This window comes from Bubalus kerabau, chromosome 1 (genome assembly GCF_029407905.1).
Source record: "Bubalus kerabau isolate K-KA32 ecotype Philippines breed swamp buffalo chromosome 1, PCC_UOA_SB_1v2, whole genome shotgun sequence".
Lineage (NCBI taxonomy): Eukaryota > Metazoa > Chordata > Mammalia > Artiodactyla > Bovidae > Bubalus > Bubalus kerabau.
Genome location: NC_073624.1, coordinates 17498435 through 17642613, shown reverse-complemented (window position 1 = coordinate 17642613; position 144179 = coordinate 17498435). Strand labels below are relative to the sequence as shown.

Genomic DNA, 144179 nt, shown 5'->3' with positions numbered 1-144179 from the left:
TCTGCTTATTTAACTTATATGCAGAGTACATCATATAAATGCTGAGCTGGATGAAACTTAAGCTGGAATCAAGATTGCTGGGAGAAATATCAATAACCTCAGATATACAGATGACACCACTCTTATGGCAGAGGCGAAGAGGAGCTAAACAGCCTCTTGATGAAGGTGAAAGAGGAGAGTGAAAAGGCTGGCTTAAAACTCAACATTCAAAAAACTAAGATCATGTCATCCAGTCCCATTACTTCATGGCAAATAGAAGAGGAAAAAGTAGAAGCAGTGACAGATTTTATTTCCTTGGGCTCCAAAATCACTGCAGATGGTGACTGCAGCATTGAAAATAAAAGATGCTTGCTCCTTGGAAGAAAATCTATGACAAACCTGGACAGTGTATTTAAAAGCAGAGAGATCACTTTGCTGACAAAAGTCTATATAGACAAAGCTATGGTTTTTCAAGTAGTTATGAATGAATGCGAAAGTAGGACCATAAAGAAGGCTGAACACTGAAGAACTGAAACTTATGAACTGTGGTGCTGGAGAAGACCCTTGAGATTCCCTTGGACTGCAAGGAGATCAAACCACTCAATCCTAAAGGAAATAAACCCTAAATACTCACTGGAAGGACTGATGTTGAAGCTGAAGCTCCAACACTTTGGCCACCTGATGAAAAGAGCTGATTCATTGGATAAGACTCTGATGCTATAGCACATGTTGGAAATGATAGTATTTACTTGGAACATTAGGGCTTTGGGGGAGGCTATTGCAGATTAGATATTATGAGGGTCTCTGCTCTTCTGGAAGCCACGTGCTCTGCTGCCCAGGGCTCTCTAGAGTTTCTCTTCCAGAGAACCACAGAGTTCAGATGCCTGTGTGGCTACTCAGAATGCTGTGATTTCTGTTTTAATGATTGCTTTCTATTTTGCTTAACCAGGAATCCTGATGTTACACATGGATTATATTAGCTCATGCTAAAATTTTAAAACCTGGATTACAAATCTTTATATCCCATAGCCTAGATGTCTCATCTGGATAACATATTCTCAAAACAAGCATTACATAAATACCAAAGAAAGAGATGTCTATGGTTCATTCATACTTAATTTTTTAAGAATTAACTTCGGAATTTTATCTTTCCAACTGAACTTATAATTTTACCAAGAGCACTCTTATTATAATAAGGGAATCATGTTTGGCAAATGTCTCAGCCAAGATTGTTTTCTACTGTTAATTACAGAAAACCTGACTAAACTGGTTTAATATTGCTCACATAAAAAGAAATCTGGAGGAAGCAACCCAGAGTTGCATTATGAGTTATATGTTTTCACCAGTGTCCTGGGCTCTTTCTTTCTGTTCTACCATCTTCAGCATGTGACTTTCATCTCTGTGGTCACAATTGGGATTCTCTATATTCAGAAAGAAGTGGGAGAAGGCAGTGACTACATTTGAAAAGTAAAAACCCTGTATACGAGACAGCAAAAGAGACACTGATGTATAGAACAGTCTTTTGGACTCTGCAGAAGAGGGAGAGGGTGGGATGATTTGGGAGAATGGCATTGAAACATGTATAATATCATATATGAAATGAGTTGCCAGTCCAGGTTCGATGCACAATACTGGATGCTTGGGGCTGGTGCACTGGGACGACCCAGAGGGATGGTATGGGGAGGGAGGAGGGAGGAGGGTTCAGGATGGGGAACACGTGTATGCCCGTGGTGGATTCATGTTGATATATGGCAAAACCAATACAATACTGTAAAATTAAAAATAAAATAAAATATATATTAAAAAAAGAAAAAAAAAGACTCTGATGCTAGGAAAGATTGAGGGCAAGAGGAGATGGTGGCAACAGAGGATGAGATGGTTGGATGGCATCACTGACTCAATGGACATGAGTTTAAGCAAACTCGGGGAAATAGTTAAGGACAGAGAAGCCTGGCATGCTGCAGTTCATGGGGTCACAAAGAGCCAGACATAACTTGGCAAATGAACAAAAAAAAAATCACACTTTACCTTGAGGTCACATTTTGTCACAACACACAATGTCTAACCTACTACATTAAACTTCCACTTCCCTGTTCTTGCCATTTGTGCTATTGTTGTTATACATTCTTTTAGTTACATTATGAGTCCTATAATATGTTGCTATTATTTTTGCCTTAAATATTCTGCTGCTGCTGCTAAGTCGCTTCAGTCGTGTCCGACTCTGTGCGACCCCATAGACGGCAGCCCACCAGGCTCCCCCGTCCCTGGGATTCTCCAGGCAAGAACACTGGAGGGGGTTGCCATTTCCTTCTCCAATGCATGAAAGTGAAAAGTGAAAGTGAAGTCGCTCAGTCTTATCCGACTCTTTGCCACCCCATGGACTGCAGCCTGCCAGGCTCCTCCGCCCATGGGATTTTCCAGGCAAGAGTACTGGAGTCTTAAAATTGAGAGAAAACATTTTTATATGTACCCACATAATTTCTGTTTAAGTGCAGTGTCCATAGCTTTGAGCGGATCCACATTTTCATCTTTTATCACTCGCTTTAGCCTGAAGACCTTTCTATAGCAGTTTTGTGCAGGGTATGTCTGGTGTCCTTAAATTCTATCATCGTTTATTTATCATTTAAATTTTCATTCAGTTTTTAAAAGTATTATCATAGGTGACTGAATTCCAGGTTAGCACCTCTCTACCCACCCCAATGCTTTAAAGATTTTTTACTTTGTTATGGGACTTACATTGCCTCCATCAAAAAGTCAGGACAACTTTTCTTTGTTTCTTGTTATAATGTGTCATTGGAAAAGACTCTGATGATGGGAGGGATTAGGGGCAAGAGGAGAAGGGGACGACAGAGGATGAGATGGCTGGATGGCATCACTGACTTGATGGACGTGAGTCTGGGTGAACTCCGGGAGGTGGTGATGGACAGGGAAGCCTGGCGTGCTGCGATTCATGGGGTCGCAAAGAGTCGGACACGACTGAGTGACTGATCTGATCTGATCTGATATAATGTGTCAAATTTTTTTTTTTACTGCTTTTAAAGACTATTTTTGTTTGTTTATCACTGGATTTCAGCAATTGTATTATAGGGTTTTATAAGAATGTTTTCATGATTTCATTTGGAGTTTGTTTAACCTCCTGGACAGTGGGTTTACAGTTTTCATTAAATTTGGAAGAATCCCATCTGTCATTTCTTAACATTTCCTCCTACTCATTTCTTATTCTGAATCTTCAAAAACACATATAATCTAATATTTTTCCACATGCCATTGCGTTTCCATTCATATTTTTCTTTTTTTCTGTCTCTCCTTCTCCTTAGATAGTCCCTATTGCTATTTGTTTAACTTCCCAATTCTTTTATTCTGCAACGTCTAACCTCTTGTTAAGTTAATCCAAATACTTGTTCATTCCATATACTATATTTTTCAGTTTGACAAGTCCCATTTGTTTTATTTTTAGTTTCTCTCTCTGTTTATTTTTATGCTTCATTAAATGTGTTTGTAGTAGTGGTTCAAAGATTTTATCAGCCAATTCAATTATCTCTGTCATTTCTGAATCTGTTTATAATGATTGCTTTTTAGAAAGCTTGTTATGGGTTCCTTTTTCTTTTTTTAGGTATTGTAGTAATTTTTGACTGGATGCTGAAAACTGTGAGACAATCCTTTACCAGTAAGAACTATAACAATAAATAATCAGCACACACTCAGGAACCAGGGAGTTTTATTTGAAAAATTAAATTTTTTTAATTGAGTTACCTTCATTCTCTTCAAAATGTGTTCCTTTGATGACCACCTTTGATGAATTTTTATTTTGGTTTTCCTCCTCTAGTTTCAAAACTTCCTGTGATCCCACCTTATCTGCCACATGCCTCACTTATACTTCACTTTTACAGCAGTTTCTTCCTTTTTTTATTTTTTCCATCCATCTGTGTCTTTTAAGATGGTGTTTACTTGTCTGAAGTGGAAGAAATGAAAAAGGATACCAGGGTTAGGTGGTAGACAGGAAAAGCAGAGGGAGATGTTATATCTAGAAATTTATTCAACTAGTATTTCCCCAAATATTTATGTGTTTTATCCATATTGAAGCTTTTTCAACTTGGAACTCTCCAAATTATGGCTTTCTTGCTCACTGCCTTCCTCTCATTCTCTTCCTCCGTCTCCTTTCTAATATTTTTTTTTTTTTTGCAGTGTGTCAGTTTCTTTTAGAATGACAAAATATTCATGAATGAAATAAAAAAAAAAAACTACAAATAAATGGAAAGTCATCCTATGTTCACAGATTGGAAGAATCAATATTGTTAAAATGTCTATACTACTCAAAATTATGTGCAGATTTGATGCAATCCCTATCAAAATTCCAATGGCATTGTTCATGGAAATAGAAAAGCAATCCTCAAATAGGAGTGTATTGTTTAATTTTTATGCATTTATTAATTTTCCCATTTTCTTATCATCACTGATTTTTAGTTTCACTCCACTGTGGTCATAAAAGATACTTGAAATGATTTCAATCTTCTTGAATTTGTTAGGACTGGCTATAGCCTCACATGTCATATAGTCTGGAGAAAATGCCATGTGTGCCTGAGAAGAATGCTTATTTTTCTGTGAATAGGGATACAGAATTAGCATAATGATAGTATTAAAATCAATCACTATCACTTCTTAGCATTTTCTATGACTCCTGTCTTAGAAGAAAAACCTCTAATAGGAAGTGATCTGCAAACTCAGCTGTCTGGGAAATTCCTACTGAGAACTCCCTCTCTCCCTGGTTTATTGACAGATTCAAGGATATCAAGAGAGATCAGGACCACCTCCATCTTGAGACTCTCTGAGCTTTTTAAACTCATCATCTTTCCCACTGAGGTCACCTAATAAATTCTTAGGATTTTTTCCATAAAAATATGGGAAAAACAAAATGCAATGCTATAAAAATGAATTAGTGGTGGTGTCTATACTACTTATCGGGGTTGTTATCTGTTTACAGGTTGGAATGCCCTCACAGATCCAGCCACATTATTTTCCCTAACCTAAGTCACATGAGGACTAGCTCCTGGGAGAGAAAATTGATCAGAATATTAGCCCCACAAGTCCCAGGAAATCTTTCTAACCTTGTCTGGATGATACATCTCTAATTTCATAGCCCATGTCCCTCTGGGTGGCTTCTGTTCTGCATATCTCTGCATTGAAGTTTAAGTGCCTGCATATTATGTAGTTTCCTTGGGTCTGTAGGTCCCAGGCTTCTAAATGAGAAATTTACTTCTCCAACTACCTCTGAAATATGTTTTCCTGGTATTCAGTCACTCCAATGATCTATCTTAGGCTTTGTAGTTTCCAGGCTACTCGACCAAGGAATTCACATTTCTAACCAATGTCAAAGTATACATTCTTGGGATGCAGCCATTCCTAATTGACCCTGTAGATTTTTTCTGGATTTCTCCTCAGACACTTGTTTGTGCAAGTGTCTGAGGAGAAAATGTAATTGTGACACTGTCAAATTCTCTCTCCACAATGATGTGAGCTTTCACATCATTGCCCATGATGTGTTGTTTCCATCTGTCAAGCCGGGATCATGAAGATTCACTGGTTTGTTGTTGTTTTCACTTAGGGTTCATTCACCTGGTTGGAGGGAATGGACCCTGCTCAGGGCGAATAGAAGTGCATTCTGGAGAAGACTGGATCCCAGTATCTGATGGGAACTTCACACTCCTCACTACTCAGGTCATCTGTGCAGAGCTGGGGTATAGCAATTCTGTGTCTGTCCTTGGACATGAGCTCTTCAGAGAGTCTGATGGCTGTGTCTGGGCTTAAGAGTGCAGGTGTGAGGGAGAGGAGCCTGAGCTCCAGGTCTGCCCCAGAGTGCCCTGTCCAGGGGGCACCTGTCACCACAGTGGAGCTGCTCAGGTTGTCTGTTCAGGTGAGATGCACATCAGGACTAACCTCCCCGCACTCTCTGTTGGGGTAAGAAAAGTATGAGATTCTGCTGAAATCCTGTCTTCTTCTACTAGTGTACTCAGAAGTCCGGCTCATGACAAACGGGACCTCTCAGTATGAGGGGCAGGTGGAGATGAACATTTCTAGACGATGGAGAGCACTCTGCACCTCCCACTGGAGTCTGGCCAATGCCAATGTTGTCTGCCATCAGCTGGGCTGTGGAGACGCCATCTCCACCCCCGGAGGACCACACTTTGTGGAAGGAGGCGACCATATCACAACAGTCTGATTTCACTGTTTAGGGGCTGAGTCCTTCCAGTGGAGTTGTCCTGTGAGGGCCTTGGGTGGTCATGACTGTTCCCATGGCAACACAGCCTCTGTGATCTGCTTAGGTAAGATACAGGATAGGGCTATTGGTACTCAGGATGCTCCTGGAGTGAAATGTCCTCAAAAGCAGAGAGTGAGGGAAAAGTGGCTTCAAAAGTCAGATATTCTATGGTGAAATGTAGTTCCTCTCAATGTTCAACCATTTTCAAGTCAGGGCAGAAATGTTAAGAGGAATAATATGTTTAAAAATAAACATTATTATTTACCTACATATAAGGATGGACTTTATTTTTCTTGAGCTCTAAAAGCACTGCAGATGGTGACTGCAGCCATGAAATTAAAAGACGCTTACTCCTTGGAAGGAAAGTTATGACCAACCTAGATAGCATATTCAAAAGCAGAGACATTACTTTGCCAACAAAGGTCCGTCTAGTCAAGGCTATGGTTTTTCCTGTGGTCATGTATGGATGTGAGAGTTGGACTGTGAAGAAGGCTGAGTGCCGAAGAATTGATGCTTTTGAACTGTGGTGTTGGAGAAGACTCTTGAGAGTCCCTTGGACTGCAAGGAGATCCAACCAGTCCATTCTGAAGGAGATCAGCCCTGGGATTTCTTTGGAAGGAATGATGCTAAAGCTGAAACTCCAGTACTTTGGCCACCTCATGCGAAGAGTTGACTCGATGGAAAAGACTCTGATGCTGGGAGGGATTGGGGGCAGGAGGAGAAGGGGACGACAGAGGATGAGATGGCTGGATGGCATCACTGACTTGATGGACGTGAGTCTGGGTGAACTCCGGGAGTTGGTGATGCACAAGGAGGCCTGGCATGCTGCAACTCATGGGGTCGCAAAAAGTCAGACACGACTGAGTGACTGAACTGAACTGAACTGAACTGATGGGTGGACCTCATCCAAGGTAAGGAGCTGTGGCTGTGCTTTGCTGGAGCAGCCGTGAAGAGATACCCCATGTCCAAGGTAAGAGAAACCCAAGTGAGATGGCAGGTTTTATGAGAGGGCATCAGAGGGCACACACACTGAAACCATAATCACAGAAAACTAGCCAATCTGATCACATGGACCACAGCCTTGTATAACTCAATGAAAATAAACCATGCCATGTGGGGCCACCCAAGATGGATGAGTCATGGTGGAGAGGTCTGACAGAATGTGGTCCACTGGATAAGGGAATGGCAAACCACATCAGTATTCTTGCCTTGAGAACCCCATGAACAGTATGAAAAGGCAAAATGATAGGATATTGAAAGATGAACTTCCCAGGTCGATAGGTGCCCAATAAGCTACAGGAAATCAGTGGAGAAATAACTCCAGAAAGAATGAAGAGATGGAGCCAAAGCAAAAACAACACCCAGTTGTGAATGTGACTGGTGATGGAAGCAAGGTCCCATGCTGTAAAGGGCAATATTGCATAGGAACCTGGAATCTTAGGTCCATGAATCAAGGTAAATTGGTAGTGGTCAAACAGGAGATGGCAAGTGTGAACGATGACATTGTAGGGATCAGCAAACTAAAATGGACTGGAATGGGTGAATTTAACTCAGAAGACCACTATATCTCCTACTGTGGGCAGGAATCCCTTAGAAGAAATGGAGTAGCCATCATGGTCAACAAAAGAGTCCAAAATGCAGTACTTGGATGCAATCTCAAAAACGACAGAATGATTTATGTTCGTTTCCAAGTCAAACCATTCGATATCATGGTGATCCAAGCCTTTGCCCCAACCAGTAATGCTGAAGAGGCTGAAGTTGAACGATTCTATGAAGACCTACAAGATCTTTTAGAACTAACACCCAAGAAAGATGCCATTTTCATTATAGAGGACTGGAATGCAAAAGTAGGAAGTCAAGAAACACATGGAGTAACAGGCAAATTTGGCCTTGGAGTATGGAATGAAGCAGGGCAAAGGCTAAGAGTTTTGCCAAGAGAATGCACTGGTTATAGCAAACACCCTCTTCCAACAACACACTAGAAGACTCTACACATGAACATCACCAGATGGTCAACACCGAAATCAGATTGATTATATTCTTTGCAGCCAAAGATGGAGAAGCTCTATACAGTCAGCAAAAACAAGACCGGGAGCTGACTGAGGCTCAGATCATGAACTCCTTATTGCCAAATTCAGACTTAAATTGAAGAAAGTAGGGAAAACCACTAACCATTCAGGTATGACCTAAATCAAATCCCTTATGATTATACAGTGGAAGTGAGAAATAGATTTAAGGGCCTAGATCTGATAGACAGAGTGCCTGATGAACTATGGACAGAGGTTCGTGACATTGTACAGGAGACAGGGAGCAAGACCATCTCCATGGAAAAGAAATGCAAAAAAGCAAAGTGGCTGTCTGAGGAGGTTTTACAAACAGCTGTGAAAAGAAGAGAAGCAAAAGCAAAGGAGAAAAGGAAAGATATTCCCATTTGAATGCAGAGTTCCAAAGAATAGCAAGGAGAGATAAGAAAGCCTTCTTCAGTGGTCAATGCAAAGAAATAGAGGAAAACAACAGAATGAGAAAGACTAGAGATCTCTTCAAGAAAATTAGACATACCAAGGGAACATTTCATGCAAAGATGGGCTCGATAAAGGACAGAAATGGTATGGACCTAATAGAAGCAGAAGATATTAAGAAGAGGTGGCAAGAATACACAGAAGAACTGTACAAAAAAGATCTTCACGACCCAGATAATCACGATGGTGTGATCACTCATCTAGAGCCAGACATCCTGGAATGTGAAGTCAAGTGGGCCTTAGAAAGCATCACTACGAACAAAGCTATTGGAGATGATGAAATTCCAGTTGAGCTATTTCAAATCCTGAAAGATGATGCTGTGAAAATGCTGCACTCAATATGCCAGCAAATTTGGAAAACTCAGCAGTGGCCACAGGACTGGAAAAGGTCAGTTTTCATTCCAATCTCAAAGAAAGGCAATGCCAAAGAATGCTCAAACTACCGCACAATTGCACTCATCTCACACGCTAGTAACGTAATGCTCAAAATTCTTCAAGCCAGGCTTCAGCAATACATGAACCGTGAACTTCCAGATGTTCAAGCTGGTTTTAGAAAAGGCAGAGGAACCAGAGATCAAGTTGCCAACATCTGCTGGATCATCGAAAAAGCAAGAGAGTTCCAGTTTCTGCTTATTGACTATGCCAAAGCCTTTGACTGTGTGGATCACAATAAACTGTGGAAAATTCTGAAAGAGATGGGAATACCAGACCACCTGACCTGCCTCTTGAGAAAATTATATGCAGGTCAGGAAGCCACAGTTAGAACTGGACATGGAACAACAGACTGGTTCCAAATAGGAAAATGAGTATATTGTATAGGAGTATACAGTCAAGGCTGTATATTGTCACCCTGCTTATTTAACTTATATGCTGAGTACATCATGAGAAACGCTGGGGTGGATGAAGCACAAGCTGGAATCAAGATTTCTGGGAGAAATATCAATCATCTCAGACAGGCAGATAACACCACCCTTATGGCAGAACGTGAAGAAGAACTAAAGAGCCTCTTGATGAACGTGACAGAGGACAGTGAAAAAGTTGGCTTAGAACTCAACATTCAGAAAACTAAGATCATGGCATCTGGTCCAATCACTTCATGGCATATAGATGGGGAAACAGCGGAAACAGTGACTTTATTTTTTTGGGCTCCAAGGTCACTGCAGATGGTGTATGCAGCCATGAAATTAAAAGATGCTTACTCCTTGGAAGGTAAGTTATGACCAACCTAGACAGCATATTAGAAGGAAGATTACTTTGCCAAAAAAGGTCCATCTAGTCAAGGCTGTGGTTTTTCTAGTAGTCATGTATGGATGTGAGAGTTGGACTATAAAGAAAGCTGAGCACCGAAGAATGTATGCTTTTGAACTGTGGTGTTGGAGAAGACTCTTGAGAGTCTCTTGGACTGCAAGGAGATCCAACCAGTCCATCCTAAAGGAGATCAGTCCTGGGTGTTCTTTGAAGGGACTGATGTTGAAGCTCAAACTCCAATACTTTGGCCACCTGATGGGGAGAGCTGATTCATTTGAAAAGACCCTGATGCTGGGAAGGTTTGAGGGCAGGAGGAAAAGGGGATGGCAGAGGATGAGATGGTTGGATGGCATCAATGACACCATGGACATGAGTTTGGGTAAACTCTGGGAGTTGGAGATGGACAGGGAGGCCTGGTGTGCTGCAGTCCATAGGGTCACAGAGTGTCTGACATGATTTAATCATTGAACTGAACTCAAGTATAAGTGTTTGATTACTATTCCTGCATAACCAAATTTCCCTGAAAATTTATCAGCTTAAAACCTGTTTATTTTGCTCATGATTTTCTGCATAAGGAGTTTGGGAAGCCCTTAGATTGGCAGTTCTGTCTTAGGGTCTCTCCTGAGGCTGCAGTCAGATACTACCTGAGGCTGACTTCATCTGAGGACTCAGTGGGCTGAAAATCCAGGATGGTTCAGGATCAAGCCTGGCAGCTAGAAGTTTAGCTGGGCACAGACACATGACAGTCTCTGCAGGATGAGTCTCAACAGGGAAGACTTGCCCTAAAGCAAAAGTCCTGAGTGATTTCAGGGGAGGCTGAACAGCCATGGACCTAATGATGAAGGGTGAGTAGTGCTATCTTCACTCCCTTCTACTGCTTACCAGGAATTCATGAAGGTCAGCAGAGATTCAAGGGAAGGCGGCATAGACATCACTTCTCGGTGGATGTTAAGATTTTGTGGGTGTTTAAAAACTACTAAGGTGTATAAAATGGGTAGTTTTGGATTCTAAATTTCTACCTTTAGTTCTGTCAATTGTACTTTATATTTCTACCCTTAGTATATAAAAATTATAACTTTTTAGCATCTTTATTTACATTTTTATATTTTCCAATTTGTTCTTGCTGTGTTTCTGAGTGTGTACTTTAATATTCTGATCTGTGCTAGTGGAGTGTTACACACATCCTCTGGGTTATTTCAAAAACTGACTTTTTTCAGTTCTAGAATTTTTATTAGTTTCTTTGCTATCATTTCTCTGACAAAATACTATCTTGCCATTTCATTCTCTAACATTTCATTCATGGTGATTTAAACTTGCCAGGTAACTCCAAGAACTGGATGTCCTGTACATTTTTTTTCTAATGCATTTTTTCTTTATACAGTTTTGTAATTTTTTTTAATCTTTTGTGATTGGGTGTTTTTGATTGACAGACATTATCGGGCTCTTCCTCCCAGGCAGACCCTGAATTGTGCTTCATGTTCCCTGAGCCTGTGCGTCTGGAAGAATTTCTGCTGAGCTTTTCAGAGACTCAGCTCTTACCTCTGAATAGCCACAGGCATCAGAGAAGCGCTCACTTCTGCCCTTTACTCTGAGAGCTTGGCTCCAAAAACTCTCACTGCCTTGGTAGCTCTACATACAACAATATCAAAAGTATTGATAATTTCTCACTTTTGTAAATTTATTCTTAGTGCAGTGCTTGGCTTAAATAAGAAATGTTGGCACTGTCAGACACAGAACTCTCCATAGAGAAGGCGAACTCTTAAATTTATGATAGTGTTACTGCTATCTTACAGCATTTATCTCCACCACTAGGTCGTTATTTACCTTAATTCAGTTTTCTGTTCTTTAACCCTCTCAGCCCTGTGATCATTGCTGTTTCTGAAGGAAACCAGACCCAGGTGCTGCCCCAGTGCAATGACTCCGTGTCCAAACCAGCAGGCTCGGCGGCCTCAGAGGAGGGCGCCCCCTACTGCTCAGGTGAGGGTCCCACAGGACAGAAGACCCTTCTCATTCCCCTGTCAAGGCCCCATTGTCCCATTTCTCTCTCCTCAGACAGCAGACAGCTCCGCCTGGTGGACGGGGGCGGTCCCTGCGCCGGGAGAGTGGAGATCTTTGACCAGGGCTCTTGGGGCACCATCTGTGATGACGGCTGGGACCTGGATGATGCCCGCGTGGTGTGCAGTCAGCTGGGCTGTGGAGACGCCCTCAATGCCACGAGGTCTGCTCACTTTGGGGCAGGATCAGGGCCCATCTGGCTGGATGACCTGAACTGCACAGGAAAGGAGTCCCACGTGTGGAGGTGCCCTTCCCGGGGCTGGGGGCAGCACGACTGCAGACACAAGGAGGACTCGGAGGTCATCTGCTCAGGTCTGCGTTGCACACTGTCCACAGTCTGGGGAATGGGCGGGGAGCGCGGGGGCGGGGTGGGGGTGGGGGTGGGGGGCTGTGATTGCTGGAGGATGAGAGTTTGAGCCTTGAGGGAGAGAAGCTGAAAGGACCAGAGTAGGAAGCTTCCTCCCATGGAGCCTGTCTTTCCAGCAGACGTGAAGACGAGGTGCTTTCGCTTCCTCCTGCAGCAGCTGATATTCTGGTCCTTTCTTCTCAGCAGTGTTTCCTGCCAGAGCCATTTCCTACAGCGTCTATGTGAAAGCAGGGCTCTCTCTTCAGTTCCCTGTGGTAGTACCGTCTAGAGATTATGTTGTTGTTTTAATGAAAGCACAGACTTACTCTGTTCAGTTCTGTATGCTAGGAGTCTGAGCAGGGTCTCCGTGGGCCAACATCCTGGTGTTCACAGAGCTGCGTTCTTCCTGAAGGCACGAGGAGGACTCCTTTCCCAGCGTTTCCCGGTTCCTATGTGGCCTCATTCCTTGGCTCAGAGCCCTCTTTCTTCTTCTTCAGACAACCATGCCTCTTCCAGCCGTTCTTCCTCACTCACATTTCCCTCTGACTGGGGCTGGGAAAAGTGATCCATTTCTGAGGATAGTGGGGCTAAGGAGGTGATTCGACTGTGCTCAGGTGGTTAATCCACAATATTTCAGATTAATCTCACCATCCCAAGGTCTTTACCTTTGTAATATCTATAAAGTCCCTTTTGAAATGTCAGGTAACATATTCACAGGTTCCAGGGATTCGAATTTAGACATATCTGATGTTCATTATTCTGTCTAGTTCTCCAATATCCACATTATACCCTTTCACTCACTCTTGTACAGGTTTTGTCAGAAAGCAGGATTCAGCTCCCCTCCCTGCATGTGCCCAGGTTGGTCTTCCTCTCTGTTTGTATCCACTACATCATCATGGTAGAAATATTTAGAAAGATAGACACAAATAGAGAAAGATAAGGAGACAAATTTCAGTCTTGTCACCTAGTGGGTACCTCCTCCTCTGGGCCAGATGAATGTTCACAATTTCTGGGAGAGAGGAAAACCTAGAGCACTGAGTGGAGTGCTCACTGTGTCCTGTTTCCTCTCTTTCAGTCTTAGATTTCCTGGCCCTCAGGATGGTCAGCAAAGACCAGCAGTGTGCTGGGTGGCTGGAAGGTTTCTACAACGGGACCTGGGGCAGTATCTGCCGCAGCCCCATGGAAGACATCACTGTGTCTGTGATCTGCAGTCAGTTTGGCTGTGGGGACAATGGAAGTCTCAACCCATTTGTTTCTCTTAGGGAAGATTGTAGACCCTGGTGGGTAGATGGAATCCAGTACAGAAGAACTGACACCTCTCTCTGGCAGTGTCCTTCTGACCCTTGGAAATACACATGCTCTCCATATCAGGAAGCCTATATCTCGTGTGCAGGTGACTTACTGTCTGTTCCTGTGTCTGTCCCAACAACGTAGGACATTGTTAGTGTGATTTTATATTTTCCAATCTAAGTAATGAGTTTAGGTTGAGTCTACAAAAAGCTGTGTATGCCTGTGTTTCTGTCTGTTGTATTTGTTGTGGGGTATGGAGACTTGTCCCTGGAGAAGAGTATGGCAACCCACTCCAGTATTCTTGCCTGGAGAATCCCCATGGACAGAGAAGCCTGCCTGACTACAGCCCATGAGGTGGCAAAGATTCTGACAAGACTGAGTGACTAAGCACAGCACAGCACATGGAGACTTGTAAACAATAAACAAAATTATTCCACCTGGTGATCAGAATCAGTGAATGTCTCAACCCAAGAGATAATGAGCCTGTGTTTTCACATGTCATTTGCACTGACCCAAGGACCTTAGATAATCTTATGTGGGGACAGGACCACCCCCACTGTCCCTGATCCACTGTTTCCATGTTGTGTGCAGGGAGAAGACCCAAGAGCTGTCCAACTGCTGCCCCCTGCACAGGTACATCAGCACGCCCCCCTCCCCTGTGGCTCCCAGGGGGTCCTTCCTCTCACGAGGGGAATCACAGGAGGGGCTGCTGCCTTTTCAGACAGAGAGAAGCTCCGGCTCAGGGGAAGAGACACCGAGTGCTCAAGGCAGGGGGAGGTCTGGCACAGTGGCTCCTGGGGCACCATGTGCGATGACTCCTGGAGCCTGGCAGAGGCCGAGGTGGTGTGTCAGCAGCTGGGCTGTGGCCCAGCCCTGGAAGCCACGCAGGCTGCAGGGTTTGGCCCTGGAAATGGGAGCATCTGGCAGGTCACGGTGCAGTGCAGGGGCTGGGAGTCCTCCTGTGGGACTGTGCTGTGGAGCCCTGGGGGCAGGGCGGCTGCAAGCACGAGGAGGATGCTGGTGTGAGGTGCTCTGGTGAGTGAGGGGCTCAGGGTCCACCTTGGGTGAGCTGGGGCAGCACGGGGGCAGAGGGCTGGGCTGGGGGTGGTGGGGAGTTTGTGTTCAGACAGTGTCCTGGTGCTGGGGCTCTGATCTAGGACAGGGGAGCTGGGAGGACTGGACACTGATGTTGTGGAGACTGAAGGGTGATTTCAGGCTCAGGAGGGAAAAATGGGCTGCCCTGCATCTGGCCAATCACCCTGGTCCAAACAGCTGTTTTTCTCTTTGGATGCCAGGACAACACTGGCCCTGACTACAGCAGGTACTGTGCCTTCATCTACGGTCAGGGGAGAATACTCAGATTCTTGGGACCTGTTCTGTGGGCTCTCTGACAACTCAGGAGAGGAAAGAGTCTGAGGAACTCCTGGATGGTGGTGGGGGGACGTGGGCGGGGAAGCCAGGGCATTACATTGGGGAATTCCCCTGCCTTGATTCCCAGGGTCAAAGGTTCTCATGCCCGGGGTCCAAGTGGATCTGGTTCCCATGTTGCAGAATCTAAGTTTCTCCCACGTGCCCCTGAGTGTTGCTCCTCATCAGTGAAGTGTGGGCCCCAGGACTGTTTGATGTTCTGTCTCCTGAATCCCAAGGAGAGGGGATCAGCCAGGTCCTCAAAGGCTGTCTTGACAGGGCAGCTCCCTGACAATCCCCAGCTCTGCCTCGGGGCCACAGTGGCCAGAGTGGAGTTGACTTGTCTCAGGACAAGACCCAGAGGAGCACAGTCTGTTAGCGTACTTGTGTCTGAGGCTGGGACACCATCGTCTGGAGCTCCTGGAAATGCTGGCAGGGGTTTCTCTGTGCCCACCTTCTCCAACCCTCTTCCCTTGTTCTTTTTAGGGATGAGACCAGCCTCAAATCCCTGGCGTCTTCTCCCTGCCTGGGGTCCTCTGCCTCATCCTGGGGGCCCTTCTCTTCCTGGTCCTTGTCATCCTGGTGACTCAGCTGCTCAGATGGAGAGCAGAGTGCAGAGGTGGGCTGCAGGTGGAACTGGGGATCAGGGAGAGTGTGTGGAGGCAGGAGATGGCACAGGTGTGAGGAGGGGAGCCTGGGCAAGGTCTCTGTTCCAAGTCTGCAGAACTCCATGTTCTCCTCCGTGGAACTCTAAGGGCTGAGTAGAAAGAGGACTAAGGTGTGAACTCTCATAAGTCATGGCCACTGTTGTGAGACCAGACAGAGTCGGGGCTGAGCTGTATTCAGGGTCAGATGAGGCAAGAAGGTGCCGACACAGTGCACTGGGTGGGAGGTGATGCTGAGGTCCTGGCAGCCCCCATGTGAACATTAGGGAGATGAAAGTGGGCCTGCTGGATCGGGGTGTCTGGGGCAGCATCTCTGACTTTCTGGGGGATCTCTCAGCTCTATCCAGTTTCAAAGATGCTGTCAATGAAGGCGTGTATGAGGAAGTTGATGATCTTGGAACACTGGGGCAGAAAGATCTTCAGGACAGCCCACGTGGGTGTCTCTGCCAGTCCTCCTGGGACCTCTGGTTGTTAGCACCCTCTGGCTGTCAGCTGTCTTCTCAGCATCCGCAGACCCCACGTGTGCCCCAGACTCACAGAAAGCAGATGGATGGCCTCTTAGAGCCCCGTGAGACCCCAGCCTCTATCTACACTGCAGGAGCCAAGTCTGTCCCATCTCAGACTTAACACAGATCCTGTGGTGTGGGGAGGCTTGTTCTGTGTCTTGTGTGATCTTTGTCTCCACATTAAGCTTCCTTTCAAATGACTCAGGGAATAAGCTGCCATGTTACATGAGGGACAAGAAGACAACAATGACTACAGATCCACTCCGGGTAATAGACATGGACCTGCCATAGCTGGGTGTTGGGGAGGAGAGTTTCCCTCATAGAGACGAGATGCAAGGAAAACAGTCTTCTTTTGATAGACCAGAGGGATCCCCTGAGTCCAGACAGGGTCTGTCCTCCCCCTTCTCTGGCTGCTCTGTGATGTCTCATGCTGGGGCTGGGCTTTATATGTCCTTAGTCACCCTCATTCCATCACAACAGGTACACATTGCTTTAAGAAATAGCATCTGTAAAGCATAATTTGTCAACTTATTTTAGTAATCCTCATTGGTGTAAATGTTGCTTTGAAATATTTAATTTTAATAAAGAAATATTGATATTTTGGAATCATCTTTTAGTTTATGGACATATCAAAATGAAACACAGTCTTAAAGAAAAGAATGTATTGAAACAATGAGTGACTGGTGCTTCTGTTTAGTGGCTCAGAAACTCTGGTTCAGAAGGGATCTTAGGTCTTTCCCAGACCAACCCACTTATTGTAGTTTCATCTGACTCCCTGCTCTGCCCTCAGAAGCCCCAGATCAGAGGACTGATGCCCCTGGTGAGGATTATGATGATGCTTAAGAGGTACCAGTGCCTGGGGTTCCTCCTGCCACTCAGGGGAGCAAGGAGGAAGTGTTCCCAGAGAAGGAGGATGGGGGTGAGACCCTCTCAGAGAGGTGAGTGGGGTTAGCTGATCTCCTGCAGTCTTTGGTCTCTGTCCTGGAAAGGGTGAATTTGAGCTCCTCAATGCCCATCCTTCTTAGAGATTCCAAACTTGGATGACCTTGTGTATTTGATAGCATCACCTTGATCATATTCTTTTCTTTGTTCCTGTCAGGCTCCTTGGGCTCCTTGGGAGGGAGGAATCACTCTGTGTTCTTGGGATCTGTGTCTCCATAATGTTTGAGTAAATTTATCGATGCATCTTTGGTATGTTTTTGTTAAGACTTGTAGATTAATTGAGCATATTTACTAAGTCTAAAAATGGAAAAACTATTTTGATAACATCTTTGCACTGTCTCATTCATGAAATGTAGTTAGAGAATTAAAAAAAGATTGCAGTATTGGTATTTGTGAAGCATTTTGATAATTTAAGATGTGTTGTGTTTGTATGTTACAGTAACATGTACAAAGTCTAAGATACACAGTGGCCTTAACATTAAGCCATGGTGGTGTACTATAGACTCAGAATCTATAATCTCTGGGCATATAAGGGTTTCCCAGATGGGTGGGCAGCTAAGGGCTTCCCAGGTGGCTTAGTGGTGAAGGATCTGCCTGCCAGTGCAGGAGATGGAGGAGATAGAGGTTCAGTCTTTGGGTTGGGAAGATCCCCTGGAGATGGAAATGGCAGCACACTCCATTATTCTTGCCTAGAAACATCCATGGACAGAAGAACCTGGAAGGTTACAATCCATGCAAAACAGTTGGGCACATCTGAGCATCCATGCACTCCACAGAGTCTAATCTGCTCCAGAAATTTCAGAGGCTGGGAGAAGACACTCATTCTCCAGAAAAGACTATATCTCCATCTGAGGGCCCATGTAATCCCTGGGGAGGGCCCACTATGGTGCAAACTGTGATCATATTTGTGGATGTTTGGGAACACACATCAGGGCAACCAACAGCAGAGCTGGATTGTCAGTGAGAAGCTCAGATTGTTTCTGTCTTCAGTCTCCCTCTCATTGTGATTTCATGTCTGTCAGTTGTGAGAGGAGAAAATTTAAATTCGCTATTATGATTCTTACCATTCCTGGGCATCTTCTTGCTGGTTATGTAGCTTGGAAACAGTTTTTCCCAGAGCTCCTGTGTGAGCACAGGTCTCCTGTGATGCAGGATTTCCACATGAGCTGAGGCCTCAGAGAGCATGGACTGGATCTGAGAGGACAGCCCAGGTCCATCCTCACTGTAACTGATGTGAAATAGCCTGAGCCTCCTGCTCACACCTGGGTCCCAGGGATGCTCTGTCACCACCACTTGCTTAACTCGCTTCCACCACACTGTCCAGTTCCTTTGTCTCAGTTCTAATCAAACTTCTCTTTGCTATTTCAGGCTCTTCTCTGAACGTCCCTAGAGAGGAAGCTGATGCTGGGGAAAGAGAAGAGAGCCCCTGGCTGCTTTGGGGAGAGAAATGAGACCCTGGTTATGATGACGTTGAACCAAGTGCCCAGGAAATATCCACAATGACTTTCCCATGATGTTATATTGAATATGAGATGAAACCTCAGAGAGTTTAATTGCCTGTGTTTCAATAGAGTAGTGCTGATCTATGATTGTGTTATATGGAAATTGTTCAAAATGAATGATTCTGAATAGAGTACCTTTTTTACTTTATTGATAATTTAGCAAGTTCCATGTCAAATGCTTTTTGAAGATCAGTCCTGAAACACCATTTCCTCAAAGGAAATACAAGATGATGAACTGACCTGCTTTCTCACCTCCCTCAGAGACTAAAGAAGGCATGATTTTGTCCAGAATCACAGATGCTCCAGGTCATTCTTACTTAAACAAGGGATCAAAACTTGGTCCTCACTCACACTCTTTCCTCCCAAAATGAACTCATTGAAAAATCCCAAGCCAGAACATTCACGTATGTTTTTCCCTGAGATGTCATATCTCCTGTTTTAACTAGTTTGGGGGCACTAGATTGTGTGTGAGCTTCAAAGTCAAGTGGGAGGTTGTCTACTGGGAGAGAATGGATACAGTGTTCCTTATCCTGCCTAAATTTTCATGGCCAGTTAAACATTTAACTCTACTTAACTACCTGTTCCTTTCCAAGTCTCATTCCCTAGGTTACTTTATCTGTATATTTCTCAAGTGCATACACGACTCCTTATCCGTCTTTTTCCATGGCTAGTTGGTTATCAAACTCTTTTAAATCCAGGCTTCCCTGTCCATCACTTCCTGTAGTTTCTTCAAGACACTGTCATTTTTTTTCAGTCCAGTTATCTAGACTTTGAAGTGAATTACATGAGTTCATATTCTCTCCAAGTTGATGAATGGCAAATTAGCGCTCACCCACACCAGTATCCTGGTGGGACAAGAGGGCGATAAAGTGGAGACCTAGGCAGAGGAGGTCTAGAAGGAGGAGTGTAGACAGAAAGATTAGGAACTTTTGGTTATTTGGGTTTTACTGATGTGAATGGAAGGGTCTGATAAGACTGAACTCTTAGAGGAAGAATTTCAGACCAATGGACTTCTCTGAAAATGTATTGTTTCAAGAGTGCTTTGATCTAGTAACTACTGAAAATGTAGATGTGATCATGCTGTGATTCTTCAGCATAAAGAGAGTTGACTTGTAAGAGTGGCAAATAAAGATGATGTTTCAAAAACACCCTATTACATTATGAACATGTGGAGAAGCTGCTGAACTAGTATAAGACTTGAGAGTGGTGGCCTGGTTGTGAGCTGAGCCCAACTTGTTACTTAGTTGATGGCTCTGGATGATGTCCAGGGCTCCAATCTACACCCCTGCTTATGATCTTTGTAATTTTTAGCTATGCATGTGGATCAAAAGATGTCCAGGGCTTCTTTCCATGCAGCTCATATGGCCATTCACCATTGGGAACTGATATATAGTATCTATATATAAGGGCTTCTAGACATACTAAGGCAATGGCAACCCACTCCAGTACCCTTGCCTGAAAAATCCCATGGATGGAGGAGCCTGGTAGGCTGCAGCCCATGGGGTCGCAAAGAGTCACTTTTCACTTTCATGCATTGGAGAAGGAAATGGCAACCCACTCCAGGGTTCTTGCCTGGAGAATCCCAGGGACGGGGGAGCCTGGTGGGCTGCTGTCTATGGGGTCACACAGAGTCGGACACGACTGAAGTGACTTAGCAGCAGCAAGGTAGAGGTGGGTAGGACAAGATTCAGCACGCAGATTTGGGAGAGTCCCAGGATGAGCCTATTATGGATCAGGTGCTCAAGAAACTGCCTGGAGCTGATGAACAGATTTTTTGAGTGTTTAGACCCAGTGAGTTGAGGGCAGTTCTTCCAAGTGATCCATGTGGCCTGTGAAGGGGCCTTGGTGAGAGGCGGTGGTGGAGGGCATATCATTCCAGGGTCAGCCACAAAAGCCAGAAAAGCTCTCTGCATAGTAATAATTAGCTGACTACATTCATTGTCTACCTATATGAGTAACAAAGTCTGAGAAACCCAAACCTGAAGTGCTGGCAATGCCTCACCTGCAGATATCCCAGTACTCTGCCTGCCTCCTCACTGTGGGACTGGCTCCCTGTTCAGGTTTCTGACAGTAAGGAGATGGAGATGGCTAGTAGCCATGCACTGGAGAAGGTAATGGCACCACACTCCAGTACTCTTGCCTGGAAAATCCCATGGACGGAGGAGCCTGGTAGGCTGCAGTCCATGAGGTAGCTAAGAGTTGGACACGACTGAGCGACTTCACTTTCACTTTTCACTTTCATGCATTGGAGAAGGAAATGGCAACCCACTCCAGTGTTCTTGCCTGGAGAGCCCCAGGGACAAGGGAGCCTGGTGGGCTGCCATCTATGGGGTCGCACAGAGTCAGATATGACTGAAGCAACTTAGCAGTAGCCATATGCAGAAAACCTACCCAACCCTGAAGTTCTGGAAGAAACCACTCACTTGAGTGTTTGACACTGCCCTAGAAAAAGCAAAAGGGAGGCTTTGAGCACTCAACCTGGCTTTGCAGGCTCAAGAGAAGGCATATAAGCTTAGGAATTCTGCCATATGTCAGAGCAAGATGTATGCAGCAAGCATACAAGTAGAAAAGTCCTGAGAAAGTCTCAGAATGCCTAGCAGGGCTGATAAAAGTTTCTTCTCTCCCAGAACTTCTCAGTAAAGACTGGAAGAAATAACTACTTTCTCAAATGTGAAGACCATAATGCAAGATTTCAAGGAATATGAAAGCAAAGAAATATGACACTACCAAAAGAGCAGATTTCCAATAATGAATCTCAAAAAAGTGGAGATCGGTGATTTGCTCAATAACGAGTTTAAAAATAGCTGTTTTAAGGAACCTCAATAAGCTCCAAGAAAACACAGAAAGACAATTCAAAAATTCAGGAAGAGCAATGTGAATGAAATGAGATTTTTTTTTTTTTTTTTTACATACATAGAGATCATAAACAAGGAGCCAAACAGGGTGTTTCCTGAATGCTTAGTGGTGATTTGGTGCCTTCACTGCTATGCCCTGGGTTCAATTCCTGATCAGGAAACTGAGACCTTCAAACTGTGCCATGAGGCAAACAAAAGAAAAGAAAAAAAAAAAAAAAAAGGAATCAAACAGAAAAAAAAAACAAGAAGAACTGAGCGGAAATTCTGCAGTTTAAGATTACATTGAATGAAATGTAACCAAAAGAAAAAAAAAAAAAAGCAACAGAAAGCATCAGCAACAGCCTGGATCCAGCAGAAGAATTTTTGAAATAGAAGACAGGACCATTGACATTACCAGCCAGAGGGAAAAGAAGAAAAAGGAATGCAAAAGAGTGAAAGAAACCCAGGTGAACTATGGGATAACATTCACAGAAACAACCTGCATATTACTGGAGTCCCAGAAGGAGAAGAGAGAGAGAAATGGACAGAGATTGTACTTAAAGAAGTTAATACCGGATAACTCCCAAATCTGATGAGATTTAGACATCCAAGTTCATATAGCTAATAGGTCACTCCTCAGAGTTCATTTAAAATGGTCTCTCCAAGATTCATTGTTTATAATCAAGACAATGAGAGAATTTTAGAAGCAGCAAGGGAAAAGTAAATGCTTACTGGAAAGAAAGTCTCCTAAGAATAGAGTGGACTTCTTAAGAAGAAAACTGGCAGGCCAGGAGAGTTGGGCTTATGTATTCAAGCTAATAAAAGAAAAACCTATAAACCAAGAATACTTTTCCCAGGAGTATTCTTTCAGAAATGAGGATGAGATAAAGACTTTCCAAACAAACAGCAGTTGAAGGATTTGATCAACACTAGGCTTGCCTTATAAGATTGCTGAAGGGAGCTTTTCAAGATAAATGAAGGATGCTGATTAATTACATGAAAAAAGAAAATATACACCAAACTTGTAAATGTAAGTATTGAATCCAACTCAGAATACTCTAACACTAAAATATGGTGGTGTGTTACCAGTTTGCACTTGTATAAAGTTCAAGGGACAAAAGTATTAAAAATGGTTATAGAGAAAATATTTTGTTAATTTTTAACACAATATAAAAAGAGGAAAATTCTGACATCAAAAACATAAATGTAGAAGTGGGATAAAAATGTAGAGCTTGTGTACGTAATTGAAATTAACTTGTTATCAGTGTAATATAGACTGTTGCATCTATGTTTTATGTGAGCCTTGTGGCAACAACAAATAAAAAACCTATAATAGATTCACAAAAGATAAAGAAAAGGGAATCAAAGCACACCAGTATCCAAAATTAATAGTTCACAGTTCTAACTGTTGTGCAGAACAGTTGGGTTGTCCTGGTCTCTACAGCATCCTTTAAATACAGCCCAAGAAGACTCTCCTTTCACAAAGTGATTAAGCTGCTTTTTTCAAAACCAAAAAAGTCTTCCTGCACCTCATCTTCATGTCATACGGATGGTACAGCTGTGCTTTTTAATCACAACCTTTCTTCCTGTGATGTCCCTGTGTGGTTGTCATTGAAAAACTGCCAAATGATAAATCATCTGAATACCCTGTCTCCTCTGTTGGGTTTGATTAAGAAGCAACATGCTACTGTGTTGTGGTTTGTCTGTATATCCTTAGAGATTTGCAGCTTTTGTTGTAAGGTATTTTTCGGTGATAAGCTGCTTGTTTTTGAAAATCAATATTTGCCTTTTTAATTGCTGAAAACTTATGCCTTTGAAACAAAAACAAAGTATCAATTAGCTAAAAGATGGCTTCAAAAATAGTTATTTTATTTAAGGTATTTTCTCTTAAATGTCTAGCACAGTGCCTTTCATTCATTCAACAAACATTAGTTGAACATCTATTGAGTTATAAAGAGTGGAAACACAGAGATCATACACAGGTACAGCCCTCACTCCAATCCTGGGCCCTGGAAAGGCCTCAGGAGATGCTAGCAGCCTGCAGGGGCCTTGTGTAACATGCCCAGATGGGGAAGGATTCAACAATAAGGAAAAGAGATCTGTTCACAGACTTTTAGATGTTAAAGGAGGAACACATTTTGTTATAGTTCCAGTGTTCTTAAGTTGGTCTGCAGGCAAAACTCAGCTGCACCAAAGCTCCGTGTGCAATATAACATCAGTTCAATAAAGTTCAAGTTTGAGCAACTACACAGGCTTTGAACTCTGACTGCCACCCCAGTGACACTAACTTTGGGTTTAAGTGGTTAGAATCACCACCCATAAGAACTCAATCGCTCTGGAGTTGGTAATTACATCAGCTCTGAGCAGAGGTGGATAAATCATGAAGCTAGTGAAGCTTGATCTTCACGGCCTCTCCTCGCACCTGCTGCTGCTGCTGCTAGGTCACTTCAGTCGTGTCCAACTCTGTATGACCCCATAGATGGCAGCCCACTAGGCTCCTATGTCCCTGGGATTCTCCAGGCAAGAACACTGGAATGGGTTTCCATTTCCATGCATGAAAGTGGAAAGTGAAAGTGAAGTTGCTAAGTCGTGTCTGACTCTTCGCGACCCCATGGACTGCAGCCTACCAGGCTCCTCCGTCCATGGGATTTTCGAGGCAAGAGTACTGGAGTGGGTTGCCATTGCCTACTCTGTCTTCTCGCACCAGCTCCTTCCAAGTCCCAAGGCGGGCCCTTAGTGCTATGCTCACAAGGACATAGGTTTTGAATGTGCCATTTTCTTGAGTTGAGGAAAGAAAGCAATTCAGAAAAATTATTTCTTACCCAAAGGCAAAGAGGTTAAGTGCATGAGCACTAAAGCCAGGAACCAGTTTTGTTCAGGAAATCAAGAAGAAACTGAAGAGGTTTAGAAAGTACATTCTGCCTATTCATTAGGACAGGATTGGTGGAATGTTAAAATAAGATCAAAGATGATGGACTGATTAACTCAGGGCAGAGGAGAGCTATTTAAGGATGAAGGTCAAGATGCTAAGAGACAATTTGGGGAAATGGAAGCCTGACTGTCAGCACAGACTGATGTAAAGGGAAGAGGAGATGCAGCAGGTGTGGATGCTCTTCAACAGGACTTAGATCTAGTTGTTGGTCAGTCTCAGAAATGGTGACTGGGAAGCAACCAAGCCCAACAGAGGATGCAAGGTGAGACCTGAGGAGCAGCTTGGGACAAAGACACAGAAGGAAGAGGAGATCCAGGAAAGTACCTGTTTCATGTGACAGATTCTGTCTTCCTTTCAAGTCGTCTTTCTCCTCTGCATCCATCAGAATAGACTCTGCTCTGCTGCTGAACAGTGATCCCCAAATGTCAGTCACACACATACACATACACGCACACACTCATCACAGCCTACAAATGTTTGTGGTCAGTGAGGCTCTTGCACGTGCACCATCTGGAACATGCAGCTTCTGGGGCAGGAAAAAAAGAGAGACTAGAGAGTCACACTTGGGCTTTTCCTGCGTCCACTTGGAAGTGACACAGGAGACACCACCCATGCTTCATTGCCCAGAATGAGTCACGGGAGTAGAAATACAGCTATTTGATGAGTATAACTGTCTATCCACGTCCTTCAGTAGAACTCTTGAGAGCAGTGCTGTCAGTTTTTTCTCACCTTGGAGAAGCTTCTGAGGTACAGCTTTGTGCAGAAACTGAAAGTGATCTGACCCTCCCCAAGTGGGGTTTGAAATTATTTTCTATCTGATTCCTCTGGTTTGTGTGTCTCTGACTCTTCATCCACTTCATCCAGTCTGTGCCAAGTGGGATTAATCAGATTTGTGTCTCCCCTGCCCCCACCTTCTTTCCCTCCAGTAGTCACTAACTACAGCCTTTGTTCATATTTTCAGCCTTTGTTCATTCATTCATTTCTTTAATTATCCAATATTTCTTAAGCTCTTTCTATGTGTCTTTTGGGCAAGGCAATGGCACCCCACTCCAGTACTTTTGCCTGGAAAATCCCATGGATGGAGGAGCCTGGTAGGCTGCAGTCCATGGGGTCGCAAAGAGTCGGACACGACTGAGGGACTTCACTTTCACTTTTCACTTTTATGCATTGGAGAAGGAAATGGAAACCCACTCAGGTGTTCTTGCCTGGAGGATCCCAGGGATGGGGGAGCCTAGTGGGCTGCCGTCTATGAGGTCGCACAGAGTCGGACATGACTGAAGCGATAGCAGCAGCAGCAGCAGCAGCAGCAGAGAGACACTGAAGAATAAGACCCAGTCTTGGCTCTTGATAAGCTCCCACTTTAGAGACAGTAAACAAATTTTTACACACTAAATAGAAACAGCAGTAATTTTAGGCTGGAGGAATTAGGAAAAGTTCACAGAGGTGAAACCTCTGAGCAGTCATAAACATGGAAATTTTATGAATTTTATGCCTTGAACATGTATCATCTAGAATTCAAATATGCATAAGTATAATATTCTCTATTTTTGTAACTGACTTCATCTTGTGCACTAGCAAGGGGTGTTTGTGTGGACTGAAAGTCCCATTAAGGTAATACAGACTCTCCCATGTAAAATCCATCCCTCAGCTTAGCTTAGGTTCATTGTAGTCATTGTCTTGTCGATTTTCAGTTCCAGTTCCCTGCTAAGATTGGCTTTCCTCTTCATGAGGAGGCATCTTCTCTATCTCCTCCCAAAGGAGTTGTCCGGGATGAAGGGGCTTCTTATTCTCCACTGACAGTGGGGAAGTGTCCTTTGTCTGCATGCTGTCACCCAGAATCAGCTTGTCTTTGATTTAGTTGCTTTGATTTGTTCTGGTCTCTGGGCATTGGGTGCTGGACCTGTGGAGAAATGTGTGTGCTGTGCTATGGTAAGCTGCTTCCCTCGTGTCCGACTCTTTGTGAGTCTGTGGACCGTAACCCACCAGGCTCCTCTGTCCATGGGATTCTCCAGGCAAGAATACTGGAGTGGGTTGCCACGTTCTCCTCCAGGAGAAATGAATGAGGCCAATTCAGGGCCAAGCTCTTTGTTAGATGTTGCTGATTATGGACTGCAAAGGGCTGAATAAGGAGGATGGGCTGGACCTCAGCCAGCTCATGATGATTTATGAATTATCTATCTGTAGTAGACTTGACAATAGGTCCTTCAGAATTTACATATGCCTAAATGTAGTATTTTCTGTTTTTATAATTGATTTCATTTTGCTCACTAGTAAGGGGTATTTGTGTGAATTAAAAGTTTCCATAAAGTTAACACAGACTCTCTCATTTAAAATGTGTCCTTCCACTTAATTCAGTAATAATTATCTCAGTGATTCTAGGTGCAAACTCCCTTCCAGAATTGGTTTTTCAGCTTTGTGCAGAAGCTGAAATATATTCTGTTTCTCCTCCCAAGATGGTGTCTGGGACAAGGTGGTTTCTTATTCTCCAGTGGCAGAGAAGAAGGGTCCTTAGTCTGCCTGCTCTTCACTTAGAATCTGTTCATCTTTGATTTAGTAGCTTTGATGGACTGGACCTCAGCCAGCTCATAACCTTTCTCTTTCCTTCATGCCCTTGTGATAAAGTGGTTGTTGGTAAAGGATCCTTTACTAATCTTGGAACCATCCAGGCAAGGAACAGAGATGGTGAGAGGAGTCTCCAAATCTTTGGTGTAACAAATTTATTATTTTCTTTAAAGTTGCATCAGATCAGCTCAGTTGCTTAGTCATGTCCGACTCTTTGCAACCCCATGAATCGCAGCACGCCAGGCCTCCCTGTCCATCACCAACTGCCAGAGTTCACTCAGACTCACGTCCATCGAGTCAGTGATGCCATCCAGCCATCTCATCCTCTGTCGTCCCCTTCTCCTCTTGCCCCCAATCCCTCCCAGCATCAGAGTCTTTTCCAATGAGTCAACTCTTCACATGAGGTGGCCAAAGTACTGGAGTTGCAGCTTTAGCATCATTCCTTCCAAAGAAATCCCAGGGCTGATCTCCTTCAGAATGGACTGGTTGGATCTCCTTGCAGTCCAAGGGACTCTCAAGAGTCTTCTCCAACATCACAGTTCAAAAGCATCAATTCTTCGGCGCTCAGCCTTCTTCACAGTCCAACTCTCACATCCATTCATGACCACAGGAAAAACCATAGCCTTGACTAGATGAACCTTTGTTGGCAAAGTAATGTCTCTGCTTTTGAATATGCTATCTAGGTTGGTCATAACTTTCCTTCCAAGGAGTAAGCATCTTTTAATTTCATGGCTGCAGTCACCATCTGCAGTGATTTTGGAGCCTAGAAAAATAAAGTCTGACACTGTTTCCACTGTTTCCCCATCTATTTCCCATGAAGTGGTGGGGCCGGATGCCATGATCTTAGTTTTCTGAATGTTGAACTTTAAGCCAACTTTTTCACTCTCCACTTTCACTTTCATCAAGAGGCTTTTTAGTTCCTCTTCACTTTCTGCCATAAGGGTGGTGTCATCTGTATATCTGAGGTGATTGATATTTCTCCCGGCAATCTTGATTCCAGCTTGTGTTTCTTCCAGTCCAGCATTTCTCATTATGTACTCTGCATATAAGTTAAATAAACAGGGTGACAATATACAGCCTTGACGAACTCCTTTTCCTATTTGGAACCAGTCTGTTATTCCATGTCCAGTTCTAACTGTTGCTTCCTGACCTGCATACAAATTTCTCAAGAGGCAGATCAGGTGGTCTGGTATTCCCATCTCTTTCAGAATTTTCCACAGTTTATTGTGATGCACAGTCAAAGGCTTTGGCATAGACAGTAAAGCAGAAATAGATGTTTTTCTGGAACTCTCTTGCTTTTTCCATGATCCAGCGGATGTTGGCAATTTGATCTCTGGTTCCTCTGCCTTTTCTAAAACCAGCTTGAACATCAGGAAGTTCACGGTTCACATATTGCTGAAGTCTGGCTTGGAGAATTTTGAGCATTACCTTACTAGCGTGTGAGATGAGTGCAAATGTGCGGTAGTTTGAGCATTCTTTGGCATTGCCTTTCTTTGGGACTGAAATGAAAACTGACCTTTTCCAGTCCTGTGGCCACTGCTGAGTTTTCCAAATTTACTGGCATATTGAGTGCAGCACTTACACAGCATCATCTTTCAGGATTTGGAATAGCTCAACTGGAATTCCATCACCTCCACTAGATTTGTTCCTAGCAAGAAGAGATAAGAAAGCCTTCAGCGATCAATGCAAAGAAATAGAGGAAAACAACAGAATGGGAAAGACTAGGAATCTCTTCAAGAAAATTAGAGATACCAAAGGAACATTTCATGCAAAGATGAGCTCGATAAAGGACAGAAATGGCATGGACCTAACAGAAGCAGAAGGTATTAAGAAGAGATGGCAAGAATACATAGAAGAACTTAAAGTTGCATAGATAGTTTTTAATTAAGAAATATTTTGTATTTTAGTCACTCTGATTGGTACTGAATATGTCCCTCAAGCAAGGCTGTTTAATTATCAACTTTCCTAGCAAAGAGATTACTTAACCTCTTAAGCCTTCTTTTTCTCATGATAATTTGGAAATAACAATGCTACATATTGTATTGCTTCCATAAGGCCAATTAAGCAGTTTGCCTAAGTAAAAGAAAGGAATTCTTTCTGCTCTTTACTTTCAATTAGAATCTGTTACACTGAATATTTTTTATAACAAAATTTTCTTCCTGTTACAGTCATGTGTGGTTTGAATTGAAAGTGAGCCAAATGATAAATATATAAACATCCTTCCCACTTGGCCACATCTGATTAAGACCAGAAGAGGAGGCTTCTTGGTGCTCACCTGTCAGTGAGCTGTGGTTTGTCAACTGTAACTTCGGATATACACAGATACTGTCAGCATCTATAGGGTTTTAGAACTGGTTGTCTCAGCACTGCTCTGGGAATGGGATTGTGTTTGTTTTTGGATATTGGAATTTACTGCATTTATTGCAAAAATGTGTTGTATTGAACCGCACATAGCTCATACCATTAGGTAGTATTGAAATATCATTACAATAAATGATGCAACTTGCACTTGCTGTGAAGTCTTCACAACAAGGTGAATCACATTTTCAAAAGTGTTTTTAATTAGAATGATTTGTATAAAACACCTACCAGAGTGACATTCATTCATTTATTTGTTCATAGACATGGTCTGGCAATTTTAATTAACCAGGCATTAGGGACACGGAACTGAATTAGATGCAGAATTTTTACCAAATATCTTCCAGGTTATAAAGTAAAATGAGCAAGTAAACATTTTAATTCCTGAAAGCTCCCAGATGGTAAGGTCGAGGTTCATGAGGAGTAGAATGGGGGCACAGTGAAGGGGCAATGTGTGGAAGACTCATAACTCTGACTGGCACCAATGACCATCACAGCATGTGGTTCCTGGTTGGGTTCTGACAGCTCCAGTCAAGGCTTCAGGTAACAGAATTGAATTCCTCTTCTAAAGTCCTGGGATTCCCAGGATGGGATGGAGAGCAACACCATAACACTGCTTCTCTATCGCTGCTACCACATACTACTGTTAGCTAGCAGTTATAACGTGTCTGTGTGTGCCCAACTGTGTCCCACTCCAGGGGCTGTAGCCCCCAAGACTCCTCTGTCCATGGAATTTTTCAGGCAAGAATACTGGAGTGGGCTGCCATTTCCTACTATAGGGGATCTAGAGGGAAATGGCATTTCTGACTCAGGGATCAAAACTGAGTCACCTGCATTGCCAGGTGGGTTCCTTACCACTAGTGCCACCTGCAAAGCCCATAGCAACTATTGCTTACTAATGCCAACTCACGTATCTTCACCAAAACTGTTATTTAAGGCCCAATCAAAGCTTCGTTTTACAGACCAAGCCACTACGTAAAGAGTGTAAGAACCCTGTTCAAGGTCACACACATGGTATGTGGCTGAGCTCTGAGTCAGGACAGGGCAGACTGACTCCCGAGCCTGTTCTCCTGACCCCTGCACTGCACTCTCTCAAGTTCACTGTGGACACAGCTGGGTTAATGTCCTCCCTAAAGCTTTCCTCCTTCAAATCTTTGATGAGATTGGACACTGAGATTTCCTTATGTGTCAGAGAAGATGTGCCTTTGTCTGAGAGTGAGTTGGTCCATGCTGACCTGCATTCCCAGTTCTGGGGTAGAGGGTGCTGTGGGGCAGCCTGCCAGCCCCAAATTAGCCCCTCCTTTCCAGCCCACTCCTCCCTGTAACAGGAGCCCCTAGCAGTGTCTTACCTATGAGATCTCCATCCCAAGATGAGACTGTGTGTGCCTGTTTTACTAAACGCATCCGTGTGTCATCCAGTGGGAGGGATACTGGACTCCAGGAAGCACGTCCTGTGTTCTAGGTGTCTGTCCCGTGGTTTCTGGTGATGCTGTGGAGCCCATAACTGAGTAAGGAATGATGACTCTGGGCCCAGAGGGAGTAGAGCATAAATCTAAATGAGCATTTCCTGGTCCTACTCTGGCACCTGAGTTTACATTCTGGCTCTGATATTTACAGCCAGTTATTTTCATTAATGTGTTAAGGATCCCGATATAGAAGGAGATAGGGCTCTATCATGGGACCTGGGAGTGGGAGGAACAGATAAGAAGTACATAATTCTTTTACAATTAGTGGGTTAATATTAGCACATTTAAATAGAGGGAGAAAAGCATATGCTCATTTGTCTTTTCTCCCGAATCTCAAGGAGGAAGGATGGGCATGGCAGGACAGAGAAGCTATGTCTGCTGACCGGGATGAGGGATCCTTCCGGTGTGGATGTTACAGGGCTGTGGACTGGCCCACAGCTGCCCTCGTGTTGGCCCCACTAAGACCTTCAGGTGTGGGAGGGGGAGGGTGTGAAGTGTTGGTGGGGCCTCTGGGGCGTGTATGTCACAAATGTGTCCTTCCCACATCTGTGTGCAAATGAAGAGAGTCAGGGTGAGGGGACCTCAGGGTGGGCTTGTGTGGGCCACAGGGCTGCACCATGGGAACTCTGAGCCTGAGAGGGCATGAGGAATGGGGGCAGTGTGTTGGTGACCTTGAGTTTTGAGGTGGGAGCTCTATTGTGTTTCCCCTAGGCCCTTCTCAGTCTCTACTCATCCCATTGCTACACTTTGGGGAGCATCTGGCACTTCTCTGATCAGTGGAGACAAAACAAGGCAGCAATGGCCACAATGGACATCAGCCCCTTCTCCTTGGATCTGTCCCATCAACCCACCTGGGCTTCTATTCTTGCTCCCACCTTTCCTCTTAAATGCAGAACAGAGGAGGTGGGGTCACTGCTGACTGCAGGCAGTATTTCTCTTGGTGTCTATAGTTCTATGCTAATTAATTTATTTATAGTTTAAACAATGAAACTGATGTCTTCATCAATAGGCCCTTATAGATATTTTAATAGGAAAATAATGTTAATTGTGACCCTTAAATAAAACACCAAGCGCTTCAATTTTGACTCCCAGCTTCCAGGAATTTGACATTCCCAGATCTGCCATCGTGTGGTGATCCTGTAAACTACACACTTGCAAAACAGCTGCTGTTGCTGCTAAGTTGCTTCAGTCCTGTCCGACTCTGTGCGACCCCATAGACGGCAGCCCACCAGGCTCCCCCGTCCCTGGGATTCTCCAGGCAAGAGCACTGGAGTGGGTTGCCATTTCCTTCTCCAATGCATGAAAGTGAAAAGTGAAAGTGAAGTCGCTCAGTCATATCCGACTCTTTGCCACCCCATGGACTGCAGCCTGCCAGGCTCCTCCGCCCATGGGATTCTCCAGGCAAGAACACTGGAGCCCTATACTATCAGACCAGTAGCAGCCATGTAGAAGCGGAAACCTTCAAAGGCTGGACAAGTGCAGTGATACAATGAGTGGGTTACAAACTGACCTTGGACATTCATTGTAAAAATTAATCATGTAAGTATCTGGAACTCAGAAGCTAGAACCACCATGGACTATGTAAAGATTCCATGTCTACTTGACTCACAGGCAGGAAGTGAGCCCTGGGAAGGAGGGTGCTTACAGAATGGGGGAAGCCATCAGCACAGACGTTGCTTCTGCCTGGAAAACTCCCTGGGAGAGACAGTAACCTGGACCTGTAGTTGAGTGAAAGAAAGAGGCTTATTTTTCCTTTTTCTTTTCAAGAAGTTTGAGCGATTTAGAGGAGAATAGATAGACTTTTTGGTGCTTGATGACAATATGGTAAAAAATGCAATATATTTGTCATTTGAAAAATAATGAATTTCCATTCTTTAAACATAATAATTCCTGTTCAGAGTATCAGTTACAAGTAAATAATCTGAAATATGGACAAAATGAATGTGAAAAAAACTTTATGGTAACATTCAGATCAGATCAGATCAGATCAGTCGCTCAGTCGTGTCCTACTCTTTGAGACCCCATGAATCACAGCACGCCCGGCCTCCCTGTCGATCACCAACTCCCGGATTTCACTCAGACTCATGTCCATCAAGTCAGTGATGCCATCCAGCCATCTCATCCTCTGTTGTCCCCTTCTCCTCTTGCCCCCAATCCGTCCCAGCATCAGAGTCTTTTCCAATGAGTCAACTCTTCACATGAGGTGGCCAAAGTACTGGAGTTGCAGCTTTAGCATCATTCCTTCCAAAGAAATCCCAGGGCTGATCTCCTTTAGAATGGACTGGTTGGATCTCCTTGCAGTCCAAGGGACTCTCAAGAGTCTTCTCCAACATCACAGTTCAAAAGCATCAATTCTTCAGCGCTCAGCCTTCTTCACAGTCCAACTCTCACATCCATACATGACCACAGGAAAAAGCATAGCCTTGACTAGACGAACCTCTGTTGGCAAAGTAATGTCTCTGCTTTTGAATATGCTATCTAGGTTGGTCATAACTTTCCTTCCAAGGAGTAAGCATCTTTTAATTTCATGGCTGCAGTCACCATCTGCAGTGATTTTGGAGTCCAAAAAAATAAAGTCTGACACTGTTTCCACTGTTTCCCCATCTATTTCCCATGAAGTGGTGGGACCGGATGCCATGATCTTCATTTTCTGAATGTTGAGCATTAAGCCAACTTTTGCACTCTTCACTTTCACTTTCATAAGAGGCTTTTTATTTCCTCTTCACTTTCTGCCATAAGGGTGGTGTCATCTGCATATCTGAGGTGATTGATATTTCTCCCAGCAATCTTGATTCCAGCTTATGCTTCTTCTAGCCCAGCGTTTCTCGTGATGTAGTCTGCATATAAGTTAAATAAACAGGGTGACAATATACAGCCTTGATGTACTCCTTTTCCTATTTGGAACCAGTGTGTTGTTCCATGTCCAGTTCTAACTGTTGCTTCCTGACCTGCATACAAATTTCTCAAGAGGCAGATCAGGTGGTCTGGTATTCCAATTTCTTTCAGAATTTTCCACAGTTTATTGTGATCCACACAGTCCAAGGCTTTGGCATAATCAATAAGGCAGAAATAGATGTTTTTCTGGAAATCTCTTGCTTTTTCCATGATCCAGCGGATGTTGGCAATTTGATCTCTGGTTCCTCTGCCTTTTCTAAAACCAGCTTGAACATCAGGAAGTTCACGGTTCACATATTGCTGAAGCCTGGTTTGGAGAATTTTGAGCATTACTTTACTAGCGTGTGAGATGAGTGCAATTGTGCAATAGTTTGAACATTTTTTGGCATTTCCTTTCTAATTACATACAAATGAGGCTATGAAATTTTTCTTCCTTCATATCGTTATTCATTTCTTCTTGTCCTTTCTGATAATGATTGATCAATTATCACCATTAAGGAAGCTAACTGTTAATATGTCCTATTCTCAATAGCATATGAAATGTCTACTGATTGCAACTCTTCATGAAGCAATTGAAATTTTAAAAATGAATGACATTTTAAAAACTCACCCTGGGAACCGTAAGTGTCAGATGGGCTGAAATGACATGAATGTGACCAGAGCATCTTCAAACTGTCCCCTCAGAGAAACCTGAGCCTGGAATGTGCCGGGGTTAGATCGTGGCCTTGCGGGGGAGAGTCAGCCTGAGGCCTGTCCTCCCCTCCATCCGCTCTCCTCCCCCACAGCCAGGGGCCTGGCCTGTGAGCAGGCACTGCGCCCAGTCTGTGTGTCTGTGCTCCCTCTGAACCTGCATCTTCGAACCTCGATGTGCAGAAGAACAACCCGGAGGGACTGTGACACACAGAGGTTATCTGCAAGGCCTGGGTGTGGCCTGAGAACTTTCATTTCTAAGAAGCTTCCAGATCTTACTGGTGCTGCCTAGAGTGACCACAATATAAGGAGCACTGGTCTGAACTGCACCCCCACCTCCACAGCAAACACTGCACCCTCGGTCACCCTTTGGACCAAGGTTGCTCACCTGTTCTCCCTTCTGGGGTAAACATGTAGGGAAGAGGCTAATGGTTCTTGAAGCAGCCTGGACTCCATTTGGGCAGGAATTCCTGGTTCTGAGAACACAGATTGGTCTGAAGGGAGATGGCAGGGAACCCCCAGGGTGTGAGTGCCCCCTCAGGAACCCCTCTCCCTGGTGAGAGGCTGGCTGGGAGCATCCAGAGCAATGTCTTGGGCAGCGCAGCATACAGGGTGGGGCCTCTCTGGACCGAGTCTAACTGGAGTTCTTCTGCACACATTCTAATCTCTGCACTGAGCCTGTGTTTTGCAGGAAGAAACATGGTGCAAGTACATCAGCAGGTGGCTCTCGGGGTAGGACTGCTGCCCCTGGGTGGCTGCAAAGAGAAGAGGGGTTGGGTCTGTAAATACAGAAGACCACATCCCCTCTCACTCTGAAGAAGAGGAATGTAGCCCAGGTGACATGGGCCTGCTGGACAGAGTGGTCTTAGAGGCTAAGAAAGATCCCTAATGGGAAATGTTAGGTTCAGTCAAAAAGTATTAGTCACTCAGTCGTGTCTGACTCTTTGCAACCCCATGGACTGTAACCCACCAGGCTCCTCTGTCTATGGGATTCTCCAGGCAATAATACTGGAGTGGGTTGTGATTTTCTTCTTCAGGGGATTTTCCCAACCCAGGGATTGAACCTGGGTCTCCTGAATATCAGGCAGATTCTTTACCATCTAAGCCACCAGGGAAGGTTCTGTCAAAACCTTCAAAACCCCATGTTATTATGTCCCCTCTGTGCTCCAGGCCCCAGTCTCAGATCATTCTGAGAATGGGCGAAAGACCAGCAATCTCATCCCCTCAACCTGTTGTTTCCCACCTTACCCTCTCCATGGTCACTTGTGAATACTTGTGCTCCTGGTCTTCATTTTCTGCTAACTTGATAAATATTCTTATATTTCAAGACTTCTTGTAGTTCTCTGCTTTTACCCTGAGCTCATGCTGGGGAAGATCAATGCTTGATTCCACCAGAGATATTCTATGGGCCAACTGATACTAGATCCTGACCCTGTGAGACCTCACAGTCTACACTGATCATCCAGTGTGATGGGGGAGAGAAAACCACTCATGCCTCTTGATGCAGCTTTTCTACTCCAGTTCAGGTAATGGGACCACGGAAGCAGGAGGTCAAAGGACCGTGTTGCTCATATAAGGAGATGTTGAAGATTCAGAAGCTCATTGGTGTTCAGAAAGGGGCAGATGCAGCCTCCGATAGTGCCTGAAATGGTGAGAGGTGTCGCTATTGGCTCTCAGGAGGGAGGTTGTAAGGGGTGGTCTATATATATACCCTGGTTGGTACCCTGACACTCCTCACAGGCTGATCCTGCAGCTGGGACTGTGACCTTTAGGACGTGGGGTCAGGATGGCTCTGGGCAGACACCTCTCCCTGCGGGGACTCTGTGTCCTCGTCCTCGGCACCGTGGTGGGTGGTCAAGGTAAGAGCTTCCCCTCTGTCCTGGTTCACAGCAGGGGAGTAGATGCCTTGGTGAAGAGAAAGGTGTCTGGAGTTCTGGAGCCAAGCCTCAGTGTTTTTGACCAAAAAGGAGCCACGCTGACTGTGAATACTGGTCCCTTTCCTGTGGGGGGTCCACTGATCATAGCAGCAGATTTTACAGAGCAGTGAGGTTTGGTCTGGACCGAGCTGGGTCAGCCTGAGTCACCTCCACTATCTCCCTTGTTCTCAGGGAGCTTCTAAGAGTCCCAGTGGCTCCCAGTGTGTGGACGTTCCAGTGACTGACCTCATTTGGGACTCTGGGCTATTCCCACATGCTCCATGTGCCTGGTGTGTGAGCACTGCCCCTGGGTCCCTGCATTTCTTGTGTCTATGCTCCTGTAGGCTTTGTGCTTGTGTGTGTCTGCTGTGTGTATGTGAGGGTAAGGAGTGTGTGTGTGTGTGCAGTTTGTGTGTGTCCATTTTTGTGTGTGTGAGGCTGAAGGATGAATGTGTGAGGGTATGTGTGTGAGGGTGTGTCAGGAGTGTGTGAGGGTGTGTGAGAGTGTGTGTGTGAGGAGTATGTGAGAGTGTGTGGAGCCCATCTGTGTGAGAGGAATGGGGCTGCTGAGCAGGGACTGAGCCTGTGAAGCATGCAGGGTGCCCACAGGGCTGGGTGTCATGGCCGCTGCATGTAACCAGATCAGGGATAATAGTGCACATGCCTGACTCTCTCTGGCTCCTCTCCCCCATTCCCCGGGCTCCCTTCTGCTTGTTGCTGTGTCTGTGCAGCACTGGGCTCTGTGTAGGCTCTGCCTGCTGGCCTCGCCTGTTCCCACCAGGTGTTCATTGTGAAGCAGAGAAGCTGGCAGCCAGGAGAGGGGACCTCTTGTATATAGAGATCAGTTGATGTGCAGCCCCAAATGTATAAGTTCCCGAGTCCCTGTCCTGCTCCCCATGACCTGTTTTCTGATGTGCTGGGGTCCTGGGATGGTCCTTTCCCCTCCCAGGATCTGCTGTGACTCCATAGGGCACATTGTTTCTCTTTGTGCCCTCTCCTGTCCTTCCCTGGAGCTGGTTTCCCCTGAGTGAGAGGACAGAGGGCATCGGGGCTGGGGCTGTGGAGAATCTGGTCTCCAGCCTGGAGGAGGTGGCTGTCTCAGATGTGGGTGCTGGTCTGGCTGAGAGTGCAGCCCTGTCTCCTCTCAGAGCTCCCTGTGGTCCCCTAGACCTCAGCCTCCAGTCCATAGTTCTCTTTGGGAATCCCCCTCCCTCCTCGTATCTGCTCCTGTAGTGCTGGGCAGATGCTGAAGAGTCTCCTCTTGAAGGCTTTGGAGGGCAGAGGTGGGTTTTGATCCCCTGGTGGTGGGAAGACAGCATGTGTTCCCTGACCTTACTAGGAAAACTGTAGGAAGTTTGCTTAGTAATTACTTAAGAAGCAAGAGGGTTTCACCAAAGCAAGCACTGTTTTTAATTTCCCTGAAACAACACTGCTCAGTGTCAACCTACTAAAAAGTTATTCTTGTACCTCATACAACAGTGGACTTGCTCCTTGTAACACAATAGTCCCAAGCTTTGTGAGCATTTGATGATTTCTGAGCTGGGCATACATTACAGGAGTCTCCACCATGAAATCCATGCTGGATATTGCTGAAAAATGATCCCTTCAAACACAGTTGATGCCTTTAGGCACAAAAACTTAGATCTTCCAAGACTATGTATAATTCAGTATGTATGACTTTGTAACCTGTGTTTTTTAAAACTTACAATATATTTTGGATTTATTCCTATATCTTCCTACATTTCTTGTACATATTAAAGCATTTTATTGTAGCATATTATAGTGATGATATGGAAAATTTTAATTGCCTTCAATTATTTCATCATATGTCTTAAATGCTGTGCTGTGCTTAGTTGCTTAGTTATGTCCGACTCTTTGCGACCCCATGGACTGTAACCTGCCAGACTCCTCTGTCCGTGGCGATTCTCCAGGCAAGAATACTGGAGTGGGTTGCCATGCCCTCCTCCAGGCGATCTTCCCAACCCAGGGATTGAGCCCAGTTCTCCTGCATTGTAGGCGGATTCTTTACCATCTGAGTCAACAGGGAAGCACAAGAAAACTGGAGCAGGTAGCCTATCCCTTTTCCAGGGTATCTTCCAGACCCAGGAATCAAACTGGGGTCTCCTGAATTGCAGGCAGATTCTGTACCAGCTGAGCTATCCAGGAAGCTCCTTTAAATGCAATATACTCAAGTAATTAGCCATGTTGATCATTTGGTTGTTTTCAGTGTTTTTGCTGTTATGAAGAAAGTTGCTCTGAACTTTCTTACATTTAAATGTAAGGACCACCTATGATTGTTTCTCTTAATCACATTCTATAAGTGAAATTGCACTTTTATTTAAAAGACTGTGAATACTTTTAAGGCTTTTGATACACAGAAATTAAAATAGTGCCAGACAGAAATGTTTGCACTGAAGTTTAGTTATCAGACAAATGTCTGAGAATGTTAGTTTCCACATAGCCTCAGCAACATTGGCTGTTTATCAAATTTTAATATCCCAGCCATTTTTTAAACAGAACTGGTCTATAATAGCTAATATAGTCCTTCATTTTTAAATTACTTGCTCAGGACATTTGTCATTTTTAACTTGAGATGTTGGTCATTTTTGTCCATATTTATGTTGGAGCTCTTAATACTATAACTGTTGCTATCTGCACACCTAGGTACTTATACCGCATTCACTTACATGAACTCCGTTGAGTGCCCAAGAATCTTACAAGCCTGACTGTATATTTTATCTCAAAAAATAGATCAGAAAATTGAGGCAAAGCAAAGTTAATCACTTGCCCAAGGTGAGAAAAGTGTAATTAGTGGAGGTAAGATTTGAACCTGAGCAGTTTGGGTCCAGAATCCTCTTCCCTTTTGAATTTTTCCATTATAAGCTGCAATTATTTCTCCCAGTTTGTTGTTTTCATTTTATCTTCCCTTTGTTTTTAGATTCTTGGAAGTTTCTGATATTAGTCATGCATAAAATTTCCCTTTTGGGGGCTTCTGTTTTCAGAGCTTGTTAAGAAAGTTCTCCAGTTCAAGTTTAAATAAATCAATTTGTTTTTATGCTAACAATTATATATATACATATATTACATAGGCCTCCTAGGTGGTGCTAGTGGTAAAGAACCCCCCTGCCAATACAGGAGACAAAGAGATGAGAGTTTGATCTCTGGGTCTGAAAGATCGCCCAGAGAAGGACACAGCAAACCATTCCAGTATTCTCATCTGGAGAATTCCATGGACAGAGGAACCTTGTGGGTTACAGTCCATGGGGTTGTAAAGAGTTGGACAAGACTGAGCAGCTAACAGACATAAACTTGGTGGACCTTAGTTTGCTGATCAGGGTTTGAACCTGGGTCCTTGGCAGTGGAAGTACACAGTCCTTAACCACTGGAATGCTAGGGAATTCCCATGACAAGACTTTTAAGATTGACTTTCTTGGTAATGTTTTAAGTATACAATCTCATATTTTTAACTACAGTCACATGTACATTTCATTACCAGTCATGTTATAACTTAAAGTACCTTCTGACCATTTTCCCCCTTTCCCCATGCTATTCCCTTGCCCAGGAAACCACCAATTAATCTTTTTCTATGAGTTTGGCTTTTAATTTTTTTAAAATTTTATATTGGAGTATAGTTGATTAACAATGATGTGCTAGTTGTAGGTGTATAGCAAAGTGATTCAGTTATATCCATACAAGTATCTATTCTTTTTCAAATTTTTTCCCATTTAGATTGTTATAGGATATTGAGCCATGTTCCCTGTGCTATATGGTATGTCCTTTTTGGTTATTAATTTTAAATATAGTAGTGTGTACAGATCAATCAAACTTGGTTTTTTTAGATTACACGTGTAAGTCAGATCATAGAGTACTTGTCTTTATCTGACATTTCCTTTAGCATAATGACCTCAAGATCCATCCACGTTGTTCCAAAAGGCAAATCTTCCTATATTTTTGTAGCTAAAGAGTTATTCCACTGTGTGTATCTATATGTATAATTTCTATGCTTATACCCACATCTTTATCTATAGATATATGTGTATCTCTATTTATCACATTTTCTTGATCCTTTTAATGGTCACTGAACACTTAGGTTATTTCCATGTCTTGGCTGTTGTGAATAATGGTGTAATAAATATGGGAGTGCAACCATGTCTTCAAGATCATGCTTTCGTTTTTTAGGTATGTACCTGAAGTGGGGTTTCTGGCTAACATAGTAGTTCCATTTTTAGTTTTGTGAGGAACATCCATACTGCTTTCTATAGTGGCTATACCAGTTGACATTCTCAACAACATCTTACAAGTTTTCCTTCTCTACATCCTTGCCAATACTTGCTGTTTCTTGTGTTTTTGATAATAGCCACTCTTAAGAGGTGTCAAGCAATAGTTCATTGTGATTGTGATTTGCATTTTCCTGATGATTAGTGATATTGAGCACTTTTTCAGATACCATTTCTATATCTTCTTTGGAAAAATGTGTATATCCTTTGCCCACTTAAAAATTGAAATTATTTAAATTTAAATTATTTGACACTGAGTCATATGGGTTCCTTACATATTTTGGATATTAACTCCTCATGAAATATATGATTTGCAAGTGATTTTTTTCCACCCCATAGATTATCTTTTCATCTTGTATACTGTTTCTTCCGTTCTACAGGAGATTTTTAGGTTGATGTTGATGTGGTCCCACTGTTTATTTTGATTTTGTTGCTTATACTCTAGGTGTCATACCTAAGAAATCATTATCAAGATCCACAGCCAGGAGCCTTTCCCCTATGTTTTCTTCTAGGAGTTTTATGATTTCAGGTCTTAAATAGATTTATGTATTTGATCTATTTTGAGATATTTTTTTCTGTGGTATTAAAATAGGGATCTAATTTCCTTCTTTTGCATGTAAACAACCAGTTTTCTTAACAGCATTTACTGAAAAGAAAATCTTTTCCTCACTGAATATTTTTGGTTCCCTTATCAAACATTCATTGACTGTACATGCATGGGTTTATTTCTGGGTTGTCAATTCTCATTTAATAGCTCTATGTGTCTATTTTCATGCCATCACCAACACACTTGATTACTAGCTATGTAGTGCAGTTTGAAATCAGGAAGTGTGATACCTCCAGCTTTTTTTTTTTTTTTGGTGTGGACCATTTATTAAAGATATATTTATTTTTAATTAGTTCAGTTCAGTTCAGTCACTCAGTCGTGTCCGTCTCTTTGCTACCCCATGAATCGCAGCACTCTAGGCCTCCCTGTCCATCACCAACTCCTGGAGTTCACTCAAACTCATGTCCATTGAGCATCAAATCTTATTGGGGCACACGGGCTGTTTTATTTTTTTTTTTTTTGCAGCATGTAGGATCTTTAGTTACCACTGAGTATGAACTCTTGGTTGTGGCATGTAGGATCTCTGTCACAGCCTGGGCTTCTCTAGTTGCAGGGCAGGGGCTTTGAGTGTGGGCTTAGTTGCCCTGAGGTATGTGGGATCTTTGTTCTCCAACCAGGGTTTGAACTTGCATCCCCTGCATTGGAAGGTAGATTCTTTTTTTAATTTTAATTTTGTAATTTTGTATTGGAGTATAGCCAGTTAACAATGTTGTGGTAGTTTCAGGAAAACAGTGAAGAGACTCAGCCATACATATTCATGTACCCTTTCTCCCCTAAACTCCCCTCCCATTCAGGGTGCCACATAACACTAAGCAGAGTTCTCTGTGCTGTAGAGTAGGTCCTTGCATATCCATTTAAAGTACAGCAATGTGTACATGTCTGTCCCAAATTTCCTAACTATCCCTTCCCCATCCTTCCTCCCGGCAACCACAGGTTCATTCTCTAAGTCTGTGAGTCTCTTTCTGTTTCGTATGTTCATTTGTATCATTTCTTTTTAGATTCCACATATGAAGGATGGCATACAATATTTTTCCTTCTATGTCTGACTTCCTTCACTAAGTATGACAATCTCTAGGTCCATCCATATTGCTGCAAATGGCATTATTTCATTCTTTTAAATGGCTGAGTAATATTCCATTGTATATATGTTCCACATCTTCTTTATCAATTCCTCTGTCAATGGACATTTAGGTTGCTTCCATGTCTTGGTTATTGTAAACAGTTCTATCCTTTTGGATTATGTTTTTCTCTGAATATATGCCCAGGAGTGGGATTTCAGGGTCATATGGTAGCTCTATGTTTAGCTTTTTAAGGAACCTCCATACTGTTCTATATAGTGGCTGGACCTACTTACATTCCCACTAACAATGCAGGAGGGTCCCCTTCTTTCTACACCCCCTCCAGCATTTATCATTTGCAGATTTTTTGAAGATAACCATTCTGGCTGGTGTGAAGTAATACCTCATTGTAGTTTTGATTTGAATTTCTCTAATAATTAGTGATATTGAACATCTTTTCAGGTGGGAAGGTAGATTTTTAACCACTGGACCACCAGGGAAGTTCCCTGATATGGACCATTTTTAAAGTCTTCATTGAATTTGTTAGAATATTGCTTCTGTTTTTTTTTTGTTTTTTGTTTTTTCTTTCCCTTTGGCCACAAGGCTTTTGGGATCTTAGCTCCCTGACAAGGAATTTAACCCGCACCCTCTGCAATGGAAGCAAAGTCTTAATCACTGAGCTGCCAGGGAAGTCCCTCCAGCTTTATTTTTTGTTTGTTTTTTGCTTCACTAGGTCTTCATTGCTTCACGTGGGCTTTCTGCAGTTGCGGTGACTGGGGGCTACTTTTCCTTGTGGTTCACAAGCTTCTCATTGAGGTGGCTTCTCTGGTCATAGAGTATGGGCTCTAGGCAAGTGGCCATCAGTAGTTGTGGCTTTTGGGTTCTAGAGCGCGGGCTCAGTAGTTGTGGCGCATGGGCTTAGTGGTTTCCCCACATGTGGAAGCTTCCTGGACCAGGGATTGAACTGAGAGATTGTTGCTGAGCTGTGAAAGATGCCAGGATTCTTGGCCTCTGGAGGAGAGGAATTCAATCTGGGGCCAGTGACTAGGCTTGATTGCTCAGAGCTTTTGTGTAATATAGTTTTATTAAAGTATAAAAAAGAGAGAAAGTTTCTGACATGGATTTCAGAAGAGGGCAGAAAGAGTGCCCCCCTGCTAGTCTTTAGCAGGAAGTTATATACCAACTAGCAGACTGCTAGTTGAGAAAGGAAATGTCTCATAACTCAGAGAATGGCACCGGGCCCCTCACCAACAACATGCATTTTAAGATAACACTGGCACAAGATGAGTCATCCCAGGCCATAAAACAATTGACATGAATTTTGAAGGAAGGTAGGTTTCCAAGCAAATACATAGTCTCATTAACAAAGCTAAAGAGAACATTTACATGAGCAAAACATACTGGCTTGTTGAGTAAAACATACTAGTTTGTCAAGTCCATTCTTAATCTTAAGGGGAACTGATTTGAAGAAAAACAGAATCTAAGGTATATACTTAGCTCATTAACATAACTTAAAAATATTTCCATAAGAATAACACATTGGTTAGCTCAAGGTTTGAGAAACGTTAAGCTCAGGTGAAATCAGGTGTCATCAGTGGCAACACAGAATTTTAAAAGAAACCTCCTTTTAATTTTGTATAGAGAAGGGAAGAAATCTGACGCTTGCAGTTTGTTCCTTCTGTTGCTTAAGAAAGAGATAAAAAACATCCGACATTTGCAGCTTATTTCTCTGATTAGGGGCCCCTAGCCTTCCTGCCTGTTACCCTCTCAGAACCCATGTACCCCGCATTGGCAGGGGGCTTCTCAACCACTGGACCACCAGGGAAGTCCCCTATAATTTTATTTTCATTTTCTCTTCTCTTCACAAAGACTGCTTTGGCTTTTGGAACTTTTATGGTTTGACACAAATCTTAGGATTATTTTTTCTGTTTCTGTGAAAAATACTATTGGAATTGCTTTGAATCTATAGATGACTATGGAGTATGGATATTTTAACAAGATTAATTCTTACAATCTGTGAACATGGGATAGCTTTCCATTTTATTTGTGTCTTCTTCAATTTCTCTCAAGTCATTACTTTTAGTGCATAGCTCTTTCATCTTATGGTTAAATTTATTCTTAATATTTTATTATTTCTTGTGCAATTTTAATGAGAATATGCACCCCCCCCACTTCCCACTGAATGTTCCCTTGTGTAGAAATGCAACTGATTTCTGTAGATTGATTTTGCCTCCTATGACTTTATTAAATTTATTAGTTCTAACAGTGCCTTTTTTGGAATAGCATTAGAGTTTTCTATATATAATATCATATCATCTGCAATGGAGATAATTTTATTCTTCCTTCTCAATTTGGATGCCTTTTATTTCTTTTTGCTTAGTCATTCTGGCTGGGATTTCCAGTATTATGTGGATTAAGAATGGTAACAGCAAACATGCTTGTGTTGTTCCTGATCTTAGAGAAAAAATGAGTGTGATGCTAACTATGGGTTTCTCATATAAAGTTTATATTATGTTGAGGATTGTCCCTTCTATATTAATTACTTGAGAGTTTAAAAATTACAAATGTTGAATTTTGTCAAATGTCTTTTGTGCATCTAGTGAGATGCTCAAATGATTTTTATCTTTCATTCCATTAATGTGGTTGGTATATGACATTTATTGATTTACGCATGTTGAACCATTCTAAGTATCCATCTCACTTGATCATAGTATATAATTTTTAAAGGTGTTGTTCAATTCAGTTGGCTAAATTTGTTGAGAAATTTGGCATTTGTATTAATCAGGGACATTGGTTTGTAATTTTCTTTTCTTGTAGTTCTCTTACACAGCATTAGTATCAGGCTAATGCTGGCCATGTGAAATGATTTTGGGACTTTGGGAGTTTTTCAAGTTTTTGAAGAGTTTAAAAAGAATAGGTGCTATTTCTTGTCTATATATTTGATAGAATTCACCAATGAAAACATCTGAGCTGTTTTTCTAGGTTATACAAATTGTTGGCATATATTTGTTATAGTAGTCTCTCATGATTCATATTCTATAGTATCAGTTTTAATGTCCCCTGTCTCTTATCTAAATTTATTTGGGCCTTCTAATTTTCTTTCTTAGTCTATCTGAAGGTTTATCATTTTTCTTTATTTTTTCAAAGAACTAACTCTTAGTTTTGTCAATTTTTTCTATCATTTTCCTCTACTCTGTTTCATTTATTTCTTGCCTAATCTTTATTTTTGTCTTCCCTCTGCTAGTTTTTGGTTTATTTTTTTCTTCTCTTCTAGTTCTACAAGTGCAGTGTTGTTGCTGTTCAGTCATCAAGTCATGTCTGACACTTTGTGACCCCATAGATGGCAACACAACAGTCTCCTTGGTCCTCCAATATCTCCTGGAGTTTGTTCAAATTCATGTTCAGATGCTGGGAAGGATTGTGGGCAGGAGGAGAAGGGGAACAGAGGATAAGATGGTTGGATTGCTTCACCGATTCAATGGACATGGGTTTGGGTGGACTCCAGGAGTTGGTGATGGACAGGGAGGCCTGGCGTGCTGCAGTCCCAGGGGGGCCTGGCGTGCTGTGATTCATGGGGTCACAAAGAGATGGACATGACTGAGTGATTGAACTGAACTGAACTGAACTAACTCATTCTCTGCCACCCCCTTCTCCTTTTGCTTCAATCTTTCCCAGCATCAGAGTATTTTCCAATGTGTTGGCTCTGTGCATCAGATGGCCAAAGTATTGGAGCTTTAGTTTCAGCAACAGTCTTTCCAGTGAATATTCAAGGTTGATTTCCTTTAGAGTTTACTGGTTAATCTCCTTGCAGTCCAAGGGACTCTCAGGAGTCTTCTCCAGCCCCACAATTTGAAAGCATCAATTCTTTGGCACTCAGCCTTCTATATGGTCCATCGCTCACATCCATACGAGACTACTGGAAAAACCAAAACTTTGGCTATACAGACCTTTGTTAACAACATGATGTCTCTGTTTTTTAGTATGCTGTTTAGGTTTTTCATAGCTTTTCTTCCAAGGAGCAAGCATCTTTAAATGTCATGGCTGCAGTCACTGTCTGCAGTGATTTTGGAGCCCAAGAAAAGAAAATCTGCTTCCACTTTTCCCCCTTCTATTTGCCATGAAGTGATGGGACTGGATGCCATGATCTTAGTTTTTTTAATGTTGACTTTTGAACCAGCACTCTTGTCTTTCATTCTCATCAAGAGGCTCTTTAGTTCTTCCTCACTTTCTGCTGATAGAGTGATATCATGTGCATATCTGAGGTTGTTGATATTTCTCCCAGAAATCTTGATTCCAGCTTGTAATTCATCCAGTATTGTATTTCGCATGATATACTCTTCATATGAGTTAAATAAGCAGGGTGACAATATACAGCGTTGTTGAACTCCTTTTCCAATTTTGAACCAGTCCATTGTTCCATATCCAGTTCTAACTGTTGCTTCTTGATCTGCACACAGATTTCTCAGGAGGCACGTAGGTGGTCTGGTATTCCCATCTCTTTAAGAATGTTCCACAGTTTGTTGTGATCTATGGTCAAAGGCTTTAGTGTAGTCAATGAAACAGAGGTAAATGTTTTTCTGGAATTCCCTTGCTTTCTCTATGATTCAGTGAATGTTGACAATTTGATCTCTGATTCCTCTGCCTTTTCTAAATCCAGCTTGTACATCTGAAAGTTCTTGCTTCATGTACTGCTAAAGCCTAGCTTAAAGGATTTTGAGCATAACCTTACTAGCATGTGAAATGAGTGCAATTGTATGGTCGTTTGAACATTCTTTGTTACTGCCCTTCTTTGGGGTTGAAATGAAAACTGGTCTTTTCCAGTCCTGTGGCCACTGCTGAGTTTTCCAAACTTGCTGACATATTGAGTGCAGCACTTTAACAAAATCATCTTTTAGGATTTTTACATAGCTCAACAGGAATTCCATTACCTCCACTAGCTTTGTTTGTACTAATGCTTCATAAAGCCCGCTTGACTTCATACTCCAGAATGTCTGGCTCTAGGTGAATGAGAACACTATTGTGGTTATCCAGGTCATTAAGACCTTTCTATATAGTTCTTCTGTGTTTTCTTGCTGCCTCTTCTTAATCTCTTTTGCTTCTGGTAGGTCCTTATCATTTCTGACTTTATCATGCCCATCCTTGTATGAAATGTTTACTTGATATCTCTAATTTTCTTGAAGAGATCTCTATCTTTCCCATTCTATTGTTTTCCTCAATGTCTTTGCATTATTCATTTAAGAAGGTGTTCTTAACTCTCCTTGCTCTTCTCTAGAACTCTGCATTTGGTTTGGTACATCTTTCCCTTTTTTCTTTGCTTTTTACTTCTCTTTGTTCCTCAGCTATTTGTAAAGCTTCCTCACATAACCACTTTGCCTTCTTGCATTTCTTTTTCTTTGGGATGATTTTTGTCACTGCCTCCTATACAATGTTACAAACTTCTGTTGATAGTTCTTCAGGCACTCTGTCTACCAGATCTAGCCCCTTGAATTTATTTTTCACTTGCCCTGTACAATCATAAAGGATTTGATTTAGGTCGTACCTGAACGGCCTAGTGGTTTTCTCTACTTTTTTCAATTTGAGGCTGATTTTGCAACAAGGAACTGATGGTCTGAGTCACAGTCAGCTCCAGGTCTTTCTTTTGCTGACTGTTTAGAGCCTCTCCATCATCAGCTGCAAAGAACATAATCAATTTGATTTTGGTATTGACCATCTGGTGATGTCCACATGTAGAGTTATCTCTTGGTATTTTGGGGAAAGGGTGTTTGTTTTGACCAGCGTGTTGTCTTGACAAAACTGTTGTCCTTTGCCCTGCTTCATTTTGTACCCCAAGGCCAAAATTATCTGTTACTCCAGGTGTAATGTTAGGTTGTATATTTAAGATCTTTCTTTTTTTCTTAATGTATGCATTTGTCAATATAAATTTTCCTCTTAGAATTGGTTTTGCTGCATTCCATAGTGTTGCTATGTATGTTTCCACTTATTGTTTGTCTCAGGATATATATTTTTTTTCAGTTTTTTTTTGTTTTATTATTACTATTATTATTATTTTACTTTACAATATTGTATTGGTTTTGCCATACATTAACATGCATCCGCCATGGGTGTACATGTGTTCCCTATCCTGAACCCCCCTCTCACCTCCCTCCGCATACCATCCCTCTGGGTCATCCCAGTGCACCAGCCCCAAGCTTCCTGTATCCTGCATCGAACCTGGATTGGCAATTCATTTCTTATATGATATTATACATGTTTTAATGCCATTCTCCCAAATCATCCCCCACCCTGACAGAGTCCAAAAGACTGTTCTATACATCTGTGTCTCTTTTGCTGTCTCACATGCAGGGTTGTCGTTACCATCTTTCTAAATTCCATATATATAGTACAGCCACTATGGAGAACAGTGTGGAGATTCCTTAAAAAACTGGAAATAGAACTGCCATACGACCCAGCAATCCCACTGCTGGGCATACACACCGAGAAAACTCAGGATATATTTTAAAAAATTTATTTGTGTATTTATTTTTGGCTGCACTTGATCTTCATTGCTGCATGTGGGCTTTCTTTAGTTGTAGTGAGTGAAAGCCACTGTTAGTTGAGGTGCTAGGGCTTCTCATTGTAGTGGCTTTTCTTTTTGTGGAATGAGGGCTCTAGGGCACTTGGGCTTCAGTAGTTGCAACCCACAGGCTCCAGAGCACAGGCTCAGTAGTTGTGGCACACAGGCTTAGTTGCCCCATGGCATGTGGCATCTTCCTGCACCAGGAATCAAACCCTGGCCACTGCACTGGCAGGTGAATTCATAACCATTGGACCACCAGGGAAAGTTGCTCAGTGTATTTTAAAATTTTCCTTTCAGTTTCTTTTTTCATCATTGGTTGTTCAGGTGCTTGTTGTTTATTTTTGTTTTTAATTTTTTTTAAACTAAAGCAACCTTTTAAAATATTACTTACTTACTTTTTCCTTCCCTGATAACTCAGTTGGTAAAGAGTCCATCTGCAATGCAGAAGGCCCTGGATCAATTCCTGGTTCAGGAAGATCCGCTGGAAAAGGGATAGGCTATCCACTCCAGTATTTTTTTTTTCTTTTCCTTTTTTTTTGACTGTGTTGGGTCTTTGTTGCTGGGCTCGGTATTTCTCTTGTTGCAGCAATTGGGGGATACTCTTCATTGCTGTATGTGGGCTTCTCATTGTCATGGCTTCTCTTGTTGTGGAGCACAGTTTCTAGGCATGCGGGCTTCAGTAGTTGCAGTGCATAGATCAGTAGTTGAGGCTCATGGGTTCTAGAACTTGGGCTCAGTAGTTATGGTGCATAGGCTTAGTTGCTAGGCAACATGTGGGATCTTCTGGGACCATGGATTGAACTGGTGTCACCTGCATTGCCTTGTGGCTCAGCTGGTAAAGAATCTGCTGGCAATGTGGAAGAACTGGGTTCAATCCCTGGGTTGGGAAGATTCCCTGGACTGTATCGTCCATGGGGTCACAAAGAGTTGGACACAACTGAGTGACCTTCATTTTCACTTTCACTTTAGAGCCTGTTACGCTAGCCCTCTACTCCTAAGCTGGGTGAGATGCTTCCTATGGACAGGGAAGGAGAGGGAGTATTCCTCCCTGGATCCTGGGCCATGAGCTATAACTGAGATGGTGAAGCTGGACCCTAGTAGCCTTGGGCACATTTACAGGGAGGGCAGCATCCAGAGTCTCTGAAGGCCTGTCCTCAGTGGTGTCCCTGGAGCTGGTTCTACAGGCTTGTGAGAAACACCTGGTGCCTCCTTTCCTGCTCCACGTTCAGCAATGGCACATTGGGAGCTAAAAGTTGGCCACCGGGGGATTATTTATAGTGCCAAAGTCAACAAACGCTTTTCACATTTATTTTTCTCCCTCAGAAAAAAGATTTTTTCAATACTTAGCAGAACACCACTGCACTGTCTCATAAAACCTCTCCTGTGTCCTGTGTCTGTGTCTCTCTTGCAGTTCTGGAGCTGAGACTGGTCAATGGAGATCACAGCTGTGAGGGGAGAGTGGAAGTGAAACATCAAGGAAAATGGGGCACAGTGAATGATCTGAACTGGAACATGGATGAGGCGCATGTGGTGTGCAGACAGCTGAGGTGTGGAGCTGCTGTTGATGCTCCCACAGGGGCTAAATTTGGGCTGGGAATTGGACCCATTTGGTTTAATTATATTTACTGCAAGGGACCAGAGTCAGTTATCACTGAGTGTAGTTATCCTCCTGTTAAAGACCATCGTCCTGAGGGCCTTTCCCACGAGAAGGATGCTGGGGCAGTCTGCTCACATAAGTTCTGTCAGGGCTGGGAGGGGGTTCTTAGCAGGACAACTTCCGGTTCTATTCCCAGAGTATCTATGAGCACATGGATCACACCCTTTAGAATGTACTTGGGTAAATATTCAACTCACACAGTGATTTCTTGAAGGGTAAATGCTCAAGAGTGCATGCAGTCATGAAACTAAAAATGATGTCTCCTTGGAAGAAAAGCTATGACAAACCTAGACAGCCTATTAAAAAACAGAGGCATCACTTTGCTGACAAAGGTCTGTATAGTCAATGCTATGGTTTTGCAATAGTTGTGTACAGATGTGAGAATTGGACCATAAAGAAGACTGAATGCCAAAGAATTGATGCTTTGGAACTGTAGTGCTGGAGAAGACTCTTGAGAGTCCCTTGGACAGCAAGAAGATCAAGCCTAAAGCAAATCAACCTTGAATATTCATTGGAAAGACTGATGCTGAAGCTGAAGCTGAATACTTTGGCCACCTGTTTGGAAGATTAGACTCATTGGAAAAGACCCTGATGCTGGGAAAGATTGGGGTCAGGAGGAAGAAGGGGCGATAGAGGATGGGATGGATGGATGGCATCACCTACTCAATGGACGAAAGTGAAAGAGGAGAGAGTGAAAAAGTTGGCTTAAAGCTCAACATTCAGAAAACTAAGATCAAGGCATCCAGTCCCATCACTTCATGACAAATAGATGGGGAAACAGTGGAAACAGTGGCAGAATTTATTTTTTTGGACTCCAAAATCACTGCAGATGGTGATTGCAGCCATGAAATAAAAAGACGCTTACTCCTTGGAAGAAAAGTTATGACAACCTAGACAGCATATTAAAAAGCAGAGACATTACTTTGCCAATAAAGGTCGTCTAGTCAAGGCTATGGTTTTTCCAGTAGTCATGTATGGATGTGAGAGTTGGACTATAAAGAAAGCTGAGCACTGAAGAATTGATGCTTTTGAACTGTGGCTTGGAGAAGACTCTCGAGAGTCCCTTGGAATGCAAGGAGAGCCAACCAGTCCATCCTAAAGAAAATCAGTTCAGAATGTTCATTGGAAGGACTGATGTTGAAGCTGAAACTCCAATACTTTGGCCATCTGATGCAAAGAGCTGACTTATTTGAAAAGAGGGTGAGCTCAAATGTTTCATGCAGGTACAACTGCTGGTTTGGACCTCTATGAATTAGGTTCATCATGCTAGGTTGTTGTAGTCCTGCATGAGATGATCAGACAAGTGCAGCTACAGCAGAGGATATAGGAGAGGTGGAAACAGATATAGTTTATTATACTCATAGTTTCTAGAGAGAGTATCATCAGGTGAGTACATGGGGGAGGTACCAATAGAACAGGCTCAGCTGAGAAGCAATGATCCAAAGTGATGTGTGAAGACCCATGAACAAATGACCATACTGGGGTCAGAGTGAAGTTATGGAAAGAGAAGGCATGAGGGCATTCACTGGTGCATTGGAAGGTTACTAGGTCACAGTCAGGGGAGGCAAGAAGCGGGATCTGTGGCAGGAGCTACTTTCATCACACTGGTGCACCTGGTCACCTGGGTCAGGTTCTCACGTCCTATTTGTTGGGATGTTGATGCAGCAGGAAACCCTGAAGTTTGACAATTACTACAGAGTCTGGAGGAAAACTAAGGGCTGTGAAGCTAAGAGAATCTGAAATGATACCTTGTGAGGACTCAATCCTGTCTCAATGTATTTGACCTGAGCCAAGGCTAAAACTAGAATGTGACTGGGTGATCACAGTATTTGCCAGAGATGTTCCCAGTTGTTATCAGAATGCTTGATGGATTTTCCAGGGCATAAACCCCACCACAATTGTGCTGGAATTGGGGAAGATATTATCAAATATCACAGCAACATCCCTAACAGAGGTGGTTGGATGTCAGGAAAGGATCATCCCAGCTGCTGAGGTGGTAGGACAGAACAGCTCTGAGGACATCTGCAGGAGGTTCTTCGCATGCTCAGTTGCTTCAGCCATGTCTAACTCTTTTATGACCCTATGGACTGTAACCTGCCAGGCTCCTCTGTTCATGGGATTCTCCAGGCAAGAATACTGCACCAGATCATCATTTTCTTCTCCAGGGAATCTTCCCAACCCAAGAATTGAACCCGAGTCTCTTGTATCTCCTGCACTGGCAGGTGGATTCTTTACCACAAGTGCCACCTTGGAAGCCCTAAATGTAGTACATGTGGAAGTTATATAGCCTAGTGAATGATTTATTTAATATGAGAAGTCTCTGTGTTTGCTTCAGTAATTTCTCTTGGTTTCTGCTAATAGACCTTGGTTTTTTGCACCCTATTTTTTTTTTATTGACAATAACTGGTTACTTTATAAAAAAAATTTATAGAGGTAATTGAGACCTAGGATGAAGGTAATTTACTCTAGAAAGGGATTCATATTTATTTTGTCATGATTCTGTGGTATTATCAATAGTGGGCCACATTCATACAAGTGCTAAAATGGATATTACCTGGACAATCCAGAGATTCAAACTCTGAATCTAAATCCATGCAAGAGCAGGTCTATTTAACTGGTGTTCAGCTTATTGTGGAGAATGCCTTCTTCTGGATTCTCATCTGCACGTGGGTTTGGGATTTGATTTTACCTCCTCATCATCAAGGGCCATAAAAACCCCACATGTTTTCCTGAATGGCCTAATGCTTTTAGGGGAAAAAAAATTCCATGCTCATGTATGTTAGTGACTTTCCATTTTACTTCAGATTTGGCTGGACATTTCATTCCTATCTTAGAGGTGTTTAATGCTTTTCAGATAATTTTTAGTGAATTTATTTCCCTGTATTTTCAGTAGACAAGATGAAAAAACAAAAACAAAAAATAGACAAGATGCCCTAAATAAGCAAGCCTACATTTACTAAGAAAATCTCCTGGAACTTAACCACAGTAATGAAATCATCTATTTGTTTGTGTCATCAATAAGGCAAAAGATACCTGAGGAGAGGAACATGGTCTTACCATTTTCTGCATTTATAGCACAGAAAGTACCTTCTAAGAGATAATTTTAATATTAATAATAGTAGCTTCTTCTGTGGGCTTCCCTGATAGCTCAGTTGGTAAAGAATCCACCTGAAATGCAGGAGACCCTGGTCTGATTCCTGGATTGGGAAGATCCACTGGAGAAGGTATAGGCTACCCATTCCTGTATTCTTGGGCTTCGCTTGTAGCTCAAATGGTAAAAAATCTGCCTGCAATGCGGGATACCTGGGTTTGATCCCTGGGTTGGGAAGATCCCCTGGAGAGGGGAAAGGCTACCCACTTCAGTATTCTGGCCTGGAGAATTCCATGGACTGTATAGTCCATGGGGTCACAAAGAGTCAGCCACGATTGAGCAACTTTTGCTTTTCACTTCTGTACCTTTAGGATTCTATTTAATTTCTTTACTCTCACCTCAATGTCAGATGTCGAAAAAAATCTCTAAGTAAGTGTCACAGGATATCTCCCTTTGTCTGTTGTCTCCTTCACCTCCTCCTCATGTATCTTTATTTCCTTCCTAGATGAGACTCACAGGTCCATGGAATGAACTGTGTCCCTCCAAAGTTCGTATGTTGAAGTCCTGCTTCTCATTGTGACTTCATTGGAGATAGGGCCTTTAGAGGTAACTGAGGTTAAATAAGGTCATAAGGATGTGGCCCTGATCCAATAGGCGACGAAGAGGTAGAGGCACATCTCCCTGCCTCTCCAGGTGCCCATGTCCTAGGAAAGGTCATGTGAGCAAACAGTGAAGGAGCCGTGGTCAGCAAGTCAAGAGAGGAGCACTCAGAATGAACACTACTTGCTAGTACTGTGATCTTGGACTTCCTGACTTCCAGAACTGTGATAAGATAAATACATTTCTGCTGTTTATCCAGCCAGGTTGGGATATCTTATGGTGGCCACCTGCCTGATCTGAATACACACCAGGATTTTCTCCAGTTCAGCATTTCCCCAGATGTTCCCTCTATGATACACCACTTCTGTTTCCAGAGTGAGAGCACATGGGGCGAGGTGGAGACCTGAGCAGTGTTAATGGTGGCCCAGGGACCATGTCTTGTTAGATTATGAGAAAAATTCTCATTTTCTGAGCCAAATTCAAAGGTGCTTGGGATGATTCAAGATCCAGTAAACCCACTTCTCAGTTCCCGACAGGAAGGCAGAAGCCTGGAACACTGGGTAAGACCTGATGAGACAGAAAGAGGTAGTTTGGGTCACAGTTCCAGGTGGGACCAGGCTGCAGACCTGGTCACATAGGAAGAAGTCTCATCTGGAAGAAGCAGTTGACACATGTATAAACCTCTGGCTTGTTCACCCCTGGTCTTCTGACTCTGTAGGGAAGCTCTGCATTAGTTATGTGTTGCAGTGCAACAAATTAGTGCTGAACTTGGCAGCTTAAGTCAGCAAACACCTAGTATATCACACTTTCTGTGGGCCAGGAACTGACATGTCCTATCTGGATCCTCTCACTCATGAAGTCTCACAAGGATGCAATCATTTGATCTATCAACCAGGGGTTGATATCACCCAAACTTACTCACCTGGATGGTGACACCATTCAGACCTTGGTGAACTGTTGAACTGAGAGTCTCAGCCCCTTGCTGGCTGTTGGCTAGAGACCTGTCTCCATTCCTTGTCATCAGGGTCTCTTCATACATAGCTCACAACATGGCAGCTGGCTTCATCAGAGCTAGACTAAAAGCGCAAGATAGAGCACAAGGGGAAACCAGCATTTCTTTGAAGCCTAATCTCTTAAGTGACATCTCATTACTGTTGCCAAATTCCATTTGCTAGATTGATGTTACTAGATACATTCAAGTGTGGAAATTACTCAAGGATGTGAAGACCAGGTGACAGAAACAACCAGGACACTTGAGAGCCTGTTACCCCAGCCCTCTGTTCCTAAGCTAGATGAGATGTTCCCTAGGGGACAGAGAACAAAAGGGAGGATTACTCTCTGGATCCTGGGCCATGAGCTGTAACTGAGATGGGGAAGCTGGGCCCTAGTCGCCTTGGGCACATCTACAGGGAGGGCAGCATCCAGAGTCTCTGGAGGCCTGTACTCGGTGGTGTCCCTGGAGCTGGTTCTACAGGCTTGTGAGAAACACCTGGTGCCTCCCTTCCTGCTCCAGGTTCAGTGATGGCACATTGGGAGCTTCGAGTTGGCCATGGTTGGAATATTTTTACCACAGAAGTCAAGAAATACTGAACACAAGGATTTTTTTCAGAGATCAGATATTCCATTTTTAAATACTTAACCAGTATACTACTGCATGGTCTTCTGAAATCTCTCCTGTATCCTGTGTCCTTGTCCCTCTGCAGCTTGGGAGGTGAGGTTGAAGGATGGAGCCACAGCTGTGAGGGGAGAGTGGAAGTGAAGCACAAAGGAGAATGGGGCACAGTGAATGACCAGAACTGAAGCTTGGAAGAGGCAGCTGTGGTGTGCAGAGAACTGGAGTGTGGAGCTGCCATTAATGCTTCCAGAGGGGCTCATTTTGGACCAGGGATTCGCCCCATTTGGTTTCACTACATTTACTGCAATGGGACAGAATCATCACTCATGGAGTGTAGTTATCCTTCTCTTAAAGACCATCGTCCTGAGGGCCTTTCCCATCATGGGGATGCCAAAGCAGTCTGCTCAGGTAAGGCCTGTCTGGTCTGGGAGGGGATGCCCAGCAGGAAAAGTCTCAATGTCTTTCTGGAAATAATATGAGGATATGGATCACAGTCTTTAGTACATTCTTTGGTTAAGACTTCAGTCAAACAGTGATTCCTTGAACATTAGGTGATCAAAGGAACATCAGGAGTTATTTGGTCCTGGAGAAAAAGTCTCCAGACACATAGTCCCTGGACCCACCAGTCTCTGTGATGTGCCCTAGGAGGCAAAGAGGTGAGCTCAAATGTTTCATACACATACAGCTGCTGGGTTGGACCTCTATGAATTAGGTTCATCATGGTAGCCTGTTGTATTCTTCCATGAGATGGTCAGACAACTGTGGCTACAATGGGGGATAGAAGAGGGGTGCAGGCAAATATAGTTTATTATACTCACAGGTCCTAGAGAGAGTGTTATCAGGTGGGCACGTGGGGGAGGTGCCAATAGAACAGGCTCAATGAAGCAGTGACATGAAAGAGTGAAGACCCATAGACAAGGGACAGTATTCGGGGTCCAAGTGTTCTTACAGTGAAAATGTTTCAGGGGCTTTCACTGGTGCATTGGAAGGTCACTAGGTCACAGGGGAAGGTAAGAAGGGGGATTTGGGCAGAAGATAGTCTTATCACACTGGTGCACGTGCTCACCTTAGTAGGGAGCTTACATTCTATTTGTGGGATGTTGAGGCTGTGGGAAAACTTAAACTTTGATAATTACAACACAGAAACTGTAGCAAATAAGGGCAATGAGGTTAAGAGAACTTAAAATGATACACAATAATGGCTCAATCCTGTCTGAATGTATTTAATCTGAGCCACATTAGAAACTTGGATGTGATACTTGGATGCAGGATACAAGGAAGCTTGGGGCTGGTGCACTGGATGACCCAGGGATGGTATGGGGAGGGAGGTGGGAGCGGGGTTCAGGATTGGGAACACGTGTACACCCGTGGAGGATACATGTTGATGTATGGCAAAACCAATGCTATGCTATGCTAAGTCACTTCAGTCGTGTCCGACTCTGTGTGACCCCATAGATGGCAGCCCACCAGGCTTCCCCGTCCCTGGGATTCTCCAGGCAAGAACACTGGAGTGGGTTGCCATTTCCTTCTCCAATGCATGAAAGTGAAAAGTGAAAGTGAAGTCATTCAGTTTTGTCCGACTCTTAGCGACCCCATGGACTGCAGCCTACCAGGCTCCTCCATCCATGGGATTTTCCAGGCAAGAGTACTGGAATGGAGTGCCATTGCCTTCTGCGTGGCAAAACCAATACAATATTGTAAAATAAAATAATAATAATAATAATAATAAAAATTTTAAAAAACATATTGAAATGATACTATTTGGATATATTCAGTTAAATAAAATACATAAGTAAAATAAAAAAATTAAAGTTAAAAAAAAAAAGTAAAGGGGGGAAAAATCTTCACAGAACTGCAAAATCCTAACATCGAGGCAGAGGTTTATAACGTGAAGATCATGGACTAGACGCCATGATCTTATTTTTCTGAATGCTGAGTTTTAAGCCAACTTTTTCACTCTCCTCTTTCACTTTGATGAAGAGGATCTTTAGTTCTTCTTCAATTTCTGCCATAAGGGTGGTTGCATCTGCATGTCTGAGGTTATTGATATTTCTCCCAGCAATCTTGATTCCAGCTTGTGCTTCATCCAGTCCAGCATTTCTCATGATATACTCTGCATATAAGTTAAATAAGTAGGGTGACAATATACAGCCTTGATGTACTCCTTTCCTGATTTGGAACCAATATGTTGTTCCACTGTTGCTTCTTGACCTGCATATGGATTTCTCAGGAGGCAGGTCAGGGGGTCTGATATTTCCATCTCTTTAAGAATTTTCCATAGTTCCTTGCAATCCACACAGTCAAAGGCTTTGGCATAGTCAATAAAGCAGAAGTAGATGTCTTTCTGGAACTCTTTTGCTTTTTCAATGATCCAAGGGTTGTTGGCAATTTGATTTCTGGTTCCTTAAACTTAATCCTCTTTTAATCCTTTTCACTTTGGTTAACTTTCTGTGATTTTTTTTTTCCTGGTGGCTGTGGGATTGTATTTATTCTTGCACCTTCTGTCTGCCATCTGGTCGATGAGGCTAAGAGGCTTATGCAAGCTTCCTTTTTTTTTTTTTTTTTTTAATTTTATTTTATTTTTAAACTTTACATAACTGTATTAGTTTTGCCAAATATCAAAATGAATTCACCGCAGGTATGCAAGCTTCCTGATGGAAGATTGGCTATGGGAAAAACTGGGCCTTGCTCTGGTGGGCAGGGCCTCACTCAGTAAAACTTTTATCTGATTGCCCGTTGATGGGTGGGGCTGCGCTCCCTCCCTGCTACTTGTTTGGCCTGAAGTGACCCACCTCTGGAGTCTACAGGTTTTTATAGTAGGGTTAGTAGTGACCTCCAAGAGGTTTCACACCAAGGGACACTTCCCAAGACTGCTGCTAACAGGAACCTCATCCCTGTAGTGAGCCACAGCTGGCCTACACTTCTGCAGGAGATCTTCCAGCACTAGGTCTTGCTGAGTCTCCTGTGGTCACTGCTCCTTTCCCCTGTATCCTGGTGCATGTAGATTTTCTCTGTGTCCTGCCACAGTGGTGTGATCACTCAACTAGAGCCAGACATCCTGGAATGTGAAGTCAAGTGGGCCTTAGGAAGCATCACTATGATCAAAGCTAGTGGAGGTGATGGAATTCCAGTTGAGCTATTTCAAATCCTAAAAGATGATGCTGTGAAAGTGCTGCACTCCATATGCCAGCAAATTTTGAAAACTCAGCAGTGGCCATAGGATGGGAGAAAGTCAGTTTTCATTCCAATCCCAAAGAAAGGCAATGCCAAAGAATGTTCAAACTACTGCACAATTGCACTCATCTTACACACTAGCAAAGTAGCACTCAAAATTCTCCAAGCCAACCGTCAACAGTACGTGAACTGAGAACTTCCAGATGTTCAAGCTGGATTTAGAAAAGACAGAGGATCCAGAGATCAGATTGCCAACATCTGTTGGATCATTGAAAAAGCAAGAGAGTTCCAGAAAGACATCTACTTTTGCTTTACTGACTATGCCAAAGCCTTGGACTGTGAGGATCACAACAAACTGTGGAAAATTCTTCAAGAGATGGCAATACCAGACCACCTTATCTGCCTCCTGAGATATCTGTATGCAGGTCAAGAAGCCGTTAGAACTGGACATGAACAACAGATTGGTTTCAAATAGGGAAAGGAATACGTCAAGACTGTATATTGTCACCCTGTTTATTTAAGTTATATGCAGAGTACATCATGAGAAATACTGGACTTCATGAAGCACAAGCTGAAATCAAGATTGCTGGGAGAAACATCAATAACCTCAGACACGCAGATGACACCACCCTTATGGCAGAAAGCGAAGAAGAACTAAAGAGCCTCTTGATGAAAGTGAAAGAGGAGAGTGAAAAAGTTGGCTTAAAACTCAACATTCAGAAAACTAAGATCATGGTATCCAGTCCCATCACTTCATGGCAAATAGATAGGGAAACAATAGAAACTGAGACACTTTATTTTGGGGGGCTCTAAAATCACTGCAGATGGTGACTGCAGCCATGAAGTTAACAGACACCTGCTCCTTGGAAGAAAAGTTATAACCAACCTAGACAGCATATTAAAAAGCAGAGACATGACTTTGCCAACAAAGGTCTACAGTAAAAGGCACAGTTTTTCCAATAGTCAGTATGCATGTGAGAGTTGGACCATGAACAAAGCTGAGTGCTGAAGAATTGATGCTTGTGAACTGTGGTGTTGGAAAAGACTCTTGAGAGTCCCTAGGACTGCAAGTAGATCAAATCAGTCCATCCTAAAGGAAAACAGTCCTGAATATTCTTTTGAAGGACTGATGCTGAAGCTGAAACTCCAGTACTTTGGCTACCTGATGCGAAGAACTGACTCATTTGAAAAGACCCTGATGCTGGGAAAGACTGAAGGCAGGAAGAGAAGGGGACAACGGAGGATGAGATGGTTGGATGGCATCACTGACTCGATGGACATGAGGTTGCAAGCTCCGGGAGTTGGTGATGAACAGGGATGCCTATCGTGCTGCAGTCCATGGGGTCTCAAAGGGTCGGAGGCGACTGGGTGACTGAACAGAACAGTGGAGTCTCTGTTTCCTATAGTCCAGTGGAAGTCCTGCAATCAAATCCCATTGGTCTTCAAAGTCAAATTCTCTGGGGATTCCCAGTCCTTTGCTGGATCCCCAGGCTGGGAAGCCTGGCATAAGGCTCAGAGCCTTTCCAACAGTGTGAGACATTCTTTGATATTATTGTACTCCAGTTTACGTGTCGCCCACTGGGCACGTATAGGATTGAATTTATTGTGATTACACCCCTTCTACCATCTTGTTGTGGCTTCTGATTTGTTTTTGGATATGGGGTATCTTTTTTGACTGTGTTCCAGCAGCCTCCTGTTGATGGTTGTTCAACATCTAGTTGCGATTTTAGTGCTCTTGCTGAAGGACATGAGCATGCACATGTCCTTCTATGCTGCCATCTTGAACCAATCTCCCTAGATAATTTTATTATTAATAAAACTAGCTTCTAGTGAACTTTCAGGGTCCTATGTCAATCCTTTACTCTCACTTTAGTGTCAGATTCTAAAACATCTGAGAAGCATCTTCAGATGTCTCCCTATGTCTAGTGTCTCCTTCACTTCCTCTTGTATTATTATTTCTTTCTGAACATGAGCCTCCACAGGTCAGTGGACTGAACTGTGTCCCTCCATGATGTATGTCTTGAAGATCTAGACTCCACTATCACTGTTGGAGATAGGGCCTTTAGGAGGCAACTGAGGTTATTTAAAGTCATAAAAGTGTGGCCTTAATTTAATAGGTGACATTACAGAAAAAGGAAGAGACAGGTCTCCCTCACTCTCTCTAAGTGCACATGTCCTAGGAAAGGCCAAATTTACAGACCTTCAGCCTGTAAGCAAAGAAAAGAGGTTTAAGAATGAGCACTGCCTTGCTAGCACCATGATCTTGGACTTATCAGCCTCTAGAACTTGATAAGATAAATGAATTGCTGCTATTTAACCAGCCAGTCTATGCTATTTTCTGGTAGACTCTGGCCTGAGCTGTCTATACACCAGTATCTTCTCTGGTTCATCATTTCCCAAGATAGTCCCTCTGTGATGCACCACTTCTGTTTCTGGAGTGAGAGCACATGGGGCATTGCATAGACCTGAGCAGTGGGAATGGTGCCCCAGGGACCAATTTTCCTTATATTATAAGAAAGAGTCTCACTTTTTGACCTGAACTCTGAGCTAATGGAGCTGATTCAAAGTCTCATGAAACTCACTTCTCAGTTTCTGACAGGAAGGCAGGAGCCTGGGACACTGGGTGAGACCTGATGTGACAGAGAGAGGTGGTTTGGGTCCCAGTTACAGATGGGACCAGACAGCAGACCTGGTCACACAGGAGGGAGTCTCGTCTGGATGAAGCAGTGAAGGCTCATGTATAAACCTCCAGCTTGTTCACTCGCTTTCTTCTGATTCTGGAGGGAAGCCCTGCATTAGTTATGTATTATTGTGCAACAAGTTAGTGCTGAACTTGGCAGCTTAAGTCAGCAAACACCTAATATCTCACACCTTATATGGGCCAGGAATAGACATGGCTTACTTGGGTCCTCTGACTCAGGATGTCTCACAAGCATGCAATTATCTGAAGGTTCAACCAGGGGTAGATATTGTCTAAATGTACTCATCTGGATGTGGGCAGATTACAGAACTTGGCAGACTGTGTAACTTAGAGTCTCAATGCCTAGTTGGCTGTTGACTAGAGGCCTGACTTCTTTCCTCGTCATGAGAGTCTTTCCACTATTAGTTCACTCGTGGCAGTTGTTTTAACTAGAGCAAATGAGAGAGCAAGAAAGGTCAACAAGGGAAACCATGGTCATCTTGAAACATAATCTCTTAAGTGACGTCTCATCACTTTGCCAAATTCCATTTGTTAGATGCATGTTGCTAGATACATTTGAGTGTGGGGATTACACAGAGCCGTGAACACCAGGTGGCAGGAATAATCGGGAGACTTTAGTGCCTATTACCCTAGCCCTCTGTTCCTAAGCTGGATGAGATGCTCCTGATAGACAAGGGAAGGAGAGAGAGGATTCCTCCCTAGATCCCAGACCATGAGCTGTAACTGAGACAGGGAAGCTGGGCCCTAGTAGCCTTGGGCACATCTTCAAAGAGGGCAACATCCAGAGTCTCTGAAGGCCTGTCCTTGGTGGTGTCCCTGGAGCTGATTCCACAGGCTCATGAAGGATACCTGGTGTCTCCATTCCTGTTTCATGCTCAGTGATGGCACATTGGGAGCTAAAACTTGGCCATAGTGGGAATGTTTATACCATGGAAATCAACAAATGTTATTCACAGGGATTTTTTTCAGAGATCAGAGTATTCATATTTTAATAATTACCAGCACTTCACTGCATGGTCTGCTAAAATCTCTCCTGTGTCTCATGCCTGTGTTGTCTTGCAGCCCTGGAGGTGAGGCTGATGGGTGGAGCCCACCGCTGTGAGGGGAGAGTGGAAGTGAAGCACCAAGGAGAATGGGACACAGTGAATGATCACAACTGGAACTTGGAGGAGGCAGCTGTGGTGTGCAGACAGCTGGGGTGTGGAACTGCCACTGAAGCTCCCAGAGGGGCTCATTTTGGGCCAGGGATTGGCCCCACTTGGTTTCAGTATATTTACTGCAAAGGAACAGAGTCAGTCCTCACAGCCTGTACTTATCCTGTTCTCAAAGACTATCGTCCTGAGGGCCTTTCCCATGACCAGGATGTGGGAGCAGTGTGCTCACGTAAGTCCTGTCTGGTCTGGGAGGGGATCCCCAACAGGAAAAGCCTTAGTCTCATTTCCAGAGTAGCTATGATACTATGGATCACAGCCTTTAGAACATACTTGGGTGAAGATTGCACTCACAGAATACTTCCTTGAATGTTAAGTATTCAAAGGATTATAAGGACATGCTTGGCCCTGGAGAGGTCCAAGTCCACTCCCACATTCACCACAGTCTGTGTTACATTCATTCCTTCCTGACTTCTTTTCTTTATCTTTATGCAGGAGTTGTTTTTGAGCTCTGTGGAAGTTCTGGCCTTTCAAGGTTGCAGTTTACACTGTAAGAAATTTTTATAATATGGAATCTATATCTTTAGCAAATACAGGGCTATGCAGACATCTCTCTTTCTCTCTTTATTTATTTATTTATTTATTTATTTATTTATTTATTTATTTTGGTGCCAGAATTAGCCTATGTGGGGGAGATGCCAGTTATAGATACACATGTAGTGGCGGGGACAAAAGAAGGCAGCAAGGGCCTGGGCCATAGAAGGGCTCCCTAGCAGCCTGTGGAACTCTAGCTTTCTGTGTGCTCTCCCATGGCTGCACTGTCTTCCCTTGGGCATGCACACTGCAGTGGAGCCTGCTGACAGGTGTCAGGCTGATGGGATTCAAGTGCACAGTTGGAGGTTCTAGCCATGAGTGCATGCATGGTGTTGGGGGTCACACCTTGGGTTTAGAGTAGTGTTTTGCACTGTTACAATCACAGAGAACTGAGCTTGTTGCAAGTGCTATTCCTGGGATCTGGAGGAACTGAAAGGGGAAGCACTGTGAGTGCTGATGTCAGTGAATGTGTATTCCAGGGTAGAATAAAGCAGATGAAATCAGCAAGAGGTCTGTAGCATTAGTTTCTTCAGGGGCCTGATCTGCTGAATTTGTCATGAGCAGGATACTGTGAACTGCTGTTGTTCCTGTTGTGTAGTAGCTACTGTGGCCCCTTCTTTTCTTTCTTATTTCTGGTCTTTACATGTGTCTCAGCTTTGCAGGTCTGGGAGAGGTGAAACTGAAGCATGACCTTCACAAGTTTCCCCACAAGGCCAGTAACCTGATTATTCATCCTTCTCTCATGTTCCTGGCAAGAGGAACTCTTGGCATCTAACAATCTTGGCAAGGTGGATGGAATGATGGTGGCAAAATGATAATGTCTTTGTGTTGCCAGAATTTCTTAAGTGGACTCCAGATATACCAGATATATGTATTTGTTTGTGGATAGCTGTTTAATTGTTGATCTCTCTGGAGGGGGATGGAGGCTGCTGTTTACTACATCATCATTTTCATGATGTCACTTTCCAGGTTTTATTGTTTAAAACAATGGTTTCGAATATAAAGTTTTAGATTGGTATTTTTTTTTAATAGCACATCTAGGCTTCAGTCTCGGAGAAGGCAATGGCATCCCACTCCAGTACTCTTGCCTGGAAAATCCCATGGACGGAGGAGCCTGGTGGGCTGCAGTCCATGGGGTCGCGAAGAGTCGGACATGACTGAGTGACTTCACTTTCACTTTTCACTTTCATGCATTGGAGAAGGAAATGGCAACCCACTCCAGTGTTCTTGCCTGGAGAATCCCAAGGACACTGGAGCCTGGTGGGCTTCCATCTATGGGGTCGCACAGAGTCGGACACGACTGAAGTGACTTAGCAGCAGCAGCAGCAGCAGGCTTCAGTCTACTCTACATTGACTTCTCATGTTCTTAGCAATTTTAGGTGTTAGCACAGATGTTTTTCAATTTCAGGTAAGGTGCACTAAGTGTCCATGTTAATATTTTTCTCTTTGTTAATTTTGTGTTATTACTTACCACTTTAGCAAGAATGAGGTAGGTGATAAAGTATTTACAAATAGCTAAATTTATCCTTACAAGATGTGTTCTATTCAGTTTGACAAGGCCTCTGCCTATCATAATTTTTTAAACCCCCATGTTGTTGAATGTCCCATCATCTTATTACTCTACCACTTCAACACGACCCTACAGGATTTGCTGTGGTAGAAAATACATTGGCTCTTAAATGTTTCCCTGTGGAAATAACATCTTTCGTTATCCTACTTTATTGCATAAGACAGATCACATGGTCATCCTTCCTTTCAAACAGGCAAGGACGTGTTAGTATTTCCATGTGTTCAGAAAAAGAGAATTTTATTTATCATTAAACATGAGTGGTGTTTACATCTGTAATGTATCTACAAATTAATTGCTTTTCATATGTGTTCCCTGAGTTTTGTTGCACTTATTCACTGTAAGACTTGGTATCTGTCAGCAATTCTGGAAAATTCTCAACCAATGTTTTTCAAATATGACATTTTTTTCTTTACTTTTAATTTTTTATTGAAATATAGTTGATTTACAATGTTTAGTTAGTTGTACAACAAAGTGATTTAGTTATACATATATGTATATTCTTTTTTTTTTTACATTCTCTTTTTTTTTATTTTATTTTTAAACTTTACAATATTGTATTAGTTTTGCCAAACATCAAAATGAATCCACCACAGGTATTCCCATGCTCCCCATCCTGAACCCTCCTCCCTCCTCCCTCCCCATACCCTCCCTCTGGGCTGTCCCAGTGCACCAGCCCCAAGCACCCAGCATCGTGCATCGAACCTGGACTGGCGACTCGTCCCATACATGATATTACACATGTTTCAATGCCATTCTCCCAAATCTCCCCACCCTCTCCCTCTCCCACAGAGTCCACAAGACTGATCTATACATCAGTGTCTCTTTTGCTGTCTTGTACACAGGGTTATTGTTACCATCTTTCTAAATTCCATATATATGTGTTAGTATACTGTATTGGTGTTTTTCTTTCTGGCTTATTTCACTCTGTATAATAGGTTCCAGTTTCATCCACCTCATTAGAACTGATTCAAACAATCCAAAAGTCTACAAGTAATAAATGCTGGAGAGGGTGTGGAGAAAAGGGAACCCTCTTACACTGTTGGTGGGAATGCAAACTAGTACAGCCACTATGGAGAACAGTGTGGAGATTCCTTAAAAAACTGGAAATAGAACTGCCTTATGATCCAGCAATCCCACTGCTGGGCATACACACTGAGGAAACCAGAAGGGAAAGAGACACGTGTACCCCAATGTTCATCGCAGCACTGTTTATAATAGCCAGGACATGGAAGCAACCTAGATGCCCATCAGCAGATGAATGGATAAGAAAGCAGTGGTACATATACACAATGGAGTATTACTCAGCCATTAAAAAGAATACATTTGAATCAGTTCTAATGAGGTGGATGAAACTGGAGCCTATTATACAGAGTGAAGTAAGCCAGAAAGAAAAACACCAATACAGTATACTAACGCATATATATGGAATTTAGAAAGATGGTAACAATAACCCTGTGTACGAGACAGCAAAAGAGACACTGATGTATAGAACAGTCTTATGGACTCTGTGAGAGAGGGAGAGGGTGGGAAGATTGGGAAGAATGGCATTGAAACATGTAAAATATCATGTATGAAACGAGTTGCCAGTCCAGGTTCGATGCACGATACTGCATGCTTGGGGCTGGTGCACTGGGACGACCCAGAGGGATGGAATGGGGAGGGAGGAGGGAGGAGGGTTCAGGATGGGGAACACATGTATACCTGTGGTGGATTCATTTTGCTATGGGGCAAAACTAATACAATTATGTAAAGTTTAAAAATTTAAAAAAAAATGTATTCTTTTTAATGGCTGAGTAATACTCCATTGTGAAAACTGTGGTACATATACACAAATATGACATTTGAATTATACCAGGATGTGAACACCAGGTGGCAGGAATAATTGGGACACTTGAGAGCCTGTTACCCCAGCCCTCCATTCCTAAGCTAGATGAGATGCTCCATATGGACATGGAAGCAAAGGGAGGATTCCTCCCTGGATCCTGGGCCATGAGCTGTAACTGAGATGGGGAAGCTGGGCCCTAGTAGCCTTGAGGACATCTACAGGGAGGGCAGCATCCATAGTCTCTGAAGGCCTGTCCTCAGTGGTGTCCCTGGAGCTGGCTCTACAGGCTCGTGAGAAACACCTGGTGCCTCCCTTCTTGCTCCAGGTTCAGTGATGGCACATTGGGGGCTTAGAGTTGGCCACGGTGGGAAGATACATACTGCAGGAATCAGCAAATGCTATTCATGGAGATTTTTTTCCCCTCACAGAGAAGATTTTTTTTTTAATGCTTAGAAGAACACTGCACTGTCTCCTAAAATCTCTCCTGTGTCCTCTATGTCTCTCTTGCAGCTCTGGAGTTGAGGCTGATGGATGGAGACCATCGCTGTGAGGGGAGAGTGGAAGTGAAGCACCAAGGAGAATGGGGCACAGTGAATGATTACAATTGGAACATGGAGGAGGCATATGTGGTGTGCAGACAGCTGAGGTGTGGAGCTGCTGTTGATGCTCCCAAAGGGGCTAAATTTGGACTGGGAATTGGACCCATTTGGTTTCATTATATTTACTGCAAAGGGTCAGAGTCAACTGTCAGTGAGTGTAGTTATCCTATTGTTAAAGACCATGGTCCTGAGGGCCATTCCCATGACAAGGATGCTGGAGCAGTCTGCTCAGGTAAGTGTGGTCTGGTCTGGGGATGGGGGGGTTGGGTAGGTCCCATGAGGAAAGTTTCAGTTTTATTCCCTGAGTAACTATGAGACTGTGGATCACAGACTTTAGAACACACTTGGGTGAATATTACACTCACACAGTGATTCCTTGACGATCAGGTGCTCAAAAGAACACAAAGACTTGCTTGTCCCTGGAGAGAAAGGCTCCGGACCCATAGGTCACTGGTCCCTCCAGTCTCTGTGGTGTGTCATAGGAGGCAGAAGGTTGAGCTCAAATATTTCATGAAGGACAACTGTTGGATTGGACCTCAATAAATTAGGTTCGCCCTGGTAGCCTACTGTATTCTTGGATGAGATGGTCAGACATGTGCAGCTACAAGAGAGCATATAGGACAGGTGCAGACAGTTCTCTCTAGGAACTGACCCATGAACAAGTGACAATACTGGGATCAGGGTGAAGTTACAGAAAGAAAAGGCATGAGGGCATTTCATTGGTGCATTTCAAGGTCACTAGGTCAAGTAAGGGGAGGACAAGATTTGGGATATGTAGCACAGGCTGGGCTCATCACACTGATTCACTTGCATACCTGGGTAGGGAGCTCACATCCTATTCAGGGGGATGTTGAGGCTGCAGGAGACCTGAAGTTTGACAATTACAACACAGAAGCTGGGGAAAAACTAAGGACAGTGTGGTTAAGAGACCCTGAAATGATACATAATAAGGACTCAATTCTGTCTACGTGTGTTTGACCTGAGCCAAGGTGGAAACTAGAATGGGAGTGCTGGTCACAGTATTTACCAGAGATGTTCCAGTTGTTGTCAGAATGTTTGATGGTATTTTCCTGGGCGTAATCCCACCACTATAGTTGGAATTGAGGAAGATATCATCAGATATCATAGCAAAGTCCCTAATAGAGGTGGTTGGGTCTCAGGAAAGCATCCTCCCAGCTGCTGAGATTTTTGGGACAGGGGAGCTCTGAGGACATCTGCAGTAGGTTCTTAGCAGGCACAGCCAATCAGCTCCCTGTGTTTTGTTGGGGAAGATTATTGGGAAAGTGATCTTTTCCAATCTCACCTTTAGGAGATCTTTGATGATACTCTTGAGACTGCTGGTTCTCTGGTGGCTCAGATGGTAGAGAATCTGCTTGCAATACAGGATATCTGGGTTCAATCTCTGGGTCAGGAAGATCCCCTGGAAAAGAAAATGGCAACTCCAGTATTCTTGCCTGGAGAACTTCATGAACAGAGGAGCCTAGTGGGCTATAACTCTTGGGGTCACAGAGTTGGACATGACTGAGCAACTAACACTTTCACTTGAGGTTGCTAAGAAAGCAATTCTCCTTTTTAAAAACTCCATTACTGAGGTATGACTGACTTGCAGAAAGCTGCACCTAGTTAATATTTACAACTTGATGAATTTGGAGCTCTGTATACATCTGTGAAACCATTGCCACAATCTATGTCATAAACCTGTTCATCTCATAAGTTTTCTTCCATCCTTTTTATTATAGTGTTACCATTAAAAATAATTATTTTTGAAGGGCATTTGAGTTTCAGTAGGAGTTTTTGTTTAAGAAACCTATTTTTTGGCATTTAAAGTAAAACCATTTCTAACAAAATGATGAGATGATGAGCATGCAAAGACTGCAGGAGGGAAGACTGGGATCACAGGTCAGCTTCCACATTCACCACAGCCTCTGTGTTACACTTCCTTCCTGTCCTCATTCCTTCATGCCCTCTCTTCCTTTATCTAGCTGTGGGAGTTGTTTATGGACTCTGTGGAAATGCTAGCATTTCAAGGTTGGAGTTTTCTTTCTGGGAAATATTTATAATATGGAATCTATTTCTTTAGCAAATATTTCTGCTCATATTTGTTTTCAGTTTTGTTGTGTGTGTGTGTGTGTGTGTGTGTGTGTGTGTGTGTGTACCAAGTTTAGCCTGTGTAGGGGAGCTGCCAATTATAGATACACATGTAGTGGTGGGGGCCCAAGAAGGCAGCAATGTCCGGGACCTTTGAAGGGCTTCCTGGAAGACTGGGGGACTCTAGGTCTCCATGTGCTCTCTCGTGGCTGCACTCTCTTCCCCTGGGCATGCACACTACAGTAGAGCCTGCTGACAGGTGTCAGGCTGACTGGATTCAAGTGCACAGTTGGAGGCTCTAGCCAGGAGTGCATGCATGGTGTTGGGGTCACACCTTGGGTTTAGAGTAGTGTCTTGCACTGGCAAATAGATGGAGAAACAGTGGAAACAGTGACAGACTTTATTTTTGGGGGGCTCCAAAATCACTGGTGACTGCAGCCATGAAATTAAAAAATGCTTACTTCTTGGAATAAAAGTTATGACCAACCTAGACAGCTTATTAAAAAGCAGAGACATTACTTTGCCGACAAAGGTTCGTCTAGTCAAGGCTATGGTTTTTCCAGTAGTCATGTATGGATGTGAGAGTTGGACTATAAAGAAAGCTGAGCGCCGAAGAATTGATGCTTTTGAACTGTGGTGTTGGAGAAGACTCTTGAGAGTCCCTTGGATTGCAGGAGATCCAATCAGTCCATCCTAAAGGAGATCAGTCCTGAATATTCATTAGAAGAACTGATGCTGAAGCTGAAACTCCAATACTTTGGCCACCTGATGCCAAGACCTGACTTATTTGAAAAGACCTGATTCTGGGAAAGATTGAAGGCAGGAGGAGAAGGGGACAACAGAGGATGAGATGGTTGAATGGCATCACTGACTCAATGGACATGAGTAAGCTCCAGGAATTGGTGATGGACAGGGAGGCATGGTGTGCTGCAGTCCATGGGGTCACAAAGCATCTGACACAACTAAGTGACTGAACTGAACTGAACTGAACTTGGACTGGTATAACCACAGAGAACTGAGTTTGTGGCAAGTGCTATTCCTGGGATCTGGAGAAACTGAAGGGGGAAACACTCTGAGTGCTGATGTCAATGAGTGTGTATACTGGGGTAGGATAAAGCTGATGAAATCTGCAAGAGATCTGTAGCATTAGTTTCTTCGGGGGCATGATCTGCTGAATTTGTCTTCAGGGCAGGACACTGTGAACTGCTATTGTTCCTGCTGTGTGACAGCTACTGTAGCCCTTTATTTTCTTCCTTATTCCAGGTCTTTATATGTGTCTCTCAGCTTTGCAGGTCTGGGTGAGATGAAACTGAAGCATCACCTTCAAGTGTTGCTCACAAGGCTGGGACCCTGGTTACTTAACCTGCTCTGGAGTTCCTGGCAAGGGGAACTCTCTTGGCATTGAATAATGCTGACTTGGGGGTGGAATGGTGCTGGCAAAATGATGAATTTTTGTTGCTAAAATTTCTTAAGAGAACTCTAGGTCATTCCAGATTGTTTCTGTTTACGGATTGCTGTGGCCAGAGCAGCAGGAAGGGATCGAAAGTAATCGACACACAGTTTGGAAAAAAGAAACCAGAGACAAAATTAAAGTTTTAAAGATGGGACTGGGGGACTCAGGACCTCTTGGATCAAGAGCCCTGTTCCTTGGAGCCACATGACTTTTATTTAGTGTCTTGGCAAGCAGAAAGTATCTGTTGTGCTATGATGAAGTCAGCCTCCTGTGTCCCCCGTCAAGTCTCCCATATTATTGATTACTTTGAACTATCTTTGTTATTTTTTTGTACAAGGGGTATCACCTACCTGAAGGTCATAGACCCACATAAGCCTTGGGAAAGCATCTTAGTGTGTGCACAAGCAGTGTTCTGAACTTGCACTGACCCAGCATTCCAAGGTCCACACTATGTTTTTCCTTAGCTTAGTAGAGCATGACTACTCCAACTAATGAACGCAATGTACTTTTATTTGGGTCATGCTGTATTGCTATATTTTGCTTTTATTCTTTTCCTATGGTGATTTTCTCATAGCTTAGCCAGAGTAACAGGTGGCTGACTATTAACTCCTGCAATGGATAGATGATTAGTTGTTTATCTTTGTTGGGGAAAATGGAAGGTGCTGTCTCCTACATCAATTTTGTGATGTCACTTTCCAGGGCTTTATTTAAAAGAGTGTATTTTGAATATGTGCTGTGTTTAGTCATTCAGTCGTGTCCGACTCTTTGTGACCCCATAGACTGTAGCCCACCAGGCTACTCTGTCCAGGGACATTCTCCAGGCAAGAATACTAGAGTGGGTTGCCATGCCCTCCTCCAGGGGATCTTCCCAACCCAGGGATCAAACCCAGGTCTCCCACACTGCAGGCAGATTCTTTACCATCTGAGCCACCAGGCAAGCCCAAGAATACTGGAGTGGGTATTCTATCCCTTCTCCAGGAGAATTTCCCAACCCAGGAATAAAACCAGGGTCTCCTGCATTATAGGTGGATTCTTTATCAACTGAGTTATGAATATAGAGTTTTAGATTGGCAATTTTTCTTCACACTTTAAGGCTTCCATTTACTCCATATTGGCTTCTCTTGTTCTTAGGGACTTAGGTTTTAGTGTAGCTGCTTTGCAATTTGAGGTAATATATACTAAATCACTGTAGATGGTGACTGTATGGACATGTATGGATGTGAGAGTTGGACTGTGAAGAAGGCTGAGCACCGAAGAATTGATGCTTTTGAATTGTGGTGTTGGAGCAGACTCTTGAGAGTCCCTTGGACTGCAAGGAGATCCAACCAGTCCATTCTAAAGGAGATCAGCCCTGCGATTTCTTTGGAAGGAATGAGGCTAAAGCTGAAACTCCAGTACTTTGGCCACCTCATGCGAAGAGTTGACTCATTGGAAAAGACTCTGATGCTGGGAGGGATTGGGGGCAGGAGGAGAAGGGGACGACAGAGGATGAGATGGCTGGATGGCATTGCTGACTCGATGGACGTAAGTCTCAGTGAACTCCGGGAGATGTTGATGGACAGGGAGGCCTGGCGTGCTGTGATTCATGGGGTCTCAAAGAGTCGGACATGACTGAGCGACTGATCTGATCTGATCTGATCTGTTTATCATTATTTATCAAGCAGCAGGTTGTTGATGGCCCCACCATCTTATTATTCTACCATTTCCACACAAGGCTACCGGATTTGCCTTAGTAGAAAATATAATGATCTTAAATATTTCTTTGTGGAAGTCACATTATTTGTTCTAACACTTTATGGGATAAGTCAGATTACATGGTTATGTTTCATTGCAAATAGGCAAGAAACTATTAGTATTTCCATGTGCCTTGTTGTTATTCAGTCATTAAGTCTTGTCCAACTCTTTTCAACACTTTGGACTGCAGCAAGACAGGCTTTCCTGTTCTCCACTATCTCAGTGAGTTTGCTCAAATTCATGTCCATTGAGTTGGTGAGCCATCTAACCATCTCATCCTCTGTAGTCCTTTCCCCCTCTTCTTGCCCCCAACTTTCCCAGCATCAGGGTCTTTTCCAATTAGTCAGCTCTTCACATCAGGTTGCCAAATTATTGGAACTTCAGCTTCAGCATCATTTCTTCCAATGAATATGATTCTTCCAATGATTTCCTTTGGGATTCATTGGTTTGATCTCTTTGTTTTCCAAGGGACTCTCAAGAGTCTTCTCTATCACCATAATTTGAAAGCATCAATTCTTTGGTGTTCAACCTTCTTTAAGGTTCAAAGCTCACACCAGTACTTTGCTACTAGAAAAACCATAGCTTTGAGTATATGGACCCTTGTCAGCAAAATGATGTGTCTTCTTTTTATTTTTTTTAATTTTATTTTATTTTTAAACTTTACATAATTGTATTAGTTTTGCCAAACATCAAAATGAATCCGCCACAGGTATACATGTGTTCCCCATCCTGAACCCTCCTCCCTCCTCCCTCCCCATTCCATCCCTCTGGGTCGTCCCATTGCACCAGCCCCAAGCATCCAGTATCGTGCATTGAACCTGGACTGGCAACTCATTTCATACATGATATTATACATGTTTCAATGCCATTCTCCCAAATCTCCCCACCCTCTCCCTCTCCCGCAGAGTCCATAAGACTGATCTATACATCAGTGTCTCTTTTGCTGTCTCGTACACAGGGTTATTGTTACCATCTTTCTAAATTCCATATATATGCGTTAGTATACTGTATTGGTGTTTTTCTTTCTGGCTTACTTCACTCTGTATAATAGGCTCCAGTTTCATCCACCTCATTAGAACTGATTCAAATGTATTCTTTTTAATGGCTGAATAATACTCCATTGTGTATATGTACCACAGCTTTCTTATCCATTCATCTGCTGATGGACAGTCTAGGTTTGTCATGGGCCTCCCTGATGGTTCAGACAGTAAAGAATCTACCTGCAAGTGCAGGAGGCTCAGTTTCCATCCCTGGGTTGGGGAGTTCCCCCTGAAGCAGGGCATGGCAACCCACTCCAGTATGCTTGCCTGGAGAATCCCATGAACAAAGGAGCCTGGTGGACTACAGTCAATAGGGTTGCAAATAGTCAGACACAACTAAGCGACTCACATACACACTAGGTTTGGCATAGCTCTGATTCCAAAGAGTAGACATCTTTTAATTTTGTGGCTGCAGTCAATGTCTGCAGTAATTTTGGAGCCCCCAAAAGTAAAATCTTTCACTGTTTCCACTTTTCCTCCATCTATTTGCCATGAAGTGATGGGACCAGATGCCATGATCTTAGTTTTCTGAATGTTGAGTTTTCAGGCAGTTTTTCCATTGTCCTTATTAACCCTCATCATGAGGCTCTTTAGTTCCTCTTTGCTTTGTGCCATTAGAGTGGTATTATCTACATATCTGAGGTTGTTTCTATTTCTCATGGCATTCTTGATTCCAGCCTGTTAGTCAACCAGCCCAGCATTTCACATGGTGTACTCTGTATATAAGTTAAATAAACAGTGTGGCAATATACAGCCTTGATGTACTCCTTTCCCAATTTTGAACCAGTCTGTTGTTTTGTGTCCAGTTCTAACTGTTGCTTCTTTCTTGGATACAGATTTCATGGAGACAGGTAAAGTGGTCTGATAATCCTATCTCTTTAAGAGTTTTCCACAGTTTGTTGTAATCCATACAGTCAAAAGTTTGAGCATAGTCAATGAAGTAGAAGTAAATGCACTAGTCCCAAGCATCCAGTATCGTGCATCGAACCTGGACTGGCAACTCGTTTCATACATGATATTTTACATGTTACCAGAGGGATGGAATGGGGAGGGAGGAGGGAGGAGGGTTCAGGATGGGGAACACATGTATACCTGTGGCGGATTCATTTTGATATTTGGCAAAACTAATACAGTTATGTAAAGTTTAAAAATTAAAAATTAAAAAAAAAAAGAAGTAAATGTATGTCTGGAATTACCTTGTTTTTTCTATGATTCAATGGATGTTGGCAATTTGTCTCTGGTTCCTCTGCCTTTTCTAAATCCAGCCTGTACATATGGAAGTTCCCAGTTCATGTACTGCTGAAGTCTAGATTGAAGGATTTTGAGTATTACCTTGCTAGCATGTGAAATGAACACAATTGTATTGTAGTTTGAACATTCTTTGGCATTGCCCTTCTTTGGAATTGGAATGAAAACTGACCTGTGGCCATTGCTGAGTTTTCCAAATTTGCTGACATATTGAGGGCAGCACTTTAACAGTATCATCTTTTAGGATTTTAAATAGCTCAGCTGGAATTCCATCATCTCCATTAGCTTTGCTCATAGTAATGCTTTTAAGGTCCACTTGATTTCACACTCCAGGATGTCTGATTCTAGGTGTGTGACCACACCACCTTGGTTACCTGAGTCATGAAGACCTTTACTGTAGAGTTCTTCTGTGTATTCTTGCCCTCTCCTCTTAATCTCTTCTGCTTCTGTTAGGTCCCTGCTGTTTCTGTCCTTTATTTTGCCCATCTTTGTTTGAAATGTTCCCTTAGTATCTCTGATTTTCTTGAAGAGATCTCTAGTCTGTCCCATTCTATTGTTATCCTTGATTTCTTTGCATTGATCACTTAGGAAAGCTTTCTTATCTCTCCTTGCTATTCTCTGGAACTCTGCATTCAGTTGGGTATATCTTTCCCCTTCTCCTTTGTTTTACATGTCTCTTCTGTTCTCAGCTCTTTGTAAGGCCTCCTCAGACAAACACTGCCTTCTTGAATTTCTTTTTCTTGGAGGTAGTTTTGGTTACCACCTCCTTTAAAATGTTATGAACCTCTTTCCATAGTTCTTCAGGCACTCTGTCTACTAGATATAATCCCTTGAATCTATTCATCACCTCCACTGTATAATCATAAGGGATATGATTTAGGTCATACCTGAATTGTCTAGTGGTTTTGCCTACTTTCTTCAAGTCTCATTTTGCAATAAGGAGCTCACATTCTAAGTCACAGTAAGCCCCAGGTCATGTTTTTGCTGAATGTATAGAGTGTCTCTGTCTTCGACTGCAAAGAATATAATCAATCTGATATTGGTATTGACCGCCTGGTGATGTCCATGTATAGAATCATCACTTGTGTTGTTGGAAGAGTGACTAGAAAAAGAATTTTGAGTATCACAAAACAGTAGTGGTGTTTATATCTGTGATGTATCTCGAAATTAATTGATTTTTATATGTGTTTCCTGAGTTGTTCCACTTAAACCCTCTATGGTTAGTTTTAGTTCAGTCAGTTCAGTTCAGTCGCTCAGTCATGTCTGACTCTTTGCGACCCCATGGACTAGCACACCAGGCCTCCCTGTCCATCACCTACTCCCGGAGTTTCCCTTATGGTTCAGCTGGTAAAGAATCTGCCTGCAATGTGGGTGATCTAGGTTCGATCCCTGGGTTGGGAGCATCCCCTGGGGAAGGGAAAGGCTACCCAATCCAGTATTCTGGCTTGGAAAATTCCATGGACTATACAGTTCATGGGGTCGCAAAGAGTCAGACATGACTGAGCGACTTTCACTTTCACGTCCATTGAGTCGGTGATGCCATCCAACTGTCTCATCCTCTGTCATCCCCTTCTCCTCCCGCCTTCAATCTTTCCCAGCATCAGGGTCTTTTCAAATGAATCAGCTCTCCCCATCAGGTGGCCAAAGTATTGGAGTTTCAGCTTCAGCATCAGTCCTTCCAATGAACACCCAGGACTGATCTCCTTTAGGATGGACTGGTTGGATCTCCTTGCAGTCTGAGGGACTCTCAAGAGTCTTATCCAACACCACAGGTCAAAAACATCAACTCTTCAGTGCTCAGTTTTCTTTATAGTCCAACTCTCACATCCATACATGACCACTGGAAAAACCATAGCCCTAACTAGATGGACCTTTGTTGGCAAAGTAATGTCTCTTCTTTTTAATAAGCTGTCTAGGTTGGTCATAACTTTCCTTCCAAGAAGCAAATGTCTTTTAATTTCATGGCTTAAGTCACCACCTGCAGCGATTTTGGGGCCCCCCCAAAAAAACCTCTGGGTCTGTTTCCACTGTTTCCCCATCTATTTGCCACGAAGTGATGGGGCCTGATGCCATGATCTTAGTTTTCTGAATGTTGAGTTTTAAGCCAACTTTTTCACTCTCCTCCTTCACTTTCATCAAGAAGTGCTTTAGTTCTTCTTTGCTTTCTGTCATAAGGGTGGTGTCATCTGCATATCTGAGATTATTGATATTTCTCCCAGCAATCTTGATTCCAGCTCGTGCTCCATCCAGTCCAGCATTTCTCATGATGTGCACTGCATATAAGTTAAATTAGCAGGGTGACAATATACAGCCTTGACGTACTCCTTTCCTGATATGAAACCGATCTGTTGTTCCATGTCCAGTTCTAACTGTTGCTTCTTGACCTGCATATGGATTTCTCAGGAGGCAGGTCAGGTGGTTTGGTATTCTCATATCTTGAAGATGGTTAGGTATCTACCTATGGTTAGGTATCTGTCATCAATTCTGGATATTTCTCAGCCAATATTTTTTAAATATTGTATCTATTCAATTCTCTTTCCTTTATTGTATCTCTGTGTTTCTCTTCCTCTCAGTATTTCAATTTAACTTATTTTAAACTTCTTTCACCATTTTCTGTCTCCATTTTTTTTTCTGTATTTTTCTTTCTTTGCTCTCTGCAGTATTTCAGGTAATTTCTTAAGAGTTTTTATTCACTTATTATTTTTGATTTTTCATGAGGGTAATCTAATACAAATGCTTTAATTTCAAGAAGTATATTTCTCATACATAGAGTTAAGCTTTAAATATTTTTCTATGCATTTTTTTAGTCTCCTGAAGATTCTTCAACAGTAAACTTTTATTTCTTTAAGTATATGCATGTGCTCAGTTGCTCAGTCCTGTCTGACTCTGTGCAGCCCCTTGGACTATAGACTTCCAGGCTCCTCTGTCCTTGTAATTCTCCAGGCAAGGATACTGGAGTGGGTGGCCATTCCCTTCACCAGGGATCTTTCTGACCCAGGGATCAAACCTGAGTCTCTTGCACCACCTGCATGGCAGGCAGATTCTTTATCACTAGCACAACCTGGGAAGCCCTAAATATAGTACGTGTGGATGTTATATATCCTAGTGTGTGATATATGTGATATGAGAAGTCTCTGTCTCTGCTTCAGTAGTTTCCCTTGGTTTGTGTTAATGGACCTTGGTTTCTTTGTGCCCTGTTTTTTATTGACAATATACTGGTTATTTTATTTATTAAAAATGTGTATAGTGGTAATTGAGAGTTAAGTTGAAGGTAACTTACTAAAGAAGGAGATTCATATTTATTTTGTCATGATTTTATGGTATTATCAATAGTGGGCCACATTCATACAAGTGCTAAAATGGATTACCTGGACAATCCAGAGATTCAAACTCTGAATCTAAATCCATGCAAGTCTATTTCAGCTGGTGTTTAGCTTATTGTGGAGAGTGCCTTCTGTTGGATTCTCATCTGCATGTGCGTTTGGGATTTGATTTTACCTCCTCACCATCAAGGGCCATAAAAAAACCCACATGTTTTCCTGAAAGGCCTAATGTCCTTAGGGAAAACAACTTTCCATGCTCATGTGTGCCAGTGACTTTTGATTTTACCTGCAGATTTGGCCTGACTTTTTGTTCCTATCTTAGAGGTGTTTAATGCTTTTCAGATAATTTTTGGTGAATTTCTTCCACTTTCTTTTTCAATAGACAAAACGCTCTAAATAAGCAAGCCTACCTTTATGGAGAAAATCTCCTGGAACTTATCACAGTACTGAAATCATCTATTTGTTTGTATCATCAACTAGGTAAAAGGTCCATGAAGGCAGGAACATGGTTTTACCTTTTTCTGCATTTACAGCACAGGATGTGCCTTCTGAAATAATTTTGCTATTAATAATAGCAGGGTTTTGTGTACATTTAGGATCCTATTTAAATCCTTTACTCTCACCTCAATGTCAGATGTCTAAGAAAATCTCTGAGTAAGCATCACAGATTGTTTCCCTGTGTCTACTGTCTCCTTTACCTCTTCCCCAGGTAGCTGTATTTCCTTCCTAGAAAGAGCCTCCCCAGGTCTATGGAGAGAACTGTGTCCCTCCAAAATGTATATCTAAAAGCTCTAGCCGCAGAGTGATAGAGCATTGGAGACAGGGTCTTTAGGAGTAACTGAGGTTAAATAAGGCCATACAAATGTGGCCTTAATCCAGTAGGAGCATTATAAGAGAAGAGGCACAACTCTCTCCCTCTTCTGGGTGCCCATGCTCCAGGCATGGCCAGGGGAGCACACAGTGAGGCAGCTGTGATCAGCAAGCCAAGAGAAGAGGACTCAGAATGAGCACTACTTGGCGACATTTGATCTTGGGCTTCTCAACCTCCAGAACTTGATAAGATAAATGCATTTTTGCTGTTTAACCAGCCAGTCTGTGGTATCTTGTTGTTGCCGCCTGCCTGAGCCAATAGGATCTTCTCCAGTTCAGCATTTCCCCAGATGTTCCCTCTGTGATGCACCACTTCTGTTTCCACAGTGAGAGCACATGGGGCAGGGCGGAGACCTGAGCAGTGTGAATGGTGCCCCATGGACCACGTCTCCTTAGATTATGAAAAAAAATCTCATTTTCTGAATCAAATTCAAAGGTGCTTGGGATGATTAAAAGTCTCAGTAAAGTCACTTCTCGGTTTCCTACAAACAAGCAGGAGCCTGGGGCACTGACTGAGAACCTTATGTGGCAGAGAGAGGTGGTTTGGGCCCCAGTTCCAGGTGGGACCAGACAGCAGACCTGGTCACAGAGGAAGAACTCTCATCTGGATGAAGTAGTTAAGGCTCATGTATAAACCTCCAACTTGTTCACCCCTGTCTTCTGACTCTGGAGGGAAGCCCTACATAAGTTATGTCTGTGCAAAAATTACTGCTGAACTTGGCAGCTTAAGTCAGGAAACATCCAATATCTCCTACTTTGTGCGGGCCAATAATTGACATGACCTACCTGGGTCCTGTGACTCAAGATGTCTCACAAGGATGCCATCATCTGAGGGTTCAACCAGGGGTGATAATTGTCAAATGTACTTGACTGGATGTTAGCAGCATTTTGGTGGACTATTGATCTGAGAGCCTCAGTCCCTGGCTGGCTGTTGGCTAGAGGCCTGTGTCCTTTCCTTGTCATGGGGTTCTCCCATAAGAAGGTAACAAAGTGGCAGCTGGCTTCATCAGAACAAGAGAGAGAGAAAGATAGATTCACTAGGGGAAACCAGTCATCTTAAAGCCTAATCTCTTAAGTGACTTCTCATTACTTCTGCAAAATTTATTTGTTAGATATATGTTACTATATCAGAGAAGGCAATGACACCCCACTCCAGTACTCTTGCCTGGAAAATCCCATGGATGGAGGAGCCTGGTAGGCTGCAGTCCAATGGGGTCGCTAAGAGTCGGACACGACTGAGCGACTTCACTTTCACTTTTCACTTTCACGCATTGGAGAAGGAAATGGCAACCCACTCCAGTGTTCTTGCCTGGAGAATCCCAGGGATGGGGGAGCCTGGTGGTCTATGGGGTCGCACAGAGTCAGACACGACTGTAGTGACTTAGCAGTAGCAGCATGTTACTATGTACAATTGGGTTTATGGGGATTACAGAAGGACGTGAACACCAGGTGACGGGAATAATGGGATACGTTAGAGGCCGTTATCACAGCCCTTGTTTCTAAGCTGGATGAAAGTGAAATTGTTAGTCACTCATTTGTGTCCGACTCTTTGTGACCCCAATGGACTGTAACCTGCCAGCCTCCTCTGTCCATGGAATTCTCCATGCAAGAACTAGAGTAGTTGCCAGTCCCTTCTCCAGGTATTGTCCCTGGCCCAGGGTTCAAATGTGGGTCTCCAGCATTGCAGGAATATTCTTTACCATCTAAGTCACCAGGGAAGCCCATGCTGGATGAGATGCTCCCTATGGACAGGGAAGGAAAGGGAAGATTCCTCCCTGGATCCCAGGCCATGAGCTGTAACTGAGACAGGGAAGCTGGGTCCTAGTCGCCTTGGGCACATCTACAGGGAGGGCAGCATCCAGAGTCTCTGAAGGCCTGTCCTCAGTGGTGTCCCTGGAGCTGGTTCTACAGGCTCATGAGAAACACCTGGTGCCCCCCTTCTTGTTCCAGGTTCAGTGATGGCTTAAGCTCTAAGCTCCCAGGTTCATTGGGAGCTTAGAGTTGGCTACAGTAGGAATATTCATGCCACAGAAATCAACAAATGCTACCCAGAGGGATTTTTTTCAGAGCTCAGAGTATTTATTTTTCGATTTATTTGAGCACACCATGGTCTCCTAAAATATCTCCTGTGTCCATGTCCCTCTGCAGTTCTGGAAGTGAGGCTGAAGGATGGAGCTAACCGCTGTGAGGGGAGAGTGGAAGTGAAGCACCAAGGAAAATGGGGCACGGTGAATGATAACAACTGGACCATGGAGGCAGCAGCTGTGGTGTGCAGACAGCTGGGGTGTGGAGCTGCCATTAATGCTCCCAGAGGGGGTCATTTTGGAGCAGCGATTGGCCCCATTTGGTTTCAGTATCTTTACTGCAATGGGACAGAATCATTGATCGTGGAGTGTAATTATCCTACTGTTAAAGATCGTCATCCTGAGGGCCTTTCCCATGACCAGGATGCTGGAGCAGTCTGTTCAGGTAAGTCCTGTCTGGTCTGGGACGGGATCTCCAGCAGGAAAGGCTTCAGTTTCTTTCCGGGAATAGCACAAGAATATGGATCACAGCCTTTAGTACATTCTTGGATGAAGACTCCATTCACACAGTGATTCCTTGAACATTAAGTGCTCAAAGGACCATAAAGACTTGCTTGGTCCTGGAGAAAAAGTTTCCAGACCCATAGTCCCTGGTCCCTCCACTCTCTGTGATGTGTCATAGGGAGCAGGAGGGTGAGCTCAAATGTTTCATACACGTACAGCTTCTGGGTTGGACCTCTATGAATTAGGTTCTTGATGGTAGCTTGTTGTATTCTTTTATGAGATGATCAGACAAGTGTGGTTATAAGAGGGGATAGAAGAGAGGTGCAGGATAATATAGTTTATTATACTCACAATTCCTAGACAGTATTATCATGTGGATACATGGGGAAGGTGCAAACAGAACAGGCTCAGTGACATAGCAGTGACACAAAATAGAGAGTGAAAACCCATGGAGATGTGACAATACTTGGACTTAGGGTGTAATTACACTATGAAAAGTTGTGAGGGCATTTCTTGGGTGCATTAGAAGGTCACTTGGTCAGAAGGGGTATTGTCAGGGGATACTCTCATCACAATGGTGAGGCTGAAGGAAAATGTGAAGTTTGACAGTTACAACACAGAAGATGGAGCAAAAGTAAGGGTAGTGAGGTTAAGAGAACTTGAAACATAATGAGGACTCAATCCTATCTAAATGCATTTGAAATGAGCCAAGTTAGAAACTAGAATGTGATTGGGTGGCACAACTTTTGCCAGAGATGTTCCTAGTTGTTATCAGAGTGTTTGATGAATTGCCCAGCACATTAATCCCATCAGAATAGCTGGAATTGAGGAGGAAATGATCAGATATCTCAACAAGTTCCCTAACTGAGGTAGTTGGTTTTAAAAAAAAGACCATGCTGGATCTGGGATGGTGGGACAGAGGAGCCCTGAGGACACCTGCAGTAGGTCCTTAGCTGCCACAATCAGCTCCTGGGTGTGATACTGGGAAAGATTATTGGAAAACTGATCTTCTCAACCTTCAGAACTCTGATATGATACAAGAATGTCTGTTCTTTAATCAGCCAGTCTGTGGTATTTTGTGGTATGTGTCAGCCTGAACCTTCTAACACACCAGGATTTTCCCCTGTTCAGAACTTCTCCAGATGGTTCATCTTTGATTCACAACACCTGTTTCCAGGCTGAAGCAAATGGGGCCTGAATGTAGACCCGAGCAATGTGAGTGGTGCCCCAGAGACCATGTTTCATTAAATTGTAAGAAAGATTCTCATTCTCTGACCAAAATTCAAAGCTAGAGGAGCTGATTCAAGGTCACAGCAAACTCACTTCTCAGTTCCTGAAAGGAAAGCAGGAGCCTGGGACCTGGGTGAGAATCTGATGTGCCAGAGAGAGGTGGTTTGGGTCCCAGTTACATATGGGACCAGGCAGCAGACCTGGTCACACAGGAAGAAGTCTCATCTGGATGAAGCCGTGAAGGCTCACAAACCTCCAGCTTGTTCACCCCTGTCTTCTGACCCTGGAGGGAAGCCCTAAATTAGTTATGTTGTGCAACAGCAACAAATTACTGCTGAACTTGGCAGCTTAATGCAACAAAAACCTAGTATCTCACACTTTCTTTGGGGCAGGAATGGACGTGACTTACCTGGGTCCTCTGACTCAGGATGTCTACATGGATGCAATCATCTAAAGGTTCAACCTGCGGTGGATACTGTCCAAACATACTCACCTGGATGTTGGAAAATTTCAGTACTTGGTGGACTACTGAGATGAGAGCCTCAGTCTCCAGGTGGCTCTTTGCTGGATACCTGGCTCCATTCTTTGTCACACGTGTCTCTCCAAAGTAGGTCAAAACATAATAGCTAGTTTCATCAGAGCAAGAGTGATAGCAAGATAGATAAACAAGGGAAAAACTACTACTACTCATCTTGAAATGTAATCTCTTCAGTGATATCTCATCATATTTGCCAAATTCCATTTTTTTAGATGGACATTACTATGTACATTTGAGTGTGCGGTTACACAAGGACATGAACACCAGGCAACAGGTATAATTGGGACACTTCAGATCCTGTTACCATAGCCTTCTGTTCCTAAGTTGAATGAGATGCTCCCAGGGGACAGAGAAGGAGAGGGAGGATTCCCCTCTGGATCTGGGGCTATGAGCTGTAACTGAGATGGAGAAGCTGGGCCCTAGTAGCCTTGGGCATATCTACAGGGAGGGCAGCATCCAGAGTCTCTGAAGGCCTGTCCTTGGTGGTGTCCCTCGAGCTAGTTTTACAGGCTTGTGAGTAATACCTGGTGCTGCCCTCCCAGCTCCAGGTTCAGTGATGGCACATTGGGAGCTTAGAGTTGGCTGTGGTGGGAATATTTATGTCACAGATAAAGAAATGTTATTCACAGGGATTTGAATAACTTCCCCAGCTTTCCCATCTCAGTTTTCAGACATCAGATTTTTTTTTTTTAGTACTTACCAGTATACTGTTCATGATCTTCTAAAATCTCTCCTGTGTCCTGCATCTGTGTCTCTCTTGCAGATCTGGAGGTGAAGTTGAAGGATGGAGCCCACCGCTGTGAGGGGAGAGTGGAAGTGAAGTACCAAGGAGAATGGGGCACAATGAATGATCACAGCTGGAGGAGGCAGCTGTGGTGTGCAGACAGCTGGAGTGTGGAGCTGCCATTAATGCTTCCAGAGGAGCTCATTTTGGACCTGGGATTGGCCCCATTTGGTTTCATCATACTTACTGCAATGGGCAAGAGTTAGTGACTACGGCCTGTACTTACCCTGTTCTTAAAGACTATCGTCCTGAGGACCTTTCCCATGATAGGGATGCTGGAGTAGTCTGCTCAGGTAAGTCCTGTCTGTCTGGGAAGAGATCCACATTAAGAAATGCTTCAGTTTCTTTCCAGAGTGTCTCTGAGATGATGGATTACAGCCTTTAGAACATACTTGTGTGAAGTCTCCAATCCCACAGTGATTTCTTAAACATCAGGTCCTCAAAGGAACATAAGGACTTCCTTGGCTCTGGAGAGAAAGGCTCCAGACCCACAGTAACTGGCCCTTCCAGTCTTTGTGATATGTTTAGGAGGCAGGGTGGTGAGTTCAAATGTTTTATGCAGGTGCAACCTCCAGGTTGGATCTATATGAATTAGGTTTATCAAAAAAGGTAGCTTTTGTATTCTTTCATGTGATGGCCAGACAAGTGCAGCTGTAAGAAGGGATACAAGAGAGGTGCAGGCAAACAAAGTTTATAATTTTCACAGATCCTCAGTCAGTTCAGTCGCTCAGTTGTGTCTGACTCTGCAACTCCATGAGTCGTAGCACGCCAGGCCTCCCTGTCCATCACCAACTCCTGGAGTTCACTCAGGCTCACTTCCATAGAGTCAGTGATGCCATCCAGCCATTTCATCCTCTGTCGTCCCCTTCTCCTCCTGCTGCCAATCCCTCCCAGCATCAGAGTCTTTTCCAATGAGTCAACTCTTCGCATGAGGTGGCCAAAGTACTGGAGTTTCAGCTTTAGCATCATTCCTTCCAAAGAAATCCCAGGGCTGATCTCCTTCAGAATGGACTGGTTGGATCTCCTTGCAGTTCATCAGGTGGGTAATGAGGGGCATAACAATACAGCAGGATCAACCTACCAGTGACAACCAACAGGGGTGAGTGGATACCCACGAACAAGTGACAATACTGGGGGTCAGTGAGGAGTTACACAAGGAAAATGCCTGAAGGGATTTCACTGTGTGGTTGAATGTCACTAGGTCACAGTCAGGGCAGGCAAGAAGGGGAGTTTGTTGCAGGGGCTAGTCTCACCATACTGGTGCACCTGCTCACCTGGATGGGGAGCTCACATCCTATTTGCAGGGATGTTGAGGCTACAGGAAAACCTGAAGTTTCAAAATTACAACACAGAGAATGAAGCAAAACTAAGGGCAGTGCTGCTGCTGCTGCTGCTGCTGCTGCTAAGTCGCTTCAGTCGTGTCCGACTCTGTGCGACCCCATAGACGGCAGCCCACCAGGCTCCCCCGTCCCTGGGATTTTCCAGGCAAGAAGACTGGAGTGGGTTGCCATTTCCTTCTCCAATGCGTGAAAGTGAAAAGTGAAAGTGAAGTTGCCCAGTCGTGTCCGACTCTTCGCGACCCCATGGACTGCAGCCTACCCAGCTCCTCCATCCATGGGATTTTCCAGGCAAGAGCACTGGAGTGGGTTAGCATTGCCTTCTCCGTGTTTAACCTGAGCCAAAGTTAAAACAAGAATGTGATTGGGTGGTCACAGTGTTTTCCAGAGATGTTCCCAATTGTTATTAGAACATGTGATGAATTTTCCAGGACATAATTCCCACCACAATGGCTGGAATTGAGGAAAATATTATCAGATATCACAGCAGAGTCCCTAATAGAGGTGGTTGGCTTTCAGGAAAGGATCCTCCCAGCTGCTGAGGTGGTGGGACAGGGGAGGTTTGAGGACATGTGCAGTAGGTTCTTAGCAGGCACAGCCAATCAGCTCTCTGTGTTTTGTTGGGTAAGATCATTGGAAAAGTGATCTTTTCCAATCTCACCTTTAGTAGATCTTTGCTGATACTCTTGAGTCCACTAAGAAAATTTTTTTCTTTTAAAACTCTTTTATTGATGTATGACTGGCACACAAAAGTGTGCATAGCTAATATTTACAACTTGATGAGTTTGGAGATCAGTATACATCTCTGAAACCATTACAACAATCTATGCCATAAACCTGTTCAAGTGTTTTCTTTCATTCTTCTTATTAGAGTACTATCAAAAATAATTATTTTCAAAGAGCATTTTATTTCAACTAGGAATTTTTGGCTTAAGAAAACTTATTTTTTGGCATTTCAAATATCTGTCCTTATTGTCACAATGTCATAATCATGGTTCCAACTGCAGATAGACTGTGGAAGCATTACAGGAGGCCGTGCCTCATTTTGATAAATAAGCAAGTGAATAAAAATGGATAGAGCTGTTGAAAATTTGAACTATATTGGAGTTTATAATGTTACAATTTTAAGAAAATTTATGTTTGCATATTAATTAGTTAAGATATGCTTTAAAATATTATAACTCGAGAGTGCTCTGACATTTAAATACTTATTGTGGATTGTACTCCCTGAGCACATTGCTCTAACTTAGGCTTTCATTTTTATACAGTGTTCCAGTTTCTATTAATCTTTTTTTTTAATGAATTAATTTATTTTTATTGGAGGCTAACTACTTTACAATATTGTAGTGGTTTTTGCCATACACTGACATGAATCAGCCATGGGTGTACATGTATTCCCCATCCTGAACCCCCCTCCCACCTCCTTCCCCATCCCATCCCTCAGGGTCATCCCAGTGCACCAGCCCTGAGCACCCTGTCTCATGCATCAAACCTGGACTGGTGATCTATTTCACATATGGTAATATATATATTTCAATGCTATTCTCTCAAATCATCCCACTCTCACCTTCTCCCACAGAGTCCAAAAGTCTGTTCTTTACATCTGTATCTCTTTTGCTATCTCACATATAGAATCATCATGACCATCTTTCTAAATTCCATATATATGCCTTAATATACTGTATTGGTGTTTTTCTTTCTGACTTACTTCACTCTGTATAAGAAGCTCCAGTTTTGTCCACCTCATTAGAACTGATTCAAATGCTTTTTTTTTTTAAATAGCTGAGTAATGTTCTATTGAGAAATCTGTATGCAGGTCAGGAAGCAACAGTTAGAACTGGACATGGAACAATAGTCTGTTTCCAAATAGGAAAAGGAGTACATCAAGGCTGTATATTGTTACCCTGCTTATTTAACTTATATGCAGAGTACATCATGAGAAACACTGGGCTGGAGGAAGCACAAGCTGGAATCAAGATTGCCGGGAGAAATATCAATAACCTCAGATATGCAGATGACACCATCCTTATGGCAGAAAGTGAAGAAGAACTAAAGATCCTCTTGATGAAAGTGAAGGAGGAGAGTGAAAAAGTTGGCTTAAAGCTCAGCATTCAGAAAACTAAGATCATGGCATCCGGTCCCATCACTTCATGGGAAATAGATGGGGAAATAGTGGCTGACTTTATTTTTGGGGGGCTCCAAAATCATTGCAGATGGTGACTGAAGCCATGAAATTAAAAGACACTTACTACATTTCTCCAAAGACAAAATACAGATGGCTAACAAACACATGAAAAGATGCTCAACATCACTTATTATCAGAGAAATGCAAATCAAAACCACTATGAGGTACCATTTCATGACAGTCAGAATGGCTGTGATCCAAAAGTTTACAAGCAATAAATGCTGGAGAGGGTGTGGAGAAAAGGGAACCCTCTTACACTGTTGGTGGGAATGCAAATTAGTACAGCCACTCTGGAGAACAGTGTGGAGATTCCTTAAAAAACTGGAAATAGAACTGCCTTATGATCCAGCAATCCCACTGCTGGGCATACACACCAAGGAAACCAGAATTGAAAGAGACACGTGTACCCCAATGTTCATTGCAGCATTGTCTATAATAGCCAGGACATGGAAGCAACCTAGATGTCTATCAGCAGATGAATGGATAAGAAAGCAGTGGTACATATACACAATGGAGTATTACTCAGCCATTAAAAAGAATACATTTGAATCAGTTCTAATGAGGTGGATGAAACTGGAGCCTATTATACAGAGTGAAGTAAGCCAGAAAGAAAAACACCAATACAGTATACTAAGGCATATATATGGAATTTAGAAAGATGGTAACAATAACCCTGTATGCTGCTGCTGCTAAGTCACTTCAGTCATGTCCGACTCTGTGCGACCCTGTATACGAGACAGCAAAAGAGACGCTGAGGTATAGAACAGTCTTTTGGACTCTGTGGGAGAGGGAGAGAGTGGGATGATTTGGGAGAATGGCATTGGAACATGTATAATATCATATATGAAACGAGTCACCAGTCCAGGTTCGATGCACGATGCTGGATGCTTGGGGCTGGTGCACTTGGACGACCCAGAGGGATGGTACAGGGAGGGAAGAGGGAGGAGGGTTCAGAATGGGGAACACATGTATACCTGTGGTGGATTCATGTTGATATATGGCAAAACCAATACAATATTGTAAAGTTAAAAAATAAATAAAAGACACTTACTCCTTGGAAGGAAAGTTATGACAAACCTAGACAGCTTATTAAAATGCAAAGACATCACTTTGTCAACAAATGTCCATCTAGTCAAGGCTATGGTTTTTCCAGTGGTCATGTATGGATGTGAGAGTTGGACTGTGAAGAAAGCTGAGTGCTGAAGAATTGATGCTTTTGAACTGTGGTGTTGGAGAAGACTCTTGAGAGTCCCTTGGACTGCAAGGAGATCCAACCAGTCCATCCTAAAGGAGATCAGTCCTGGGTGTTCATTGGAAGGACTGATGCTGAAGCTGAAACTCCAATACTTTGGCCACCTGATACGAAGAGCTGACTCATTTGAAAAGACCCTGATGCTGGGAGAGATTGAAGGCAGGAGGAGAAGGGGATGACAGAGAATGAGATGGTTGGATGGCATCACCGACTCAGTGGGCATGAGTTTGGGTAAACTCTGGGAATTGGTGATGGACAGGGAGGCCTGGCATGCTGCGCTTCATGGGGTTGCAAAGAGTTGGACATGACTGAGCGACTGAGCTAAACTGAACTGAACTGATTCCATTGTGTATATGTACCACAGCTTTCTTATCCATTCATCTGCCGATGGACATCTAGGATGCTTCCATGTCTTAGCTCTTGTAATCAGTGCTGCGATGAACATTGGGGTACACATGTCTCTTTCTATTCTGGTTTCCTTGGTGTGTATTCCCAGCAGTGGAATTGCATGATCATATAGCAGTTCTATTTCCAGTTTTAAAGGAATCTCCACACTGTTCTCCATAGTGGCTGTACTAGTTTGCATTCCCACCAACAGTGTAAGAGGGTTCCCTTTTCTCCATACCCTCTCCAGCATCTCTTTTTTGCAGACTTTTTGATAGCAGCCATTCTGACAAGCATAAGATGGTACCTCGTTGTAGTTTTGATTTGCATTTCCCTGATAATGAGTGATGTTGAGCATCTTTTCATGTGTTTGTTAGCCATCTGTATGTCTTCTTTGGAGAAATGTCTGTTTAGTTCTTTGGCCCAATTTTTGATTGGGTCATTTATTTTTCTGGAATTGAGCTGCAGAAGCTGCTTGTATATTTTTGAGATTAATTCTTTGTCAGTTGCTTCATTTGCTATTATTTTCTCCTATTCTGAAGGCTGTATTTTCACCTTGCTTATAGTTTCCTTCGTTTTGCAAAAGGTTTTAAGTTTAATTAGGTCCCATTTGTTTATTTTTTATTTTATTTCCATTACCCTGGGAGGTGGGTCATAGAGGATCCTGCTGTGATTTATGTCGGAGACTGTTTTGCCAATGTTTTCCTCTAGAAGTTTTGTAGTTTCTGGTCTTACATTTAGATCTTTAATCCATTTTAAGTTTATTTTTGTGTATGGTGTTAGAAAGTGTTCTAGTTTCATTCTTTTACAAGTTATTGACCAGTTTTCCCAGCACCACTTGTTAAAGAGATTTTCTTTTCTCCATTGTATATTCTTACCTCCTTTGTCAAAGATAAGGTGTCTATAGGTGCATAGATTTATCTCTGGGATTTCTATTTTGTTCCATTAATCTATATTTCTGTCTTTGTGCCAGTACCATACTGTCTTGATGACTATAGCTTTGTAGTATAGCCTGAAGTCAGGCAGGTTGATTCCTCCAGTTCCATTCTTCTTTCTCAAGATTGCCTTGTCTATTCAAGGTTTTTTGTATTTCTATACAAATTGTGAAATTATTTGTTCCAGCTCTGTGAAAAATACCACTGCTAGCTTGATAGGGATTGCATTGAATCTATTAATTGCTTTGGGTAATATACTGATTTTCACTATATTGATTCTTCCAATCCATGAACATGGTATATTTCTCCATCTATTTGTGTCATCTTTGATTTCTTTCATCAGTATTTTATAATTTTCTATATATAGGTCTTTTGTTTCTTTGGGTAGATTTATTCCTAAGTATTTTATCCTTTTCATTGCAATGGTGAATGGAATTGTTTCCTTAATTTCTCTTTCTGTTTTCTCATTGTTAGTGTATAGGAATGCAAGGGATTTCTGTGTGTTAATTTTATATCCTGCAACTTTACTATATTAATTGTTTAGCTCTAGTAATTTTCTGGTGTTGTCTTTAGGGTTTTCTATGTAGAGGATCATGTCATCTGCAAACAGTGAGAGTTTTACTTCTTCTTCTCCAATCTGGGTTGATTTTATTTCTTTTTCTTCTCTGATTGCTGTGGCTAAAACTTCCAAAACTATGTTGAATAGTAGTGGTGAGAGTGGACACCCTTGTCTTATTCCTAACTTTAGGGGAAATGCTTTCAACTTTTCACCATTGAGAATAATGTTTGCTGTGGGTTTATCATATGTGGCTTTTATTATGTTGAGGTATGTTCCTTCTATGTCTGCTTTCTGGAGGGTTGTTGTTTTTTTTTTTAATCATAAATGGATGTTGAAGTTTTTCAAAGGCTCTCTCTGCATCTATGGAGATACTCATATGATTTTTATCTTTCAGTTAGTTAATGTGGTGTATCACATTGATTGATTTGTGACTATTGAAGAATCCTTGCATCCCTGGGATAAAACCCACTTGGCCATGATGTATGACCTTTTTAATATGTTGTTGGATTCTGTTTGCTAGAATTTTGTTAAAGATTTTTTGCATCTATGTTCAGCAGTGATATTGCCCTATAGTTTTCTCTTTTTTGTGACATCTTTGTCTAGTTTTGGTATTAGGGTGATGGTGGCCTCATAGAATGAGTTTGGAAGTCTACCTTCCTCTGCAATTTTCTGGAAGAGTTTGAGTGGGATAGGTGTTAGCTCTTCTCTAAATTCTTGGTAGAATTCACCTGTGAAGCCATCTGATCCTGGGCTTTTATTTTTGGAAGATTTTTTTTTATCACAGTTTTGATTTCATGCTTGTGATGGGTCTGTTAAGATTTTCTATTTGTTCCTGGTTCAGTTTTGAAAAGGTATATTTTTCTAAAAATTTGTCCATTTCTTCCAAGTTGGCATATAGTTGCTGATAGTAGTCTTTTTATTGGCATATAGTTGCTGATAGTAGTCTCTTATGATCCTTTGTATTTCTACTTTGTCTGCTGTGATTTCTCTATTTTCATTTCTAATTTTGTTGATTTGATTCTTCTACTTTTTTTCCTTGATGAGTCTGGCTAATGGTTTGTCTATTTTATTTATCTTCTCAAAGAACCATCTTTTAGTTTTGTTGATTTTTGCTACAGTCTCCTTTGTTTCTTTTTCATTTATTTCTGCCCTAATTTTTATGATTTTTTCCCTTCTACTAACCCTGAGGTTTTTCATTTCTTCTTTTTCTAGTTGCTTTAGGTGTAAAGTTAGTTTCTTTATTTGATTTTTCTCTTGTTTCTTGAGGTAAGCTTGTATTGTTATGAACCTTCCAGTTAGCACTGCTTTTACTGAATCTCATAGGTTTTGGGTTGTTGTGTTTTCATTTTCTGTGCATATTTTGATATCTTTTTTGATTTCTTCTGTGATTTCTTGGTTATTCAGAAGCATGTTATTTAGCCTCCATATATTTGTATTTTTAATAGTTTTTTTTTTCCTGTAGTTGACATCTAATCTTACCGCATTGTGATCAGAATAGATCATAGGAATGATTTCAGTTTTTTTGTATTTACCAAGGCTACATGGCAGCAGCAGCAGGATGTAGGATGTGATCTATCCCGGAGAAGGTTCTGTGTGCACTTGAGAAAAAGGTGAAATTCATTGTTTTGTGGTGAAATTTCCTATAGATATCAGTTAGGTCTAAATGGTCAACTGCATCATTTAAAGTTTGTATTTCCTTGCTAATTTTCTGTCTAGTTGATCTATCAATAGGTGTGAGTGGAGTATTAAAGTCTCCACTATTATTGTGTTACTGTTAATTTCCCCTTTCAAACTCGTTAGCATTTGGCTTACATATTGCAGTGTTCCTATGTTGGGTGCATATATATTTATAATTGTTATATCTTCTTGGATTGATCCTTTGATCATTATGCAGTGTCCTTATTTGTCTCTTTTCACAGCCTTTATTTCAAAGTCTATTTTATCTGATATGAGTATTGCTACTCTTGCTTTCTTTTGGTCTCCATTTGTGTGAAATCTCTTTTTCCAGCCCTTTACTTTCAGTCTGTATGTGTCCCTTGTTTTGAGGTGGTTCTCTTTTAGACAGCATGTATAGGGATCTTATTTTGTGTCCATTCAGCCAGGCTTTGTCTTTTGGTTGGGACATTCAACCCATTTACATTCAAGGTAATTATTGATAAGTATGATCTCATTGCCATTTATTTTGCTGTTTTAGGTTAGAGTTTATACACCTTTTCTGTGTTTCCTGTCTAGAGACAATCCTTTGGCATTTGTTGAAGACCTGGTTTAGTGGTGCTGAATTCTCTGAGCTTTTGCTTGTCTGTAAAGCTTTTGATTTCTCCTGAATATTTGAATGAGATCTTTGCTGTGTATAGTAATCTGGGTTGTAGATTTTTCTCTCTCATCACTTAAAGTATGTCCTGCCATTCCTTTCTGGCCTGAAGAGTTTCTATTGAAAGATCAGCTGTTATCCTTATGGGAATCCCCTTGTGTGTTATTTGTTGCTTTTCCTTTGTTGCTTTTAATATTTGCTGTTTGTGTTTGACTTTGTTAATTTGATTAATACGTGACTTGGGGTGTTTTGCCTTGGGTTTATCCTGTGTGGGACCCTGTGGGTTTCTTGTACTTGGGTAACTATTTCCTTCCCCATTTTAGGGAAGTTTTCAACTATTATCTCCTCAAGTATTTTCTCATGGCCTTTCTTTTTGTCTTCTTCTTCTGGGATTCCTATGATTCGAATGTTGGAACATTTAACATTGTCCCAGAGGTCTCTGAGGTTGTCCTCATTTCTTTTAATTCTTTTTTCTTTTTTCCTCTCTGTTTCATTTATTTCCACCATTCTATCTTCCACCTCACTTATCCTATCTTCTGCTTCAGTTATTCTACTGTTGGTTCCCTCCAGAGTGCTTTTGACCTCACTTATTGCATTTTATTCATTATTGATTGATTCTTTTTTATTTCTTCTAGGTCCTTGTTAAACATTTCTTGCATTTTCTCAATCCTTGTCTCCAGTCCATTTATCTGTAACTCCATTTTGTTTTCAAGATTTTGAATCATCTTTACTATCATTATTCTGAATTCTTTTTCAGGTAGGCTCCCTATCTCTTCCTCTTTTGTTTGGTTTGGTGGGCACTTATCATGTTCCTTACCTGCTGAATATTTCTTTGCCTTTTCATTTTGTTTTGATTGCTGTGTTTGGGTGGCTTTTCTGTATGCTGGAAGTTTGTGGCTCCTCTTTATTGTGGAGGTTCCTCTCTGTGGGTGGGGTTGGATGAGTGGCTTGTCAAGGTTTTCTGGTTAGGGAAGCTTGCGTCAGTGTTCTGGTGAGTGGAGCTGTATCTCTTCTCTCTGGAGTGCAATGAAGTGTCCAGTAGTGAGTTTTGAGGTGTCTAACGGTTTGGTGTGACTTTTGGCCACTTGTATTTTAATGCTCAGGGTTATGTTCCTGCGTTGCTGGAGAATTAGTGTGGTATGTCTTGCTCTGAAACTTATTGGCTCTTGGGTTAAGCTTGGTTTCAGTGTAGGTATGGGGGCTTTTGGATGAGCTCTTGTCAATTAATGTTCCCTGTAGTCAGGAGTTCTCTGGTGTTCTCAAGTTTTGGATTTAAGTCTCTTGCCTCTGGCTTTCAGTCTTGTTCTTACAGTAGCCTAAAGACTTCTCCATCCATATAGCACAGAAGATAAAACATCTAGGTTAATGATGAAAAGATTCTCCACAATGAAGACACCCAGAGAGGTTCATAGAGTTACATGGAGAAGAGAAGAGGGAGGAGGGAGATAGAGGTGACCAGGAGGAGAAGAGGGGGAGTCAAAAGGAGAGAGACCAATCTAGCCAGTAATCAGCTCTCCAAGTGTTCTCCAAAGCCCAGAACACCCAAAGAGATTCACAGAGTTAAGTAGAGAAGAGAAGGGGGAGGGAGGAGATAGAGGTGATCTGAGGGAGAAAAAGGAGAGTCAAAAGGGGATAGAGCAATCAAACCAGTAATCACACCCTTAAGTAAAAACAGTTACTGAAGATTAGATTCTTAAAGGTACAAAATTGAGAACAAATACCAAAAAGCAAAGATTAAAAATCTAGAGTAGAGGTTAGACTCTCAAAAATACAATATTAAAAATGCAATACAAAATCACAAAAATTATAATATATATATATATATGAAATTTGCTTTAAAAATAGGGTCTTTTTTTGAAAGGTAATATCAGGTTATAAAAACGAAAATTAAAAGAGTAATAAAGAACTTAAAAATCAAACAAATTTTAAAAATTAAAAATGATAATAGTAAAATATATCTAGGAATTTCTCTGGAGCTGTTGAGGGCAGTGTGGGGTCAATTCATTTTTAGATAGCTCGTTGTTCAGCTTACACTTCTTTTCAAGGTCTATAGGCCCATTCCAATGCTTATTAAATACTAACTACAGGGTTTTAATCTGTTGCACCTGTCACTTTAAAGCGGTTCCCTCTCTTCTTTGTTTATTTTGGCTTCCTCTGTTTGCAAGTCTGTTCAGTGTCTAATTTCTGCCCTGACATAAGGGGACAATGGTGGCCACTTATTTAGGCTAACTTGTTCAGTTGTGCTGTGGGGAGGGAGGAACACTCCACATAAATATCACTGGCGTGTGTGGGGAGTGCTTGCAGTGTATGGACCACACTGCATTTGCCGCAGCTTACAGCACCTGTGCTTTCCCGGTCTACACTGCTCAGGCTCCAGGTTGCTCTGCAGGGGAACTTTCCAAAGCGGGCCCTGGGTTTTGTGCACTTCCCAGGTCTAAGCTGCTCAGGTTCAAGTTCTCAGGTACTCCACAAGGCAAAGACTTGGTTGGACATGCGTTTTGTGCCCTTCCCAGGTCCAAGCAGCTCAGGTGACCAGGTGCTTGGTGAACGCACTGTTCCAGGTGGTCTGTGTATCTCAATCATCTCCCTGGTCCCAGCCTCTCGGTTTACTGGGTGTGCTGCAAGAGCACGGTCTCAGGTGTGCCATGTGTCTCCTCTGGGGAGCTGATCTCTGGTTGTGATCCTCCTGGCAGATGTCAACCGTCCAGGATCCCAGGAAGACTTGGTTAGCAACTGGGAGCCTGCTCATAGTTTGGTGGAGGATGCCATCTCTGGGGCCGAGATTGTCATTGCCCTTTGCCTTCTGGCTCTGGCTGTTGCCAGCCTGCCTCTCTGCCTCTGGAGAGGGGATGGGCCGGTCCACAGCTGGCTAGCTCTCCTCTGGTATTCGCTCAATCCTTTGTTCTGTGAGCAGGCCAGGCTGTGACTTAGGTTAGAGCTTTTAATGGGAAAGTTCTCTCTCTCTCTCTCTCCTTTTTTTTTTTTCTCTCTGGCTATCCTACAGTTTGGGTTGCTATCTCAGGTTAGCTCCCTCAGATTGTCCTCAGGGCATTCAGGCCTGGTCCTTACCCTAAGCATGCAACCTGAGTCTTCTTGTCCAGCCCCTACTTGCTGGTGGCAGACAGGAGCATCTGGGCTACTTTCCTGCTGGGAGTTGCAGTTAAGTGCATATTCTGTGGGGTTTTTGTTTTTTTTCCTCCTGGTTATGTTGCCCTCTGAGATTCCAAATCTCCCCTCAGACCCACCAGTTAGAGGGTTTCCTGGTGTTTGGAAACTTCTCCTCCTTCACAACTCCCTCCCCGGGACGGGTCTCTGTCCCTAACTCTTTTGTCTCTCTTTTTATCCTTTATATTTTGTCCTATCTCTTTTCGAAGAGAATGGGCCACATTTCTGGGTGCCTGGTGTCCTCTGCCAGCATTCAGAAGTTGTTTTGTGGAAGTTGCTCAGCATTTAAATTATCCTTTGATGAATTTGTGGGGGATAAAGTGGTCTCCCTGTCCTATTCCTCCGCCATTTTAGGACCGCCCTCCTCTGTTAATCTTTGTCACCAGTTTCCTCCTACCGGTTTGTCTTTTCTGTATTTTCAGGAACTTGTGTTAGTGATGTGATGGTAAGTCAGAGTGGTGTTGATGTAGCAGAAATAAGATTAGAATAGCAGGTCTTTTCATTATTTTAATTGAAATTGAACTTTTGGAGTTTCTTCCTCTCAATCTTAGGTGTTGGATATGGAAGAGAAATTTCAGTCTCTGTACTGGATTGTTGGAAGTGATTAACAGTGGTTAGAAGAAATCTGGTTGTAGAAACAATGAGCAGAGAAGAATGTAGAGGAGCTTGTATGAAAAAAAAGGTATAGCTTTCAGGGGGTTCAGGAGAAAGATTTGGAAGGCATTTCACCTCAGCTGAAAAAGACTGAGGCACTGGGGTGCAGAATGGTGAGGGGGTGAAGATGCAAAGACTGCAGGAGGGGAGAATGGGATCATCATCCAGGTCAACTCGTACATTCACCATAGCCTCTGTTACATTTCCTTTCTGCTGTCATTCTTTACTTCCCTCTCTTCCTTCATCTTGATGTGGGAGTCATTTCTGAACTTCGTGTGCATGCTGGCCTTTGAAGGTGGTGATTTTCTTTGTGAGAAATTTTTATAGTATGAGCTCCATTTCTTTAGCAAATACACGAATACTCCAATACTTTTTTTTTATTTTTTTTTTTTTTAATTTTGGTACCAGATTAAACCCATGCCTCTTATCTCAGAGGATTTCCATTTTACCTGCAGGTTTGACCTGACATTTTGATCCTACCTTGTCAGTTTTGTCCCTTTGAAGATAATTTTTAGTGAGTTTATTCCACTTTCTTTTCAGCAGACAAAATAAGTTCAATACCCAAACCCACCATTAATGAGATAATCTCTAGGAAATTATTACAGTAATGAAATCATCTACTTGTTTGTGCCATCAACTAGATAAAAAGTACATGAAGGCAGGAATATGGTCTTACTGCTTTCAGCATTTACAGCACAGGACATGACTTCCAACAGATAATTTTGATACTAATAAAAGTACATTCTTGTGTCCTTTTACTATCCTATTTCAATCCCTTTCTCTCAGCTCAGTGTTGGATCTAATAAATCTAAGTAAGCATCACAGGATGTCCTCCTGTGTCTACTGTATCCTTTACCTTCTTCCCTTGTACCTTTATTTCCTTCTGAGAATGAGCCTCTTCAGGTCTAAGGACTGAACTGTGTCCCTCTAAATTTCAGTATTGAAGTCCTACCTCCCATTGTGACTGAGTAGAATATAGGGCCTTTAGGGGATAAATGAGATTAAATAAGGCCAAAATGATGTGGCCCTAATCCAATACATGACAGTATAAGAAGATGTTGAGACACATCTCCCTCCTTCTCTCGGAATTCCCATATCCTAACAAAGGCCTGGTGAGCACACAGTGAGGGAAGCACACATGACCTGCAAGCCAAGAGCAGAGAACTCAAATGGGCATGGCCTTGCCTTTCCAGCACCTTAACCTTGGACTTACCAACCTCCAGAACTGTGATAAGATAAACACATTTCTGTTCTTTAACCAGCCAGACTGTGGTATTTTGTGGTAGACTCTAGCCTGAGCTGTCTACACAGCAGAATCTTCTCCAGTTCAGCATTTCCCTCTGTCATTCACCACTTCTGTTTCCAGAGTGAGAGCACATGGAGCAGGCCAGAGACTTGAGTGGTGTGAATGGTGTTCCAGGGACCACGTCTCGTTAGATTATTCAAAAAATTCTCCTTTTCTGACCTGTATTCAGAGCTAATGAGCTGATTCAAGGTCTCAGTAAATTCACTTCTCAGTTCCCAACAGGAAGGCAGGAGCCTGGGACACTGGGTGAGACCTGCTGTGACGGGGAGAAGTGATTTTGGTCCCAGTTCCAGGTAGGACCAGGCAGCAGACCTGGTTACACAGGAAGAAGTCTCACCTGGATGAAGCAGAGAAGGCTCATGTATAAACTTCCAGATTGTTCACTCCTGTCTTCTGATTCTGGAGGGAAGCCCTGCATTAGTTATGTGTTGCTGTGCAAAAAATAACTGCTGAACTTGAGAGCTGGGCCCTAGTAGCTTTGGGCACATCTACAGGGAGGGCAGCATCCAGAGTCTCTGAAAGCCTGTCCTCAGTGGTGTCTCTGGAGCTGGTTCTATAGGCCCAGGAGAAATAGCTAGTGCCTCCCTTCCTGCTCCAGGTTCAGTGATGGCACATTTGGAGCTTAGAGTTGGCCATGGTGGGAATATTTATACCACAGAAGTCAACAAATGCTATTCATTGGAAACTTTTTTTTTTCAGAGATCAGAATATTCATTTTTAAAATACTTACCAGTATACTTCTTCATGATCTCCTAAAATCTCTGCTCTGTCCTATGTCTGTGTCTGTCTTGCAGCTCTGGAGTTGAGGCTGAAGGATGGATCCCACAGCTGTGATGGGAGAGTGGAAGTGAAGCACCAAGGAGAATGGGGAACAGTGAATGATCTGAATTGGAGCTTGGAGGAGGCAGCTGTGGTGTGCAGACACCTGAGGTGTGGGTCTGCTGTTGATGCTCCCAAACGGGCTAAATTTGGACCAGGAAATGGACCCATTTGGTTTCATTATATTCACTGCAAAGGGCCAGAGTCAGCTATCACAGAGTGTAGTTATTCTGTTGAAGACCATCGTCCCAAGGGTCATTCCCATGACAATGATGCTGGAGCATCCTGCTCAGGTAAGTGCTGTCTGGCTGGCTGATCCAGAATGGAATCCCCAGTAGGAGAAGCCTCAGTCTCACTCCCAGAATAAAACTATGAAAATATGGATCACAGCCTTTAGAACATTCTTGGGTGAACATTCTAGTGAGCCAGCGATGCATTGAATATTAGATGCTCATGGGAGCCAAAGGTCTTGCTTATCACTAGATGTAAGTCTCCATACCCACTGGTCACTGAACCCTTCAGGTCTCTGTTATAAATCATAGGAAGTGGGAATATAGGTCAAATACTTAATACATGTACAACTGCCCAGCTGGACTTCTAGGAATTAGGTTCATCATGGGAGCTTGTTGTATTCTTTCATGGGATGGTCAGACAAGTGCAGGTACACAAGGAGGTATAGGAAAGGTGCAGGCAAATTAAGTGTATTATACTCACAGATCCTAGAGAGACAGAGTGCCAGCAGTGGGTACAAGGGAGAGGTGGCAATAGAAAAGATGAGCCAAAATGGGGTGTGAAAACCCATGAACAAGAAACAATAATCATGATATGTGTATAATTACACCATGAAAAGGCTTGAGGGGATATCATTGGTGTGTTTGAAGGTCACTAGGTCACAGGGAAGGACAAGAAGTGGGATTTATGTCAGGTGCTAATCTCATCACACTGGCTCACCTAGGTGGGGAGCTCACATCCTATTTGTGGGGATCCTGAGGCTGCAGGAAACCTGAAGTTTGGCAATTACAACACAGAAGCTGAAGCAAAACTAAGGGCATTGAGGTTAATAGAGTATGAAATGATACATGATAAGGGCTCAATCTTGTCTAAGTGTCTTTGGCCTGAGCCAAGGTGGAAATTGGCTCCAGTGTCATGTATGGATGTGAGAGATGGACTAAAAAGAAAGCAAGCACTGAAGAATTGATGCTTTTAAACTGTGGTGTTGGAGAATGCTCTTGAGTGTCCCTTGGACTATGGGGAAGTCAAACCAGTCAATCTTAAAGAAAATCAGTCCTGAATATTCATTGGAAGGACTGATGCTAAAGCTGAAACTCCAATACTTTGGCCATCTGATGCAAAGAACTGAGTCATTGGAAAAGACCCTGATGCTGGGAAAGACTGGAGGCAGGAGGAGAAGGGGATGACAGAGGATGCAATGGTTGGTTGGCATCAGTGATTCAATGGACATGAGTTTGAGCAAGCTCTGGGAATTGGTGATGGACAGGGAAGCCTGGCGTGCTGTAGTCCCTACGGTTGCAAAGAGTAGGTTGTAGTCCCTAAAAAGAGTAGGTAGGTTGTAGTCCCTACAAAGGGGTAGGTTGTAGTCCCAGGGTTGCAAAGAGTAGGTAGGTTGTAGTCCCTACAAAGAGTAGGTTGTAGTCCCTAGGGTTGCAAAGAGTCTGACACGACTGAGCAACTGAACTGAACTGATATTTGTAGACAGCATATGGATTTATTCATATATTTTTATTTAGTCTGAATGTCTTGTTTTTATTTGAAGTCTTTAAATTAGTTAAATTTAATGTAATTATTGGTATATTTTGGTTTAAGTATGCTGGCCTGCTATTTGTTCTATATTTTTTTGGTTCCTATTTTAATCTTTAATTGAGTATTTTTTAGTATTCTATTTTATTTACTCTTTTGTTTCATTAGCCATATCACCTTTTAAGGAGTTTTAATAGTGTTGAATTTTTACTCTTTAATCACAGTTTACTTTGAGATGACATTTTGTCACAACACACAATGTCACACGTACTATAGTAAACTTCCACTTGCCTGTTCTTGTCCTTTGTTCTGTTTTGTCATATGTTCTACTTACAATTACATTACAAATCTTATAATGTGTTGCTATTATTTTTGCCTTATTTATTCTATTATTTTAAAAACGAGAGAAGCTTTTTTATGTTTACCCAAAGAGGTACTATTTAGTGCAGTCTCCAGAGCTTGGAGAAGGCAATGGCACCCCACTCCAGTACTCTTGCCTAGAAAATTCCATGGACGGAGGAGCCTGGTAGGCTGCAGTCCATGCGGTCGCGAAGAGTCAGACATGACTGAGCGACCTCACTTTCACTTTTCACTTTCATGCATTGGAGAAGGAAATGGCAACCCACTCCAGTGTTTTTGCCGGGAGAATCCTAGGGATGGGGGAGCCTGGTGGGCTGCCGTCTATGGGGTTGCACAGAGTCGGACACAACTGAAGCGACTTAGCCGTAGCAGCAGCAGCCATAGCTTTGGGTGGATCCACATTGTCATCTGTTATCATTTGCCTTTAGCCTGAAGAGCTTTCTGTAACTATTTTGTGCAGTGTTATGTCTGATGACATCAAAGTCTATCATCATTTATCTGAAATCATTTAAATTTTCATTCAATTTTGAAAAGTATTTTCATATGTGACTGAATTCTAGGTTAACACCTCCCTCACTCCCAGGTCCAATGCTTTAAATATGTTTTGACTTTGTTATGGGACTTAAATTGCCTCAGACAAAAAGTAAGGACAATTTATCATTTTTACCTCTATATAATGTGACAAATTTTTTGACTGCTTTTAAGACTGTCTTTTTGTTTGTATATTTATCACTGGATTTCAGCAATTGTTTTATAGGGTTTTCTAAGAATGTTTTCTTTATCTCAATTGGGATTTGTTTAACCTCCTAGATCAGTGGGTTTACAGCTTTCATTAAATTTGGAAGAATTCCATCTGTCATCTAACATTTTCTCCTACTCATTTCTTATTCTGAATCTTTAAAAACACATATAATTTGATATTTTTCCACATGCCATTGAGCTTCCATTCATATTTTTCTTTTTTTCTGTTTCTGCTTGTGCTTAGATAGTCCCAATTCTTTTATTCTGCAATGTCTAACCTCTTGTTAAATTAATCCAAATAATTGTTCATTCCAGATATTGTATTTTTAGTTTTAGAAGCCCCATTTGTTTTTCTTTTTAGTTTTCTCTCTATATTTATTTTTATGCTTCATTAAGCTTCATTAGTGGTTTAAAGATTTTATCAGCCAATTCAATCATCTCTTAAATTTCAGAATCCATTTTTAACTATTCTTTTAAAAAACTTGTAATAAGTTACTTTTTCCTTTTTGGGGAATTCTAGTAATTTTTTGATTGGATGCTGGAAATTGCTAGGCAATCATTTACCAGTAAAAACTCTAGCAAAAAATAATCAGAACACACTCAGAAACCAGGGAGTTGTATTTGAAGAATTAATTTTTTTTTTTTTTTTTTTTTTAATTTTATTTTATTTTTAAACTTTACATAACTGTATTAGATTTGCCAAATATCAAAATGATTTTTTCCAGTGAGTTACCATCATTCTTTTCAAAATGTGTTCCTCTGTTGGCCAAGTGATGGATTTTTATTTGGTTTCCCTCCTTTAGTTTCAAAACTTCCTGTGATCCCATCTTACCTGCCACATGCCTCATTTACACTTAACTTCTACAGCAGTTGCTTCTTCTTCTTCTTCTTTTTTTTTTTTTCATCCATCTGTATTTCTTAAGATGGTGCTTGCTTATCTGAAGTGGAAGAAATGAAAAAGGATGGCAGGGTTAGTTGGCAGATGGGAGGAGCAGAGGGTGATGTAATATCTAGAAACTCATTCCACTAGTATTTCCCTAAATATTTATGTTTTATTCATATTGACACTTTTTTGACTTGGGACTCTCCAAGTTATAGCTTGTTTGCTTGCTGCCTTCTTCCTCTTTTCTATTCCTTTATTTTTGGCAGTGTGTCAGATTCTTTTAAAATTATAAAACATGCATGAATGAAATTAAATGAGATACAAATAAATGGAAAGTTATCATATGTTCACAGACTGGAAGAATTAATATTGTTAAATGTCTGTATTATTCAAAGTGATGTACAGATTTGATGCAATCCCTATCAAAAGTCCAGTGGTATTGTTTATGGAAATAGAAAAAGCAATCCCAAAATAAGAGTGTGTTATTCAATTTTTATACATTTATTTAGTTTCCTGTTTTCTTATCATCTCTGGTTTTTAGTTTCACTCCACTGTGGTGATAAAAGACTCTTCAAATGATTTAATCTTCTTGAATTTGTTTAGACTTGTTTGTAACCTCAGAAATCCTCTATTCTGGAGAACACCCCATGTGTGCCTGAGAAGAATGCATAGTTTTCTCTGGATAGGAATACAGAATTAATATAATGATAGTGCATGCTATGTTGCTTCAGTCATGTCCAACTCTTTGCAATGCTATGGACTGTAGACTGCCAGGCTACTCTGCCCATGGTATTCTCCAGGCAAGAATATTGGAGTGGGTTGCCAAGCACTCCTCTAGGGAAACTTCACAGCCCAGGGATCAAACCCACATCTCTTATGTTTCCTGCATTGACAGGAGAGTTCTTTACCACTAGAGCCACTAGGAAGCCCATTCACAGTGACAGTATTAAAATCAATTACTAACATCCCTTAGGATTTTCTATGACTCCTGACTCAGAAGAAAAGCCTCAAATAGGAAGTGATTTACAAACACAGCTGTCTGGAAAACTCCCACTGAAAACTCCCTCTCTCCCAGGTTATTGATAAATCCTGGGATTTCAAGAGAGATGATCAGGACCAATCCCCTCTCTGTGACTCTCTGAACTTTCTTAACTCATCATCTTTCCCACTGAGATCACCTAATGAATTCTTGGAATTTTTACCATAAATATATGGGAAAAACAAAATGCGATGCCATAAGAATGATTTAGTGATAGTGTCTGTATTTCTACTCTTGAGCTGTCACCTGTCTACAAGTTGGCATGCACTCATGGATCCAGCCTTAGGATTTTTCCTAACCTAAGTCACTTGGGGACTAGGTCCTGTGAGACAAAACTGATCAGAATATTAGCCCCACAAGTCCCAGGAAAGCTTTCTAACCTTGCCTGGATCATAGGTCTTTAATCTCATAGCCCACGTCCTTCAGGGTGGGTTCTGTTCTGCATATCTCTGTGTTCAAATTTAAGTGCCTGCATATTACACAGTTTCCTTGGGTCTGTAGGTCCCAGATTCTAAATGGAATATTTACTTCTGCACCCAATGCTAAAATATATATTTAGCTATTCCAGTGATCTGTCTTGGGCCCAGGAATTATCAGGTTTCTAGACCAAGGAATTCACATTTCTAAACAATCTCAAAGCATAAGTTCTTGGGATCCAGCCCTCCCACATTGATCCTGCAGGTTTTTCTGAATTTCTCTTCAGAAACTTGCTCATGAAAATGCAAGTGTGACACTAATTGTCAAATTCTCTCTCCATGCCCTAATATGGAAAAGAAAAGCTTTCACATCACTGCCTGTGATGTGTTGTTTCCATTTGTGAAGCCAGGATCACGAAGACTCACTGGTTTTGTTGTTGTTTCCTCTTAGGATTTGTTCGTCTGGTTGAAGGGGATGGACCCTGCTTAGGCCGAGTAGAAGTACATTCTGGAGAACACTGGACCCCAGTATCTGATGGGAACTTTGCACTCCCCATTGCCCAGGTCATCTGTGCAGAGCTGGGATGTGGCAAGGCTGTGTCTGTGCCGGGACACCTGCCCTTCAGAAAGTCAAATGGCCAGGTCTGGGCTGAAGAGTTCAGATGTAAAGGGGAGGAGCGTAAGCTCCAGTTCTGCCCCAGAGTGCCCTGCCCAGGGGGCATTTGTCACCACAGTGGAGCTGTTCAGGTTATCTGTTCAGGTGAGATGTCGATCAGGACTTAACCTCCCTGCACACTCTGTTCAGGTGAGAAATAGTGAGATTTTGCTGAAGTCCTATCTTCTCCTACCAGCATACTCAGAAGTCCGGCTCATGACAAACGGCTCCTCTCAGTGTCAGGGGCAGGTGGAGATGAACATTTCTGGACAATGGAGGGCGCTCTGTGCCTCCCACTGGACTCTGGCCAATGCCAATGTTGTCTGTCATCAGCTCGGCTGTGGAGTCGCCATCTCTACCCCCAGAGGATCACACTTTATGGAAGGAGGTGATCAGATCTCAACAGTCAGATTTCACTGCTCGGGGGCAGAGTCCTTTCTGTGGAGTTGCCCTGTGACTGTCCTGGGTGGTCCTGACTGTTCCCATGGCAACACAGCCTCTGTGATCTGCTCAGGTAAGAGAGGGGGAAGGGCTGCTGTTACTCAGGATGCTCCTGGAGTGAAATGTCCCCAAGCGCAGAGAGTGAGGGAAAACTGGCTTCAAAAGATAGATATTTCACAAAATATCTTTATTTTTTATGAAACGATTCTTCTAATTGTTAATCCATTTTCAAGTCATGACAAGAAATATTAAGAGGAACAATATATTTAAAAATAAACATTATTATTTACCTACATGTAATCTTAGTGAACAATGTATAAGTAATGAGCTTATATCTCACTCAGCATTTTTTTTCTTTCTGAACTTTCATAAAACTACTTATATATATCTGGTTCCTTTACTCAGCATGCACTTTTTAACTACAAAGACATCCACTGAAATTCAGGACATTTTAATCTCATACAAGATTATTATTGTTAGAGATTTATTTATTTCTTTTTGGCTACACTTGGTCTTTGTTGCTGCACACGGGCTTCGTCTGTTTATAGTGAGTGGGGGCTTCGCTCTAGTTGTGGTGCTCAGGCTTCTCATCATGGTGGCTTCTCTTGAAGCAAAGCATACGCTCTAAGGCAAGCAGGTTTCAGTAGTTGTGGCTCATGGGCATAGTAGTTCCACAGCATGTGGGATCTTCCTGGAGTGGGGATGGAACCCATGTCTCTTGCATTGGCAGGCAGATTCTTAACTACCAGAGAGGACCATACAATATTATTATTTTATTTTGAAATATATATAAGTCTGTAGTTGCTAGTTTTTTGTTTGGTTTATGTTGTTATTTTAGAAAGGTTTTAATTACATGTTCAGTATTTTTAATGAAATCAGGATTATTCAGATTTCCTATTCATTTTTGCCTTGTGGCTTAGACAGTAAAGAATCTGCTTGCAATACAGGAGACCCAGGTTCCATCTCTGGGTTGGGAAGATCCCCTGGAGAAGGACAGTGGCAACCCACTCCAGTATTCTTGCCTGGAGAATCCCATGGACAGAGGAGCCTGGTGGGCTATAATCCATGGGATCACAAAGAGTTGGACATGAATGAGTAACTAATATACACACATTCCTTTTTGTGTCAATTTTTCAAGTGGTCGTTTTCAAAGCATTTCTTCATGTGAACTAAATATTCAAAAGTCTTGTCAAAAGCATCATAGTGCTGTAAGATGTCTGTCCATTTGTTTCTGTTTTAAACAATGAATTAGCTGTATATCCATGATCAAAGGAGCCTCCTTGAAAGCTGTGGAATCTGGTGCTAGATGCCAAGGGACCAGGAGGATGTTCGTTCACTTGTGCACCCAGTGATAGGCAGTGAGTCCTTTGTAAGGTCTGTGGAGTCAGCAGGAGCCAGTGAACCTACTCCAACCCCTCTAGGCAATGGTCAGGGAAAACCTGGAGAAACCTGGAGAGTGCTGAGTTGGTCAGACACCTACAGATAAGAGAAAACTTCTCAAAGAGAAGTCCATGATTCCTGAGGGTAGATTTCAACAATCTATGCTGCTGCTGCTGCTGCTAAGTCACTTCAGTCGTGTCTGACTCTGTGTGACCCCATAGATGGCAGCCCACCAGGCTCCCCCGTCCCTGGGATTCTCCAGGCAAGAACACTGGAGTGGGAAAAAAAAACAAGAAAGAGAGCAGGTGCTAAGAGTTCTTTTTCAGTGCTGTCCCTCCTTCCAAGGCAACACAGCATGGAGGAGACCTAGGCTTTGGGAGCTTTTCCTTGGGGAAAAAGAGAAAAAATCTCTCAGTGTCCAGCTCCCCAGCTCAGTGGGAGGCACCTGGAGAAACCCTTTTCTTTCTGATAGCACCAAGCGTTCTGGGGCCAGACCTCATGACTGGGGGCAGAGAAAGGATGTGAAAGGTTATTGAGAATGTCAAAGGGTATAAGATGGATGCACTTCTTGCTGACTGTGCTCAAGATTTCAACAAGAAACTTCTGCACAAGCCTCTGGGGAAACCTCATAGAAGGATTGCTGTCTCTGGGCCGGTGGGCATCCCCAGTGCTCTCAGTACTCAACCCACACCTACCTCTACTCTGTTGACAGCTCCCTGTGTGTATTCCCAAGTGTGGAGGATGAGATTAAACTCTAGTAAATGGAATGTTTTCGGGAAAACAGAACAGACCTGTGGGTAAGAGGGTAACTACACACTTGAGCTGAAGTAGAATCTTCTACAAACAAAAGAGATGTTTCCAGAAGCCAGCCTGGTGAGTGGTAAGAACCAGAGAAGACAAAAAAGTTAAAACTTCTGCTAAAGAAGGAGCGAGGAACACCGAGTGTGTATATCCATACAAGGTCAGAGAAAAGTATATATATTTAAAGGTAATTACTAAAGATTTGAGGGGTGAGGGTTGTCTACTACTTCAAATGCAAAAAAACAGCAGTGCAAAGGACCATCAAGGACCATCAAGATGGAAAGATGTCATCACCACAAACGGTGACAAATATCCTCGAAACTGACAGTCACATATTGATGACAGAATTTTGATCTAGCTTAAGGAGCCTGGTGGACTGCAGTCCATGGGGTCGCTAAGAGTTGGACATGACTGAGCAACTTCACTTTCACTTCTCACTTTCATGCATTGGAGAAGGAAATGGCAACCCACTCCAGTGTTCTTGCCTGGAGAATCCCAGGGATGGCGGAGCCTGGTGGGCTGCCATCTATGGGGTCGCACAGAGTTGGAACGACTGAAGCGACTTAGCAGCAGCAGCAGCAGAAAGAATCCAACACTGTTGTTTTGAAGAACTTCAATGAGCTACAAAAATGGCAATTCAATGAAATCGGAAGAATAAAACAATAAGAAATTTAACAAAGAGACAGAAATTATAACAAAGAACCAACAGAAATATTGGTCATGAAAAATTAAATAAGTGAAATGAGATAAATGTAACAGAGAGTATCTAAAATAGAGTAGACAACATTCAAGAGAGAATCTGTGACTCCAGGATAGGAAATTTGAAACAACTCAATTGGTAGAGAATAAAGAAAAATGAATATAAAAGAGTAAAAAAATCCTATGTGATCTATGAATCTCCACCCAACATACATATATTAGAAAAATTAAGATTCAGGAAGGATCCCTAATATTAGAATAATTAGAGTCAAGAAGAAGGTGATATGAGAAAGTTTATTTACATAAATAATAGCCAAGAACTTTCCAAACATAAGGAAGAGACTTGGACACCCAAGTTCACAAAGGATCACCCTATTACCTGAATGCAAAAATACCTTCTCCTGGATACTGTATAATGAAATTGTCAACATTTTAACAGATAATCATTAATGTAGCAGGAAAGAATATTGTCATCTACATTGGAATGCTCATTAGATTATCAGTGGATTTCTCAGAAAAATATCTATAAGCCTGGAGAGAGTGGAATGACTTATTCAACGTGTTGAAAGAAAAAGAATTACCAGTCATGAATACTCTATCAGTGATGTTATCCTTCACATAGGAAAGAGAAGTAAAGATTTTCACAGAGAAATAAAAGCTGAGGGATTTAGTTCATCACTGCTAGACCTGACTTATAAGAAATGCTGAAAGGGCTTTTTCAAGCCAAAACGAAATACTGCTAATTTGTGACATGAAAATAAATGAATGTATACAATAGACTAATAAAGTTGAATATAAAGTGAGATTTAGAAACCTCTAATTCTGTACAAGAATGGTGTATTAACCACCTCACTATAGTATAAAGGTTAAAGGAAAAAAATAGTAAAAACAAGGGGTGAGTGTGTGTGTGCGTGCGTGTGCGTGCAGCTCAATCATGTCTGACTCTTTATAACACCATGGACTGTAGCCTACCAGGCTCCTCTGTCAATAGGATTTTCCAGGCAAGAAAATTGGAGTGGGTTGCCATTTCCTTCTCCAGGGGATCTTTCCAACCCAGGGATTGAACTTGCATTGGCAGGCAGGATCTTTACCACTGTGAAGCCTGAAAACAAGGTAGATGTTACAATTTGTTAACAAACACACAACATAAAAAGATAAAGTGTGACATCAGACTATTAAAGGAAGGATTAAAAACTGGAACAATTGTAGGTGTCCTAAGTTGCTATCAGCATAAAATGAACCGTTACATATATATATAATATGTTTATGTAAGACTCATGGTAACTGCCTAACAAAACAATGCAGCAGAACAAAACAATGCACTGGGGCTACAAAACAATCAGAAAGCAATAAGATGGCATTAGGAATTTCTTGGTATCTAGAGAAACCAAGGGAACATTTCATGCAAAGAGGGATGCAATAAAGAACAGAAATGGTATGACCTAACAGAAGCAGAAGTTATTAAGAAGAGGTGGTAAGAATACACAGAGAACTATACAAAAAAGATCTTCATGACCCAGAAACCAGGATGGTGTGATCACCAACCTAGACCCAGACATCCTGGAATGCGAAGTCAAGAGGGCCTTGGGGAGCATCACCATGAGCACCTCCACTAGGTGATGGGATTCCAGTTGAGCTATTTCAGATCCTGAAAGATGATGCTGTGAAGGGCTTCACTCAACACGTCAGCAAACTGGGAAAACTCAGCAGTGGCTACAACACTGGAAAAGGTCAGTTTCCATTCCAATCCCAAAGAAAAGCATTGCCAAAGAATGTTGAAACTACTGCACACTTGCACTCATCTCACACGCTAGCAACGTAATACTCAAAATTCTCCAAGCCAGGCTTCAACAGTACATGAACCATGAACTTCCAGATGTTCAAGCTGGATTTGGAAAAGGGAGAGGAACCAGAGATTAAATTGACAACATCTGTTGGAACATTGAATAAGAAAGAGAGTTCCAGAAAAAATCTATTTCTGCTTTATTGACTATTCCAAAGCCTTTGACTGTGTGGATCACAACAAACTGTGGAAAATTCTTAAAGAAATGGGAATACCACACCACCTGACCTGCCTCCTGAGAAATCTGTATGCAGGTCAAGAAGCAACAGTTAGGACTGGACATGGAACAACAGACTGGTTCCAAATCAGGAAAGCCTTATGTCAAGGCTGGATATTGTCACCCTGATTATTTAACTTCTATGCAGAGTACATCATGAGAAATATTGGGCTGGATGAAGCACAAGCTGGAATCAAGATTGCCGGGAGAAATATCAATCACCTCAGATATGCAGATGATACCACCCTTATGGCAGAAAGTGAAGAGGAACTCAAAAGCCTCTTGATGAAAGTGAAAGAGGAGAGTGAAAAAGATGGCTTAAAGCTCAACATTCAGAAAACTAAGATCATGGCATCTGGTCCCATCACTTCATGGCAAATAGATGGTGAAACAATGGAAACAGTGACAGACTTTATTTTTGAGGGCTCCAAAATCACTGCAGATGGTGACTGCAGCCATGAAATTAAGAGCTGTTTGCTCCTTCGAAGAAAAGCTATGACCAACCTAGACAGCAGATTAAAAAGTAGAAACATCACTTTGCCAACAAAGGTCCGTCTAGTCAAAGCTTTGGTTTTCCAGTAGTCATGTACTGATGTGAGAGTTGGACTGTGAAGAAGGCTGAGCTCCGAAGAATTGATGCTTTTGAACTGTGGAGAAGACTCTTGAGAGACCCTTGGACTGCAAGGAAATCCAAGTAGTCCATCCTAAAGGAAATCAGCCCTGAATATTCATTGGAAGGACTGATACTGAAGCTGAAGGTGCAATACTTTGGCCACCTGATGTGAAGACCTGGCTCACTGGAAAAGACCCTGATTCTGGGAAAGACTGAAAGCAGTGAAAGCAGGAGAAGGGGATGATAGAGGATGAGATGGCTTGATGGCCTCACTGAGTCAATGGACATGAGTTTGAGTAAACTCTGGGAGTTGGTGATGGACAGGGAAGCCTAGAGTGCTGTAGTCCATGGGATTGCAAAGAGCTGGACACAGTTGACTGAGAGACTGAAATGAGGAATTTCTTATGTATCAATAACTAGTCAAAATGTAAGTGTATTAAATTCATTACTCAGAAAGAGTTACTAGATGTATAAAAACGCAAGACCAAACTATATGCTGTCTAAGCAAGATTCTCTTCTGATTTAAGGACACACAGAGGCTGAAAGTGACTTCTCTGATGGCTCAGACGGTAAAAAGTCTGTCTGCAATGCAGGACACATGAGTTCTCTCTCTGAGTCTGGAAGATTCTGTGGAGAAGGGAATGGCTATCCACTCCTGTATTCTTGCCTGGAGAATTCCATGGACAGGGGAGTTTGTAGGGGCTACAGTCCATGGGGTTACAAAGAGTCAGACATGATTGAATGACCAACACAGAGGCTCAAAGCAAAGGGACTGAAAAAGATATTCCATGGGAAATGAAAACTTAAGGAGAGCAGGGGTAGCTACAGTACATCAGACAAAACAGTCTTTAAGCCAAAAATAGTAACAAGAAAACAAGAAGGCAATTATATGATGATAAAGGGGTCAATTCATCAAGAAGAAGAATAATCATAAATGTATACTTTCCCTTGAAGCACCTAAATATATTAAGCAAATACTAACAGATCTAAAGGGAGAAATAGACCACACTATGATAATAGTGGGTACCCCACCTTCAGCAAATAATCCAGACAGAAAATCAGCACAAAATCGTGAGACTTTCACCATACTTCCGAACGAAGGATTTAACAATTTGCATGGCTGCATGCTCAGTTTCTCAGTCGTGTCTGACTCTGTGGGCTGTAGCCCGCCAGGGTCCTCTGTCCATGGAATTTTCCAGGCAAGAATACTAAAGGTGGTTTCCATTTCCTACTCCAGGGTTCTTCACGATCCAGGGATTGACCTATGTCTCTGGCATCTCCTGCATTGGCAGGCAGAATCTTTGTCACTAGTGCCTTCTGGGAAGCCCTAAATATTGTATGTTGATGTTGTTATTTAGTTGCTCAGTTATGTCTGACTCTTTGTGACCCCTGGACTGTACCCACAAGGCTTCTCGGTCCATGGGACTTTCCAGACAAGAATACTGGAGTGGGTTGCCATTTCCTTCTCCAGTAGGACTTCCTGACTCAAGTATTAAACCCGCATCTCTTAAGTCTCTTGCATTGCAAGCGGGTTCCTTACTACTGAGATCAGTTCAGTTCAGTTGCTTAGTCGTGTCCGGCTCTTTGAGACTCCATGACTGCAGCATGCCAGGCCTCCCTGTCCATCACCAACTCCCCGAGTTTACTCAAACTCATGTCCATTGAGTTGGTGATGCCATGCAACCATCTCATCCTCTGTCATCCTCTTCTCCTGTCTTCAATCGTTCCCAACACCAGAGTCGTTTCCAATGAGTCAGTTATTTGAATCAGGTGGCCAAAGTATTGGACTTTCAGCTTCAGCACCAGTCCTTCCAATGAATATCCAGGACTGATTTCCTTTAGGATGGAATGGTTGTATCTCCTTCTAGTCCAAGGGACTCTCAAGAGTCTTCTCCAGCACCACAGTTCAGAAGCATCAATTCTCTGGCTCTCGGCTTTCTCACATCCATACATGATTACTGGAAAAACAATAGCTTTGACTAGATGGACATTTGTTGACAAAGTGATGTCTCTGCTTTTTAATATGCTGTCTAGGTTGGTGATAACTGTTCTTCCAAGGAATAAGCATCTTTTAATTTCATGGCTGCAGTCACCATCTGTAGTGATCTTGGAGCCCCCCAAAATGAAGTCTGTCACTGTTTCTACTTTTTCCCCATCAATTTTCCATGAAAATGAAAAGCGCTTAGCTTGGCAGTTCTGTCTTCAGTTCTCTCATGAGGTTGCATTTAGATGTTAGCTGGGGCTGACATCATCTGAGGACCCACTGGGCTGAGGATCCAGGATGGTTCATGAACAAGCCTGGCAACTGGAACTGCAGCTGGGTTGTGATCAGAGACCTGTACCTGACAGTTTCTACAGGACAAGTCTTAACAGGGCAGACTAGCCCTAAAGCAAAAGTCCTGAGTGACTTCAGAGGAGGCTGAAGGGTGAACAGTGCTACCTTCACTTTCTTCTATTGCTTGCCAGGAATTCACAAAGGTCAGCAGAGCTTCAAGAGAAGGAGGCAAAGACCTTACTTCTCAGTGGATGTTAAGATTTCTGGATGTTTAAATACCATCAAGATATATAAAATGGATAATTGTGGATTCTAAATTTCTTCCTTTAGTTCTGTCAACTGTGGCTTTATGTATCTAGGACACTAGGTATCTAGTATATATGAATGTTAGAACTTTTTAGCATCTTAGTACATTTTTATATTTTCCAATTTTGTCTTTCTGTGCTTCATTCTGTCTACTTTTAATATTGCTATCTTGTGCTGGTCTGATGGAGTGTTACACACATCCTCTGAGTTATTTCACATACTGACTTTTTCAATTCTAAAATTTTTATTAGATTCTTTATGACCATTTCTCTGACAAAATATTATCTACTCATTTCATTCTTTGAACATTTCATTCAAGGTGATTTAAACATCTTATTATGTAACTTCAATAGCTGGATGTCCTGTACATTTCTTTCTAAAGCATTTTTTCTTTATAAACTTTTGTCAAATTTTTTCTCTTTTCTGACTGGGTATTTTTGATTGATAGACATTATAGGTGAAAAATTGCAGAAATCCTTAAGAAAGAATCTTATTTTCCTTCCTCTAGGCACCTGATTTAGGGTCGATAGGTTTATTTGAAAGAAAGTGAAGAAGATAGAAACTCGGCATCCATTCTTTACAAAAAGGTCAACTTTTAGTTCACATTCCTTTTATCATGCCTGGGTCCTGGCTAATCGGGCTCTACCTCCCAGGCCGACCCTGAATTCTGCTTCAGGTTCCCTGAGCCTGTGCATATGGCAGAATCTCTGGTGAGCTTTTCAGAGACTCAGCTCTTAGCACTGAACCAACAAAGATGTCAGGGAAGTGGCTCACCTGTGCATTTTATTTCTCTCTGAGAGCTTGGCTCCAAAAATTCTCACTGCTTTGGTAGCTCAACAATATTAAAAGTATTGATAATTTCTCATACTTATAAATTTATTCTTAGTGCAGCACTTGGCTTAAAACATAAATTTTGTCATTGTGAGACACAGAACTCTCCACAGAAAAGGTGAACTCTAAATTTACGATAGCATTACAGCTACGTTACAGTGTTTATCTCAGGCTCCACAACTAGGTCATTCAGTTCAGTTCAGTTCAGTTGAGTCGCTCAGTCGTGTCCAACTCTTTGCGACCCCATGAATTGCAGCACGCCAAGCCTCCCTGTCCATCACCAACTCCCGGAGTTCACTCAGACTCATGTCCATTGAGTCGGTGATGCCATCCAGCCATTTCATCCTCTGTCATCCCCTTCTCATCCTGTCCCCAAACCCTCCCAGCATCAGAGTCTTTTGCAATTAGTCAACTCTTCACATGAGGTGGCCAAAGTATTGGAGTTTAAGCTTGAGCATCAGTCCTTTCAATGAACACCCAGGACTGATCTCCTTTAGAATGGACTGGTTGGATCTCCTTGCAGTCCAAGGGACTCTCAAGAGTTTTCTCCAACACCACAGTTGAAAAGCATCAATTCGTCAGTGCTCAGAATTCTTCACAGTCCAACTCTCACATCCATACATGACCACAGGAAAAACTAAAGCCTTGACTAGACAAACCTTTGTTGGCAAAGTAATGTCTCTGCTTTTTAATATGCTATCTAGGTTGGTCATAGCTTTCCTTCAAAGGAGTAAGCGTCTTTTAATTTCATGGCTGCAGTCACCATCTGCAGTGACTTTGGAGCCCCAAAAATAAAGTCTGGCACTGTGTCCCCATCTATTTCCCATGAAGTGATGGGACCAGATGCCATGATCTTAGTTTTCTGAATGTTGAGCTTTAAGCCAACTTTTTCACTCTCCTCTTTCACTTTCATCAAGAGGCTTTTTAGTTCCTCTTCACTTTCTGCCATAAGGGTGGTGTCATCTGCATATCTGAGGTGATTGATATTTCTCCTAGCAATCTTGATTCCAGCTTGTGTTTCTTCCAGTCCAGCGTTTCTCATGATGTACTCTGCATAGAAGTTAAATAAGCAGGGTGACAATATCCAGCCTTGACATGAGCCTTTCCTGATATGGAACCAGTCTGTTGTTCCATGTCCAGTTCTAACTGTTGCTTCCTGACCTGCATGCAAATTTCTCAAGAGGCAGATCAGGTGGTCTGGTATGCCCATCTCTTTCAGAATTTTCCACACTTTATTGTGATCCACACAGTCAAAGGCTTTGGCATAGTCAATAAAGCAGAAATAGATGTTTTGCTGGAACTCTCTTGCTTATTCCATGATCCAGCAGATGTTGGCAATTTCATCTCTGGTTCCTCTGCCTCTTCTAAAACCAGCTTGAACATCTGGAAGTTCATGGTTCACATATTGCTGAAGCCTGGCTTGGAGAATTTTGAGCATTACTTTACTAGTGTGTGAGATGAGTGCAATTGTGTGGTAGTTTGAGCATTCTTTGGCATTGCCTTTCTTTGGGATTGGAATGAAAACTGACGTCTTCCAGTCCTGTGGCCACTGCTGAGTTTTCCAAATTTGCCGGCATATTGAGTGCAGCACTTTCACAGCATCATCTTTCAGGATTTGAAATAGGTCAGCTGGAATTCCATCACCTCCACTAGCTTTGTTAGTAGTGATGCTTTCTAAGGACCACTTGACTTCACATTCCAGGATGTCTGGCTTTAGGTGAGTAATCACACCATAGTGATTATCTGGGTCATGAAGATCTTTTTTGTACAGTTCTTCTGTGTATTCTTGCCACCTCTTCTTAATATCTTCTGCTTCTGTTAGGTCCATACGATTTCTGTCCTTTATTGAGCCCATCTTTGCATGAAATGTTCCCTTGGTAGTTCTAATTTTCTTGAAGAGATCCCTAGTCTTTCCCATTCCATTGTTTTCCTCTATTTCTTTGCATTGATCACTGAGGAAGGCTTTCTTATGTCTCCTTGCTAATCTTTGGAACTCTGCATTCATATGTTTATATCTTTCCTTTTTTCCTTTGCTTTTCACTTCTCTGATTTTCACAGTTATTTGTAAGGCCTCCCCAGGCAGCCATTTTGCTTTTTTGCATTTCTTTTCCATGGGGATGGTCTTGATCCCTGTCTCCTGTACAATGTCCCGAACCTCCATCCATAGTTCATCAGGCACTCTATCAGATCTAGTCCCTAAATCTATTTCTCACTTCCACTGTATAATCATAAGGGATTTGATTTAGGTCATACCTGAATGGTCTAGTGGTTTTCCCTACTTTCTTCAATTTAAGTCTGAATTTGGCAATAAGGAGTTTATGATCTGAGCCACAGTCAGCTCCTGGTCTTGTTTTTGCTGACTGTATAGAGCTTCTCCATCTTTTGCTGCAAAGAATATAATCAATCTGATTTCGGTGTCGACCATCTGGTGATGTCCATGTGTAGAGTCTTCTCTTGTGTTGTTGGAAGAGGGTGTTTGCTATGACCAGTGCATTCTCTTGGCAAAACTCTATTAGCCTTTGCCCTGCTTCATTCCGTATTCCAAGGCCAAATTTGCCTGTTACTCCAGGTGTTTCTTGACTTCCTACTGTTGCATTCCACTCCCCTATAATGAAAAGGACGTCTTTTTTGGTGTTAGTTCCTAAAGGTCTTGTAGGTCTTCAGAGAACCGTTCAACTTCAGCTTCTTCAGCATTACTGGTTGGGGCATAGACTTGGATTACTGTGATATTGAATGGTTTGCCTTGGAAACAAACAAAGATAATTCTGTCATTTTTGAGATAACATCCAAGTACTGCATTTCAAACTCTTTTGTTGACCATGATGGCTACTCCATTTCTTCTAAGGGATTCCTGCCCACAGTAGTAGATATAATGGTCATCTGAGTTAAATTCACCCATTCCAGTCTATTTTAGTTCGCTGATTCCTAGAATGTCGACGTTCACTCCTGCCATCTCCTGTTTGACCACTTCCAATTTTCCTTGATTCATTGACCTAACATTCCAGGTTCCTATGCAATATTGCTCTTTACAGCATAGGACCTCGCTTCTATCACCAGTCACATCCACAACTGGGTATTGTTTTTGCTTTGGCTCCATCCCTTCATTCTTTCTGGAGTTATTTCTCCACTGATCTCCAGTAGCATTTTGGCCATCTACAGACCTGGGAAGTTCCTCTTTCAGTATCCTATCATTTTGCCTTTTTATACTGTCCATGGGGTTCTTAAGGTTTTTATTTACCTTAATTCATTTTCCTGTTCTTTAACCCTCCCAGCCCTCTGATCATTGCTGTTTCTGCAGGAAACCACACCCGGGCGCTGCCGTACTGCAAAAACTGCCTGTCCATAACGGCAGACTCTGCTGCGTCAAAGAAGACTGCCCCCTACTGTTCAGGTGAGTGTCCCACAGGACAGAAGACATTTCTCATTCCCAAGGTCAATGCCCCATTGTCCCATTTCTCTCTCCTCAAACAGCAGACAGCTTCGCCTGGTGGACGGAGGCGGTCCCTGCACCGGGAGAGTGGAGATCCTTGACCAGGGCTCCTGGGGCACCATCTGTGATGACGGCTGGGACCTGGACGATGCCCGCGTGGTGTGCAGGCAGCTGGGCTGTGGAGACGCCCTCAATGCCACAAGGTCTGCTCACTTCGGGGCAGGATCAGGGCCCATCTGGCTGGATGACATGAACTGCGCAGGAAATGAGTCATTCGTGTGGAGGTGCCCTTCCCGAGGCTGGGGGCGGCACTAATGCAGACATAAGCAGGGCGCAGAGGTCATCTGCTCAGGTCTGCGCTGCACACTGTCCACAGGCAGGGGAATGGATGGGGCCCTGGAGGACGGGAATCTGAGCCCTGAGGGAGAGGCTGAAACGAACTGAGTAGGAGGATTCTTCCCATGGAGCCTGTCTTTACAACAGATGTGAAGACAAGGTGCTTTCACTTCCTCCTGTAGCAGCAGATGTTCTGGTCCTTTCTTCTCAATAGTGTTTCCTGGCAGACCTGTTTCTTAGTTTCCACTTGAAAGCAAGGCTCTCTCTTCAGTTTCCTGTGGTCGTACAGTCTGGGGATACTGTTGACACTGTATTGAAAACACAGATATACTCTGTTCAGCTCTGTTTGATAGGAATCTGACCATGGTCTCTGTGGGCCAACATCCCAGTGTCCACAGGGCTGCATTCTTTCTGGAGACATGGGGAGGACTCCTTTTCCAGCCTTTCCTGGTGTCTATGTGGCCTCATTCCTTGGCTTGGAGCCCTCTTTCTTCTTCAGACAGACAACAAACTGTGTCTCTTCTGAATATCCCCCCTTACATTTCCCTCTGACTGTAGCTGGGAAAGTTTATCCACTTCTAAGCTGGGGCTATGGAGAAGGCAATGGCACCCCACTCTAGTACTCTTGCCTGGTAAATTCCATGGATGTAGGAGCCTGGAAGGCTGCAGTCTATGGGGTCGCTGAGGGTCGGACACGACTCAGCAACTTCACTTTCACTCTTCACTTTCATGCATTGGAGAAGGAAATGGCAACCCACTCCAGTGTTGTTGCCTGGAGAATCCCAGGGACGGGGAAGCCTGGTGGGCTGCCATCTATGGGGTCGCACAGTGTCGGACATGACTGAAGTGACTTAGCAATAGCAATAGCAAGTTTAGGCTAAGGAGGTGATTAGACTGAGCTTATGTGTTTAACCAACAATATTGTAGGTTTAGCCCACAACTCCAAAGTCCTTACTAATCGTATCTGTAAAGCTCCTTTTGCAGGTAAGGAAACATATTTACAGGCCACAGGGATTAGGATGTGAACATCTCTGTAGGTTCATTATTCTGCCTGTTATTCATTATTCCCCAATATCTACTTCACTTGCTATTTTAGAGGTTTTTTCAGGAAGCAGGATTCAGCTCCTCTACCCTGCAGGTGTTCAGGTTCATGTTGTTGTCTGCTCATATCCACTCTATCATCGTGGTAGAAATAGAAAGACAGACTTTAATGGACAAAGTCAGCTAAAATGGAGATAAATCTCATTCTTGTCATCTAGTGAGCATCTCCTCAGCTGGGTCATGGATTTGTGGTTACAGTTTCTAGGAGAGAGGAAAACCCAGAGCACTGAGTGGGCTGACAGTGTCCTGTTTCCTCTTTCAGTCTTAGAGTTCCTGGCCCTCAGGATGGTGAGCGAGGACCAGCAGTGTGTTGGGTGGCTGGAAGTTTTCTACAATGGGACCTGGGGCAGTGTCTGCCACAGCCCCATGGAAGACATCACTGTTTCCATGATCTGCAGTCAGTTTGGCTGTGGGAACAAGGGAACCCTCAACACTTTTGTTGATCTTAGGGAAGGTTCTAGACTGTGGTGGGTAGATGGAATCCGGTGTCGGAAAATTGAGACATCTCTCTGGCAGTGCCCTTCTGACCCTTGGAAATACACCTCGTGCTCTCCATATCAGGAAGCATATATCTCGTGTGCAGGTGACTTACTGTCTGCTTCTATACCAACCCTGAAGGACATTATTAGAGTGATTTTATATTCTCCCATCTAAGTGACAAGATAGGTTGAATCTACAAAGAGGTGTATGTGCCTGTGTTTCCGGTGTGTTTATGTTTTTTGTGGAGATGGGTAAACAGTAAATGGACAAAGTGATTTCAGCTGGTGATCAGATGCAGTGAGTGTCTCAGCCCAGTAGATAATGAGCCTGTGTGTTTATACTTGTCCTTTGCACTGAACCAAGGACCTTAGATAGTTTTGTTTGGGGAAAAGACCACCCCCAGCTGTTCCTGATAGAGCACATCCTTGCTTCTGCAGGAGGGAGACACCAGAGCTGTCCAATTGCTGCCCCCTGCACAGGTACATCGGCCCCGCCCCCTCCACTGTGGCTCCCAGGCGCTCCTTCCTCCCACCAGGGCAGTCACAGAAGGGGCTGCTGCCTTTTCAGACAGAGAGAAGCTCTGGCTCAGGGGAGGAGACAGCGAGTGCTCAGGGCAGGTGGAGGTCTGGCACAGCGGCTCCTGGGGCACCGTGTGCGATGACTCCTGGAGCCTGGCAGAGGCCGAGGTGGTGTGTCAGCAGCTGGGCTGTGGCCCGGCCCTGGAAGCTGTGCCGGCCGCGACATTTGGCCCTGGAAACGGGAGCATCTGGCTGGATGAGGTGCGGTGTGGGGGCCGGGAGTCCTCCCTGTGGGACTGTGCTGTGGAGCCCTGGGGGCAGAGCGACTGCAAGCACGAGGAGGATGCTGGTGTGAGGTGCTCTGGTGAGTGAGGGGCTCGGGGTTTACCCTAGTGAGTGGAGGACAAGTGTGAGTTTGTATCCAGAGCACTTCCTGGGATAACCTGCTGCTTTGTGCTCTGGCTCCAGGAAAAGCTATTATCTGATTTCCTGGGATCTGGGAGAGAATGATATGCCCATAATTATAGATGTAACCTGATGGCTTTTTCCAATCAACTCAGTACAGTAATCCATTCTTTTTTTCCTTCTCTCACTGTGAGAGAACAGCAGTTCCCTCCAGCCATGGAAGTCAGTGGTTCTGCTGCTTTGAGCAGTGTGATTCAGGAGATCCCCATATTTTCTGGCACCTGCACTATATATCTTTATATTTCAACAAAACTACCCATATCAGTACAGAAAACCTTAACGATCTCATGTTTACAATCCTGTTAAGCAGTGGCAGCTGATGTCCTCCAGAGCTTTACCAACTTTCATCCTGTAAAAATCCTCTAGAACCAGAATGAGAAGACACTTGACATAGCTCAGGGAAAGACCTCTGTCGATCACATCTTGGGGTTCAGGCAAACCCATTGTGTCTTAATGGTGACTTCATGGTCTTGAAGACTCAGAAGAAGACCAGTATAAGGACAGAAGGGTTTCTCTGGACTTATGACCCTCCTAAAACCCTATGGTCCACTTTGACTCAGCTCCAGACCCTGGCATCCTCTCCCTTCCCATGATCATCTGCATCATCCTCGGAGCCCTTCTCTTCATGGTCCTCATCATCCTGGGGATTCAGCTACACAGATGGAGAGCAGAGCACCAAGGTGGGCCTTAAGGATGCTAAATGATCTGGAAAGTAGTGGGAAAGGAATTGAGTCTGTTGTGACATCAAGAAAGTGCACAAGTATTGGTCTCCATGCTCATTATCTGGTAAAAATCCCCCCTTTTCTACAGTAGACAACAGGATTTGAAAGAATGGAATCCTTGGTCCTGGGTTGAATGTAAAATTTCTTGAGAATTTTATGACTTCCTGTGTGAACAGTGCCAGTGGATATTGAGTGTGAGATCAAGGTCAGGGTCAGGAAATCTAGTTCTGTTCCATGTAGCTAAGAAAGGAGCCTGAGCAGCCCAGAGTGGTTCCCCAAGGGGAAACGTTGGAGAGCACTGAAGGCCTTTTCTGTTGATAAAGGGATTAACTCCAGGGTCAGTCTCTAACTCATGCCACTTTCCCAGAGTTATCTGATTTTGAAGCTGCTGTTGATGAAGCTGTGTACCAGGAGATTGATGACATCATAAAACCAGGGAAGAAGGACCTGTTGGACAGCCAAGGTAAGTCCCATGCCCTCCCCTCTGATCATGAGTTGGCTGTGTGTTATTTTCAGCAAACAGAGACCTAACCTTATTAAGCCAACTTCACATGGAGTTCCAAGCCTTCTCTCTACAAGTCTGAAGTCTCAATATTTCCTCTAAACTATGACAGTAGGCGTCCTACCAGGACAGGGTAAAGGTTTCCATTTTTCTATGATGATTTTCTCCCTACCAGGTAACCTGTCTGATGACTCAGCAACTAAGCTGCCGTATTACACAGGGGATGATGGAGAGAATGGAGACCCCGACTCTGCCCCAGGTAGCAGGTCTTCCCTTGGATGGTGGGGATGCGGAGGAGGAATAGTGTCTGAGGATCTCTTCCTGTGATTAAGACGGGAAGGATCTCTTTTCTCTAGTTCACAACAACTTTTTCCCTCTCTTGCCCACTCTATGACCTCAGAAGTGGAAAGGTCAGACCTAGTTCTCTGTATTCACGGCCACTTCTACCCAGTTACAGACTGAATATGTAGTGCTTCCCAGGTGGCGCTAGTGGTAGAGAACCTGCCTGCCAATGCAGAGAGATAAGAGATGCTGGTTTGATCCCTGGGTCAGGAAGATCCTCTGAAGTAGGGCAGGGCAACCGACTCCAGTAGTCTTGGCCAGAGAATCCCCATGGACAGAGGAGCCTGGCAGGCTACAGTCCACGGGTCTCAAAGAGTTGGACATGACTGAAGCAACTGAGCATGCATGGATCTAATAGTACATTATTATCTAATGCACCATTAAAGATTTTAAGACCATTTAAAAAAAATCTGAAACTGATAAACTCAAAATTGTGTGGCTAAAGAGAACATTGGAAACTATAGTTGGATCCAGAATCAGTCTGATATTTTAATTATTTCATGGATTTTTGTATATATTGAGACAAAAATATTGCTATTGATAAGCCCTGGAATATATGGAGTGATCAGTGCTGGTAGTTACCAATTACCAGAAACTCTTACTTACAAGGAACTGGAGAAAAGACAATGTCCTCTCTGGGTCTTCTCCAGATAATAAAGATGGACAACCCTGGAGGTGAGATCCTAAGGTCAACCAAGGCCTAGAAGGGACTGAAACCCAGGTGTCCTGTGACTTGGATGGTGGGATATCCTGTCTCTGAGTAACAGATGTCCAGGCCCCCTCTCCCACCAGCTCTGTGTCTCCCAGAGCCCTAGAGAGCACATAGACACCTGGGTTCTCTTGGTCCAGATTCATCCTCCCCAGTCACTGATAAGTGCACAGTATATGTTACAAATCTGTATCATATGCTTGAAATAGTACCTGAAACTATAGCATAATAGCTTTTGTTGATGCTTTATGAGAGACCATGTTAGAAAAATATGACTGACCCTGATATATTGAAATAGTTAAAAAATTTAAATGATTTCTGAGCACAGTGAGATCAAATACATGCCTTTGACATGACCTTGGAATATAGAGTCTATATTTATCAGTTGTTTGAACTTCTGCACTAGAAGGGACTTAGGCCACCACTTAGTCCAACACATACTTTGCTATTCCACCTAAGTCCGTGTCTGTTTACAGATCCTCTGAGACAGTGTATCAACACCACAGGAAATGGTTATGATGATGTTGATGAGTTACCTGTTCCTGTAAATCCTTTCTTCCCTGGGATGAATGAGAATAACTTCTCCCCAGAGGACAGAGGTGGCACCCGTTATTCCCAGACAAGTGAGTTGACAGCTCAGTAACCTGACTTCATTATGTGGAAAAGATGAGTTTTGACCCACTTAACAGTCAGTTTTTCTTATTGTCGGAATTGGGGTAGCCTCTTATACCTAGATGGGCTTCCTGGGTGGTGCAGTGATAAAGACTCCACCTGCTAATGCAGGAGGCACAAAAGGGTGTCTTGTGTCTTGATAGGGTTTGATCTCTGGGTTGTGAAGATTCCCTGGAGGAGGGCACGGCAAACCACTACAGTATTCTTGCCTGGAGAATCCCATGGATAGAGGAGCCTGGCAGGCTATAGTCCATGGGGTCACAGAGAGTCGGACATGATTGAGCATGCTCACATGCACAGAGAAAGGAGAATGCCTTCCTGGATCTTCCTTCTCCAGTTAGTAAAGATGGACGACCCCTGGAGGTAGGATACTAAGGTCAACCAAGGACTAGAGGGGACTGAAACCCAGGCGTCCTGTGGCTGGAATGGTGGAATATCCTGTCTCTGAGTAACAGATGTCCAGGATCCCTCTCCCACCAGCTCTGTGTCTCCCAGAGCTTCAGAGAGCACACAGACACCTGGGTTCCTTGGTCCAGATTCATGCTCCCCAGTCACTTTTATGTGCATAGTATGTATTACAGCTCAGTACCACATGCTCAAAAAGAGTACCTAAAACACATAGCATTATAGATTTTGATGATGCTTTATAATATGAGAGACCATATGAGAAAAATATGATTGACCCTGATATATTGGAATATTTATAAGGTTTAAATGATTTCTGAGCACACTGAGATAAACTACACACCTGTAACAGCCCTGGAATATGGAGTATATATTTGTCATTTATTTGAATCTCTGCCTCAGAAGGGACTTGGAGCATCACTTAGTCCAACTCATATTTTGCTTTTTCACCTAAGTTCTTGTCTGTTTTCAGAGCCTCCGGGACAGAACATCAACACCATAGGAAATGGTTATGATGATGTTGATGAGTTACCTGTTCCCATAAATCCTTTCTTCCCTGGGATGAATGAGAATAACTTTTTGCCAGATGATAGAGGTGATGCCAGGTATTCCCAGACTGGTGAGTTGACAGCTCAGTAGCCTGACTTCATCATCATGGAGAAGATGAGTTTGACTCATCAACAGTCAGTGTTTCTTTACTATCAGAACTGGGGTAGCCTTGTTTGGGTTTCCCTGATGGTGTAGTAGTAAAGACTCTGCCTGCCAATTCAGGAGACAAAAGAGACTTGGATTTGATCCATGAGTCAGGAAGAGTCCCTGGAGAAAGAAATGGCAACCCACTCCAGTATTCTTGCCTGGAAAATCATGTGGACAGAAGAGCCTTGTTGGCTATAGTCCACGGGGTTGCAAAGAGTCAAACACAAGTGAGCACGCATGCACCACATATACCAGGTATTATTGACTTTTCCTTATCTCTGGAATATTGGAGCTACTTCATCTCTTCTAAGAGGAGAACATACTGTGTTCTCTTGTCCATGTCCATCATCAATTGGATAAAGACACATTTGTATGAGTTACAGGGTCTTTGTTTCCATTTTCATACCCCAAATTGAAAATATATGTTTTGACAATAAATTTGGGGATTTTTCAAATTGTGAGAACTAATCCGAAATATTTTTAATGGAGGTATAAATTAAATTTATGAGCTATAAAACTTGTTTTGAGAAATCTGTGTAACCATATATTTAAAGTTGATTGCTCACTATTAAAGCAGAATCTGCAATAGCCTTAACTAGAGAATCATAAATCTCAGCACTAGACAGGAACCAAGAGAAAATTTTCTCTCACTTCAATTGCCAGATGAAGACCCTCATTCCCAAGGACAAGGCTTTCTGCTTATATGTGGGGATGTGGTCCCTGGGGAGCAGGAGGTTGTGAAATTTGGTTGAGTTGCCCATTTCTCACATCTGACAGAGGACCCAGAGTGTTCTCATGGAGCTTGTAGGTCAGGCTGGTTCTGTTGCTGAGGTGCTCAGAAGAGGGCATCTGAGGCACTCTACAGAGGTCATCTCCTGTCTCCACTTCTTGAGAAATCAGACCCACTGGGTGTAGAAGAGGCATGCGCATCTCTTTTCCACTCCTGGCCATTATTGGTCCATCTTCTTTCCAACTTCCAAGGTCCAGACAAGATGTTGCATGGAGTAGCTGAGTCAGTATGAAGTAGCTCAATCTAGACTTTTAGACAATGCTGGGTGCTCCCGCTCACCTCAGATACTTTGTGGCCCCTTTAACTATCCTTCCATCAAAGGTTGTGTCTTGTCATTCTGTCACCACTAAAACCAGACTCTCCTTACTGTTTCAGGCATGTCTCTGAAGTCTCTGAGAGAAACTGTCGACTCTGGGGTGGAAGAGAAGGAGTCCTCATTGGTCCTGAGACAAGAAGAGCCTGGATATGATGATGTGGAGCTTAGCACCATGTAGTGCCATGTTTGAAGCAAGAAATTCTTGAAATACATCTCTGTAATATTTTTTGTCAAATGAATGAGAATCCTGTCTTCTTCATAATTATTGTTTTTACATGGAACTATGATTAAAGGCATTTTTTTTTCCTCTGTAGAATTCATATCATTACCTGCAACATAGGGTTTTACAATGAAAGTTGCCATGAAACATAATCCCTGACATTTTCATGTCTTTGTAACTTACTCCATTCTGCCAGACTAAAGTATTTATGAGTGGTAAGTGCCTGTGAGGTTTCAGAAAAATCCTAGAGACTTTCACTGGGTCTTCCCAAATAACATAGGACAGGCCTCCAAGCTTAACATGCTAAGTGCACTACTGATAGGAAAGAATTTCCTATAAATACTTTCCCCCACATGACATTCTGGCTGCCTTGTCATAATTAATACTCTGCAGAGAAGTTTTCTAGTTTTTGTGACAGACCCTGGAACAATAAACCCTCCCAAACCACCCCTCACAAAAGGCCCCTTCACAGGCCACATGGATAACTTGGAATGATTGCCCTCATCTTCCTGATCTAAACAGTCCAAATGTCTATTCACCAACTCCTGGCTGGTTTTGAGCACTCAATCCATAATAGGCTCATCCTGAGACTCTCCCAAGTCTAGGTGGGAAATCTTGTCCTCCTCTCCTTTCCCATAATTTTATATGATTTTTATCACCCAGAATTATAGTAACCAGCTATTTTGGCGTCATGGATACCGTGAATCAGGAATAAAATATAACATTCTTGACGGGTACACTTTACTCTGTCACTTATTTCATCACTTCCCAATGGCAAATGGCCATGTGAGCTGCACTTGGAGAAGCCCTAGGAATCTCTAAACCCCAGCACAGAAAAAAAATTACAGAGATTACAAGCATGAGTGTAGGTTGGAGCCCTGGACATCATCCAGAGCCATCAACTAAATAACAGGTTGGCCACAAATCATACTCAGGCCAGCACTCTCAGGTCTTGTATTAGTTCAGCAGCTTCTCCACATGTCCACAATGAAATGGGACAGGAGTCAGGGGTATTGTGGAAATGTATTGTTTACCTGGTCACCCCTACAAGACAGCTCTCTCTACCCTGAAGAGTCACAGCAGGATCACATTTACATTTTCAACAGTTACCAGATTAAAGGACTCTTTAAACAACATGTTTTCAGAGAAGCCTATTGGCCTGAAATTCTTCCTCTAAGAGTTTAGTCGTATCAGACGCCTCCATTGACATCAATAAAACTCAAATAGCCCCAAATTCCTGATCTTTCTGTCTATATCCCTTCTTCTAGATCCCCTCTGTCTTGTTCTCCAATTTCTTGCCCCTTTATCCCACCTGATGCCCCTCAGTGGTGGGTCGGATGGTAAAGAATCTGCCTGCTGGGCAGGAGACCTGGGTTCGATCCCTGGGTGGGGAAGATCCCCTGAAAAAGGGAATGGTAACCCACTCCAGTATTCTTGCCTGGAGAATCTCATGGACAGAGAAGCCTGGCAGGCTACAGTCCACAGGGTGGCAAAGAGTTGGACACCACTGAGTGACTAACACTTTCACTTTGTCCCACCTGGATACAGGTTGTGAGTTAGCACCAATTTGCCCTTCATCAACTTGGAGAGAGATACGAGCTGATGTAATTCACTTTAAATGCTAGATAATTGGACAGACAAGAAATGACAACATCCTGAAGAAGTAGTAGGAAGTGATGGAGAGGCAAGACTGGATTTAAAAGGATTTGATAACCAATTAAACATGGGAGAAGAGAAATAAAGAGTCTATATGCACTTGAGGAAAAAACGGAAAAAACTAACCTAGGGAATGGGAGACAAAAAGGAAGAGGTAGTTATATAGAGTGAGATTTTTAATTGGCCTTGAGAATTTAGGCAGGGTAAGGAAAGCTGTATGCATTCTCTTCCACCAGCCAATTTCTTACTTTGAAACTCACACCCCTTCTGGTGCCCGATAACTGAATAAAAACAGATGGTGTGACATCTCGGGAAAGGGGAAGAGCATATAGGAAGGTTCAGGATTTCCACCCACCACACAGGTTCACCTTGCTAAGAATGAAGGTGTGAGTGTGGACAAAGTTTAGAATCTGCTGTCTAAGGAAGAGTGACCTGGGGCATTTCTGAGCCTGAATGAAGTCATGCCTTAATTAGCATTTGGGGGAGGTGAGACAAGTCAGTTCACTCATCTGGTACTTCCTTAGAAGGAAATTGTGATTGAGTACCAATCCTCTAAGAGCATTTGGAATGAATCTTGCCAAGATTACTTTATTAAGAATATTTCATTATGAGCAATTTCCATATAATACAATTATAGAACATCAGCACTACTCTATTGAAATATGGGCAATTAGAATATCTGAGACAACACCTCATACCTAATACATCATGGGAAAGTAACTATGGATGTTTCCAGGGCACTTAGTTCAACACCATCGTACCCAGTGTCCGCTTCCTCCCCCTGGAGCAACCAGGGGCTCTCTTCTTCCCTAGGATCAGCCGCCTCTCTAGAGATATTCAGAGAAGAACCTGAAGTAGGAACGAAAGTTAGATTAGAACTGAAACAAAGGGACTGGACAGAGCCCTGTGGTGGAAGTGAGTCAAGTAAGTGGTGATGACAAAGCATCCCTGGGATCCAGGTGCACTCAGGGAGGCTCAGGCTATTTCATGTTTATTTCAGTGAGGATGGATCAGGGCTGTCTTCTCAGGATCCGGCCCAGGAACTGGCTAGTGGTCCAGTGGTCAGGACTTGGTGCTTTCACTTCTGTGCCCCAGGTACAATTTCTGTTTCAGGCACTAAGACCTGCAAGTCTTGCAGCACTGCCCCTTCCTACCCCACCCCCAAAAAAGGATTCAGCCCATCTGAGGTCTCAACTTAAATGGGAAATCCTGGATTAAAGGAGATACGTTCCCTGGCTACACAATCAGCAAGGAGATGCCCAAGAGGGGAAGAATCTCTAGAAGGGGTATAAAATTTTCTTTTTTCATAATTAACAGGTCTGAATCAACAAGGAGTGGGAGGTAGAAGATCACATCTGGAGAAATCTCAGCTCCTCACTGACCATCCAACTCTGCTCTTGGTGGTCTTGACTTGTGTTCCCCAAAGCCCACAAAAAGTAACCACGGGATCCTTCTGCAGTTGCCCTCCCCCAGGAAACACATGAACCTCAGATGGAGAAATACCCTTCATGGAGAATGAGTGTATTTCCTTGGCCACTGAAATGTGTGGAGCAGATTAACATGAACCTGCCCACAAATTCTGAGTCCATAATCCACCATCATGCTTTTGTTTTTTAGGACCATATATACCATCCACTTTATACATATTTTGGTTGACCTATGGTCAGAGTGCATTTTAAAGTATAAAAATGCTTTACAAATTCCAATACTAACATAGTCTTTAAAATCTCTAACTGCATTTCACATATGAGACAGCACAAAAGGTTATTCAGTTATTCTATTTTTGTATTAGGTAAATATGCTCAAGTAATCTACAAGTCTTAATGCAGGCACATGAAGGATAAAGTCATGCAGACACAGTTACAAATACTAGAGTGCTTCCTCCTCTCCCCAGGAGTCTGACAGCATTAAAGAAAGGAATAAGATAAAAAATGATGCTATCAACTATTTGAGGTCATCCAAAATTGGAATATCTAGGAGGGGTGGACACTGGGCAGCACAAATTCACCATTTCCAGGATAGAGACCAAAGATTGCAGGAGATCAGCTAACTCCACTCACCTGTCTGAGAGGACCTCGTCATATCCACCTTCTCTGGGGGCACTTCCTCCTCATTCCCCTGAGAGGCAGAAGGAGCCCCAGGCAATGGTACCTCTTCAGCATCATCATAATCCTCACCAGGGGCATCAGTCCTCTGATCTGGGGCTTCCAAGGGCAGAACAGGGGTCAGATGAAACCACAGGAAGTGGGTTGGTCTGGGAAATACCTAAGATCCCTTCTGACCCAGAGTTTCTGAGCCACTAAACAAAGGTACCAATCACTCCTTGTTGCAACAGAATTTTTTCTAAGGTTGTATTTCATGCTGGTGTGCCCATAAACCAAACAAATGATTTTATAAATATCAATACTTCCTTTGCTAACAAAGGTCTATATAATCAAAGCTATGGTTTTTCCAGTAGTCATGTATGGATGTGAGAGTTGGACCATAAAGAAGGCTGAACATCAAAGAATTGATTCTTTTGAACTGTGGTGTTGAAGAAGACTCTTGAGAGTCCCTTGGACTGCAGGGAGATCAAAACTGTCAATCCTAAAGGAAATCAATCCTGAATAGTCACTGGAAGGACTGATGATGAAGCTGAAGCTCCAATGTTTTGGCCACCTGATGTGAAGAACTGTCTCATTAGAAAAAACCCTAATGCTGGGAAAGATTGACGGCAGGAGAACAAGAGGATGACAGAGGATGAGATAGTTAGATAGGATCACCGACTCAATGGACATGAGTTCAAGCAAGCTCCAGGAGCTGATGATGGACAGGGAAACCTGGCGTGCTGCAGTCCATGGGGCCACAAAGAGTCAGACATGACTGAGCAACTCAACAACAACAACAACAACATTTCCTGATTAAAATTACATATCTCAAAGCAACTCGTATACCAATGAGCATTACTATAAAATTTTGACGAATTATGTTTTCCAGATGTTGTTGTTGTTGTTGTTGTTCAGTCGCCAAGTCATGTCTGACTCTTTGCAACTCCAAGGACTGCAAAATGACAGGCTTCCCTGTCCCTCACCATCTGTCAGAGTTTTCCCAAGTTCATGTCCATTGAATCGGTGACACCATCCAACCATCTCATTCTCCATCACCCTCTTCACCTTCTGCCCTCAATCTTTGACAGCATCAGGGTCTTTTCTAATGAGTCAGCTGTTCCCATCAGGTGGACAAAGTATTGAAGCTTCAGCTTCAGCATCAGTTCTTCCAATGTCTATTCAGTGTTGATTCCCTTTAATATTGACTGATTTGATCTTCTTACTGTCCAAGGGACTCTCAAGAGTCTTCTCCAGCACCACAGTTCAAAAGCATCAATTCTTCAGTGCTCTACCTTCTTTATGGTACAGCTCTCACAACTGTACATGATTACTGGAAAAACCATAGCCTTGACTATATGGACCTTGTCAGCAAAGTGATGTCTTTGCTTTTTAATACACTGTCTAGGTTTGTTAGAGCTTTTCTTCCAAGAAGCAAGTGTCTTAATTTCATGGCTGCAGTCACCAACCACAATGATTTTAGAGATGTTTCCAGATAATGTTTTCTTTTAAATATGTGCCTGTTGTGACCAAATGAGAGTGACTAAGGACACAGAGAGCCCAGCCCCAGCATGAGACATTGCAGAACAGCTAGAGAAGGGGGAGAACAGACCCTATCTGGACACAAGGGATCCCTCTGGTCCATCAAAGGAGTACTGTTTCCCTTGCATCTCATCTCTATGAGGGAAACTGTCCTCCCCAACATCCAGTTTCAGCAGGTCCACCTCTATTACCTGGAGCAGATCTGTGGTCATTGTTGTCTTCATTGTCCCTCATGCAACATGACATTTTATTCACTGAGTCATCTGACAGGAATCGTAAAGTGGAGAAAAACGTCACAGAATACACAGAAATGACCCTCCTGACACCCACGGAACATGTGTTAAGACAGAAGAAACGCTGAGACAGGCCTGGTTCCTGCAGTATAGATGGAGGCTCAGGGCTCATGGGGCTCTGAGAGGCCATCCTGCCACTTTGGAGAGCCTCCTCTGTGAGCTTGGGGCATACATGAGGTCTGCAGACACTGAGAAGACATGCACAGCCAGTGGGTGGTGACAACCAGAGGTCCCAGGAGGGCAGGCAGAGACACCCACCTGGGCTGCCCAGAAGATCCTCTTTCTGTGTCACAAGGTGATCTAGGTCCTCATACACAGCTTCAGCAAGAGCATCTTCATAGCTGGATAAGGCTGAGAGATCCCCCAGCAGGTCAGAGATGCTGCTCCAGATACCCTGATCCAGCCAGCCCACCTGTCATCTCCCCAGTGCTCACATGGGCTGCTGGGACCTCAGCATTGTCTCCCACCCCATGCATTGTGTTGGCACCTTCTCTCCTCATCTGACCTGAATCCACAGCTCAGCCTCAACTCTTTCTTCTCTCACAGAAGAGGCCACGTCATATGAGAGTTCACATCCCAGTCGTAAGAACCTGTGTACACTCAGCCTTTAGAGATCAGCACAGAGCACATGGAGTCTGCAGACTCAGAACAGAGACCTGGCCCAGGTTCCTCCTCTCACATCTGCTCCATCTCCTGCTTCCACACACTCTCCCTGGTCCCCAGTTCCCCCTGCAGCCCATCTCTGCGCTCTGCTGTCCATCTGAGCAGCTGAGTCACCAGGATGACGAGAACCAGGAAGAGAAGGGCTCCCAATATGAAGCAGAGGACCTCAGGCAGGGAGAAGGCACCAGGGAGAGGATTTGAGGTTGTTCTGGTCCCTAAGGAGAACAAGGCAAGAGGGTATGGAGAAGGTCCTGGGCACAGAGAAATCCCTGAGCCAGCATTTCCGGGAGCTCCAGACGATGGTGTTCCAGCCTTAGACAGTGACTGGGCTCCCTTGGGTCTCATCCTAAGATGAGTCAACTCCACTCTGGCCAGTGTGACCCCAAGGCAGAGCCAGGGGTTATCAGGGAGCTGCCCTGCCAAGACAGCCTCTGAGGACCCAGTTCATCCCTTCTTGGGGATCAAACAGGCCTGGAATTCGCATCTCACTGATTAGGAAAAACACTTAAGGGCAGGTGGGAGAACTTTAGACTCTGCAACATGGGAATCAGCCTCCCTTGGACCCCTAGGCATGAGAACCCTCTGACCCAGGGAACCAAGGCAGAAGAGTTCCCCAACATAATGCTCTGGTTCACCCCCACCAGTCAGGGGCTCCTCAAGCTCTTTCCTCTCTTTCATTGTCAGAGAATCCACAGAACAGGTCCCAAGACTCTGAATATCTATCTACCCTGCCCAGGAATCCTGGCACTATACTTACTGGGGGAAGTTGCGGGGCTGGCAATGTAATTCTTACAGCCAAAAAAAGTAGGAGTTTGGAGAAAGGAAACTGGCCAGAAATAGGTGAAAGTGAAAGTGTTAGTCACTCAATCGTGTTCAACTCTTTGTGACCCCCTGGACTATAGCCCACCAGGTTCCCCTGTCCATGGAATTCTCCAGGCAAGAATACTAGAGTGGGTTGACATCTTTCCTCCTCCAGGGGATCTTCCTGACTGAGGCATCAAGCCCAGTCTCCTGCATTGCAGGCAGATTCTTGACTGTCTGAGCCACTTACTAGGGTGTGGTTGGGGAGGGCAATGCAATTTTTTCACCCAGAGAAAAAACAGGAGTTGGGAGCAGGGTGATTGACCAGATGCAGGGCAGCCCATTTTTCTCTCCTGAGCCCTGAAATCACCCTTCAGTCTCCACAACATCAGTGTCCATTCCTCCCAGCTTCTGCATCATAGATCAGGGCCCCAGGACCAGGACACTGTCTGAATACAAACTCCCCACAACCCCCGGCCCAGCCCACTGCCCTTGAGCTGCCCCAGCTCACCCAGGGCAGACCCCGAGCCCCTCACTCACCAGAGCACCTCACACCAGCATCCTCCTCATGCTTGCAGTCGCTCTGCCCCCAGGGCTCCGCAGCACAGTCCCACAGGGAGGACTCCTGGCCCCTGCACCACACCTCGTCCAGCCAGATGTTCCCATTTCCAGGGCCAAACCCTGCGGCCCACATGGCTTCCAGGGCCTGGCCACAGCCCAGCTGCTGACACACCACCTCGGCCTCTGCCAGGCTCCAGGAGTCATCGCACACAGTGCCCCAGGAGCCGCTGTGCCAGACCTCCACCCGCCCTGAGCACTTGCTGTCTCCTCCCCTGAGCCGGAGCTTCTCTCTGTCTGAAAAGGCAGCAGCCCCTCCTGTGACTGCCCTGGTGGGAGGAAGGAGCCCCTGGGAGCCACAGGGGAGGGGGCGGGGCTGACGTACCTGTGCAGGGGGCAGCAGTTGGACAGCTCTGGTGTCTCCCTCCTGTAGAAGCAATGATGAGAAATGCTGGATCAGGGACAGCTGGGGGTAGTCTTGTCCCCAAACATGAATATCTATCATCCTTGGTTCAGTCCAAACGACAAGGGTAAATACAGGCTCATTATCTATTGGACTGAAGCATTCACTGCATGTGACCACTAGCTGAAACAATTGTAACTGTTTATATATTTGTCTCCACATTCCACTACAAATACAAGCACACATTTTGTAGATTCAACCTAAATTCATCACTTAGATTGCAAAATATAAAACCGCACTAACGACATCCTACAGGGTTGGGATAGACACAGAAACAGTAAGTCACCTGCACACGAGATATAGACTTCCTCCTTTGGAGAACATGAAGTGTAATTCCAAGAGTCAGAAGGACACTGCTAGAGAGAGGTGTCAGTTTTCCAACACTGGATTCCATCTACCCACTGGGGTCTAGAACCTTCCCTAAGAGCAACAGAAGAGTTGAGGATTCCACTCTCCCCACAGCCAAGCTGTCTGCAGATGATGGACACGGTGATATCTTCCATGGGGCTGTGGTAGACACTGCCCCAAGTCCCACTGTAGAAAACTTCCAGCCACCCAGCACACTGCTGGTCCTCGCTCACCATCCTGAGGGCCAGGAACTCTTAAGATTGAAAGGGAGGAGATGGTACACAGTGAGCATTCAACTCAGAGCTCTGGGTTTTCCTCTCCCCCAGAAATTGTGACCATACATCCCCAACCCAGCAGAGATGTCCACTGGATGAGAAGACTGACTTTTGCCTCACTTTCACCTGACTTTGTCCATTAATATAAGTCTATGCCCCAACCAGTAATGCTGAAGAAGCTGAAGTTGAACGGTTCTATGAAGACCTACAAGACCTTTTAGGACTAACACCCAAAAAAGATGTCCTTTTCATTATAGGGGACTGGAATGCAAAAGTAGGAAGTCTAGAAACACCTGGAGTAACAGGCAAATTTGGCCTTGGAATACGGAATGAAGCAGGGCAAAGACTAATAGAGTTTTGCCAAGAAAATGCACTGGTCATAACAAACACCCTCTTCCAATAACACAAGAGAAGACTCTATACATGGACATCACCAGATGGTCAACACCGAAATCAGATTGATTATATTCTTTGCAGCCAAAGATGGAGAAGCTATATACAGCCAGCAAAAACAAGACCAGGAGCTGACTGTGGCTCAGACCATGAACTCCTTATTGCCAAATTCAGACTGAAATTGAAAAAGTAGGGAAAACCACTAGATCATTTAGGTATGACCTAAATCAAATCCCTTATGATTATACAGTGGAAGTGAAAAATAGATTTAAGGGCCTAGATCTGATAGATAGAGTGCCTGATGAACTATGGAATGAGGTTCGTGACATTGTACAGGAGACAGGGATCAAGACCATCCCATTGGAAAAGAAATGTAAAAAAGCAAAATGCCTGTCTGGGGAGGCCTTAAAATAGCTGTGAAAAGAAGAGAAGAGAAAAGCAAAGGAGAAAAGGAAAGATATAAACATTTGAATGCAGAGTTCCAAAGAATAGCAAGAAGAGATTAGAAAGCCTTCTTCAGCGATCAATGCAAAGAAATAGAGGAAAACAACAGAATGGGAAAGACTAGGGATCTCTTCAAGAAAATCAGAGATACCAAAGGAACATTTCATGCAAAGATGGGCTCGATGAAAGACAGAAATGGTATGGACCTAACAGAAGCAGAAGATACTAAGAAGAGATGGCAAGAATACACAGAAGAACTGTACAAAAAAGATCTCCATGACCCAGATAATCACGATGGTGTGATCACTGACCTAGAGCCAGACATCCTGGAATGTGAAGTCAAGTGGGCCTTAGAAAGCATCACTACGAACAAAGCTAGTGGAGGTGATGGAATTCCAGTTGAGCTATTCCAAATCCTGAAAGATGATGCTGTGCAAGTGCTGCACTCAATATGCCAGCAAATTTGGAACGCTCAGCAGTGGCCACAGGACTGGAAAAGGTCAGTTTTCATTCCAATCCCAAGGAAAGGCAATGCCAAAGAATGCTCAAACTACTGCACAATTGCTCTCATCTCACACGCTAGTAAAGTAATGCTCAAAATTCTCCAAGCCAGGCTTCAGCAATATGTGAACCGTGAACTTCCTGGTGTTCAAACTGGTTTTAGAAAAGGAGAGGAACCAGAGATCAAATTGCCAACATCCGCTGGATCATGGAAAAAGCAAGAGAGTTCCAGAAAAGCATCTATTTCTGCTTTATTGACTATGCCAAAGCCTTTGACTGTGTGGATCACAATAAACTGTGGAAAATTCTGAAAGAGATGGGCATACCAGACCACCTGATCTGCCTCTTGAGAAATTTGTATGCAGGTCAGTAAGCAACAGTTAGAACTGGACATGGAACAACAGACTGGTTCCAAATAGGAAAAGGAGTTCATCAAGTCTGTATATTGTCACCCTGTTTATTTAACTTATATATAGTGTACATCATGAGAAACACCGGACTGGAAGAAACACAAGCTGGAATCAAGATTGCCAGGAGAAATATCAATCACCTCAGATATGCAGATGACACCACCCTTATGGCAGAAAGTGAAGAGGAACTAAAAAGCCTCTTGATGAAAGTGAAAGTGGAGAGTGAAAAAGTTGGCTTCAAGCTCTAAATTCAGGAAACGAAGATCATGGCATCTGGTCCCATCACTTCATGGGAAATATATGGGGAAACAGTGGAAACAGTGTCAGACTTTATATTTTGGGGCTCCAAAATCACTGCAGATGGTGATTGCAGCCATGAAATTAAAAGACGCTTACTCCTTGGAAGGAAAGTTATGACCGACCTAGATAGCATATTCAAAAGCAGAGACATTACTTTGCCAACAAAGGTCCGTCTAGTCAAGGATATGGTTTTTCTTGTGGTCATGTATGGATGTGAGAGTTGGACTGTGAAGAAGGCTGAGCGCCAAAGAATTGATGCTTTTGAACTGTGGTGTTGGAGAAGACTCTTGAGAGTCCCTTGGACTGCAAGGAGATCCAACCAATCCATTCTGAAGGAGATCAGCCCTGGGATTTCTTTGGAAGGACTGATGCTAAAGCTGAAACTCCAGTACTTTGGCCACCTCATGCGAAAAATTGACTCATTGGAAAAGACTCTGATGCTGGGAGGGATTGGGGGCAGGAGGAGAAGGGGACGACAGAGGATGAGATGGCTGGATGGCATCACTGACTCGATGGTCGTGAGTCTCAGTGAACTCCGGGAGTTGGTGATGGACAGGGAGGCCTGGTGTGCTGCGATTCATGAGGTCGCAAAGAGTCGGACATGACAGAGTGATTGATCTGATCTGATCCATCTTTCTATTTCAACCACAAGGATGTAGTGGTTATGAACAGAGGAAGACCAACCAGCACTTACAGGGCAGGTGAGCTGAATCCTGCTTCCTTACACAACTTCTAAAGACTGTGTGAAAGGATGTGATGTGCACAGTGAGGTGGTTGACAGTATAATGAACCCTCAGAAATGCCCACATCCCAATCCTGGAGCCTGTGATATGTTACCTTACACTTAGAAAAGGGCTTCACAGATGTGATTAATAAGGACCTTGTGATGGTGAGATTAAGCTGGAACAATGTGTATTAATCACCTGAGCCTAGCCTAATCACCTCCTTAGCCCTAATACCCTTAGATGGATCACCTTGCAAAGCTCCAGTTAGAGGGAAATGTAAGTGAGGAAGAACAGTTGGAATAGGCACTGTTGGAAGAAGAAGAAGAAGGAGGAGGAGGAGGAGAAGAAGAATAAAGAAAAAGGAGAAGGAGAGGAAGAAAGAAAGAAAAAGGAGAAGGAGAGGAAGAGGAAGAAGAGGAGGAAGAAGGAGAAGAAGAAAGAGAAGAAGGAGGAGAAGAAGGAGAAGAATGAGGAGGAGAATGAGGGAAAGAAGGAGGAGAAGGAGGAGAAGAAGGAGAAGAAGAAGGAGAAGGAGAAGAAGAAGGAGAAGGAGGAGGAGGAGAAGGAGAAGAAGAAGGAGAAGAAGAAGGAGAAAAAGAAGAAGGAGGAGGAGGAGGAGGAGAAAGAGAAGGAGAAGAAGAAGAAAGGGGGCCCTGAGCCAAGGAATGAGGCCACATATAAACCAGGAATGGCTGGGAAAAGAGTAAGCTGCAGAGCATCCAGGAAGAAAGCAGCCCTGTGGACACTAGCATGTTGGCTCACAGAGACCATTGTCAGACTCCTAGCAAACAGAACTGAACAGAATAAATCTATGCTTTCATTACAACATCACCAGGATCTCTAGACTGTATTACGACAGGGAACTGCAGAGTGAGTCCTGCTTTCACGTGGAAACTGTGAGAAAAAGCTCTGGCAGGAAACACGGCTGAGAAGAAAGGACCAGAATCTCAGCTGATGCAGGAGGCAGTGAAAGCACCTCGTCTGCTGGAAAGACAGGCTCCATGGGAGGAAGCCTCCTTCTCTGGTCCTTTCAGCATCTCTCCCTCAGGGCCCAGAACCCCGTCCTCCAGGGCCCCATCCCTCCCCCTGCCTGTGGACAGTGGGCAGCGCAGACCTGAGCAGATGACCCCCGCGTCCTGCTTGTGTCTGCAGTCATGCTGCCCCCAGCCTTGGGAAGGGCACCTCCACACTTGAGACTCATTTCCTGTGCAGTTCAGGTCGTCCAGCCAGATGGGCCCTGATCCTGCCCCGAAGTGAGCAGACTTCATGGCGCTGAGGGCTTCTCCACAGCCCAGCTGCCTGCACACCACGTGGGCATAGTCCAGGTCCCAGCCGTCATCACAGATGGTGCCCCAGGAGCCCTGGTCAAGGATCTCCACTCTCCCGGCGCAGGGACCGCCCCCGTCCACCAGGCGGAGCTGTCTGCTGTCTGAGGAGAGAAAAATGGAACAATGGGGCGGTGACGGGTGGTGAGGGGGGCGAGGGGGCAGCGGGGTGAGAAGGGTCTTCTGTCCTGTGGGACCCTCACCTGAGCAGTAGGGGGTGCTCTCCTCTGAGGCTGCAGAGCCTGCTGGTTCAGACACGGAGTCATCGCACTGGGGCAGCACCTGGGTCTGGTTTCCTGCAGAAACAGCAATGATCAGGGGATTGGGAGGGTTAAAGAACAGAAAGTTGAATTAAGGTAAATAATGACCTAAGTGGTGGAGCCTGAGATAAACGCTGTAACATAGCAGTAACCTTATGGTAATTTTAGAGTTCACCTTCTCTATGGAGAGTTCTGTGTCTGACAATGCAAAAATTTCTGCTTTAAGCCAAGTGCTGCACTAAGAATAAATTTACAAAAGCGAGAAATTATCAATACTTTTGATATTGTTGTTGAGCTACCTAAGCAGTGAGAATTTTTGGAGCCAAGCTCTCAGAGAGAATAAAGGGCAGAAGTGAGTCACTTCTCTGAGGCTTTTGTCAATTCAGAGGTAAGAGCTGAGACTTTGAAAAGCTCAGCAGAGATTCGCCAGACACACTAGCTCAGGGAACATGAAGCACTATTCAGGGTCCGGCTGGGAGAAGGTTAGCCAGGATCTGGGCATGGTAAAAGGAATGTGAACTAAAAGCTGATCCTTTCCCAAGGAATGGATGCCCAGTTTCTATTTTCTTCACCCTCTTTCAAGTAAGGTGATCGACCCTAAATTGGGTGCCTGGAGGAAGCTATAAAATAAGATCCTTTCTGAAGGAGTTCTACAATTTTTCACCTATAATGTCTGTCAATCAAAAATACTCAGTCACAAAGGATAAACAATTGACAAAAATGTATGAAGTAAAAATGCATTTGAAAGAAATGTATAGGATACCCAACTACTGGACTTAACCCGACAAAAGTTTAAATCACCATGGATGAAATGTTCAAAGAATGAAATGACAAGATAGAATTTTGGCAGAGAAATGATCACAAAGAATTTAACAAAAATTCTAGAATTGAAAATGTCAGTTTTTGAAATAATTCAGAGGATCTGTGTAATACTCCATCAGACCAGCACAAGATGGCAATACTAAAAGGAGACAGAATGAAGCACAGAAAGAAAAAAAATGGAAAATATAAAAATGCACAGAAAGATGCTAAACAGGTCTGGAATTCATATATACTAAATCTTAGATACACAAAGCCAAAATTGACAGAACTAAAGGCAGAAATTTAGAAACAACAATTTCCCATTTTATACACCTTGGTGGGTTTTAAGCATCCACAAAATCTTAACATCCACTGAGAAGTGAAGTCTATGCCTCCCTCCCTTGAAGCTCTGCTGACCTTCATGAATTCCCGGTAAACAATAGAAGGGAGTGTTTGTATCACTGCTTGAACTTCGTACTAGGTCTGAGGACCATTCAGCCTCCTCTGAAATCACTGAGGACTTTTGCTTTAGAGCAAGGAGAGACAAGAAAGCCTTCTTAAGTGAACAATGTAAAGAAATAGAGGAAAACATTAGAATGGGAAAGACTAGAGATCTCTTCAAGAAAATGAGATACCAAAGGAACATTTCATGCAAAGATGAGCAAAATAAAGGACCTGGCAAGGACCTTTAGGAAATGGCAAGAACCTAACAGAAGCAGAAGATACTAAGAGATGACAAGAAGACACAGAAGTGCATGCTAAGTCACTTCAGTCGTGTCTGACTCTTTGAGACCCCATGGACTGCAACGCGTCAGGCTTCCCTGTCAATCACTAACTCCCAGAACTTGCTCAAACTCATGTCCATCGAGTCAGTGATGCCATCCAACCATCTCATCCTTTGTCAACCCTTCTCCTCCTGCCTTCTATCTTTCCCAGCATCAGGGTCTTTTTCAGTGAGTCAGTTCTTTGATTCAAGTGGCCAAAGTATTGGAGCTTCACCTTCAGCTTCAATGTAAGTCCTTCCAATGAATATTCAGGACTGATTTCCTTTAGGATGGATTGGTTTGATCTACTTGCAGTCCGAGGGACTATCAAGAGTCTTCTCCAACACCACAGTTCAAAAGAATCAATTCTTTGGTGCTCAGCTTTCTTTATGGTTCAACTCTTACACCCATAAATGACTACTGGAAAAACTATAACTTTGACTATACAAAGCTTTGTTGGCAAAATAATGTCTCTATTTTTTAATATGCTGTCTAGGTTGGTCATAACTTTCCTTCCAAGGAGTAAGAGTCTTTTAATTTCATGGCTGCAGTCATCATCTGCAGTGATTTTGGAGCCCCCCAAAATAAAAAAGTATCTCACTGTTTCCGTTGTTTCCCCATCTATTTGCCATAAAGTGATGGGACCAGATGCCATGATCTTCGTTTTCTGAATGTTGAGCTTTAAGCCAACTTTTTCACTCTCTTTCATCAAGAGGCTCTTTAGTTCTTCTTCACTTTCTGCCATAAGGGTGGTGTCATCTGCATATCTGAGGTTATCAATATTTTTCCTGGCAATCTTGATTCCAGCTCATGCTTCATCCAGCCCAGCGTTTTTCATTATGTACTCTGCATATAAGTTAAATAAGCAGGGTGACAATATACAGCCTTGACCTACTCCTTTCCCTATCTGGAACCAGTCTATTCTTCCATGTCCAATTCTAACTGTTGCTTCTTGACCTGCATGCAGATTTCTCAAGAGGCAGGTTAGGTGGTCTGGTATTTCCATTTCTTTAAGAATTTTCCACACTTTATTGTGATCCACACAGTCAAAACTTTGCCACAGTCAATGAAGCAGAAGTCGATGTTTTTCTGGAACTCTCTTGCTTTTTCTATGGTCCAACAGATGTTGGCAATTTGATCTCTGGTTCCTCTGCCTTTTCTAAATCCAGCTTGAATATCTGGAGGTTCTCAGTCCATGTACTATTGAAGACTGGCTTGGAGAATTTTGAGCATTACTTTACTAGAGTATGAGATGAGTGCAATTGTGTAGTAGTTTGAGCATTCTTTGGCATTGCCTTTCTTAGGGATTAGAATGAAAACTGACTTTCTCTAGTCCTATGGCCACTGCTGAGTTTTCCAAATTTGCTGGCATATTGAGTGCAGCACTTTCACAGCATCATCTTTTAGATTTTGATATAGCTCAACTGGAATTCGATCACCCTAACTATCTTTGTTCATACTGACACTTCCTAAGGCCCACTTGATTTCACATTCCAGGATGTCTGGCTCTAGGTGAGTGATCACACCATTATGGTATTCTGGGTCATGAAGATCTTTTTTGTATAGTTCTTCTATGTATTCTTGCCACCTCTTTGTAATATCTTCTGCTTTTGTTAGGTCCATACCATTTCTGTCCTTGATTGTGCCTATCTTTGCATGAAATGTCCCCTTGGTGTCTCTAATTTTCTTGAGGAGATCTCTAATCTTTCCCATTCTGCCGTTTTTCTCAATTTCTTTGCACTGATCAAAGAGGAAGGCTTTCTTATCTCTCCTTGCTATTATTTGGAACTCTGCATTCAAATGGGTATGTCTTTCCTTTTCTCCTTTGACTAGCTTCTCTTCTTTTCTCAGCTGTTTTTAAGGCCTCCCTCCTCTGACAATCATTTTGCCTTTTTGCATTTCTTTTTCTTAGGGATGGTCTTGATCTCTGTCTCCTGTACAGTGTCATGAACCTCCATCCATATTTCTTCAGGTATTCTGTTGATAAGAACTAATCCCTTGAATCTATTTGTCACTTCCACTGTACAGTTGTAAGGAATTTGAGTTAGGTCATATCTGAATAGTCTAGTGGTTTTCCCTACTTTCCTCAATTTAAGTCTGAGTTTTGCAATACAGAGTTCATGATCTGAGCCACAGTCAGCTCCCAGTCTTGTTTTTGTTGACTTTTTAGAGCTTCTGCATCTTTAGGTGCAAAGAAATCTTTGTACATCTTTATGCAAAGTCATACATCTTTGACTGTGTGAATCACAACAAACTGTGGAGAATTCTTAAAGAGATGGGAATATCAGACCATCTTTCCTGCCTTCTGAGAAGCCTGTTTGCAGGTCAGGAAGCAACAGTTAGAATTGGACATGAACAATAGACTGTTTCCAAATTGGGAAAGGAGTACATCAAGTTGTATATCGTCATCCTGCTTAATTAACTTCTATGCAGAGTACATCATGTAAAATGTGGGCTGGATGAAGCTCAAGCTGGAATCAAGATTGCTGACAGAAATATGAATAACCTCAGATATGCAGATGATACCACCCTTATGGCAGAAAGTGAAGAGGAACTAAAGAACCTCTTGATGAAGGTGAAAGAGGAGAGTGAAAAAGCTGACTTAAAACTCAACATTCAAAAAACTGAAATCATGGGGTCTAGTTCCATCACTTCATGGAAAACAGATGGGGAAGAAATGGAAACAGTGACAGATTTCATTTTCTTGGGCTCCAAAATCACTGCAGACAGTGACTGCACACATGAAATTAAAAGGTGCTTGCTCCTTGGAAGAAAAGCTATGACCAACCTAGGTAGCATATTAAAAAGCACAGACATCACTTTGCCAACAAAGGTCAATCTAGGCAAAGTTATGGTTTTTCCAGTAGTCATGTATGTATGTGAGAGTTGGACCATTCAGAAGGCTGAGCACCAAAGAATTGATACTTTCAAATTGTGCTGCTGGAGAAGACTCTTGAGAGTCCGTTGGACTGCAAAAAAGATAAAATCAGTCATTTCTGAAGGAAATCAACCCTGAATATTCATTGGAAGGACTGATGCTAAAGCTGAAGCTCCAATACTTTGGCCACCTGATGGGAAGAGTTGACTCATTGGAAAAGACCATGATGCTGGGAAAGATTGAAGGCGAAAGGCAAAGAGGGTATGAAGTAAGAGTTGTGGTTCATTTTTTTTTTTTTTCCCATGAAGATATTCTGCCAGTACATCTTTTTTTTTTTTTAATTATACTTTCCCCTTTGAAATATCTTGATGCCTTTAGAGAAAATCAACTTATTATACATAGGTTTAGGCCTAATACTGAACTTGATTATGTCCTGTTGATCTATTTATCAATCCTTACTCAAAGACGATGTTGCCATGGACACATTGTAGGAATCTTGAAGTTAGTTTGCTTCCATTTTTGTTATTATCTTTCAAATTTGTTTTAT

General features: G+C 43.0%; 1 protein-coding gene and 1 pseudogene across 1 annotated transcript; one reads left to right on the top strand and one right to left on the bottom strand.

Moving 5' to 3' along the window:
• Window positions 1-36238: 36238 nt before the first annotated feature.
• On the top strand, window positions 36239-126106 carry LOC129659312 (antigen WC1.1-like). The gene is made up of 20 exons (XM_055590900.1): window positions 36239-36311; window positions 50278-50413; window positions 55918-55925; window positions 62767-63087; window positions 67355-67675; window positions 81348-81668; window positions 84259-84480; window positions 99162-99479; window positions 104835-105143; window positions 105235-105552; window positions 117743-117835; window positions 119580-119894; window positions 120229-120270; window positions 120359-120673; window positions 121335-121454; window positions 121864-121959; window positions 122174-122257; window positions 123526-123672; window positions 124599-124745; window positions 125988-126106. The coding sequence occupies exons 1-20, from the start codon at window positions 36239-36241 to the stop codon at window positions 126104-126106; spliced, it is 3825 nt and encodes a 1274-aa protein (XP_055446875.1).
• A 2346-nt stretch (window positions 126107-128452) lies between these two features.
• On the bottom strand, window positions 128453-138872 carry LOC129658803 (antigen WC1.1-like; annotated as a pseudogene).
• Between the last annotated feature and the right edge of the window lie 5307 nt (window positions 138873-144179).

Coding starts and splice junctions, on each gene's coding strand:
- LOC129659312 (XM_055590900.1), top strand. CDS start 36,239: ATGGCTCTGGGCAGACACCTCTCCCTGCGGGGACTCTGTGTCCTCGTC. Junction 67,676..81,347: donor TGCTGGAGCAGTCTGCTCAG/GTAAGTGTGGTC, acceptor GTCCCTCTGCAG/TTCTGGAAGTGAGGCTGAAG. Junction 120,271..120,358: donor AATTGCTGCCCCCTGCACAG/GTACATCGGCCC, acceptor CTGCCTTTTCAG/ACAGAGAGAAGCTCTGGCTC.